Source organism: Protopterus annectens, chromosome 8.part0, assembly GCF_019279795.1.
Source record: "Protopterus annectens isolate FY-2018-M chromosome 8.part0, PAN1.0, whole genome shotgun sequence".
Taxonomy (NCBI): Eukaryota; Metazoa; Chordata; order Ceratodontiformes; family Protopteridae; genus Protopterus; species Protopterus annectens.
Window position 1 is genome coordinate 1320775514 of NC_056741.1, and position 144179 is coordinate 1320919692.

The 144179-nt window shown below is 38.3% G+C and overlaps 1 protein-coding gene across 1 annotated transcript; it reads left to right on the plus strand.

Annotated features, from left to right (window-relative positions):
- Positions 1 to 11577: 11577 nt before the first annotated feature.
- On the plus strand, positions 11578 to 108723 carry PANX3 (pannexin 3). The gene is made up of 4 exons (XM_044080857.1): positions 11578 to 11963; positions 46808 to 46950; positions 92497 to 92711; positions 107653 to 108723. The coding sequence occupies exons 1-4, from the start codon at positions 11783 to 11785 to the stop codon at positions 108290 to 108292; spliced, it is 1179 nt and encodes a 392-aa protein (XP_043936792.1). The 5' UTR covers positions 11578 to 11782; the 3' UTR covers positions 108293 to 108723.
- The last annotated feature ends 35456 nt before the right edge of the window (positions 108724 to 144179 follow it).

A 144179-nucleotide genomic window follows, 5' to 3' on the forward strand; every position in this document is an offset into this window, starting at 1 on the left:
TGAGTAGCATCCTGCCATCACCCAGAATTATACCACAGTACAAGGACAACATGATTGACTTCAACGATTGGCTAAGCTTCTGATGTCATTCTAAGGGGATCCAGTATTTGTCTGCCTGGGATGACATGATCGACAGAACACGATGCTTTGCCAGAGATGGCCTACACCTGTTGCCCTTGGGATTCCGGATACTGGCTAAGGTTCTTGCCACCCCTATAACGCCTTTTTTAGGCAAGGATCAAATGACAAATTCACCACTGTAACAGGTACTAGCAAGCAAAATCTGTGGATAATGCTACTCAATGCTAGAAGTATAAACCTCAAAATGCACTCACTCGAGGTGCTCCTTAAAATGGAGAACATCGACATCTGTGCACTGACAGAGACCTGGCTATAATTCATACCGGAATCACTACTAAATACCAAACTCCTAAAATCCTGATGCTTAAAACACTGAGACCACATGCCCGAAACCCCACAATATCGAATATTTAAAACTGCGAAATTCAAAATCGCGAAAGTTACACAACCAAACAGCACACACACACACACACACATGCACACACACACACACAGATACACACACCTTCCCTCCTACAACCAAACAATGCATCCTACACTAGACATAGGCAGGGGGGCAAGCCCCCCTGCAAACCCCCCCACTTTATTATTCTAACTCCGAGATCGCACAGACACACAAGGCAAACTCACACCCACACATTACAGTCCCTCACACACACACCACAGTCACAACACACACTTACACACACTACACCCCTCACAAACACACTTACACACACATACTTACCTGAACCGCAACACCAGAAGTGCTAACGCAAAATCTCTTAACATCGGGATTTTGCATTTCGCTCTTCTGGTCTTTCGGTAATGCGGGGTTTCAGTCATCTGGTCTCTGTGATTTCAGCTTCGGGATTTTGGGCATTCGGTATTTCGTAGTGATCCCTTCATACCACACCTTTTGGCCACCTAACCCGGACCGAAGCACTAAAGATGGAGGTGTGTCCATATTTACTAAGGATATCCACACCTCTAGGCTAGTTGCACAGCATAATGCATTCGAGATTATAAGTGCAGCTAACTCTGGGCAAGACTGCAATCCAAATTCTAGCTTGCTACAGACCCTCCACCATGCCCCAGGATTCCCACTCCTCATTTCTTGATACACTGGAAAATATTAGGGTACCACCCAACACCCTAATAATGGGTGATTTCAACTACCCCACCATTAACTGGGAAAACTACTCATGTACAACTCTTTTGCTCAACGTTTTCTGGAATTCATAAAGTCCAGTGCCTTGGATCAACTTATTCACACCCCCACCAGGGCAGCAGTATCCCAAACCTGGTCATTACCAACATGGGCGACCGGTGTTCCACACCAGAAGTCAACTCCTCGTTGGTCAGATCCAACCACAAGCTAATCACCCTAGACATCCACATTCCGCCCCCACCCCTCATTAGGGAAACCACCATAAAAAACTTCTCCAAAGCCAACTTCACACTTTTTAAGACAGAAGTGGCAAAATTCATGACACCCATGCAGATGGACAATAGAGGTACGACTGCTGAATCCTACAGAAATGCACTTTATAAGCACTTACATGAGTGCTTGGATCGTGCTATCCCTATCAGAACCAAGATGCTATCCTCCAAAAAAAGGAAACCAATCTGGTGGTCCTCTGCCATAAGCAAAATCTACAACAGAAGAAAGAAACTGCTGTTGCAAAAAAGAGTAAAATCCCATGACTGAAGGAGCTCCCTGGTCAGCCTCAATAAGAAGCTGAGATCCCTCATAAAATTCTCCAAAGCTAATTATGAAAACAAAATTGCCACTGACTAAAGACAACCACAAAGCATTCTATAGCTATGTCAAGAATCTCAATGGTAACACTCAGATCTGCTCTGAGTTACAGCACAATGGCACTAAATATACAGAACCAACTGATATTGCCAGCATCCTGGCAGATAGGTTCAGTGCTAACTTTACCCTCCTCTCACCCCCTAGTGGGCCCATCTCTATACCTGAAGAATGCAATGTTTCTGTAATCAGGGCTGCACAGGTAAAAAACACACTCTCCAAAGCCAAGAACACAGCATCCATGGGACCTGACAATATCCCTGGCTGCGTTCTACATGAACAACAGAATGAACTGGCACCCCACCTAAGTACCATGTTCAATCATAGCCTCACCTCAGGCTTTGTGCCCACTGAATGGTGCACCATGACGGTTATCCCACTCCACAAAGGGGGAGCCACCACGGACCCTGGGAACTACCGTCCCATTAGCCTGATGAGCCTGGTCTGCAAGGCCATGGAACGTATCATCATGAAACTCATAAACAAAGACATTGGTAATCTCCAAACTCTGGACCCCACTCAGTTCGGGTTTGTAAAAGGCAGATCATGTCTCCTAAACCTGATAGACTTCTTTGAAGCAGTCACCAAAGCCATAGATGAGAGTAAGGTGGTTCATACAGCCTATCTAGATCTCGCCAAGGCTTTCAACACCATCCCCCACTCTGGAATTATAGATAAACTCACTAAACTAGGTATACATCCCTATGTCACAAGATGGGTTGCCAAATGGCTCATGGACAGAACCCACACTGTGAAAGTAGCAGACTCCAAATCCGACTTCAGACCAGTGACAAGTGGAGTACCACAGGGTTCAATCCTGGGTCCTCTCCTGTTTGGTATCTACTTCTCTGAAGTACAGGCTAACACAGAAGGTCTTTGGCTAACGAAGTTTGCAGATGACTGCAAAGTGGGAGCCATAATCAAAACTCCTAACGATGTGGACATCCTACAAAAGGGCCTCATTGATACAGATGTCTGGTGTCAAAGCCATGGCCTGAAGCTCAATGCCAAAAAGTGCATTGTCATCCCCTTTGGTAAAAACTCTGTATCCATGAACTACCACATAGGTGGTAATCTACTTAAGACCAAAAGTATGACAAGAAACCTTGGGACACAGGTGGATAGTAGTCTCTCCTTTGATAATCACATCACCACAGTGGTCAGGAAATCCTTCTACGTGGCAGACCTCATCAGAAAAGGTTTCTCATCCAGAATAAAAGAGGTCATTGTTCCCCTATACTCATCATTCATTAGACCCATTAGAGAGTACAGCGCCCCTTTTGGTATGTACCTCACAAGACATCTACAACAACTGAAAAGACCACAGAAATACCTCACAAAGAGGATTACCGGCCTCAAACAGATGCCCTACGCAGACCGTCTCAAAAAACTCCAGCTTTACTCAGTCGCATATCACCTACTCAGAGGTGATCTCTACCTAACATACAAAGCTATGTCAAACCCAGAGCTGTTGGACATGCTCCACTTAAAGAAATCCCAATCCCTCCGAGCTAGATGCTCTAGGGACCTAAACCTTGTCACCACAATAAACAGATCATGCTGGAGGGATAGATTCCTATCCCAGAGACTTCCCATACTCTGGAATAAACTACCTATCTATATCAAACAAAGCTCCTCATTAGGACTCTTCAAGAAAAATCTTGATGATTGGATGGGAAATAAGTAATTCACCCCGGGATCACTTCTGTGGCTCTGCTCGACAGGGGCACAGGAAAATAATTTTCTTGGGTGGCGAAAGCCAGGGTACCTTTTTGGTTAGGCTTATATAGGCCCTAGAGCCAATAGCCTAGTACCTACTTATGAACCTATGAACCTGTAATACTGAAATACATCACTTTTTTGCATTTCACACTAATTCCCACAAGTAGGTGTATCTCAGTTGCTTCATTCAGAAAGACACAATACTCAAATGATCTATGTATGATCACTGCAAGTAACCAACATCATATATTCTAAGTTATAAACTTTCTTAAAATGCATTTGGTTTGTCTTTAATTCTTTGAGGATATTCTTTACAGAAAGGAAATATTTTTGGAAGTTGTAAGAATTTTTTTTTTTATTTTCCTGATTGCTAAAATTAAATAATATAATTGATCATTTGCTTCACAGGGTTGTTTATTTATTTATTTATTTATTTATTTACATTTGTTGACCAGGAGTGTCCGACTGGATGTAGGTCCATTTTCAGCGGAGGCCCAGGGAGAAAAGCTCCACAGTTAAAATAAACAGACAGTAGTTACATTGGATTACATAGCGATTAACAATTTAACATAGCAATTAATTACAAACATATTTACAGATGAAGAACATAGTACATCAGTAGACAACTATAATCTTTATCTGTGAAGTGCATAACAGACATTAACAAATGTTACAATAAGAAGTTCCTGCTGTATAATAAGTACTAGGCTTATGCGCATCTGAGCTTGCTATAATCAAGGTAATTAGTGGGGTGGAAAGAAAGGCAGTGGTTAGATGGGGTGATATTAGAGTTTACAAGGTCATTGCTAGTTTGTGCTTTTATTTTAAAATTGGAAAGTACCATTTGTGTCATGTGTGGCAGACAGAATATGCAAATAATGAAAAAAGAATGTACATATACAGAGCCTACAGTCAGTTGCTCAGATTGCCTGAGCTCAGACCGTACTTTGTCATGCATAGCTTTAGTGTTGAAGATCTCATGCTATTTTTTCTCGAGACACATGTGCATGAAATTCTGTTGGCCATAACTATCTGCTTTATAGGTTTTTAAATCTCACATACTCCTATTGAAAAACAAGGTATATTTTACACCTCCTGCTATTGATTACTCTTTTTGTGAGATGCAGTGAAGGTTATAGTGAAAATAATAAAGTATAGGAGAGTGTGGTGGTATCTTGCTGACTTGCAAGTAGAGATTTTACAATGTTATGTTTGTTCATAGTGTTCATGAGCCTGAGAACATGATATGAGTATTTGCGTACCATAGATCATAAAACATGAGGCCATGTTGCTGGGCTTTTGTGATTTGAGCTTTATTGTTTCACATGTACATAACAGAACCTAAATATAGGCCTCTGTATTTTATTCATTTGTTAAGCAAGTGAAGCCACTAAATCACTTTTTTCAAGGAAATCAAAAGTCCACGGTCTGATTAAACGCTTCATTTTTTTATTAGGTAAATGAAGCTGGAAGGAATCAAACTTCATATTCTGGGCAAAGGTAGCAGTTCATTAAAAACTTAGATCTTTTACCCTCTGCAATGTCTGCCATTGCAAATGGAGGAAATCAAAGAAAAAGACCATCGAATGAAGATCATTTACAGCTCACAGTCACACCACATGGAGTTAGCTATACAGAAAGGTAAATAAGCCAGGTATAATATTTTGTCCCAAAACATTTCACACATCAGTACCTCAGACAGCCAGCTAGTCCTAGAAAATTTCTGAAACATTCAGCAAGGAATGCATATGCAATACAAGTTCCTTCCTAGAAAATTTCTGAAACATTCACCAAAGAATGCATATGCAATACAAGTTTCTCATTTCAACTCTTTGTGGTAGAACTGCAGAATTACTTTGAACCATATCTTTATATACTCATGCTCATACATGTCCAATTGCAGCAGTTTCACTTTTGCCATTTAGCATAAAAGTTGGATGTTAAGAAGAGACATAATGGATTTTTGCTAGGAAGCAAATGGCCTGTTCCTAACTATGATGTTTATTCCAGTAGGCACTAACTTGCAAATTTTCTTTTCAAATTAAGTAATTTAAAAATGAAATGGCAGTCATGATGCTCACTTGGATAACTGGTGTAACATCATTTGTATATATTTTTCACCAGTCAGCATTAGTTACTTTCATAGGTAAAAAGACATTATTTGATACGTAAAATGGCTATCAGTTTTGAATTGCTCAGTAAATTTTCATATGGCTTTTCGAAGGCATGTCTTGCAATCAAGTTGAATGCATTATAAGCATTCTCACATGAATGTATTGCTAACATTCTCATGTGAATGCATTGTAAACATTCTCATGTGAATGCATTGCAAACATTCTCATGTGAATGCATTGTAAACATTCTCACGTGAATGTATTGCTAACATTCTCATGTGAATGCATTGTAAACATTCTCATGTGAATGCATTGTAAACGTTCTTATGTGAATGCATTGTAAACATTCGTATGTTAATCATTATTACTGTTTTGGATGCACATGACTGCAGCAATCTTTTGCTATGTAAACCAATGAAGGAACCGTTTGGCAGACTTTTTTGCTAATATATCTCAGAAACTGCTGTACATTTGATTTATTAATTAAACTAATATAGAGGGTTTAAGCTGTAAGCTGTTAGGAACGCATGGTGCATTTAAAAAAGTCACAACAAATTATCTACAAGTATGGAGTATTTGTAACATGACCAGACTTAGCTGGCTTCCTTTACATGAACAAAACCTCCACTATACATCAGTATTTTAAGCAAAGTAGGCAGATGTATGAAAGTTATTACAGTGCGATGGACATTTTTATAATGTTGAATTTATAAATACATTTTAATTATACCTGTACTGTTGCATGCCAATAACATTCACATAACACACGTGCTCTCACATGTGCTCATGTCTGTCACATCCACGTATAAATATGGTAAGTGAATATTCCAAAATAAAGCTCTAATATATTAATCTCTGACTCCTTGGTTACATTGGAAAAAAAACATAAAATGAGTGCTTTCATACAATAGAAGTGTAAAAATAAAAAGCTTTAAAAATCTAAACTTGTGATGTTACAAATACTTGAGTTTGATTTATTAATTTGACTGTGATATATGGTTTAAGCTCTGAGTTGTTAGGAATGAATGCATGATACAATTAAAGAAGCCACAGCACATATTTTCAAGATCTGAGAATTTGTAACATGATTTACAAAAACCAGAATTTATTTATTTTATTTATTTGACATTTGTTTACTAGGGTAGTCTGATTGGGTCTACAGAACCTGTTTTCAGTGGAGGCCCGGGGAGAAAAGCTCCAGGTACAGTAGGATACAAAATATTAGAGGCTACACATGAGATAACATACAAAATAAATAAATAAAAACAGCTGAAGATATATATTGTGTTACAATATATACTACATATCTATGCAAACATCTATAAAAAACAGATTTGTTTAGTTTGTAACAGTAAAGTTGCAGAACTCTACCATATCTGAAAATTGTGATAAAATTGCCCATCTTTTCAACACAATCTGCAGTTTAAAAGTTTTGTAAACATTTCCTACTGTGGATGACCAATACAAGTGGTGTTAGCTCTACAATATATTCACCTGGTCAATTCTTTAAGCAATAACTGATGACGTGGTATGGTATATTGAAAAGATTTACCCACGGTTGGTGTGGGTTAATCACTAGGGCGAAGCCCAAGTGATTAAATAAAGCCAACAGTTGGTAAATTTCAATTCAGCACAACCACGGAGTCAGTTATTGCTATTATACAATGACATTGTTTAAGAAAAAAATACTTACTTTTCTTAAATAATGTCTTTGTATAATGCTTCTGTGCTGCCCTTTTGCTGTTTTGTGGTATCCTGGGCCTTTTTCTGATGTACTGCGCATGCGTATGGGACTTGTGTTACCTCGCTTAAGCAACAGAGAAAGGAAGATCTACATTGCTTTTTTTTTTAAAGCCGGGCAGACAAAATAAAAGGATAATCAGGTAAGTTTCTATAGTTTTGCAGAATGTACCTAATTATCTTTTTATTTTTGTCTGCGCCGTCTTTCTTGTATGTTTCAGGTCTTCCATTTTCTTTTTTTGTTTGCTTTTAAAAAAGCAAAGTGAAAAATTTGAGGACGACTGGACCTTTTCCCGTTGGTATATTCTCGATTTACAGTGGGCATGCTGGTTGGGCTGGCCAATCAGCATGCTCGTTTTTGAATAGTAATAGTCATTGTATAATTTTCAATACTAAATGTGCTTGCATTTTGCAGTGAGATTGTCTTCTGTATAAGTACCGGTGGATACTACATGCATATGTACATACAAATACATCTGTACATTTGTTCTTGTAATATGACTTCTGATGGCCTGGATCCTGACTGAAAAACAAGATCTTTGGACATGGTCACCTATATGTTTAAAAAATGACAAATAAAAATAAAAAAGCAGCCCTTTTCCAGACTAGAATGAATGGAGCAGAAATCAGATATGGAAGAAACAGGTAAATGTGGCATTAAAGATAAAGAACAGATGAAAATAAACAGGGAAAAGAGGAACTCTGTCATATGATACAACAAAACTGATTCATACAACAACAAAGATCAGTAGGAAAAATATGCACAGTCGTTAGGTACGAAAGTATAATGAGCATGTCACTTTCATGTGTAGTCCTTGATAAGTCTAACGTTCCTCTTCTACAGTCTTCTTTCCATCTTGCCTTCCCTAAATTACACATTTCTTAAGAGCACATCACTGTCTGCTTGTATCAATTTCTGCTCTCCAGGTCTGGTAAATAATAGCATCTGTTCAAAAATCTGTGCTGTTAGTAAAGGAGATGAATATCATTGCAACAATCTCTTCCCATCTGCAGGACACTAGCCACATGCATATAGTCATATTTTGAAAAAAAAGTATATCTATACATGGGTCTACTTCACATAATCGAACATCCAAATGTTCGACTTTCATATGGCCGAGACCATATGACTGAACATATGAATGTTCGAAAATGTAAAAATAAAATAAATAAACAAAAAAAAAACAGTGCTAGCAGGGGAGCAAGCCCCCCTGCACCCCTCACACCACCTGCTCCTGCTATTTAAATATACCAACTTCGAGATCGCACTACATTGTGGTAAAGGGAAATCTTCCCTTTCCATGCACTATGGAGATCCCCATTCAGACCATTCGAACTTTTAAAAGTTCGATCATATGGTCTCGGCCGTATGAAAGTCAAGCTTTTAAAGGTTCGACCATCTGAAGGGGATATCTATATCTATATTTATATCTATATCTATATCTATATCTATATCTATATCTATATCTATAGCTATGGGTCTACTTCAAAACACTGAAATCTCATAACGTTGAAATTCATAACATTGCGACCATAACATTGAAAATTCAAAACACAGAAAACCCAAAACAATGAAACTTCAGAACACTGAAACTTAGCTTCATGACATTGAAAACTACATCACACATGTAAATAAGATCTCCTTCACCTAACTAATAAACATACTTTCTACTACGTTTCTGCTGCCCTGCCTCTTCATTCCCTGTAAATTAAATATACCAACTCCAAGATTGGACTACATTGGAAAAAAGTTAATTTCCTAACCTCAGTATATGGTGATCGCGATACAGTGAGGTTAGAAAATTAACTTGACAGGAGGGTGTGGAGGGCAGATCCCCCCACATGAGAAGTGCATGGGGACTTGTCCCTCTGCAGAAACATAATAGAAAATGTGTTTGTTAGTCAGGTGTTGTTATAGGCGTAGGGGGCATTATTTACATGTGCGTTGTAGTTTTCAATGTTCTGAGTTTTCATTGTTTGGGTTTTCAGTCTTTTGGGATTTCGATGTTTTGGTCTCAATGTTTTGAATTTCAACATTATGAAATTTCAGTGTTTTGAAGAGACCCATATATATATATATATATATATATATATATATATATATATATATACATATATGTATATATATATATATATATATATATATATATATATATATATATATATATATATATATATATATATATATATATATATAAAATCACAAAACATCGAACACATATACACGAAAGCGCTTAACATCGACAAGCGCCTGTATGTGCCTGTTTTCAGATCGGACTACAGTGCAGGTAAGGGAAAATTACTGTTTCCCCACTGTAGTGCGATCTCGGAGTCAGAATAATAAAGTGGGGGGGTGTTAGGGGTGCAGGGGGGGCAAAGCCCCCCTGCAGAAACGTAGATTTTGTTTTTGAACTACACATACACGGAAGGTATTTTCGATGTTAAGCTCTTTCGTGTATGTGTGTTCGATGTTTTGTGATTCGGACATATGGTGGACGAGCATGTGTCCTAGACCCATATATATATATATATATATATATATATATATATATATATATATATATATAAAGACCATTTGACCTAAACCCATTTGATCGCAATTTCATTTGACCAAAAACCAGTAGTCAAGGCATAAAACTCCCCAATGTCGTGTGACCCTGGAGTTGGTATATATAGTTAGGGGGTGGGGGGAGCAAAACCTAGTTTCCTTTAAAAGAAGAAAATAAAACAAAAAGTACAGATTTTAAACGAAAATAGGTGGGGGGGCTTTACCCCCCCCAACTATATATACCAACTCCAGGGTTGCACGACTTTGGGGAGGGGGACAAATCCCTGTTATTTGCTTTGAATACTGGTTTTCGATAAAACAAAATTTTGATCAAATGGGTTTAGGTCAAACGGTCTTTCGATCAAATGAAGTAGACCCATATATATAGATATATATATATAAGTAGAATAGGTCTACATGGCTTTTGAAAAGACATCAGAGAGGAATAAGTCCAAATCTGATCTACTTCATTACTGCGCACAATTAAAAATGTCAGTGGTAACTCAAAGGGGAAAAAAACTGCATGTTATAACTGCATATTCATTCCAGTTTAGCGCCCACTTGAGGCAAATTCATGTCACAACATGTCTTTTTTCTTCCCACCTCTGGATTATTCATATGCAAAATACAATTGCCAAAACCTACCATGAGAATGTAAGGCTAGATTTCTTAAGATCTTCACAGATCACTAGCCTAGTAAGTACCTATGAACCTAAATTAATATGTGCAGCATGAAACGAAGAATTAAAATGAGAGGCATGCATAGTCAGATAAGGAAAAACAGTCAAAATAAGGACTATGGTGACTCAGATAACAAAAACAGAAATTTGCAATACTTCTTGGCTAGTGTTTGTAAACCAGTGGCAGAAGGCATTTTTCAAATCAAAATTATGCTGTAAAAATAAAAATATATATATATTTCAAACAAGTTTTTTATTGAACTTGGTAAATGCAATACTTAATGGGAGAAAAATATATTTCCTTGCAGGTATACTGCCCCTCATTTTATGATTTATGAGTGCTTTGTCTGGGGAGGGTTGAATGATTAGAATTTGTAGTTTATTTAATTCTTTGCGTTACACAGTTATGGCATGTAGTTTTTTTTCCAGAATATATGTCCTTATACTATGCAACTAAAAATAAAAAAAAAAAAATGTTTTAGTATTTTGGTCTGAAGAGTAAAAAAAAAAATCAGTAGCATTGGAGAAAAACAGTAGTGCTGTATTTACAAATGTGGTTTAACATGTCGCAGAATGTTAAGCTGTTGGTTCATCCCTAGATTAGTGCTGTTTTATAAATAAATTCACTGATGAGAGAATACTGTAAAACCGTCAGACCCAGTTGTTTGATGTTACTTGGTGTTGGGCGTTGCATCTGCCCTTCGCTGGTTAGTTGTGGTCAGAGCAGTACATTTGATTATAGACATCTGTAGAAAGCATGGATTTTCCTTCAACTGAAGTGATTTGGTTGCAGTTTTCCAAATACATGGTTTGCTATTTATAATTATTTCCAAAAAGGTGTGGTTATATATAATGCCTGCTCATTACTAGGTTACATATCTATGTATTCTCTTTCTTGGCATGCACTGTTCTTAGTTTTTGCTTATACTTTTATATATTTTGCTTTTTATTTAACTGCTTCATTTTCCTGCTAAGAAAAACATTTAAGAAATCACAGTGGCATACATCTAGACAGTATTAGCTGATCAGTTTGAGTTTCCTTTTTATGCTTTGCTTATTATTCTTTATCGCTGTCTGTCTGTCCATCTGAGCCTTAGATATGTCCATCGCCAGTGCTGCTGCAGAGTTTATGTTATCAGATTCCCTGCTGCCCAGCAGCAAGGGTTCACGCACCAAGAGACTCCGATTTGAGCTGCCAGCTGACCGCATTATTAAGTACGTGTCTGTAGGATTACCTCTTCTCTTAGTCTCACTGGCTTTTGCTCGGGAGATCACCAAAGGTAAGTTCTCTTTCTTAACACAAGGTCAAAAAGAAAGCAGCTTTCATTTACAAAGAAAACGGAGAGCAATTTCTTTAAATTAATTGTCAGCTTTTCATGTAGGTCAAGAAAAAAATCCCTGATTTGTATAGCAATAAAAAGAAATTTACATGCTATGGAATCAGTTAGTATAACTTCTTACCACACACTATCACTCAGTCAGAAGATTTTTCTTTTTCTCTGCCTGTCTGACTCTGATCTCTTTCCCACATTGTATGTTTACCAAACACAGAGAATGTGCAACAAGTCAGAGGTTAGCAACCTATTAATCTGTATTCATGACTTTTAACATTTTTTATTAATATGGCATGAACCATGTACAAATTGTTATTATAAAGCTGTTGTATGAACTGATTCAAAGTTGGAAGATTTCCTAACAGATTTACATGGTCTGGGTCAGGGTTCCAGCAACTGCTGGTCACCTCTGTCAAGGCCCTTTTCTGCAGTTACTCTATGCATTCTGGGAAGTTTAAATTTAGTTTTTCATTTCCAAATAATTTAATATGGTAAACCTAGATCTTTCTATGTATTAGATTACTCTGATTGAACTGTCCATGATCTCTCTATGCTTTTTGTGTGTATTTACATTTCTTTATTTCTGTCTGTCTATATATCTGCATAAACAATATAAAAAATTAACATATGATGAATAATTAGAAAAGATGCTCATTTGTTTACAAGGGCCAGTAGTTCTGATCAAGGAGGTAAGTCTTAGTGTTCTAGTGTTGGTGCTTGCATCACACCATGAAAACAGGTACACATAAATACTTTCTGTGGGTTGTAGTAAGAATTTGATTATTGAAAGCTGCACTATTCAGCTTGCATATTTTATATACAAGTTAATGGAGTTAAAAGGAAATACCTGAACTCCTCTTGTTAGTATGTGGTCAGTAGCTGGAATGCAGCTTGCTAGAGGAAAACAACAGACTGCACCATACCTCTCAACCTCTTAATTCAATAAATCTGAACATGGGGCTACAAAAACCCAAAAATAGGGACAGATTTTAAATATTACTGTTATAAACTTAGAAAGTTGCTAGAATAAAATGTTTTACATTATCATGTATTTTCTGAAGGACATGAAGCCTGAAATTCAACTGTCTGTCATTATGTAGTGGCTTCAATCTTCAGTGATTTCAGAAAACCACAAATTTTATGAGGAATGAAACAAAAATACGAGACAAAAATATGGACATTTTGCCAAAATTTGTATAGCTGAGAGGTAAGGACTGCATAGGTTGTTTGCGATGATGAGTTATGATATAATTTGATATATTTTAATTCTATAAGGCAGTAAGAAACAGAAACAGGAAGGTAGGTTGCACTACTTGGAATTTAAATTGCAGCTATGTTTGTATCTGGAAAGCTATACACAAGTTCTATGTTATAGTCCAGGTTCTGGTTCTGATTATTGTCAGCCCATTGTCTGTAAGACTCACAAATACACACATCGCATGCTTGTGATGATATGAAGTGCAGATGCACTAGTTTTCTGGCATGGATGAGTTCCTAAGTACCATGGTGTAATCATTAATACTGCAGTTAGAAGGGTAACCTGCAGTACCAGAGTGCAACTACCTTCTTACGACCTTACTCTTAACTGTTTCCTCTGCATATATTCCATATGTATGTCGAAAATAGATATTTGGGTAACATAAGAGATATAGTTCTCCAATGTCCCTGATTTTGCAGGAATCCTTGATTTTATCTCACAGATTTTTGTTTGCTTCTCATAACAGTTGTAGTTTTCTGGCAAATTGTTGAGGACAGCAATCACTAAATAATGACAGACACTGAGTTTCAGATTTCATATTCTTTAGAAAGTGCATGTTAATACAAAGACAGTTATTCTAAAACCTTGCTCAGCATATGAGAGAATTATTAACATATCCCTTATTTTGGGTATTTGTCCTTCACTATTTTTTTGCTTTGTCCCTGATTCTTGCACAAAGAGGAGAGGTACGCATGGAGATGAGAGCCCTTAAGTAGACACTGATGTGCTAGAAACAGTGAAACAACAAGTTTACTGGGTTACTCTTGGCGAAAACAGTGACTGAAGTGCTTCTGAGAATTGGAAAAATGGCTGCCAGTTCTAACCAATGACAAACACAATTGCAATGACTATAAAACTGCAGAGAAAGAAGTTTCATACAGCTACTTTACACATAATGTGTAGGGGTATAATATACTACTAAACTTTCAAATCAGAATAAAGAGATGCAGGATACATAGAAAATGTTAGTAAATGGTTCAAACTGGACAGAGAAGGGGTAAACTATATTTGCTCTTCTAAAGGTCATGTACACTCTAATATTAAAGGATTTGTAAACTTTTCATTTTAATAACAAGATTCATCTTTCTGTGCACAATCCAGGTTACAGCATACTAAGTTAATCAAATATGAACAGCTCCTGCTTACTTTAAGACTTCGCTCTTTGTAGAACATCTTCCATGAATGATGTCTTTAGGAACAATTAACGCTTACATTTAGTGCAACTCCTTTTATTATTTTCACGTATCTTCGGGCACAAATTTCTATATACTGACAACCAGTAAGTTTAGATACAATCATTTATTAGGAAGCTGAATTCCCAAGCATATTAATACAGAAAGAATTCCAAGAAAACAGGTACATGAAAGCAAAACATCTGTCTTGTTAGTCTGCATTGAAAACAAGCTTATAAAATGCCAGCCTCTACATTTTAGTTTTCTGGTTGCAGACAGGATGAGGAAAATTATACAGTGTAACTGAAAAAATAATTGTTTAAAAATGATGTGAAATCATGCTCAGTATCTGAGCTAGTCTGTCATTCTTCCTAATTTAGTTCTATTTTCTTTTAATGTAAGCATTCACAGATGTACCACAGCTTTTCTTAATTATTACCTGCTTAGGACCACCCATGATAATAGTGGGTGGTCTGCCATATCATTTTTGTCTTCAGGAGAAATGCAGAAAGAGGCTGTGTTGTTTGTCCTATCTGTATTTTATTTCTGATGCTGTTACACATTATCTTCACACTTGGTGTTTTTTATGTTTGCCAGATTATGCTAATTTCTACCTTTTGTATGCATTCTCATATTATACTGCTTTACCTGTCCCACAACATTCTAAGAGAAATGGACAATTAGTCTGATATCTGCTTCTTGTCATTTGAAAAGCATTCCCTAATCAATCATACCTGTTCTGTGGTTCTAACCCAGCTATTGATTCACACATAGATTGCCCTCATATTTACCTGATTTTTGTTGTACTTGATGTGCATGGAAGAAGGCAATAATTCTCAGTATAGTTTTGTGTACCTGAGGTGCAGGATAAGGAAATAATAATGTTGTATATAATATATAAAATGCAGGAGAACTGAAGGTGCTGTTGTCACAAACTGACTCTGCACTTGCTACCTCACTGTTTGATCATGACACATTCCTGTAAGGAACAGGAGATCCTCCAGGCTTCAATTCTTGTTATACCTCCTAATGCCAGCAGAGATGGGAATAAGGCCTTTGATAATGATATTCCCAGCCTCTGTAATAGACTATCAAACTGTATCAGATGTTCCTCTGGAAAATACCCATCATGCACATCTACTATTCTCACATACATGCAGAACCTGTAACCCTTTTGAGAATTTATTTACAGTGAATTTATACATAGCGAATTCCATTTACTATTGTGCACTCTGTGTTTTATGTTTACTACTGTGGATAATTTATAATCACTGTATTTGTTTAGAGCAATGGTTTTGTTAACCAAATTAGTGAATTTGATGTGTATGTAAAGGTTATGTGTCATTTTGTTAGTATATGTATAATAATAATTTTGCTTTTCTTTATTAATCTTTTATGCAGATATTATTATAATTATTATTACTATTACTGCTTGGTATTTTTCCTGAAAAATGGCCCAAGGCTTAGAGAACTACCCAATCAACAAATGCAGATATATAAATAAATGTATACATACATGCATACATAGACAAATAAAAGAAAGAGAGGAGATCTATTACGAAAAAGAAAAAAATGAATAAATAAAAGATGTAAAAACTGGAAGAACGAGGGGAAGACGACTGGAAGCACATGTTGTGGCTAAAAGTAAGGCATTAAAAGTACATCATAATGGCAAACTGAGAAAGGCGAAAGGTTAGCAGCAGATATTAAGGTAGGGCAGAAAAAGGCTTTATTCAGAAACACAGAGGAAAGGAAAAGGATGAGAGTGGGGATGGAGACGGGGGTACCAGTTTGGGAAGGGGTACACATAGGAAGCTAAAGAAGATGTGTAAATTGAAATCCACCATTTTGCATCATTGTTTACTAAAGAAGCACAATGGAGAGTACCAGTCTAGGAATGTAGAACAGAAGCAGAGAAAAAATTGAATCTGGAAGTGTCACTATAGTCAACAGCATTGTACTGAGGGACATTATAATCCCAGGCAATGAGAGTTTATATCTCTTACCCCTTTATGACGTAAAGTTTGTGACTCTTGGTGTAGTGGACTCTGGCAATAAAGTAAACATTGTTAAAGCCCTCATGTCACTTCATGGGTTAATAAATTAGTATCAGGCTAACTGCCTTTGTGAGTCATTTTAAGCCTAGCCAATTACCCCCTGTGAGAATCAAGCCCTGCACATTGTGTCTGTAAAGTAAACATCTTAACCATTATGCCAACCCATGTACACATATCACCTCATCAGTGAGCACATGGGAGTAAATGACCTTAGATGCACCTCCTTGGACCATAATAAGAGGGTCATGATGGAGGTCTCAGAATATACATCTGGAAAGGGAGCAAAATTAGTACTGACTAGTATCCTACCCTCACCAAGAAATGATGCCACAACAGAAATAAAAAATAACTGACTTTAACTATTGGCTTAACCTCTGATGTCATTCCATGGGAATCCAATATCTGTCAGTCTGAGATTAAATGACTGACAATCCTGGCTGCTTTGCTACTAATGTGGTGCATCTCTGTCTTCATGGCTTTTGTATATTGGCTAAGACTTTTTCTTCTCCCAGAGTGCCTCTTTACGTAAGGCTAGTCTCCTCAAATTACATACATATCTAACCATAATCAAAATTGTATAAAAGTAACAGTGTTCAATGTTACAAGTATAAGCTAAAAGTTACACTCCTTACAGGCATTCTTAACCCGTGAAAATATTGATATCTGAGTAATTAGTAAAACATGGTTTCAGAAAAGTGAAAGCATTCCTGCAGTGCATAGATTTAATAGCTACCACTCCTTCAGACCCATCACTGAATTGGATGCTGTAGCTGGTGTAGACATATCTGTGTTTCAAAGACTCAAAAATGGAAGCACAAGACCACAAAAATGTATGTTTAATGTTTTCAACTTTACTAGAACTGCTCTGATGAAGTCTATTAAAGACAAAAGCACTAAACTTATATGTGATTTCATGCTTCTGTTTTTGGTATTTGGTCAGATATCTATTTTTTTTTCTTCAACAATAAGTGTTTCCTCTACCATTTCTGGCTTTGTGTTCCTAAGAAATAATTTCACCTCCAGACTTAAAGTTCAAGACATTAACTTAGATCTCCTCATTCTTTCACAAGAAACAAAACTCAGTATCAATCAGAAGTCATCTACTGTATTCCCTCTATGACACTGTCAGACTATGGGCACATCTGAACAAATTGACATCCCTCACCATAAAACCTAACACTATCATCTTGTGTTACTTCAACTATCCCTCCATAAAATGAGGAACCTGCACCACCAGAAACAAGTATGTGCATAGATTTCATTGATGCCAACCACTTGGAACAACTAGTCCAATTTCCAATGAGAGGCCCAAAAATATTAACCCTGGTTCTCAGAAATATACCTCCCTATTCTCAGAGGTAATAGTTACCAAATCTCTGCTCAACTCTCACCTTGGTGCAGTAACATTTACTGTAGGTGTGAGACCTGATTAACTTAGAATCTCCTTCATCCTCAGAGACTACTCTAAGGAAAATCTACTACAGCTAACTGGTAGCCTAATGAAACTGAAAACCCCTTCTCACCTAGATGACCCTGCTTCACAAGCTGCAAATTTTACATACAAATTATATGCCCATCTCCTGGCTACCACTGAGGCCTTGGTCCACATAAGACATAAGTATAGTGACACATTTAAGAACAGACCTATTTAGTGGAAACCCAGTATCAAACTATACAAGTGGAGGAAGAAACTCCCAGCCAGTAAAAGCAAACTTAACACATCATCAGCTAGACAATATCATAAAATCATCATCAAAGGACTTAGAAACAAAATCAAACCATCCAAGAGCGAGAAAAAATTCTACCAATGCTAAGGATAACCACAAAGCTTCAATATGTCAAGAACTTAAGAAATAATAAGTAACATAACTTACTCATATCCCAGGGATAGTGTCAACATAGTAGCAGACAAGTTCAGCTAAAATTTTAATCCCTATTTCCTCCAAACTACTCACAGCATATTAGAATTTCTACACTACTCCTGGCAAATCAACTCCAAACAATTCCTATGAACTCTGCATGGGTGCTGACAATACTGGCCATGCTACAAATGGTCCGCTGGGTCATCCTACAAATCTATAAATTGGTCATTTAGTGGCTGGAGCTTTTTTCATTTGCCATATTTGCCTTAATGTTTTGGTTCTAGAAGAACATTCATTTTGGCATTAGCAAGGAATTACATTCTTATGTAGTTAAACTGACAAATGTTTCTAAGCTAAAACTGGACTTGTTTGCAGTGGTCCTTCCAATAAAGATTATTATTATTATTCAAGTTATTCCGTTGTGTGCTGGAATTAGTGTTTTTTGATTGCTTCTGTCATGGCTGTACTCCATGGAGAACTTCTACAATGCATGCACCCTTTTATGCAAATCTAAAGGAACACAGGATTATATCTTAAAACTGTGATTTGTGTAGACAAATTCCGATGCCCATTTTATATTGCATTGACAGCAATTTGTAAGCCATACAGGACAGTTTAAATCCACAATGTACATCTGCTTATCTGTGTTACTATTTTAAGATATTGCTGTCTATATGTATTTTTGTTAAGTTACATGAGTTCTTCATAATTCTATTGTTTTGTCTGCTGAACTTATGGATCTTTAAACATGTTTTTGTCATATGGATTTGCAATAAAGTTCTGAAGAACAATTAATAGCTATTAAGAAAACAGTAAAGGAGCTAGAAAGGACATTAAGGGGTCTAAAGGACAGTAAGATGCAGGGATGTGAACGGATCCCACTGAAGATCCTGAAAATAACTGTTTGGTTTATATAGCTTTCCTAGAACTATTCAATAAATCTCCTATGGAAGCTGTGATCCCTGGGGAACAAAGTCAATCAGAAATGATACAAAACTGCAAATGGGGCAGCAAGGTGCAACCCACAAAACTACAGGTAACTGAGTCTAACTTTACTGGTGGGCAAAATAATGGGTGTAGTGCTAAAGTTTTAAATTCAATGCAGATACAGCCTGTCAGTCTAAGATGATCCAGTTATATGTCTGAATTGGTAAGTTGCACTACCTATCTATAGACTGAGCTTGGGCTCAGCCCTATTCAATTAGTTCTTCTTTGTCCTCACATAGGGTAGACAAAAATAGATTAATCACTCTGCAGATGACTTACTCGGGGTGGTAATGGGAGATGTAGGAGCAAACATGGTATAAAGGTGGCAGCTTTACTCCTGCTCGTCCAGGTATATGTGCTGCACCTGCATAATGATAATGCAAGGACATGAATATGCAACTGGAGGAGTCTTACTGAAGATTACAGAACAGGCAGATGACCTGGGGATTATTAATATGAAATACCTGAACTATTAGTCACAAAGTGAAGGGCTAGTGGCAATGATCTAGCTAAGGGGTAGAATCTAAAGTCAGAAGGATGACCATGCCCCTCTTGGTCACTGGTTAGGTCACATTTGGAATTCTGTGTCCAGTTCTGAAGGCCTTATAAACACCAAATTATGATAAAAACTATTGACTATATTGGATTGTAACAGAAGGAGGAATGAGCATGTAACACACTTAAATTTTGCCAATTACCATAATTAATGAAATAGTTAAATTAATAATAAACCACTGATGCATAGTACTAAAATCCTTCTCCTCTGACCACTTTGTTTACTGTTGTTTTTGATAAAGTTTTTACTTTTATATCAAAGCAGTAGTTCTGCCAATATTCCTTTTATACCATATGCAAAATGCGGCATCATCTGTGTCAGCAGCAACCTTAATTTCTAAGCACAGTATTCAGAAAGACCCATAGCATAAGTAATCAAATAGAACAAAGAAATTGTGCATGGCATGACTGGGGCATTATTTAAAGATGACTTACCCTTCCCAAAGCATACATAATTTCCTGTAAAAAACATAATTGAAGGATATTTCTTCTGATGCTCTTCAAAATGGTTTTGGTCTTAATTGGGAAGTCTGAGTCTTTTAAATTTTAAGGTAATGCCATGCAAAGAGGTTATACTTAACTAGAATCATCCATTTACTTTTCTACTAGTGAACACAGTATTAAGAACAAAATAAGCCCACAAAGTATCTGGGCTTTAAAGTTTCTTAAATGTATTTTTGGGAGAATCATACCACAGTGCAGTAGTATGATAGCTTCTCTGGCCAGAGCTGAATGCTAAGGCACTATATCTAATGCTTATTTTTACAAGACTGCTCCAAGACCTTGCTGAGGCAAGGAACCTAGATGCATTACTCTTAGACATATCCTCAATCCCTGTGCTCTCTCCTTATTTTAAAGTCTTGTCATATCCTCTGAAAATTAAGGCAATCTGACAAAGTGCCATTTCACACTTAGATTTTCATACTACATGCTTATTTATTGCAGAAATCAGTAATCAGAAATCAGTATATAGTAGACACACACACACACACACACACACACACACACACACACACACACACACACACACACACACACACACACACACACACACACACATGTTCTCTGCTTAGGCACTGTAAAAGTCATAGAAATGAAAGGATAATATTACCTCTCATTTGGGACTCAAACCCAAGACCTCCAGCGTAGCATGCTGATGTCACTGCTGCATTACCAACAAAAACATCTGGGTCAGATAGGTGATGATTTTCCCCTTGACAGACTTATGCTTTCACCTAGGAAATCACCTAGCGTCATCTCACGTCTATGAATTTAACACCTAAGGAGAAGGCTTTCTGTGAGTGTGTGCATGTGTGTGTGTGTGTGTGTGTGTGTGTGTGTGTGTGTGTGTGTGTGTGTGTGTGTGTGTTTGCATGTGAAAGTCACCACTGGTACTGACACCCCATAAAATCTGGTAAGTAAATGACAAACAGCATTTAACTACCTCTCAAACTGGATTTATAGAGATAACCTGATCCTCAATGAAAGAAAACAAAAATTCTGCAGTTTGGTAAACAACCTTATGAATGTATAGCCACAACCAACTTGTCTACTTCTACTATGATGGGAACTCCATGTCCATTTCAGCAAATTGGTAGTTGGAAAGACTTTTTACTGCAAAAACCTTTCTTTCATAGTGCACCTCAACAAAGTTCTAAAAGAAACATATAATGATATGGGTGCATTGCAGAGAATACATTTCTTAACACCAGACACCAGACGGGTTTCTCTGTGTTACCTAAAGTCTTGTACTGCACCCTTGCTATGTAGAATCTAACCTAACTTGAGGATGAAAACTCAGAAGTGGTTAAATCAAAGTTGCTGGGTTTTCAGCCTGCATTCCTAGATCAGCCTGTTGGCCTAATTAATATAAACTCTAAAAGTGTCAAAACTAATATTCCGGTTAATATTCTGTATGAACAGCAGGTGTTTTTTTATTGTTCAGATTAATACATCTCAACCACTGCCATTACTCATTTACAGTATTAACTCAGCACAGATGAAGCATACATCTCAGATCTTCCATTCAAAAGAAAACAAACTGCAAGCTTGGACATGGAGCACCCAGTTGCTCCCAATGTGCTAATCAAAATAAACAGATACTGGGTCTAACTACTGCCTTGATCTTCAAAAGTACTTCTTCACAGAGAGAGTCATGGAATTATAAAATGGACTACCACAATGGGTGGTTGGGAAGCAATCCATGGATGCATTTAAGAGGGTATGGAGCAGGTAGTAAAAAGGTGAGGGGAAGGTAGGGATTTAGGTAAGTTTGGAAAGACTGTGCTACTGAGCTGATAACCAAAAGTGATAAAAATGGGTAACCATTTATTTTAAAATGAGTCTATGATATAAATAATGTTTTCTCTAAATCAAACAAAGGTTATAGGTTCTCAGTAATTTGTTTAAATTGACTGGCTAAGAAGGCTACTGGGCAGGCAAAACTAAACCTAAGGATAAGTACCAAGGAGAGGGATGCAAAGCTTCTCTCCCAAACATTTTCTTTCTTCAAAATGGCGGTGCCTGTGCGGCAGTGGCTGCTTTGGATCCCATCAGAAAAGTGCATTATCTGTCTTGTTTTTCACCAGAAACTTTAGGAAAATCAGTTACAGAGGCAGGAAATGAAGGTATATTAAGCTACAATGCAGTGAATCTGCTAGAAATTGGATCTACAATCTTGTTGTGCTGTCTGTATGATGAGCTACTAGTAGAGAGCCCTGTAAGGCCGAACATACTACAGGAACTCCTAAAGCTGGGCATTTTGCTGGAACACAGCCAGACATGTAAACATCTGGCTAATTGTACATTGATTGCACCTGGCAAATGTGCAAGACTGAGAAAAAGAGGAACCAGAGCTGCAATTACAACCAGATTTAAAGCCAAACCTCATAGGCCTGCACTGCCTTCCATATGTCTGGCTAATGTACACTCACTAGAAAGTAAGATGGATTACTTAAGGATGAGACTCTCTTCACAAAACAAAGGTGAGAAATAGTTGTTTATTTGTATTTACCGAAATCTGGCTAGGTCCCTATATCAATGACAGTACAGTAAATGTAGAAGGAATTACTTTATTCAGAGCTGATAGAATTCAATCACCCTGTGGCAAATCTTGCAGAGGGGGAGTATGTATATATGTGAACAACAGTTGGTATAGCAACTGTGAAGTGATTACCTCTTTCTGTTCAGAGAATATTGAATTCCTATCTGTAAAATGCAGGCCATACTACCTGCCTAGAGAGTTTAATGGAGTATGCATTATGGCAGTCTACATCCCACCCAGTGTGAACACCAATGAAGCATTGTCTACTCTGTATCAGTCCATACGTGATCTCTAAAACAGGAACCCAGAGTTTGCTCAGGTAATTGCAGGGGACTTTAACCAAACCAACCTAAAGATGGTACTGCCCCACTACCATCAACATGTGAATTCTGCCACGAGGAGTGTAAATACACTGGATAAGGTATACACCAACATAAAGCAGGTGTATAAGGCGGCATCTTATCCACATCTTGGAAAATCTGATCATCTAGCAATCATACTGGTTCTTGCATATAAGCCACTACTAAAATCTGGCAAACCAACAAGGAAACAAATAAGGCTATGGCCTCAGGTAGCTGTCTCAGCCCTGCAGGACTGCTTTGATTGTATGGATTTGCCAGTGTTTAAAGATGTAGCCCTGTCAAACAAACACATTTTTCTGGAAGCATATACAGAGTTGGTTATAGCTTACATCTCAAAATGTGTAGATGACATAACTACTACCAAGTGCATCATCATACAGGTGAACCAAAAGCCGTGGTTAACCATTGAGCTGTATGAGCTCATAAAAGCATGAAATGCAGCAGTCACATCCAAGGACAAGGAAGTCCTAAAAGTAGCCAGAGGCAAACAGCAAAGATACAACAGAAGCGAAGACAACTTATGGAAGAAAGATCCAGGGTCACTTTAATGATCAAAATGATACCAGATGTCTATGGAAAGGCATACAAACCATAACTAACTACAAACCTGCATCAACCTCTTGTGATGACAGCATTGCATTCTTGGATGAGCTGAATAACTTCTTCAGCAGGTTTGACGTGGATAACAAAATGGTGGCAAACAAACTCCCTGTCAGTAAGGATGAAGTAGTGCTGTGCCTAAATGCAATAGATGTCCTAAAAACCTTGAGATGTGTCAACCTAAGAAAAGCAGGTGGCCCTGATAACATCATGGGAAAGATACTGAAAGACTGTACGTCAGAACTGGCATTGGATCTCACGGACACTTTCAACACTTCACTGCAACTAGCCAGTGTACAGAGGTGCTTTAAGAAGATGACTATCATGCCAATACCCAAGAAATCACAGCCAACAAGTCTAAATGACTACAGACCAGTTGCTCTGACTTCCACAGTGATGAAGTGTTTCAAAAGACTGACTAAAAACCACATAACCTCAAGCATACCAGCAACTTTGGACACACTGCAGTTTGCATATAGGCAGAACCACTGCACAGCAGATGCCATATCTCTAGCACTCCATGAAACCTTGAACCACTTGGAAGGCAAGAACTGCTATGCCAGAATTATATGCATTGACTTTGGTTCTGCCTTCAACACTGTCGTCCCTCAGAATCTAGTAAAGAAACTAGTATAGCATCAACACCTCGTTATGCAACTGGATCCTAAGTTTGCTCATGGGCTGGCCTCAAAAGGTTTGTGTGGGCAACAACAGTTCCGGAAGCATAACTCTGAATATGAGCATACTGCAGAGATGTGTCTTGAGTCCTTTATTATTCACATTGCTGAAACATGACTGCATGGCCAGACAAGAGTCCAGTAAAATCATCCAATTCGCAGATGACACCGCGATCATAGGTCTAATTAGAAATGGAGAGGAAAGAGCCTACAGACGTAGGCTGGTGTGATAGCAACAACTTGGTGTTGAATGTCAGCAAAACCAAAGAACTGATTGTGGTCTTCAGAAAGGTGTCAGGAAGAACATAAACCTCTAGAGATAAAAGGGATGCCAGTAGAGAGGGTCAAGAGTACAACATTTCTGGGAATGCACATCCCAGAGGACTTGTCCTGGTCAAAGCATACTAATTACACTGTCAAAAAAAAACAGCAAAGGTTGCACTTCTTAAGGAAACTGAGAAAACAAACTTATTGCAGTCCGTCCTCCAAGCATTCTATAGGGGCACCATTTAGAGCATCCTAACCAAGAACTTCATAGTCTAGTATGGGATGCAACTATTTAGCCAAACTGGAGGCTGAGCTCTCTCATCTCAAAACTGGTGTAACCAGTCAGGAGGAGAAGGTAACCTCACACAACACAATTCCAGTATCACATAGTCCCACCACATCAGCGAACCAAACACATAAATACACAAAAACATACTCGGAGGCTCTAAATAAAAATCTACCTAAGCAACAGAGACCTCCAAAGCAGAAATCCAAGCAAACACTACCTCAAAACAAAACACACACAACACATAACCCGCAAAGTCAGTGTGCCAAGCAGCCACAGCCCTTAAGGCTGAATAACACACCTGATACTCTTGTAATAGGTGACTCTATTGTCAGACACACTGACGTCCCGCTCACCAGGCTGAATAAAGAGAAGGTCATGGTGAGCTGCCTGTCGGGAGCTAGGATCCGCCACATAACGCAAGCACTCAGGTCACTCCAAAGCAAATACAAATATGACTCAGTCATTGTACATGCTGGTGTGAATGACCTGAGACGTACCTCCCTGGAATACATGAAAAGAGACATAGAGGAGCTCTCTGATCATGTAGCCCAGGCTGGTATGACCCTGACCTTGAACAGCATCTTACCCTCACCTAGAATGATGCCACAGTACAAAGACAAGATGATCGATTTTAACAATTGGCTAAAATTTTGGTGTCATTCAAAGGGGATCCAGTGTCTGTCAGCCTGGGATGACATGCTCGACAAGCCACGTTGCTTCGCTAGGGATGGCTTGCACCTGTCACCACTGGGCTTTCGGATATTGGCAAAGGCTCTTGCCACCCCCATAGTACCTTTTTTTAGGCAAGGCTAAAAAGTCAAACCCACCCCCATAGACAGCACAAGGAACAAGAAACTAAGGGTAATGCTGCTAAACGCCAGAAGTCTTAACCTCAAGATGCACTCAAGCTCTCCTCAGTATGGAGAACATCGATATCTGTGCAGTGACAGAAACCTGGTTCAAGGCTCCAGAGAGCACCCCAGCACTACCAGGCTATACCTCATATCATGCTTTTCGGCCCCAAAACCCGGACCGAACCACAAAAGGAGGGGAAGTTTCCATATTTATCAAGGATATCCACACCTCCAGGTTAGTGGCATTGCACGAAGTATTGGAGACCATCCATATGCAACTAACAGTGGGCAAGACTGCTTTTCAGTTTATAGCATCCTACAGACCACCCTCTCAAAGTCAGGAACCTCACTCAGCTTTCCTGAAAACATTAGAGAACATGAAGATCTCTCCGATCACCATTATATTGGGTGACTTCAACTACCCAAACATTGACTGGGAGCACTACTCATGCCCCAGCACCTTAGCCCAAAGGTTTCTGGAAATTATAAACTCAAATGCTATGGAACAACTAGTCACCACTCCCACAAGAGGGGACAACATACTAGACCTGATCATTACCAACATGGGGACTCTATGCTCCACACCAGAAGTATATCCCTCATTGGTAAGATCAGACCATAAATTAATTTCACTGGATGTCCACATCCCGACCCCACCCCCAGCCCAGAAAACAACAGTGAAAAACTTCTCAAAAGCGAACTTCTCACTTCTCAAAACTGAAGTGGAATCCTTCAAGGCCCCAGGGCCAGTGGAAACTACGGCCCAAACTGCAGAATCCTATATAAACGCATTCAACGGACATCTCCAGGAATGCATGGATCATGCTATCTCAAACAAAACCAAGACCCAATCATCCAAAGGCAGGCGTCCAGTCTGGTGGACCCCTGCCATAAATAAACTGTACAACAGAAGCAGGAAGCTACTACATGATAGAGCAAAATCCCTAATAGGGAAGGTATCTCTGATCAGTACTAGCAAAAAATTACGATCCCTCATAAAATCCTCCAAGGCCAGCTTCGAGAGAAAAATTGCACAGGACACCAAAGACAATCATAAGGCTTTTTTCAGTTATGTTAGAAACCTGGGATGCAACTCCCAGACTTGTTTGATTCTAAATGACAAAAAATACACTGAACCCACAGACATCGCCAATATCCTGGCAGACAGGTTCAGTGCAAACTTCTCCACCCTCCCCAAAAGAGCAAGTATCTATCCTGGCAGAGGGCTGCCTCCCAAACATCTCTGATGCTCAGGTGAAGGCTGCCCTCTCCAAAGCAAAAAACACTGCTTCCATGGGACCAGATGGCATCCCAGGTTGCGTCCTATATGAACTCCAAGAGGAACTAATCCCTCAAATAAAACAGCTATACAATCTCAGCCTCACTACAGGATATGTGCCCACAGAATGGCGTACAGCAACAGTGGTCCCACTCCACAAAGGTGGAGCCTCTACGGACCCTGGAAACTATCGCCCCATAAGCCTGACTAGCTTAGTCTGCAAGGCTATGGGGAGGATCATCATGGAGCTCATAAACAAAGACATTGGGGACTTACAGACACTAGATCCTACCCAGTTCAGCTTTGTCAAGGGCAGATCCTGCCTTTTGAACCTGGTTGACTTCTTCGAAACAGTCACCAAAGCCATAGATGAAGGGAAGGTAGTCCACACAGCCTATCTGGACCTTGCAAAGGCATTTGACACAATACCACACTCGGGCATCATAGATAAGCTATCCAGCTTAAATATAAACCCCTATGTCACAAGATGGGTCGCAAACTGGCTCAAAGACAGAACCCACAGAGTGAGAGTTGCTGGAGCCATGTCAGACTTGAAACTGGTCACAAGTGGCATCCCACAGGGTTCTGTCCTGGGACGACTCTTGTTCGGTATATACTTTTCTGAAGTACAGGCAAACGTGGGAGGACTTGGGCTCACCAAGTTCGCAGACGACTGCAAACTGGGCGCCATAATCAACTCTCCAGCTGACACAAACATCCTTCAAAAAGGTCTCACAGAGACAGATAACTGGTGCCAGCGCCATGGTTTAAAGCTAAATGCCAAAAAATGTATAGTCATACCCTTTGACAAAAACAATGTGCCCACAAATTACCACATAGGCGGTAACCCATTAAGTACAGAGAAAGTTATTAGGGACCTGGGGACCCAAGTTGATAGCAATCTCTCCTTTGAAAACCACATTGCCAAAGTGGTTAGAAAGACCTTCTACATAGCCCACCTCATCACGAAGGGTTTCACATCTAGATCAAGAGAGGTAATCGTGCCCCTTTATTCATCCCTCATCAGGCCCATCATAGAATACAATGCCCCTTTGGGATGTACCTTACCCGACACCTGCAGCAATTAGAAAGACCCCAAAAGTATCTCACCAAGGGGATCAAGGGTCTCAAACAGATGCCATATGCTGCTCGGTTAAAAAAACTCCAGCTCTACTCAGTTGCATACCGCCTACTTCGAGGCGATTTATGCCTGACATACAAAGCTATGTCAAATCCAGAATTAATGGACATGCTCCACCTCAGTAAATCTAAATCCCTTAGAGCCACACGCTTGAGGGACTTGAACCTCAGCACAGAAATAAATAGAACTTGCTGGAGGGACAGGTTCATAACCCAGAGGCTCCCTTCTCCCTGGAATAGAATTCCAGTTCATGTGAGACAGAGCACCTCACTGAATCTCTTCAAGAAGAATCTCGATAGGTGGATGAGGGATCCTAGTTTGTCCCAGGGATTACTCCCGTGTCACTATTAGACAGAGGCACAGTAAACTAAACTTTAAAAAGGGCACAGTATACTCAAATCAAGGGGTGGAGTAAGCCATACAGAATCGGGCTAGGCTTATAATTGCCCCAGGGCAGATAGCCTAGTATGAACCTATGAACCTATGAACCTATAGAGCTCTCAGCAAGTTGCAAGGGCAGCAGAGAAAATCATTGGTTCTTCACTTACACCCTTGGAAGACTTGCACGAGACTGGCTGCATAGGAACAGCCAGAAAAATAATCAATGATCTTACCGATCCTGCAAATGGCATGTTCTCATGCCTATCCACGGGTAGAAGATACAGAAGCATGCACTGCAAGACTTCCAGGCTGAACAACATTTTTTCCCCTTATCCATTAGACTGTTAAACCTTGCTGACCGGTGAACTAGAAGAAAGACAACTCCTTCACCCCCCCTCCACATCACCTAGGAATGTATATATCTGCCTAATCAGGAACAGTAATTTCACTAATTTTACACAGTTCATATGAGTGCAATATAGCTAGATAATGTCCATACTAAATGTGTAATTCTGTTTGTTCATACCTGTACCCTGATAAGAGAAATCCGAGAGTGCAATATACACTGTGCAATATCTTTATCTTGTTCTATTTATATTTTTAAGTCTTGCTTTTTGTGATGTCAAATTACTTTTTACTAAAATATTTTTCTGTATGTATGTCTTTGCACTAGAAATGAAGCAACACAGTTTTGTTCACTGCGGTGTAGATTGAATGACAATAAAGTTTAATTTGACTTTGACTTTTCATTTTGCAAAGACAGGAAGATAATTTTCTACGCTTGGTATTCAAATGACTGTTAAGTGTGGAACTATGTAGCATATTTCTCTTCTATGATTTATTCATCTTTTCACTGTCTCGAGCTGGAACACAGTGTAGGAGATTGTTCAGATAGAATAATATAGCAATAACCAATGCCTGGGTGTGGGTAATGCTGGATTTACCCATGGTTGGTGTGGTTTGGGAAAGCAAGATCTCCGTTGCTCTTTGCAAAGTGTCTCGCTATGTTAAAGGAGTTTAACATAGCGAGACAGCTTTAAAAAAAGCAATGGAAAATCTCCTTTGCTTTTTTTAAAGCTGTCTCACTATGTTAAACCCATTTAACATAGCGAGACACCTTTAAAAAAAGCAACGGAGATAGGAAGATCTCCGTTACTTTTTTTAAAGCTGTCAGTGTGTAAAAAGCAATGGAGATCTTGCGTTCTCCGTTGCTTTAAAAAAAGAGTTATACTAATGGAAAAAGTCCAGGCGACCGGACCTTTTTCCATTAGTATAACTCTGATTTACAATGTGCACACTGACCAATCAGCGTTTAGATTTTAGAATATTAATGGGGGGGGGGGTCGTTGTATAATCTGTAATTTACTTGGTGTTGCTGAGACACTCTTACCTCCCTTGTATGATAACCAAATGGCTGAAGGAATCTGATTTGCTTCTGATTTATGGGTGTAAGAAGAGGTAATCTTTGAAAAGGGTGAGAAGCAAGGGGCTGTAGAGCAAAAACAGCTAAAGAGCAACATGATGGAGGCAGCCACTGAAGAGACCAGACAATCTGAAGGCAAGGAGTTTCACTGGCTGAGTTGTTGAAGGCAGAGTTAGATAAGGACATTTTAGGAAAACGGGGTAGAGAATGGAAAGTAAGAACCAGATTTACTGCAGAGTATTGTGTGTGTGTGTGTGTGTGTGTGTGTGTGTGTGTGTGTGTGTGTGTGTGTGTGTGTGTGTGTGTGTGTGTGTGTGTGTGTGTGTGTGTGTGTGTGTGTGTGTGTGTGTCTGTGTGTGATTTACTGCAGAGTATGTATACACACACACACACACACACACATGCTTCCTGTACTTCCTAGAAGAACACAGCAGCAAGCACAATTACAAACCTTATATACTTCTATTATACACATTGCAGAAAAATAAGTATGCCTTTGCCTTACACATCTTTTTAAAAACATATGTACACCACATCCAACAGCCCTGCTACTTCATTCCTGAAGAAAAACATTACAGATTTGTTATAAAGATTGCAGTTCATGGATTTGTTGCAGTTTGACCAAAAACAGTGGCACATTTATTTATATAAAACATCACACCTCTCCCCCATCTAGAACGTTTTCTTGAAATGTCTTCAAAAATGAAGCTTGAAATGAGGGTGACCCTTCTGGTATACTGCTCACTTCTTTCTCTTAAAAAGCCATCTGAGTTTGTATCCTGTTTAAAGTGTTTGTCCTTGCCTGAATAATGTACACCATGGCAGGCTCTGGCTGAATCTTACCACCACCCTCTCGGTGACCTATGTAAGATACTCGTTTCACTCCTAATTTGATGGACTATTGGTCCCTCAGTACATATGGTATTCTGCCAGCTGTGTACTCCATGGTTTATCAGTAAACATGCACCCAAAGTCCAGTAGTACTGTTCAGATTTCTTGAACCTGGGTACACGACAACTGCTATGAAAATACTACTATATTCACTGAGGTATCTGATGAAGTCTCACTGAGGAGGTCTGCCACAAAATCCCCCACCAATTCCTATAGTAGTCCACTGCAGATACTCAGTACCAGTATCTCTCTGTCACTATAGGATTTATCACATTAACATGATAGAGTTTGTATTTCTGCCTCCTGGCAGGCAACTCTACCATGCAGTTAACATTACTTACCTTTCTCACAATAGTAAGCCTGTACCAATGGTATAGAGAAGCAAAGCCCTAGCTATGGCCCAGGTAACACAAATTTGAACAGCTGTTCAGGTGCTTGCCAGCATGGGTAGAGAGGATGGGAGTGCACACCCACATGTGGTCTAATTACTCTGGTGGAGACCAGGGAAACAGCCATGCATTGCTGTCTGAGGGTGAACGATGTATCCTGCTGATGCCAGATCCTTGTGGAAAGGTGGGTCGATTCACTGTTGATGCCCATTGCCTATGCCACCCTTCAGGTGTTACTAGGCATGTGAAAATTGGTTGAGGAATTAGTAGAAAGCACTCCCCTGTAGCAGTGTGGTACTGTTCCCCAATCCTCTCAACAGCTCCAGACATGAGTTGGAATTTTCCTAACTGGTGGATGTGGGAAAAACCTGTGAATATCTGATGGTCATCTGCAGAGAGCCAAAGAGAAGTGCAAAACAAAAATACTTTCCCACAATAGTAAAGGGATCCTCCCATGCTACTTACAGTTTATTATGTTGAACAGGAATAACTACAATTACTTCCTGACTCACCGAATACTATCTGACTGTAGCTGTCCATTCATACTAGACTTTTGCTACTGTTGAGTTTGTGCTAGATATAGCTGTGCCAACCTCATCAGGTACCTAAATCTGGTACTGATGTGTAGGACATTTTCCAAACAGATTAATTGTGAAAACACAGTCACCCTCCCAAACATCACAAACTAAATCCAGTGCCCCCTCTTTCTGTGATCATATCAGCAACTCAGAGGTTGAAAACTGAACATTCCTTGGTTCTCTGTTGATATGTAAAGAGATGATAGAGCAGGTACTGATTCAACTCCTGCCTGAACTAGCTGGCAAATACTGTCATCATGATCATCAGGGCAAGAGGTAAAAATATATGAGAACACTGATCTGTGGGTGGTCAGGAATTGTCTTTCAGTGTTTTACCCAACAATGCTACTGCAGATGTTAGCAGGTCTGACATGAAATTGGCACCTTTATCTGTTAGTATTTTGTAGAGAAACATAGCTTGCATAACATTTCTAACAGAGAATTTGCCACCTTCTCTGCCACAGTGCAGGATAAATTCACCCTTTCCATGTATCTGGTAGTGCAGTCTGCCACCACCAAGATGTACCTCTTATCTGTGGGGCTCAGGGTACTAAAAATACATCACTAACCTCTAAAATGTTTCTTCAGTAATAGGAAATGGCATCAAAGCAACTTTGGCAGTAGCTTCTCTCGTAAGCTTTTTGTCACTGCTCACACATCTTGCAGTACCCTTTTACATCTTTTGCAGTATTTGGCCAACAGGAATTCTGCATAGTCATAGAAGTGCATGTCATTACGCCCCTGGTACTACAAGTTGTGGTATCATTTTTCAGCACTCTATGGCAATGTTTAGTCATCTGCATACAGCAGTAATTGAATTTCCTCTGTATTTAGCTGAATTTTAAGAGTGCATGCCAAGAAAATGACAGGTCTATGCATGAGTCCTTAGAAAATTCCTTTGTGACGTGAAACTGAAATTGAGCTGTAAATGACAAACTGTCATTTTATTAAATACAAAAAGCAAATACAAAGAGAGCATAAGTGTGTTTTTTGTAGTTATGCAGTTCAAAGTTTTTAAGCATGAAGTGTTTGTAATACTTAAAAAACAAAGTAGTTATTCTAATCAGAGTGCATCATTCTTTTAAGTATGTCTTGAACAGAGCATGCTCTGCTAAACAAGTCCCTGCTCTGCTAAAATCCTACAAGCATCTTTTTTTCTTTTCTTCTCTGTCTCTACTTAGTTTTATTCTTATTCTAAAACCCAATGGCAACTGTGTCAGAACTCAAGGACAACACCATCTCATATTTCTTCACCTTTTCATGTTCAGTTTTTTTCCTTTGATAACATAGTTAAATCCCACTTACCTAACTTACTTCCACTCTCTCATAATTGCACATCAAAAGCCCTGGACTGACTGATGTTTTTTCTTCTGTGCAATCCACCTCTCAGTGGCTCTGCTCAATTCCCATCCTTACCCTACCCCCATTTCCAACCACCCCCTATCAATTAAATTTATAGTCAACATAATTCCTCCCAGTCACCACTATCATCCAATTAGCTAATGCTAACATAACAAAAAACCCTCATACACCTAAAAAACAACTTCCATATAACTCTGAATTACTTTACACTCTAACCAGTCATACATTTCTGTTCCTCTTGTAATGCTTTCTTTATCTCCTTTTTATTTCTGCTTTTCCCCTTCTATAATTAATACATACATTCATACATATGCATTTCTTCTCTGACTTTCATATAGCCAAAACAGCTAAAACATAATCTATACTTACATACATAGCTTACTTTCTTCTCTGACCTGCATACAGCTAAAACATGATTCCCTCTACACAGCACCTTATTTTCTCTACAATAGTACTCACAATACTTGGCTTACTCCTAGAAGCCAACACTATTAACTATATTCTACTGTCATCTCCGATAAAAACATCTACCCAGTCCCTACCTATTAACATCCTATTTAATCAAATACGACACAATTCGTCTTACTAAACTTTATTACCTTCCAACACCTAACAAAATAAAACTAACACAGTACAAGTACACCAACAAAGACACACTTCTTCACCATATCAGAACCCAACTCCTTAAACTCTTACAGTATGGTGATATTCACTCCAAAACCTGGACCTGCACAACCATCCTCCACCAAAAACCTATTTCTACTATTTTTAATAACACTTGCATAGTATATGTAAAAAAATCATAGAACTGTATGCACAGCTAACATTCCATTCTCCAGATAAAGTAGCAGTCACTGAGACTTGGCACAAACCACATATACAGGACTTTGAAATTGTCCCCCCAGGATACAACATTCTGAGAAAATATAGGACTAATAAAAAAGAGGGGGGTAGCATTAATTTATCACTCCAGCTTATCAATTACTTCCCTTTCCACACCTGTTCCAACTTTTGGTAATGCTGAAATATTCCTAGCATTCATACACATAAATAACACTAAACAAATTTGCATTGGAGTAGTTTATATACCTCCTACCCAAAATATCCCAACTCTTGAAGACTTTCTTTCCTGGGCTTCCAATAACATCACTAATGAAACTATTATAATGGGTGACACAAACATTAACTGGCAAAACATGACCACTATTCCTACAACAGAAAATATTTACTTCCATGGCTTCACACAACTTATAACCTGCCCTACTAAAGTAGATAGCAAAAAATCAACTAGGTGCAACTCTTGATTGGATCCCTTTTAATGACCCACTTCAGTATTTCAGCTCTGATATTCTACCAAATATCCTAAGTGACCATTCACCAGCTTATACCTACAGAGCTCCCTCATGTATGCCTAAAAGCCACAATTATAAAACCTCTAGAACTTTAACCAAATTCAACCAACAACTCTTCAACAATATCCTAAAAAAACATAAACTGGTGCCCACTAAAAATACTCTCCCTAGATAATGCCATAAGCCCCTTCAAGAAAACTTTCCTGGATACTCTCAATAGCTTAACTCCTGTACAAACTAAAAGGACTAAAACAAACCATGTACCCTGGCTTACAAAATACACTAAACAAATATTACTAGCTAGAAACTGAGCCTGGAAAGAATGGAAAAGAACCAAAAATGAAACCACCCACCTAAAATTTAAGCAATTCTGAAACCAAGCAAAAAAAAAAAATAGATATTGCTGATAAAAAAAAACTATTTTGCACAACTAAACTGCAAAAAAAAAAAAAACTATTTGCACAACTACTAAACTGCCAAACAAACAATCCTAGAAAATTCTGGAAATCTATATCAGAACCTCTTTCTCTAGGGACATATCAAAACCCTTCACTAGCTCTAGATAAAGAAGCATCTGAAATAGCTGATATGTTTAACTTTCACTTCATAGGTAGTATTCTAAAACTTACAACCCTCTCCTCACCCAACAATAATTCTAACCATACAGAGAATTCACTGAACAGACTCCATAGATAGCCACCTCAGCTCAAACTCCTCCCCCCACAAAAAAACACTTTTTTATGTACAAACTGTGTCTACCTCTCTAGTATATAAACTACTTTCTAAACTAAAGACATGTTCCTTGTCTGTAGACAATCTTCCATCAGAATATTTAAAACTTGCCACCAATGCAATAGCCTATCCTGTTAGTATTCTGATAAATAGGTCTATCACGGAATCCTATGTGCCCAAACTCTGGAAAAAATCTATCATCTTTCCCTTATATCAGGGAGGAAAAAAACAGGAATTATCAAACTATTGACCTATCTCTATCCTGTCACCCCATCTAAGCTTTTAGAAAAATGTATATACACACAACTAATAAAATTCCTCTTAGACAACAGCCTCCTTACACCTACCCAACATAGTTTTCTGCCTGTACACAGTTTCTTCACAGATACTGCTTACAAAGCCATGGACCAAGGCCAATTAACATCTGTAATATTACTAGACTTATCAAAAGCCTTTGATACAGTGTCTCATTCTAAACTATTATAGGTTCATAGGTTGGTACTAGGCTATCAGTCCTAGGGCCTATACAAGCCTAGCCATAACAATTCCCTGGATATTTCTTCCCACAATATTTACTTCCCCTGGACCCCTGTCTAGCAGGGTGATGGACATGATTCCCGGGGTGAATTTCCTATCTCTCAACCAATCATCAAGGTTCCTTTTGAAGAGGGCCAAGGAGGCGCTCTGCTTGACATGTATGGGCAGTCTATTCCAGAGTATGGGGAGTCTCTGGGTCAAAAACCTATCCCTCCAGCATGTTTTGTTCATTGTGATGACAAGGTTTAGATCCCTGGAGCGTGTGGCTCTGAGGGATTGGGATTTTTTTAAGTGGAGCATGTCCAGCAGCTCAGGGTTTGACATGGCCTTGTATGTTAAGCAGAGATCTCCTCTGAGTAGACAATATGCCACAGAGTACAGCTGGAGTTTTTGTAGACGATCAGCATATGGCATCTGCTTTAGGCCTGTGATTCTTTCCACCCTAGGCTGCTCCCACAGTACTCAAAATGTTTTTCAACTATTTAACTGAAAGGCAGCAATGTGTCAAATGGCAAACTAGCATATCCAAATATCAAGTAAATAGTACAGGGGCCCTCCAAAGATCCATTCTTGGAGCTCTGCTTTTTAATATATTTATCCACAAATTTCATACTGCCTCCCCCCAAAGCACAGTCATTCAATACAGTGATGATGCCACTATTGTCTCCACTTCAAACAACCCCAGTGATCTTTTAACTGTTATACAAACTGCTGTTACCTCTATCAAAGCCTGGTTAAATGATGCACAACTACTACTTAATCCAAATAAAACTAAGCTTCTATTGTTTTCTCTAAAGCCATTCACACATGATTTCAAAATATTCACAAAACAAAACTCAGATGGAAATAGTAACCCAGAGAAAACTTCTAGGTATGACTATAGATAACAAGCTCACCTTTGAACAACATACATCTGACATGATAAAAAACACATACAAACTAGGCAAACTTTACAGAGATAAACAGTGGGAGGATCCATGCACTGTTTACAGTAGGCAAACTTTACAGAGATAAACAGTGCATGGATGCTCCCACTAAAATAACCCTTGCCAACACCCACCTACCTCCTACCTTCCTATATGGGGCTCCTATTCTTAATAATCTTCATACAACTCCAAAGAACAAACTACAATCATGCTATCACATAACTGCCAAATTCGCAACTGTTGTACCTTATAGTACCCACCATTGTGATGCCCTAAAAAACTAAACTGGCAAGAATTCCCTCACTGCCTGAATCTTGTGCAACTATCTCTAGCTCATAAATTTATCTACAATCCAGATAGCTGCCCTGTCCTGAAATCTATCTTGGTGCCTTACATCCCACACAGAACCCTTCGGTCCACTAATTATCTGCTCTTACAAGTGTACAAACCAACAAAAAGAGCCGGGCAAAGCATCTACTCCCATGCCATTGCTAAATTATGGAATGCCCTACCACCCATTATTTGTGTCATAGAATCCCTTTAGACCTTCAAATTAACTTTGAAAGACTACTATCTAAACACTCACATCTGTCCATACTCCTAAGCATAAACATACCAAATTTCATTAATTGCCAAGATCCCTTTTTCCTCTTACTCCCATGCCTTCTTACATCAATCTTATATCATAGTTAATAACATCTCCATTTAAGTTCTCTGTCTTAAATCTTTTAAGCTTAAAATCAGTACTTCCACCCTCCAATATATCCTCATTTCCTCTTACACTAAACTTTTTCTCACTCTGTCCTGATTATTAACTTCCACACTTATACATAGCTACAAACTTCTCACCCATTTCTAGCCATGGCATACTAAGAGTAGACCAGCTAAACAAGAAAGGAGGCGGTGTAGCTATAATATTTAAACAGCATCTAAACATCCAGATCTTAAAATCATCAGCTCCACAAATAGGCAATGAAGAAATAATATATACCGACCTCAAAATAAACCAAAACAAAACCATCAACATAATTGGATGCTACTTCCCACCTGGCCAAAATATCCCTCCACTAGAAAACCTCCTCAGCTTGTCTATCCACCATCTCCCCCAAGAAACTATTATTTTAGGTGATTTCAATATTGACTGGCAATCCTGTTCTGCCAACCATCCAACCTATCATGTAAACCTTCATGGCTTCACCAGGCTTAGGCATAGGCCAACTAGGCGGCCGCCTAGGGCGCTGCTTTAGTAGGGGCACTTTTTCAGTATTTATGTGGTGTAGGTAGACCAGGATGGGGGCACTGGGTGGTGTGGTGGGGGGTGCCATGGTGCCCTTTTGCCTAGGGCACCAGTTGACCTAAGGCCGCGCCTTCACGCAACTAGTCCAGTTGCCAACCAGGATAAATAAAAACTCCAGCAAACACACTACCCTGGATTGGATACTAGTCAGTAAGAGCCCCCAGTCATATATAACAGGCTGCTTATCAGATAGCCTCAGTGATCACTCCCCAACATTCCTACTGAAAAAATACCTATACCAAGCTAAACCTGTCATCTACCATCAGATACGTAAAAAAATAAACTTTAATCCACTCACATTCATCTCATCCCTCAAAGAATGTAACTGGCATCCTCTAAAGTACTCAAACCAACGATAGCTGAATAATTATCCAACGAAAAACCACAGTTGAGCAAAAACCTTTATACAAAACAAAGCTTTCAGGTTAAACACCCTTTTTCAATGTTACATATAGGTCCATTTTAAAACAGTTTATATAGGAGCCCAATACAATCACATGACCAGCAGCCCAAAATCACATGATCAAACATTTTAAACATTTTAACCCACACACGTATACAAATATAATAACATTATTACAAGTTACAAATTACAAAAAACCTTTAAATACATATAACAGATAATTAAAAATTATTTTAATTTTATACGCTGTATTTTAGTTAATATAGGTTTTAAGGAAACAACACTATTAAGACCTGGTGGAACATCTACTATTAATCTAATGATCCATTCAAATTCCCTTATTTCCGAAGTGTTACCAATATCTCCACCCCTATCCGATACCTGAATAATGTCAATAACCCTAAATTTAAAATTATGATTCGACCCACAAGCACTTATATGTTTATACAGGGCATTATTCTCATTAGCCCTTCGTATTTCTGACTTGTGTTCTATTATACATTCCTTCAACCTTCTAGTTGTTTTTCCAACATAGAAGGAGGAACAAACAGTGCAGGTAGCAAGATAAACAACATTGTTATTCAAACAAGTGGCTGATACATGAAAGTTAAAAATCTTATCTATCAATGGATGCTTGAAAACATTATTTCCTTGTATATTGTTAGTGTAGGTATTATTAGATATGATATCTCCACAACAACTACAGTTGTAACAGGGAAACATGCCTTTTCTTATTATATTATATAAGTTTTGTATATTTACATTGAAATCCTTATAACATAATGTGCTTTTCAGTGTCTTCATATTTCTATATGCAAAGCGTGGCTTACTCCCTAGAATTGCTCTAACATCTTCTGATGCCATTAATACCATCCAATATTTATTAATAATACCCTTCACTAAAGATGTCATGATATTGTAAGAGGTAATATACCTCAATCCACCTTCCCCCATTGATGTGTCATCGGTACACATTTCACCCGATGAAAAAATAGGTTTATATATGGTATGTCTATTACTCTTTATTTCTGCCATAATTTTATTTAAAACATCAGTTTCATATCCACTATTTATAAACTCTTCACATATATCCTCCATCTGCTTTAAACATATTAAGTCATCAGTGTTTACCCTACTTGTTCTGGCAAATTGTGCCTTAGCTATACCACTAAACACATGCGGAGCGTGCATACTAGAGCCATGCAGGTATCTACCTGCACTAACTTCTTTCCTATATACACTTGTACTAATATGATCAGCTTGAATTCCTATATTAACATCCAAAAAACTAATTTTGCTATTAGAAAATTCCATACTACATTTTAAAAAAGAAGTAGTACTATTAAGAAATATAATGAATTCAGAAAGTTCAGATAAAGTTCCCTTCCAGATAAAAAAACAGTCATCTACGAATCTTTGATAAAAACATAGATTATGGTTTAAAAATGTAATGCCATTATGTATGTATGTCCTTTCCCATTGGTATAAGACCAAATTTGCGTAATTATTCGCAACTGGTGTGCCCATTGCAACACCAGCTAATTGCAAATAGTATTGTTTATTAAACACAAATACATTATTGGATAATACCACATCTAATAAAGAGCAAATAATTTCAATATGTCAGTATGAGAAGGTAGAACGTTGAATCAAAAATTCTCGTATAGAACTGATACCATAATCATTAGGAATAACTGTAAAAAGTGAAGAAATATCCATGGTCACTAATAATAAACTGTTTCCTGTCAAATCAACTCTATCAAAATTATCATACCATTGTTTTAACTTCAATATAAAATCTGTAGTATCCTTTAAAACAGTTTCACACTGGATTAGTAATGGTTGTAGCTGTTTCTGTAGATATACTGAGATAGGCTCAGTTATCCAGCCCTTACCCGAAACTATGGGTCTCATTGGTGGTTCAGTTTGTGATTTGTGTATTTTTGGTATCCCATAAAGCTGAGGTATAACGGGGCAAGGAACAGTGAAAAAAATGGAATAAGTCCAGATCTATGTCACCAGTTAGTTGCAAATCATAAATACACATATTTATGTATCCAATACATTTCTTTATTTCAAGTGATGTTATTAACTTAAATGCCATAGTATCCATTAGTAATTTTGACACAGATAGCGTGTATTTGGACTTGCTCATCACTACTGTAACACCCCCCTTATCAGCTTGTTTGATTACTATATTGGGATTTGATTTTAAATCCTTCAAGGCCATATATTCAGGATATGTAAGGTTATAGATTTTCCTAATCCTTTTATTACAATACACATTCCTCAAATCATTTTCACATAGATTATAAAATGCTGTCAAAACTGATGTGTTTACTGGTATAAAAGTGTTACATCTCTTGCAGTCAAAAGGTGCTCTATTATCACCCTTAAATATCAGTTTTAAACTTACATTCCTTACAAAGTGCTTAAGGTCTATCAAAGTACTTACAATATCATCACAAGCTGTGGGAATAAACCCAAGACCTTTTTGTAACAGCGTATAATGTGCTGCCTGCAAACGAAAGTCAGATAAGTTTAAAGTACTTGCCACTATCTTCGGACTACTTTCAGTTGTTTTAAAGGACTGTTGTTCTTCCTTTTATTTGAAACTGGCGTTTCTTTTACTGCTGTTCTCCCTCTCGACGTCGAGCGTTCTTTGACTCTTTCAGCTTGTTGCAGCTGGAATGGCTTTTGAAAAAATTCTATCGTTGACTGATGTAATCTTTTTGTTTCTTCTTCATTTTTATTTTTATCCTCAGAAGCATGTATATTTCCAGGCACCGAGGTACGCGTAGCCACATCCATCCCTTCAGTCCGAGAAGAAACTACAACAGAGGAAGGCATGGTTACAATGACGTCATCATTCGGTGTCGTAACCGGCAATGTGCGTGTAGTCACCAATGAATTTGTGGATAGTAGTTCAGGAAACTCATCTAGGCTGTCCAAGGGTGCTATGTTATTTGTAGATTTACTTCTACTATTAGTATTCTGCACTTTAGAAATTATTGCATCATTTTTCGGCCAGGAGAAGATGTTACCTCTCTGGAAATCTCCCATGTCCCTCAATAATTTCCGTTTTTTGATAACCTCCAGTCGGTCATCAAGAGTATGTAGCCTGTCCATCATTTGTTGGTACATCAATATCATATTCTTAAAACATGGCATTGAGAATAGTTCATCTTCCATGGAAATTATTTCAGTTTTTAAATAATTTTCTATTATAGAAAAAAAGTCATTAATTAAGTTCATGTAGTCTAAACTCAATTTCAAGTTCAAGCGTTGCCAGCGTTTTAAAAGTTCAGGATATACATTTCCATACGAGGGCATCTTTAGGACTCTTAAACCACGAGGAACTATACCCTTATCTAGATAGGCTGTAAAGCTAAAACGCTGCCATTGCAAGCGTTTATATGCACCCATCTTTCTTTCTAACAGTTGCATTCTTCTTTCAAATTCTATAGTATTTTCTTGAGGGACCAAAGGTGCTGTCTCAAATTCAACGTCTTGTGCTGTTACAAGATGTAACAAAGGATTTACTTCCTTCTCAAATAAAGATTTTAAACGAGTGATACTTTCCATCTGGGCTGCTGTAACAGACTCTTTCACTAGTCCCAACACTTCAGCACAATTCCAAATCTCAAACCAACGATAGCTGAATAATTATCCAACGAAAAACCACAGTTGAGCAAAAACCTTTATACAAAACAAAGCTTTCAGGTTAAACACCCTTTTTCAATGTTACATATAGGTCCATTTTAAAACAGTTTATATAGGAGCACAATACAATCACATGACCAGCAGCCCAAAATCACATGATCAAACATTTTAAACATTTTAACCCACACACGTATACAAATATAATAACATTATTACAAGTTACAAATTACAAAAAACCTTTAAATACATATAACAGATAATTAAAAATGATTTAAATTTGTACGCTGTATTTTAGATAATATAGGTTTTAAGGAAACAGCACTATTAAGACCTAAAGTACCTCAGTCTTGATGATGCAGTTGAATTTTTTAATACTACCTTCCTGAGCATCCTTAATTACCATGCCCCCATAAGACTTTCCAGAATCAAAGCACAACCCTCCCCATGGCTACAGAAAACCACTAAGTCAGAAATGAAAAACAGGGATAAAGCCTGGGAGCACTAGCGCAAAACCAAGACCCCTTCAACTAGACAGAAATTCCTAGAACTACGCAATAGAGTCAAAAAGCTAATAAAACAGGACAAATTCCAATACTACCAGTCTGCCCTAGACTCTTCCGAACACAGCCCCAAACAATTCTGGTCCTCCATAAACTCCATCCTCCACCCAGGTAAAGTCAGTACCCCTCCTCCTAACATCCCTCACTCCTCAGAAAATATTGCTACCTCATTCAACACACTTCACACAAACCATACTATCACTAGCTAAACAACACAAACCCCCTCCCCTCCAACTCACACCTTCAACTAGTAATCTCCCCACTGCCTTCTCTTTTTCTCCTGTACCTACCTCCAACATAAAAAAAACTCTTAACTAAACTTAAACCCACCAAATTAGCAGCAGACAACCTCCCAAGTGAATACCTACAAATCGCAGCTGATGCTCTGGCCTACCCAGTATCCATCTATTAACCGATCTCTGTCAGAAAGTTACGTTCCCATACTGTGGAAAATATCACATATAATTCCCCTCCACAAAGGCGGACCCTCCACAGAACTAACCAATTACCACCCCATAGCTATTCTCTCTCCACTCTCCAAAATACTAGAGAGATGCATACACTCTCAGGTCTCAGACTACCTCCTTACTAACAACCTCCTTTCCAATACTCAGCATGGTTTCCGACCAAACCATAGCACCACCACTGCCTTACTCTCCTTTACTAACACTATCCTTCAGCATAAAAACAATGGCTAGCTCTCCTCTGCTACTTTCCTAGACCTATCTAAAGCATTTGACATGGTCCCACACAAACAACTTATCTCTGTCTTCAATAACCTATCCTTCTCACAATCAGTCACCAACTGGTTTCAGAGTTACCTGTCTGACCGCCAACAATCTGTTGTATGGCAGAATGTCATACCTCCCCAACTACCTGTCTCCATAGGGGTTCCCCAAGGATCCATCCTTGGACCCCTACTCTTCTCTGTTTTCACCAATAATCTAGCCTCTGCCACCACACATGGCACACTCATACAATATGCAGATGACTCGACCATCATCTGCTCAGCCCAGTCCCTACCCAAACTGCAAAAAGTCACACAGGAAGCCTTTTCCTCTGTTGAAACTTGGTTATCCAATGCCCAATTAATAATCAACCCAAACAAAACTAAACTACTCATCTTCCAACCCACCAAACATACTCAAAACAACTTTCACTTTAACATCACAGCAAAAGACAACACCACTATATACCCAACTCCACACACCAAATTGCTAGGAGTGGAAATAGACAATAAACTAAAATTTGACATTCACATATCCATGACCATAAAAAAAGTCCACAAAAAACTAGGAGCGTTATACAGAAATAAGCATCTTCTCACCAAAGCAGCAAAGATTCCAATAGCAAATTCCCACCTTATCTCCACCCTACTTTATGCCTCTCCAATATATACCAACCTAAGGCAATGCGATCTAAACAAGCTAGAGACCTGCTACAACAAAATCGCCAAATTCGCCACAGGGGCATCCTACCGTAGTCACCACTGTCTCTCACTTGCTGAACTGGGCTGGCTTGAACTCCCTCACCTCCTTAATGGTATCAACTCTCACTCGCCCACAAACTAGTAAACCATCCACTAAATGCCCCATCTCTCCAGAATCTACTCCAACCCTATCGCACCACCAGACCACTAAGATCCAGCAACAAAAATCACTTGCAGATCACTAAAGCCAATAACTCTGCTGGAGAAGCACTATTCTCTTGCACCATAGCCAAATTATGGAACTCCCTCCCACCCACAATTACCTCCGTACCATCATGCACCCACTTCAAAACTTTACTAAAAGCGCACCTAAAAACATGCTGGCTATGCCCTTGCAACTCCCACTCTAATATCACCCACCCCATCCAACCACTACCTTTCTTTCCACTCCACTAACTACCTTGATTATAGCAAGCTCAGATGCTCATAAGCCTAGTACTTATTATACAGCAGGAACTTCTTATTTTAACATTTGTTAATGTCTGTTATGTACTTCACAGGTAAAGATTCTAGTTGTCTACTGATGTACTAATGTTCTTCATCTGTAAATATGTTGTAAGTAATTGCTATGTAAATTGTTAATCGCTATGTAATCCAATGTAACTACTGTCTATTTTAACCGTGGAGCTTTTCTCCCCGAGCCTCCGCTGAAAATGGGCCTACGTCCAGTCGGACACTCCCGGTCAACAAATATAAATAAATAAAATAAATAAAATAAAATAATACTGCTTAATTAACCTCACCATTCCCATACTATAATCTTCCTTCAACACAGCCTAAAACAATTTTTCTATGCTATCTCCCCCTCATCTCTATGCTCCTCTGCTATGCCTAAACTTGCTTTACTACTAATACTTGACTTTTCTCATATTACTCTTTTATCCCTATTACTTACGAGTCAAAACGTCCTATTTCCAAAACTTATTTGACAGCTGAATAATCCAGCTATCTCTCTAACTGGTTTGTCAACTATTACCATTTCTACTTTATTAAAAATGCTGAAGGTTACTTTTTTCTTGATTGTACAAATGTTTTGATGGTATATTTTGCTGCCAATATTGCACTTTAATCTATGGTTAAAAATGTTTGCTAAGTCTTGATATTAACATTGTTTAAACTTCTACTGTCAGAAATTTGTACTGTGGAGCTTTTCTCCCTGGGCCTCCACTGAAAATGAGTTTCTGACCCAGTCGGACTTTCCCGGTCACCAAGTGTCAATAAATAAATAAACAAATAAATAAACATTCAAGTGATACAGCTATGACTGGGTGTACAGCTCTTCTTGAGTTTTTATTCTGAATTGTGTTTTCATTCTGCTTTAACTCAAAATATATTTACTAAAGTTGTTTGTTATAGGAACATTTTCATTATGTCTACATCAGCTTTCCTTTTTCCAGTCAAGATTAATCAAAATTGTATTATTCAAAAATGCTAATGAAGAATTTGAGATCCTTAACTATGCTGCTCTGTGTGTCTCTGATTTAGTCATACCTGTCATAAAAGAAAAACAGGTGCTAAGAATGTATGTCCATCACTGATGCCTGAATTAGTCTTTAATTAAAGAAAACCAAATATATGTTACTTAAAAGAAAATGAGACCTAGTAATTCTTAGTTGTTGTATACATCAAAATATTTGTAAATTCACCGTACGTTAATATAAAGCCATCTACTGATAGGCTCATTTGACTTAAATTCTGATAATTCTGTTAGATTATGGTTTAATGTTAAAAATTTTCTATAAAATCATTATACATGGCTATTTTCATACTTTATAAAATTGCAGCTGTGATGATTTTATTAATCAGTGTCAGTTGCAAATAAACTCATTAAGCACTATTTTTAAGTTTTCTATGGGGCTTCAGATGATTCACTTTCTTTTGTATGTATGAACAGTAAAAAATGTATTTTATTTTTCACTTTTCCCTTTAAGATGCTGAATGTATAAGACCTAGAGTCTTACAGCATATGTTAGTTTTCATGTGATTCATATGAGAAGTGTTACAAATATGAGCTAACTTTTAAAAAGGATACTACAGATTGATTTAATGCATTTTTTCTAAACACTGAGTTCATCATGAAATATTATTTGTAATAGTCTCTTTCAAAAACAGGATGTGGACAGTTATCATCTAATATAATCACTTTTTCCTTGCTCTGACATGTTGTATGGACAACTAAACCTCAGATTATTTATAGATATCTTCATATAGTTTGAGGCAAATTATACATTGAAAAAAAAAACAGAGCTCTTAAATGTGAGTTTTCATATTATTATGTACAGTAGGTAATCAGAAGGCCTGAAAAGCTTTACTGTGCTCCTTCCGTTTCTCACAGAAAATGTTGTTACCTTTCCACCTGCACCAGTCACGGGAGTGCTGAATATATTACTTTCTTTTTTCACAGGGTCACAGATAACCTGTCTGACTCCTAGTAACTTTACACTCAAACAGACTGAGTATATACACACATACTGCTGGGATTCCCTGACACACCATGAGCTGGATGACCATGGTACCATAAACGAAAAGTCATTATGGATTCATAAGGTAATCAGTGCAGTAACAAGGTATACAATGAACACTAAATCTGTCAGCCTATATGCGCACAATGTTCAGCCATGCAGAAATCTATTTGCCTGTGTTTGACTTCAAATGTTGTTGCGCCCTATATTGTTCACACTTACCCATTTTCTTTCCTAGAAACTAGAATCTTATTCTTTGAGCTGCTTTACCATTTTTCTTTGTCTGTTTATTGTAAGAAGAATGAAGCTGATCTTGCATTATTAGTCGTTCATTATTATAATGGCTGTTTATAGCTTCTGCTATACAATTAGAAAACAATAATATGGAATAACAGGAAAATATGTTATCTGTAGGTTTATATAAATTGTGTTCTGTATTTATAAATGTATATCTTAACAGGCAATGTTTATTTTTCAGAATCCTACTGTCAACAAATAACTGTTGTGGAAAATGTAAAGATATCGTTGGCTAAAAGGAATCAGTACAACTTCTGGAAACAATTTAAATTGCATAAAAAAAAAAAAAAAACAAAACTGACTGGAGAGTACATATTGCTTTAATCATTGTTTAGTAAAGTCCCATTAGCAATGGAAAACTACAAGATTCATATGCATTTATAGCATCATAGGATCATAGGAGATTACTAGGCTATTGACCTGGAGGTCATTTTAAGTCTAGCCTTTTCATCCCAATGTAATACCATGAAAATGCTAGTTAATACCCAAGATTGCATTTAGTAATGACTGCCCATGTCCAGGAGGGTTGTGGGCACTATCCACGGTAAGAATTTATGGTGCCTCATCCACTCATCCAGGTTCCTCTTGAACACTGTCATAGAGGTGCCCTGTTTCACATGAATTGGTAGGCTGTTCCAAAGATTTGGCAGTCACTGGGAGATAAATCTGTACCTCCAGCATGCACTATTTAAGTCACAGGCCATATTTAGGTCCCTGGAATGGGTAGCCCTAGTCCCATTTGATTTACTGATATGCAGCAAGTTCATTAGGTTTGGGCCTTGGATTGCTCTGTGGGCCAAGCATAAGTGTCCTCTAAGAAGTCTAAATGACACGAAGTATAGTGATAGGGACTTTAGTTGGTCTCTGTAAGGCACATGTTGGAGCCCCTTGATCTTCTTTGTTAGAAGCCTTTGAGGTCTTTTCAGTTTCTGCAGGTGCATTGTACGGCACATGCCGAACAAGGCTTTATTCTCAATTATGGGCTGGATTAGTGCTGAGTATAGAGGGGTTATAACCTCTATTGTTCTTGAGGTGATGCCTTTACTACTCAAGTATGCTATGTAGAAAGCTTTCCTTACTACAGTAGACACATGGTGGTCGCAGTTAAGGTTGCAGTCAACTTATGATTCCAGATCTCTTACCACTTCGTAGGTACGTAGGATATTGCTGTTAAGTTGATAGTGTGAAGGGACATTGTTTGTGCTGAAGGGAATGATGATGCATTTCTTTGCATTCAGTTCGAAACTATGATTAATACACCAGTCACTGGTATGTGTGAGACCCTCCTGGAGTATACTGACATCATTTGGGGATTCAGTGATTGCACCTAGTTTGCAGTCATCTGCAAACTTAGTCAGCCACAACCCCCTAGCTTTGACCTGAACTTCTGAGAAGGATATACCAAACATTAGGGGGCCCAGCACTGACCCTTGTGGCACCCCACTGGTAACAGGTATGCTGGTTGATGTGGAGTCACCCACTTTGAAAGTATGTGTCAGGCTTGTGAGCCAGTCGGCAACCCATCTTACAATGAAAGGGTTTACATTCAGTTTTCCAAGTAATGCCTGAATGTGGGATTGTGTTGAAAGCCTTTGCCAAGTTGAGGTATGCTGTGCACACAGATCTGCCCTCATCAATGGCCCTGGTCACATTTTCAAAGAAGCCCACTAGATTTAATAAGCAGGATCTGCCCTTCACAAAGCCGAATTGGGTAGGATCCAGGGTTTGGAGGTTGCCTATGTCTTTATTTATGAGGTCCATAATGTTACATTCCATGGCCTTACAGATGAGGCTGGTCAGGCTTATGGGTCTGTAATTCCCTGGGTCTGTTGCTAGGCCACCTTTGTGGAGGGGAATAACTGTTGCTGTTTTCCATTCTGTAGGAACAAAGCCTGTGGACAGGCTATGACTGAAAAGGGTACTTAATGATGATGGAAGTTCATGTTTTAGCCTGTTTAGAAGACAGCCTGGGATGTCATCTGGTCCCACAGATGCTGTGTTTTTTGCCTTGGTCAAGGCTTTGAGGATCTGCTCTTCAGATATGTAGGGTGGGGGGGAGTTTGGGAGAAGGTTTGTGATAAGTTGGAAGGGGATAAGGGAGTGAAATTTTTGCCAAACCTATCCACTAGCAGACTTGCTATCTCTGTGGGGTCAGTGTGTGTGTTACCATTGGTCACTAGTTCTGCACATGCTTGGGTCCTACCTTTTAGGCTATGTATGTAGCTTTAAAAGGCCTTATGGTTGTCCTTGGCTGTATTTGCTAAGTTTCTCTCAAAGGAGCCCTTAGAGGATTTGACAAGTTGTCTTATTTGCCTGGTGAGGCTAAGGAGGGAGCTTTTCCATTGTTGGGGTCTTACCTTTGTTTTCTCGGACAGCAACCTTTTGCATTTATTGTAAGGTTTCATAGCATTTCATACTTCTTAATGTTCTATTAACTTTTTAAGTGAACTAAAAAAAGCTTCACAAATGTATTGGTGTTGGCAGTGATGGTGTAATTTTCATTCTTGAATGCAACTTACACATCGTCCAGTGTTCTCCATTATCCATTATATCAATATTATTATTATTATTATTATTATTATTATTATTAATACCAGGGCTGGGGAGAGGTTGTAGTCTGGTAAATTATTTTTGCAGACGTTATCTCCCCATATTTCACCCCACTGTGGAAATGACACTACAGTGTATCAGAACCAAATCCTTATTCAGTACGTCCTTAGTGTCATCAGAAACAAATACACTCCTTTCATATAATGTGCCAGTAAGGTCATCCAGCTCTGTCTCTAGAGTCCATTGGCAGGACAGATGTTAAACTAGAATGGTGCCTCCAAACAGCATGACAACCCTGAGGGAAACATTTTCTGTGTTACATTTTAGTTTATTAACAGTTCATGACAGGCTTTGTGGGCATAACCCAGTGCCATTGCCAATGCCCCTTTAGGCACAGTTAGCTGCTATATGGGCAGAGTCTGCTACTTTGAATCTCGTGGACTATAACCCAAAAAAATACATATGATTTTATCAAGAAGTCTGAATATGGGCAGTTTCCTAACAGGAGATGTCAAACTTGAAATTTGTGGATCCCATGTGATACAATGAGATGGTAGACTTGCATCAATAAAGAGCAGAGATGGTGCCTGTTTCACAAATCTGGGTGAAATAGGGTTTAGAGATGAGCAGGTTCCACACAACAGGAGCTTATTTTGGTGCTATTAATTATAATACCATTTCAGAAGCTCTTTTTTAAGGTCTGCTAGCTTCAATATGATCTTAATGGACATTTATTTATTTCATAAGAAAATAAAACATCTAGTATTGGCCACATGCTTTGTTAAAATTATATCATTAACTTTAGGAATGGCTAAGGTATTTTTTAATAGAAATGGGTTTATTAGTTGTACTTATACAGAATGAAAATGTGTAATGCACCAGATACCATTATAGGAGACAGTGTTTAATGCAGAAAAGAGTGAATTAGCTGAGTATACTGTTTGAGAGAAATTTCTTGTGCTTACAGTTGTGGGCACTAAAACTGTTATTACTGACTAATGCAGGAATTTTCTTACACATAACTCATACTTGTTGAGCTAGTATAATAAGTAAACTTTTTTAATAAATGGCAGAGTGCAGTTTCTAAGAGATTCTCCCAGGTTCAATCTTCATTTTAACGAACATTTGGAGGAGGAGACTTGTGGCAACAATCATGGAGAACAGTGGACTGTGTGAGGTTATCTGTATGGCTCTGGCTATGTTATGCAATCAGCATAGTTATATTCAGGACAGAGTCTATATGAGCTCATACAATGCCAGCTCACCTTAGGGAAATCAAACTTCCACCTCATAACTTATCAGTCCCCTTGCATGACCCCAGTAGATCATGGAAAATTCATGGCATTCCTAGAAGATATGCTATAAGCAATGTCTCATTATTCTTGGTGACTTCAACTATCCCTCCAAAGACTGGAGTATTTAAACTACTATGCCCAGTGCTTCTGGTACTGAATTAAAAACAGAGCATCTGGATCAGATTGTCCTTAATCCCACTAGGAACAGGAACATTCTTGAAATGGTTCTCAGAAACTTGCTTCCAGCCTTTTCTCACCCCATAGTCGGTCCCTTATTAGTTACGTTAGCCCACTAACTGGTTATCCTTACCATAAGATTCTCCAAAGCACTGTAATCTAGCACCACTCTATTTAGCAACCCTAAAAAGTCAAACATCATACAGTTTTATGGCAATATCACTAAATTTCCAAATAATGATTCCACAGTTGGCACAGTATATGAAGCCAGCTACACTAAGAACCTTTATACTCATTTCGATAAATACATTGAACATGCAGCTCTGCCTCTGTCATTCTATCTATTAACTCCCCAATAAGTGTCCTGCCCTCAAAAACCTAGTACAACATCACTCAGCCAAAAGGCCTCTTAGATCATCAAGCAAACTACTACTAGAAGTCACCAACAGCTAGAGTAGCTTTGGAGATGCACTATATAGTAGTTCAGTGGCTAAAAAATGGAACTCTGGCCCTACTAGCATTCAAAACACATCATCCAAAGCCTCCTTTAAAGACCTCATCAGGCAACATCTCAAGCAACGTTGGCAGTGCCATGATTGTTCCCGAGGCTAGTGAAAGTGGATAACATATACATACTAAATCTAGAGCACTTGATAATAGTTTTCAATCTTACTCACAAACACTGCTAATCTACAATGTATGTACTGTACCTGTGTACTATGTATGTATTCTACCTATGTTCCAAATTTCAGCTGTACACCACAAATTTATTAATTACCTTTATTTTTAAAATTAATATTTTTTTGTTTGTTCTCTCCACTGTAACTGTTTATGTGCCGCATACCACTGTAAAAACATGTCTCTTGTAATTTGTGTGTATACTGATCATGTCTAACTAACTAAATCTGTCTGTAATTTTTCTTTGTGGAGCTTTTCTCCCTGGGCCTCTGCTGAAAAAGGGCCTTTTCGGCTCAGTCAGACACCCCCGGTTAACAAATGTAAAATAAATAAAATGTAGTCCCTTCCAGAACTAAATGTGACAGTAAATTCAAAAACAAACCAGCCTAGTGATCAGCTGGTATAAACAAACTATACAGCATAAGGAAGAAACTGCCACTTAGTCCAGAATCCCCCAGTATTAGAACTGTATAAAAAACTCACTAAGAAACTGAAGACAACTATAAACTCCAGCAAAGCATCTCAAGAACTAAGGCTACAAACTGAAGCAAATTATAACTATTAAGTCCTTCTTCAGTTATGTTAGAAAACAAATAATTCACAACTTCGTAACACTGCTCTGAACTTTTCCACAAGCCAGCCTTCTACTCAAATACAAAAGACATTGTAAACATAGTGGCAAACAAATTTACTGCCAGTTTCTCCCCTGAAATTACCATACCACCTCCAAACATCTCTGAGTCATCCAACCCCCACCTCTAAGGGTCTTGTCCTTAAGGTGCTCTCAAAGATCAAAAAGACCTCCTTCATGGGTTCTGATAATATATGATGTTTTTTAACAGTGTCAAACATACACTCACTGATCCCCTCCTCAAACTGTTTAAACTAAGCCTAGCAACAGGCTATTTCCCTGAATCCAGGAACATTGCCGTAGTGATACATGTGCATAAGAATGAACTTACCACTGACCCTGGAAACTACAGACCCCTCAGCCTAATGAGTGTTATCTATAAAGCTATGGAATGCACCATGACCAGTCTCACGTATCACAGCATCAAAAATCTAATTAGGCTTGACCCACAACAGTATGGCTTTGTGAAGGGTAAGTCATACCTGCTAAATCTCATCAGCCCCTTTGAGAAGGTCCCTGAGGCAGTAGACAGTAATCATACTGTCCATGCTGCCTGTCTTGATCTAGCCAAGGCATTTTTTACCACACCACATGATGTATTTGTAAATAAGCTAAAAGCTTTAAACATTGCCCCCCATGTGATAAAACAAATATCTAACTTGTTTCCAGGAAAGAATGCACATTGTTCAAATAGGTGAAGCCTTCTCAGTCATAGAGAAGGTAACAAGTGGTATCCTGCATTGATCTCTGAGTTATGTTGCCTACTATTTGACCTTTATTTTTCTGACCTCACTACTGATAACAGTGATAGCTGGCTAATCAGATGTGCTGATGACTACAAGCTGTGTGTAATGTTAAGTCTTCTGAACATACATTTATCCCCAAAATGAATTAACAAAAGTCAATACCTGGTGCACAGAAAAAGGGCTTAAACTAAAAGCCAAGAAATGCAGTATCATCCCCTTCGGGAAATACTATTGCACTGTAATCTACTGCACTGACAATGCTTCTTTATCATGCAAGTCAGTCATCTGGGCACGTGGATTGATAACACCCTTTCCTTTGATCATTATGTGGCAACTGTAGTAAGGAAATCCTTTTATATTTTGCAACTAATTGCCAAAGGCATTTCTTCTAAAATCAAGGTAGTCATTGTTCCCTTATATTCTGACAATCAAACCTATAATAGAATATAATGCACCCTTTGACATGGGTCAAGCTAGATGCATTAAAAAACTCAGAAAATTGCAGAGGTTCCTAAAACAAAGATCCATGGTCAAAAATCCCTCTCCCCCCTTCTCTCTCTTGAAGGATGAGATGGCTAGGGTGAATAGCAATGAACTGTAAAGGAATGAAAAATACCAGCATTACATAAGACTACTATTTTTAATCGGCCTACTTCAAATAGTAATGTATATCTGCCGGTATCGATTCAAGTCATTACCATTTATGTTAAACTGAGATAGTCTAGTAATGGGTTTGATTTCTATTGGTGTAGAGATCATCCCTTAAAGAACTATTCTTGATGCCTGCCTGGGACATGTATTAAAGATGCTCAATTTGCTGTGCTTGACTAATTAGATTACATCAACACAAGCAGTTTTACATTCAGGATGAAAACTATTGGTGAGCTAGATAATAAGAAGGTTATAATACTTGCATGCTAAACTTCAAATCTTACATTCACAAGATGTTAAAATATACTTCCAAGGGTATAGTATAATCAATAATTTAATGCAGCAGTTAATGAACACAGAATTTGCTGAAATCAGCGTTGCTACATTGCTGTCAGAACTTCACTGACAACTGAGACCTTATGTTCCAAAAGAACCATGTTTATAAGAGATGAGCTACATTTAAAAAAGTGGCCTTACATATTCTGTCAGTATTTAACAATCCACGTTTTTTAAAATGGGTTAGAACATCACTAAAACTCATGTGCTCATATGCTTAAAAAGTCTGTGCAACAATACCTATAGTTTAGTGAACAATTTTTCTAAATAAAAAGTTTTATTTAGGGACTTAAAATCATGACATAGTGGTTGTAACCGAATCAAGGTTTATAGATAACATCTGGGTACAAACACTGAGGGATGCTCTTTATGTAATTCTCCTAGACAATATAAAATTGGTGAGGGAGGGTCTGTCTACAACAGGACAGCACTGGCTAAGTGCATGGCTAAAGTAATTATTAAACCATTACATACAGATGTAATAACCATCTCTAATATTTGTTGAGTTATCACTGTTAAGTTTTAACGGCTACCTTAGTTGACACCAAGGAATTCATTGAAATTATAATTCATAACTAACAAGGCTGTAGTTTTATAGTTTTGAGAGACTTATTAATTTAACCTTCTGAATGGTATATATATATATATATATATATATATATATATATATATATGGATTCACTTTATATCCTTGAAATACTGAAATATCGAAATTCAGTATTTCAAGGCTATAAAGTCTAAACCTGAAAACAACGAAAACTCAGAAGCGCGAAATTCAAAATCTCGCACACCAGAGATTTTGAATTAGCGCTTCTACTCCACTCACACGCATCTTCCTCCCCACACACAAACACAAACTCTCTACCACATAAAAGAAGGGGGTCTGTGCCCCCCCTGTACCCCCCTACTTAAATATTCTAACTCCGAGGTCGCACTACATACAAACACACACAAAAAACCATCACACAAGTTATATTCTCCTCACACACACACATCACAGCAACAAAACACACTAACACACACCACAGCCCCTACTCAAAACCCTTAACAAATAAACACTTACCTGAATCCATAACTACAGAGAAACACAGGAAGCACTAATTCAAAATCTCCAGTTTGCGAGGTTTTGAATTTTGCACTTCTGAGGTTTCTTTGTTTTAAGGATTCCACTTTATGGGCTCGAAATAGTGAATTTCGATATTTCAGTATTTCAAGCTTCTAAAGTGAATCCATATATATATATATATATATATATATATATATATATATATATATATATATATATATATCTACACATACATGTATGGGTCCACTTCATATGACTGAATCTCAAAATACTGAATTTCATTTGACTGAGACCACAATACCTAATTTTCAAAATACTGAAAACTATTTGACTGAATCTCATTATACTGGAAGCTTACAATGCTGAACTTCAAAATATTGAATTTTAAGACATAGATGTGAGGGTCTACTTTGTTTTATTGAAAGCTCATTTCACTGAATTTGAATTAACCCTGACCAAATCTCTGAAAGCTCAAATTACTGAAAACTCATTTCACCGAATTTCATTTCACTGAAGTGAAGTACTGCCTCTGTGTAGAGTACTGTAAGGCAAGTAAAAGGTATATGCCCTTTTCCCCACTGTAGTGTGATCCTGGATTCAGTATATATATATATATATATATATATATATATATATATATATATATATATATATATATATATATATAGTTAGGGGGGAGGTAGGGGGCAAAATTTGGTTTTATATTATATTTCACCGAAAGCTTTAAAACAATACATTTTAAACCATAGACATGCACACTTACAACACCAATAACTAACTTTTTCCCAAAGACAATATATACCCAAACTAAGTAGGGGGCTAATCCCTCAATAATCCTCAATGTGGGGGGCTGTGCCCCCCAACTATACTAACTCCAGGATTGCACTACAGTGAGGAAAAGGGCATATACCTTTTACTTGCCTTACAGTGCTCTACACAGTGCCAGTACTTCACTTCGGTGAAATGAGATACGGTGAAATGAGTTTTCAGTAATTTGAGCTTTCAGCGATTTGGTCAGGGTGAACTCAAATTCAGTGAAATTAACTTTCAATGAAACAAAGTAGACGCAGATGTGATGTGTGTTTCCCTTCACCTGTGACTAACTTGTGATAAAAATAATTGCTGTAACTTACAGTGCTGACTGTCAGAATACTGATGGTAGTGTAGAAAGTAGTGTTGTAGTGTTTCTAAATGTGGGCATGTCTCTTTACATTTTTATGGAACATATCTTAAGTAATATGGCGGATGTTTCATGTGCTCCCGGCAGTAGTGGCAATGTGTATAGTACTGTAATGTAAGTAAAAGGTATATGCCCTTTTCCCCACTGTAGTGCGATCCTGGAGTTAGTATATATATATATATATATATATATATATATATATATATATATATATATAGTTGGGGGATGCAGGGGTGTGAGGTTTTTGAGGATAAGTAAGTAATTTTTAAGTCTTGAAAAGAGTTAGTCATTGGTGTTCTAAGTGTAAATGTCTACGGCTTAAAATTCAATATTTTGAAATTCAGGATTGTAAGCTTTCAGTATAATGAGATTCAGTCAAATGAGTTTTCAGTATTTTGAAAATTAGGTATTGTGGTCTCAGTCAAATGAAATTCAGTATTTTGAGATTCAGTCATATAAAGTGGATCCATATATATATATATTTATATATATATATATATATATATATATATATATATATATATATATATATGTTTACTATTAAAATATTGAAGCTCAAAATAAAAACGGTACTTAACAGCGAACTAATTAGCTGAAAGGCTGAAAGTACACATTACCTAATAGTTCTAATGTCGAAAATCAGCTATTAATGCCGAAAATGTCGAATACGACATTTTACGGCACTTACCAGCAATGCCACCCTTGCCATAACTCACTAACAACTACACCTAACATCATGTTTATGCAGGGGGCAAGCCCCACTGCACCCCCCACCCCAACTATATATTACAACTCTGAGATCGCACTACAGTGAGGAAAGGTATGCATTTCCCTAACTACACTGTACCACGATCCCTGTACATCCCTTTAAACGTTCATATTTGCGAATGCACAGTACATTCATAAATATAATGTTCGATCATTTAGTTTTCACACATATGAACTATTCGAATATCTGTAGTTCGAACAATTCATAGGCATACAATGCTACATCGAAATTTTAATAGTAAACCTATATATATACACATTTAGATTATAGCAACCAGTCAGGTCTCTGCATTTAATAATATATACACCAGACAGAGAAAAAAACACTTTGAATGTTTGTTGAACTAGCTGCCAAATAAAACATTGGTCAGTTAAGCAATAACCGATGACGTGGTGTGGTATATTGAAGATTTACCCATGGTTGGCATGGCTTAATCATGAGGGTGAAGCCCGAGTGATTAAATAAAGCCAACCATGGGTAAATTTCAATATACCACAACCACAGAGTCAGTTATTGCTATTATACAATGACATTATTTAAGAAAAAAATACTTACTTTTCTTAAATAATGTCTTTGTATAATGGAGCTGTACTGTCCTTCCATGGTTGATGGTATCCTGCTGCCTTGTTTTGATGTACTTTGCATGCGTATGAGACTTGCATTTTCATGCATACCAAGTACATCAATGCTTTGAAAAGGAAGCAATGTTTTATTATTTAAAAAAAAAGTTTCGACTGCTCTAGGGGTAGGAGAGAGAGACAGAATGGAGGAAATGCAAAGAAAATCAGGTACATGTGTTTAGTTTTAAATAACATTGTATTTCCTCCATGCTGCCTCTCTGGTATGTCCAGTGTCCGGACTATAGATTTTTTTTACTTTTTGTTAAAAATAAATAAATAAAAGTTATGGAATATATGAATGGAAAGAAGTCTGGGTGACAGGATCTTTTTCCGTTGGTATATTCTGGGATTTACAACGGACACATTGGTTGGGCTGGCCAATCAACATGCTTGTTTTTGAATATTAATGGACAGTCGTATAATTACTGATTTTCCACTGTTAGACAGACGTTATCAAAAATTGAATAGTTGCATTCCATTTAAGGTTACCATAGATTTCTCAGCCTCACAAATAATTAAGTCAAACGTTCATCTAAATTAACTATTATTATAACAAATGTGAAATATAAAGTGTGAACTGAAGCTAACGAAAAGGGTTTAATTCCCCTTGAAGTCTCTGTAGATTTTGCATATGATAATATCCACCTCTTCATTATTCACTGTATATCAGACACAACAGAAGCAAATTTAGCCCGGCAATCAGGGAATGTCAACAGGCAGCAGTGATATTCAAGCTGATGTATCCAGCTGTCTTCAGAGTATTTTTTTTTCCTGGAGGATCAAAGACATTTTTGATGCATAACAGGCTAAGGAGGAAATAAAAAGTTTATCCAACTAAAAGTTATCAGCAAGCAGAAGGGGACTTTGCGTCTCATTCTTCTGACAATAAAGTTCACAGAGAGACTTTACCAGTGAAATCTTTTTCCAGTGTTTCAAAGGAAAATGCTTGAGAAACAGAAAAAAGCATAGGAGTTGACTTGAAGAATCAGGAGTACCTTGGATGTGAACCAGAGTCTGGTGTTGGGAGATGGAGATGAACAGGAAGAAGACAAGCAGCAATAAAATTAGCAAATAAATGGGAAACTATAACACATCAATCACATTTCTGAAATATTGCTTTGCAAGACAAAGTGGCTGAAAAGGACTGGATTCTTGTTGACTTTGTTAAACTTGTGAGAGGACTGTAAAGCATATATAGTCCACTTTATGTTATTAATGTTTAGAAGGACACTAAATAGGTGGGGAGTAACTGTAACTAAAATCAATTTTTGTTCTTATTAGTATTTGTATAAAATGTTTCATGTTATAATCTGCATGTTATATATAGTAAAGCAGTTTTGTGTAATTAGGAGATATTTTAAATGTATGAGATTCTTTTTAGTTGTAAGAAATATAGTCTTCATAGTATAATAAGAGGAAATACTTGACAAAAGCAAGTTTAATGTTAACGTGGTATAATCTCAGGCTGCTGGGGTAGGGATGGGGTGTATAATGCATTGATTATATTATATTATTATATTATATTATATTATATTATATTATATTATTATATTATATTATATTATATGTAGAAGCAGGATATTTTCTCTTATTTTATAAGGGGAATATCTAGATTAATGCCTCTGACTTAAGCTATAAACAAGTGTTTTTTATTGTAAGCAAGAAGGCTTTAAAAATAAGACAAAAGGATAAAAGAAACTGAAATGCTACATTTCTTACATCTACAAAAATATTAGCTTGTTTTTTTTCATTAGCAGATGTTCTGTGGGAGGCAAGAACTCTGCAGCAGAAGGCAGATGTATATTCTTTTCTAAGTGAAATGTTCAAAGATTCATTGCTTCAACATGGAGATAAGCTGCCTGCAGGTGAAAACAATTAATCTTGAGAGTTCTGATTATTCTTTCTTGAGTAAAATCCAAAATTTAAAGATACAATGACAAGAGGTTCAGTGAAAAATATAGTTTGAAATTATTAGAAGTAAATAAAATATATCAGTCTCCCTAGTAGCCTTAATACTTGAATGCATTTAACAAAACAGTGTATAATTTAGTTTTATTTATTTATTTAAAGATAGCCAGTGTACTTTTTCTTAGGGTTAAAAGTTAATGTTTTTTGAAAGCATACACATTGTTTTCATATCTAGGAGGGGAATGGAGATAAGAAAAGTACATAATGAAATCAGTATAAATGGAAACACAGGATGTAGTATGCATTTTAACAGGGTTAACTTTAATTTTAGGTTAAGTAGTGCCTGTGGGTTCAGCTGTCAATTTGGGGCAATTGTTCCTAACTGGAGGGTTAAATTTCATTTTTTAAAGATGTGCATAGTTGTGTGTATTTGTTCTCAGTTAATAGGGGATGGGGGTATTCTGAAAATTTATTTAGTTTTTGTTTGAGGATTTTCTTTCAAATAAAAAGTCTTGAAAAACATGACAATTGTTTAAATGGAGATGAGAAGAAATAACTGTATAAAATATCAGTTTGCTGAACATTAATGTGTGCATGTAACACAAAAGTTGGACATACACATTAAAAAAACTAGAATGTACGATGGGGGAACAATAATTATTTAATATAATGGCTATGCCATCCATATTATCCTGGAAAGTAAATGGCCTTACAGCTATAGACAAAAGGAAAGATTATTGAATTATATTAAAAATGCAGCGTGAAAATAGCAATGCTACTTGTGACACATTTAGAAAGAAATGAGCATGTTTGTTTGACAAAAGAAAGGATTTCAGGATGGCTATTCAGCAGAATAGTAGGGACAAAGGGGAAAAGGGGAGTAATTACACTAATTACTAGAGGGACTCCAATAGTGATAGAAGAGGAAAAAGACAAAAAATAGTAGATTTGTGATAGTAAGGGGCTATTGGAAAGGGAGAAGGATTTTCCTGGCATGTAATTATATTCCATCAAAACTGCAATTATGGAGTTTAAGAAAATTTTGGGACAAATGATTACCAATCTGCAGGGAATATTACTTACAGGTGGGGACTGGATTTTGACTTGCAATACTGAGGATGTATCAGGGGGACATAGGAAGGAAACAAAAGAGTATAGATATCTGAAGAAAGTTACAAAAATATTTGGTATGGAAGATGTAAATTCAGTAGTAGGCACTCAGAATTGACATATTATTCCCCAAAGTACAATAACTAGGCTATACAAGACAGAAATTATATTTCAAAGGAACATTTGCATTTAATTGAAAACTTTGACACATATCCAATAACTATATCAGATCATGCACTAATAAAAGTAAGATAAAAATGAAGGTAATGAAGTAAAAATGAGACACTGCTGCTTTTCCACCTACCTGTTATGAAGAGAGGAATTTTAGGACTGGATAGTGGAAATTATTTGAGAGTTATTAGGGGAAAAAAGCTATCGCTAGTGAGTGGGATAAAATGAAAATGGAATTTAAAACATGGTAGAAATAAAACACAAAGATATATGTTTAAGAAGTAATAGGAATTACTTAGAGGGGCTGACAAAGGTTAAACTATTGCAGAATTAGGGGAATCTCACAGAAAAAGAAGAGGTGCAAGTGCAGAGTGCTAAAGAGAAAATAATGGAGACTATAGATAATATTTTAAACAAAAACATCTTTATTAAATTGTCACTTATGACATAGGTAATCGTATACTTATATAAATGAAAACAAACCATATTGAGATATTTTCAGTTGCAAAGGTTATACATTGCTTATAATATATCCAGTCACTGTCAGTCAAACATTACAAAACTCATTCAGTTCCTGCCTTCCCTTAAAACTCATGCCTACTCCAAAACATTATTTTGCATGTATTGTTAAAATAATTTGTATTTTTCTATGTAATTTGCTCCTACCTTCTTCTAAAGATCCCACCTCCAGTTGTTTTTATGTCTGTTACTATTTTCACTACTTCTAGTAGTTGGTTTAGACTTTGATAGAGTAGTCTGCAGGGAACTTTTTAAGTCTGTCATTTCATTACTCTCCCCAAAAAATATTCCCAGTAACATCTTTCTTCCCCATCATACCTCCATTATTTGCAATTTAGCTGAGGAAAAATTCTCTGGAGTCTACTTGGGGTATAACAAGCAAAGATCCTAAACCTTCTAGACTTTGTTACATATTTGCATGCCATACATATATCTCCCATTGTTTCTTTGTGAATTGCTTATCCAAACTCTCCCCCAATCCTTTCTAACTTCCTCTGAACGATTCCTATAGTTATCATGCAATGTTTTATATGACCTACTAATTATCCCTTTTTAACAGCAACTTATGTTCTAGATTCTACTAAACACTCTACCAGCACTGGTCTTTCACTTAGGATCAGTCCTTAATAGGGAAGACAATCTCTAGCCTGCAGTCCAAATGAATTCTTGGACTCTTCCCATTCTATTGCCTTTCTCTCTCTAATTATTTGCTTCCAATACCTTGATTCCTTTGCCAGTTCTCTCCAGTAAATTCCAGCCCCTCTTGCCTGTTCTCTATAGCCCTAATTGCAGTTATGCCTATTGGCAGAATCTCCATTCTCTTTTTGCCATTCCTGTTCTTAGAACACTTTCTGCCAGTTTATGAATATAATATTCTGCATGGTTATTGTTATTCTCCTTAAAGTTCTGCATCAAAACTCCCAGTCTCTCATTGTTTTTTGAGCTTCCCCCTGTTTTATCATCATCCCTTTCTACTTTGAAGTATAGTTTTCTGCTAGTGATATGTATAGAAGCCTAAACTTTGTAACTGCGAAGGGACTGAAAACATTTTCACTGCTTGTATCTTGCTATCCATATCCATAAAACAGCACTTCCAATTTCTCAGTTTTTGTATTACATTTTGTTTATTCTCTTGCCCCATATCCTTAGCTGCCCTAATAGAATCTTTTTTAATTCATACTCTTAAGTACTTCATTTTATCATGTCCACAAAAATATGAATATTGCTGAATATGAATATGTGTGTGGGTACATAGTTTACAGATACTGCCTTTGTTTTATCTTCGTTAATTTTGTATCCTGAAGACTTGAAACTGTCTCACAATGTTCCACAACACAAAAATGTCCTTTTCTGGTTTTATCAGGTATAAAATAATATCATCTGTAAATAAAGACAACTCTTCTTGACTACCATACCAAGTATATCCTTGAATTTCTGAGTTCCTTATTTTCTTTGCTAATGGTTCTGAATATAATGCAAATAATAAATGGGAAAGAGGATACCCCTACCTGTTTCCTATGCTCAGACAGAACTTATCAGAGAGGAATCTCCCCACTTTAATTTTCATCTCCAATTCCTCATATATCCTCCTAATCAACCTTATAATTTTATCAGGTAATGCAAATGCTTTCATTGTCCTACCCCTAAATGTTCAGCTTACTCTGTCAAATGCTTTCTCTGCACCAAGACCCACAAACAACAGTGGTATTTTCTTACATTCTGCTTCCCTCTGGATCATCATTGTTCTATCAGTGTTGTCGAATGTTTGCCTTTCCTCCAAAAAGCTGGCTGGTAAAGCAGCATGATGCACTAGTGCTTCTTCATGTCCAAACAACCATCAGAAATGCCCCACACTTACTAGAGGCCAGCTGGGTTCACATGCTCATTGAATGCAGAAATGTTGTTCAATAATGGAAATACTTCAGATATTTTGTAAATGCTTTATGGTCTAATAACTGTCATATTTGTAACTCACTAATCCTATTCAATGTTCCTATACCTAATGTTAATACCTAAATCTCAGATTCAGTTACTCTGGTCAACTCTTGCAATTGCCAGAAAAGTTATTACTTTGAACTGGAAAAGTAAACAAGATTTGATTTTTAAAGATGTTATTAATTTAGCAAAAGTTGTTTGCAAGAAGAACTGCAAACCATTTGTTATAGAAGAACTCATAAAATTACTCATAAAAAAATAGCATGGCAAAAACTGGAAACCCTTTTGAACAAATACTGATAACTTCTCATGGATAAAATGATTGTTTATCATGGATGAATGTAAGTATTGTAAAATAGTTTTGTTATTGTTTTATTGTATTTGTTATATGTACATTTGCGTATGTTTATAATGAAAACAAAATAAAAATGTTTTTGAAAAAAAAAAGAAATGTCCCACACCATATATTAGCTAACCATAGAACTTCATTTATGAAAAAGAAAGCCTCTACACCTATCTACAGGAACTAGATTCACTCAGTATTAACCCGGTACCATTTTCCTAGGTTATCTAAATTATCCAACTATATATTTATATACTGGGAAACCTACATTACTGCTAGTGCACTAGCAAAGAAATTCCTGGACTTTGTCAATACAAATGCCCTGGAACAACTTGTCAGAGAACCCACTAGAAGGAATAACATCTTGGATCTTGTCCTTACTCATATGGGAGCATTTTGTACCATCCCTTATGTATCTTATCACTTGTTAGGTCTGACAATAAAGCAATCTCCTGCAAAATAAAACTGAAACTAGAGATCCCCTCCACCCAAGGTACCTTTAGAAATTTCTTCAAGGCAAACTGCCTACTACTAACTGATACATTGGCAAGCTTCATATACCCACTAAACCCACTTAACTCCAATAAATAGGCAGAAATGTACACCACCACACTATACCAACATGTAACCAGCTGCACAGATACAGCCGTACCCCGTAAGAACAAATGCAGGGTAAACTCCAGAAACAAACCCACATGGTGGAACCACAATATCAACAAGCTTTATAATAAAGGGAAATAATTTTGACCAAAAGTAAGAAGAGTAATTCCCAGAATGTTAGAGCCATTGTCACTGAAATAAACAAATAGCTCAAGAGCTTTATAAAATCTACCAAAGCAAAGTTTGCGGCTAAAATAGCTCCCCAAGCCGAAGACAATCACAAGGCATTTTTAGTTACATTCGTAAACTCAAAAGCACAATGCAGCAGTGCACTGAGCTGATTGTGAATGATGTTAGCTACACTAAGGTTGAAGATATAGCAAACCAACTGGCCAATAAATTTTGCTCTAACTTTACCCCTGTCTCCCCCCTCTGTCTGTCCCTCAATGTATACCTGAAACTGGTTCACCTCCAGTTATGACACAAGGCCAAGTCCTAAACTTGCTATCACAAGCTAAAAATACTGCCTCAGTGGGTCCTGACAATATCACTAGATACATCTTAAATAGCATAAAGCACAATTTAGCCAAACCCTTAAGAACACTATTCAGTCTCTGCCTTCATACAGGTTTTGTACCAAACAAATGGAGAACAGCTAATTTCATTCCCCTGCATAAGGGAGGACCTTCCACAGACACAGGCAATTACAGACCCATAAATCTGACTAGTCTCATATGCAAAGCCATGCAAAGACATATCATGGAATTAATCAGTCAGAACACAGGGAACCTCTAGACACAAGACCTATCTCAGTCTGGATTCATCAAGGGCAGGTCATACTTACTCAACCTGGTGGATTTTTTCAGAAGGTCACCAAAGCAATGGATGAAAGCAAAATGGTACAAACAGCATACTTTGACCTGGGCAAAGCTTTTGACATAATTGCCCACTCAGGCATAGTAGAAAAGCTAAATAAACTGTGAATAACCCTCTATTGTCACCTGCTGGATTGCCAACTGGCTCACAGGTAGGATGCAGAGACCAGTCACCAGTGGAGTCTCACTGGGTTCTGTGATGGATCGTCTCCTGCTCAGCATCTACTTTTCTGAAGTAAAAGACAATACCAAAGGGCTCTGGCTGACTAAGTGTGCAGATGACTGCAAACTAGGAGCAGTCATGGAATTCTCAAATGACTTAGCCATTCTGCAGGAAGTTTTGTCTTAAATAGTTAACTGGTGTCAAAATCATGGTCTGAGGCTAAATGACAAAAAATACATTACTGTATCCTTTGAGAAGTCATCTACGCCAGGGAACTACCACATTGACAACATGCCCCTAAGAGCTGACACAGTTGTTCGAGAGTTGGGAACATATGAGGACAGTGACCTAAGTTTTTACCAACACATGTCTATTGTTGCAAAAAAGTCCTTGTTGCACACCTTATGAACAAAGGGATTGTGTCCAGATCTGGGATAGCATTACCTGTCTTTACTCAGCCCTTATTAGGCCAGATATTGAATATAATGTCCCCTTTGGCATGGATCTGTCATACAACAACTGGAATGCCCACAGAGATGCCTTACTAAAAGGTTACAAGGCCTAAACAACATGCCCTACATGTACCAACTCAAAGCCCTGTGACTAAATGTGGTATCCTGCAGACTGCTATGAGGTGACCAGTGTCTGGCGTACAAGGCATCTTCCAACACATTAATGATTGATTTACTACACATCAGCAAGTCAAATAGCATCAGAATTACTTGATCTAGGGATCTAAATGTCTTCTGCAGCATCAACAGAATGGTTTGGAGGGACAGGTATATTTCCTCAGAGGATACTGCGGCTATGGAAAAGACTTCCCATCCACATAAAACAAAGTTCATCCCTGTCCATTATCAAGCAAAATTTAGATCTATCGATGGAAAATAGGAACTTTACCCCAGAAGTGCCCTCTGTACTATTAATGAACAGATGTCGCAACCAAGTGCTTTATCCCATGCATGGGTCCCCTCAAATCATCAATAGTATGATCCTAGTTATTCTTATTAGGGGTAATATATAATTATTGACCATGGGATGGGTGGGCCAATCTATAACCAAATGGGATAGGTTATTTTGAGCACAAAAAGGGAAACTGGCTAGGCTTAAAATGGCCCACAAGGGCAGTTAGCCTAGTACTTACCTATGAAGCTGTGAACAGAAAAGTAGATGTGCAAGCGAATACAATTACACTCTGAATAAGAGATAGACAGTATTCAAAGAGTACTATGCAAATTATTGAATACACAAAGCAGAGTATGCAAGTACAATTATATTACAATATATACAGAATGGCTTAATGCAACAAATGCATATTTACTAGTTTGAAATCAAACCAAAAAGTCAGAAAAGTAAGGCTAGAGCATGTAATAAGTTTAGAAATGATCCCATACAAATGAAGCAGCTACACCTATATGTTACCTCTACAATACCTCAAGGTGGTTCCCATATGGAATGGCACATTTGCAATTCCTCTTTATGTTTTAGAGCGAAATCAAATTGTTGCAGCTCTGATGTAATTGAAAACTTTGACAAACTAAATAAAGGGAAAATGGAACTCACAAATGCTAGAAGTCTAAATAGCAGTTCAAGCAATATTGAAGCATTTTTAGTCTTGGAAGATGTTGAATTCTAATCACAGAAACCTGATTTGTTCCATACACTATAGGGTTGAGGACCCCATGGGAGGGTAGCAGATTATTTGTCTTTGTAAAAGCAATCTCAGATCCAGGGCAGAACTGTACAAATGAGCTAGAGCTCACTACAAATATATTAACAAAGGATATAATATTATAAGCTACTACCACAGCCAGCCCATATTTCCTAAAGAATATCAGACAGTCTTAATTAAATTGTAAGATATAAACAGAGCTAATAAAGCAATATTATTAGATGATTTCTGATATCTGCAAATTGATAGGTCAGACCATTAGTGAGTTGAATAATATGTACAGAATTGTTTCCTTCCACTCATAGAGTCACTATGTGACATTGTTATATTTAGTCTTAGACTAGAAAAGTTGAGAGCACTAACAGCTTTGAAATTGTTTGAATTCTCAAAAGATAACTCAGTTAAAATTAATGATGTCTGATGCAATTAAAACTGGGATTTAATTATTTAGCAACAGATGAGCTAATAGATGATTTGTATCACAGTATGAATGAACGCATAGCCAGATCATTTCTTGTAACACATATATACAGGAATATTAAAAAAATGTAGGTGGAACTATAAAAATCCTGCGGTGATGGTGCTGCGGTAGCATTGTCGCCTCACAGTAAGATGCTGTCCAGTTCGATTCTCAGCTAGAGCGTCTTCTGCGTGGAGACATGCGTGGATGGGCGTGCCTTCGTTGAAGGTTGTGCATCAGAGCTGGTAACTCAGTATGTAAAAATCAGCTACCAATCATTAGCGGACCGGAGTTCTGCTGTGGCGACCCCTAACCGGGAAAAGCCGAAAGACACAGACAGACAGGTGGAACTATAAAATCAGGAAACTTTGCAACAGAAAACAGATGGAATGCTTAGCTTATATACAAAAACTCATTAACAGACACTAAAAATATGTTAAGCAAAACTTAAACTACAGTGGAATTATCAATATGTCAAAACCAACTATGAAACAAACCCATTTACTAAATTCAAAGACAATAATAAGCTTTTCTTTAACTATATAAAGAGGCATAAATTAGGAATGTGATACAGGGATAAAATACAACAGAAATTTTTTTTATGTGTAAGACATATCCAGGGTAGTGTTGAAAAGATTTAGGAACTACTTTAAAATGACAATATACAAAGTCTTAATTAATATACCACTTTTAGAAAGATATTGTGGAAACCATCCTGAATAAAGTCAAGAATACCAGCTTTATGGGATCCGATACTATTCCAGGGGATTCCCTACACAAAAATTAAAATAATACTGCCTGATTTATTGAAATATTTTGTACCAGATAATTGCTATATGGGTACATAATGTAAATGTGAAGATAAGCATCAATTTTATTCACAAAGGAAGGTGTTTTCACTCAGATCCATATAACTGCTGACCCATCAGCTTAACATATATATGTCTGGAAATATTTAAAAGGATGATCATGATCTATTGCAGGAAGAAGGGGGAGACTTTTTCCTACTAGATCAAGATCAGTATGGGTTCATGCTACTCTCTGAAGTTGGAAGCATTCTTTTATCGAGTAACTGCTGCAGTTGATGAAGATTCGAAAGTTCTTACAACATATTAGCATTTAGCAAAACTATCTGACTTTATCCTCAAGTTTGGTATACTGGGATAAGCTAAAACAGATAAAATAACAGCCATAAATGTAACTGGATGAAAACCTTGAAGGTATCAGATGTGACTGGTATACTACAAGGATTGGTAGCAGGTCTTTGTTATCTGTTATCTTCTTTCCAGAGGAAAAAAGTAAATGATCACCAGTAAGTGATAAAATGTGCAGATTGCTACAGGGTGAGAATCACTATTAGCTCTACCCCAACAAAGATGCATAGGTGTTACAAGGGGATTTAAGCACCATGCAGTTATAGTGCTCTGAAACAGTTCTTTGTTTCCCCACAAAAAAACTGTAGTATTCTATGCATTGGGAATAATTCTTTAAATTTTTATTATACAATTCAGAGATGTATACTAAAATGAATACTTTCATAAGTGACCTAGGTGTACTTATAAATGAATTTCTTGACATTGATCAAAATGTTTCCATAATGATTAGGAAGACATTTGGTAGTTCATCTGATATTAAAGGGAATATTGTAACAACCCAGAGAAATAATAGTACCGTTATGTAAGACACTGATTCAGTAGCTTTTTGTACTTACCAATAAAACTCAGTGCACAACTAGAAAAGGCTAAAAGCGTTCTCTAAAAGTAAATAATGGGATTACAAAAGTTAACGATAACCATTTTAAAAGTTGGGAAATGCAATGCTGAATCCTGAAATGTGGAAACTGAATCCCCATAAATCCAGACTTACATATACCAAGTCTGTTTTTCAACCACTTTGGCCAATGCGGTTGTCTTTGAGCCTTGCCTAAAAAGGCACTATGGGGTAACAAGAGCCTTTGCCAATATCCAAAAGCCCAGGGGTGACAGGTGCAGGCTGTCCCTAGCAAGCATCGTGGCTTGTCGAGCATGTCATCCCAGGCTGACAGGCATTGGATCCCTTTGAATGACACCAATTAAGCCAGTTGTTGAAATTGATCATCTTGTCTTCATATTGTGGCATCATTCTTGGTGAGGGTAAGATGCTACTCAAGTTCAGGGTCATACCGGCCTGGGCCACATGCTCAGAGATCTCCTCTATGTCTCTTTTCATGTAGTCAGGGAGGTACGTCTCAGGTCATTCACATCAGCATGGACAATGACTGAGTCATATTTGTACTTGTCTTGGAGTGACTTGAGTGCTTGTGTTATGTGGCGGATCCTAGCGCCCGACAGGCAGCTCACCGTGACCTTCTCCTTGTTCAGCCTGGTGAGCGGGACGTCAGTGTGCCTGATGATAGAGTCACCTATTACAAGTGTATCAGGTGTGTTGTTTAGCCTTAAGGGCTGTGACTGTTCAGCACACTGGCTTTGTGAGCTATGTGTTGCACGTGTTTTGTTTTGGGGTAGCGGTTGCTTGGGTGTCTGAAGTAAAAGACAATACCAAATTGCTCTGGCTGACTAAGTGTGCAGATGACTGCAAACTAGGAGCAGTCATTGAATTCTCAAATGACTTAGCCATTCTGCAGGAAGTTTTGTCTTAAATAGTTAACTGGTGTCAAAATCATGGTCTGAAGCTAAATGACAAAAAATACATTACTGTATCCTTTGAGAAGTCATCTACGCCAGGGAACTACCACATTGACAACATGCCCCTAAGAGCTGACACAGTTGTTCGAGAGTTGGGAACATATGTGGACAGTGACCTAAGTTTTTACCAACACATGTCTATTGTTGCAAAAAAGTCCTTTTATGTTGCACACCTTATGAACAAAGGGATTGTGTCCAGATCTGGGATATCATTACCTGCCTTTACTCAGCCCTTATTAGGCCAGATATTGAATATAATGTCCCCTTTGGCATGGATCTGTCCAGGATCATACAACAACTGGAATGCCCACAGAGATGCCTTACTAAAAGGTTAAAAGGCCTAAACAACATGCCCTACATGTACCAACTCAAAGCCTTGTGACTAAATGCGGTATCCTACAGACTGCCATGAGGTGACCAGTGTCTGGCGTACAAGGCATACTTCCAACACATTACTGATTGATTTACTACACATCAGCAAGTCAAATAGCATCAGAATTACTTGGTCTAGGGATCTAAATGTCTTCTGCAGCATCAACAGAATGGTTTGGAGGGACAGGTATATTTCTCAGAGGATACTGCGGCTATGGAACAGACTTCCCATCCACATAAAACAAAGTTCATCCCTGTCCATTTTCAAGCAAAACTTAGATCTATGGATGGAAAATAGGAACTTTATCCCAGAAGTGCCCTCTGTACTACTAATGAACAGATGTCGCAACTAAGTGCTTTATCCCATGCAACAGAAATTTTTTTTATGTGTAAGACATATCCAGGGTAGTGTTGAAAAGATTTAGGAACTACTTTAAAATGACAGTATACAAACTCTTAATTAATATACCACTTTTAGAAAGATATTGTGGAAACCATCCTGAATAAAATCAAGAATACCAGCTTTATGGGATCCGATACTATTCCAGGGGATTCCCTACACAAAAATTAAAATAATACTGCCCGATTTATTGAAATATTTTGTACCAGATAATTGCTATATGGGTACATAATGTAAATGTGAAGATAAGCATCAATTTTATTCACAAAGGAAGGTGTTTTCACTCAGATCCATATAACTGCTGACCCATCAGCGTAACATATATATGTCTGGAAATATTTAAAAGGATGATCATGATCTATTGCAGGAAGAAGGGGGAGACTTTTTCCTACTAGATCAAGATCAGTATGGGTTCATGCTACTCTCTGAAGTTGGAAGCATTCTTTTAATGAGTAACTGCTGCAGTTGATGAAGATTCGAAAGTTCTTACAACATATTAGCATTCAGCAAAACTATCTGACTTTATCCTCAAGTTTGGTATACTGGGATAAGCTAAAACAGATAAAATAACAGCCATAAATGTAACTGGATGAAAACCTTGAAGGTATCAGATGTGACTGGTATACTACAAGGATTGGTAGCAGGTCTTTGTTATCTGGTATCTTCTTTCCAGAGGAAAAAAGTAAATGATCACCAGTAAGTGATAAAATGTGCAGATTTCTACAGGGTGAGAATCACTATTAGCTCTACCCCAACAAAGATGCATAGGTGTTACAAGGGGATTTAAGCACCATGCAATTATAGTGCTCTGAAACAGTTCTTTGTTTCCCCACAAAAAACTGTAGTATTCTATGCATTGGGAATAATTCTGTAAATTTTTATTATACAATTCAGAGATGTATACTAAAATGAATACTTTCATAAGTGACCTAGGTGTACTTATAAATGAATTTCTTGACATTGATCAAAATGTTTCCATAATGATTAGGAAGACATTTGGTAGTTCATCTGATATTAAAGGGAATATTGTAACAACCCAGAGAAATAATAGTACCATTATGTAAGACACTGATTCAGTAGCTTTTTGTACTTACCAATAAAACTCAGTGCACAACTAGAAAAGGCTAAAAACGTTCTCTAAAAGTAAATAATGGGATTACAAAAGTTAACGATAACCATTTTAAAAGTTGGGAAATGCAATGCTGAATCCTGAAATGTGGAAACTGAATCCCCATAAATCCAGACTTACATATACCAAGTCTGAGATGCCATTTCTCAGAAAATTATCTTTCTTCAGAGGTATGATATAATAGGGTGTTAGGGATGTAAGGGGCCTTACTCCCTGCAAAAAAAAAATACGTTTAGAAGAGCAATGTCCAATATTAACTCTATTCCTGTTTTTTTTGGATGTTTCTGGACATGGCATTGTGAGCCCCAACATTTTGACAGGGAGCAAAAGTTAGTTTACATATACAGTTTAAGGGAGCTTTCCCTGTATTACTACTCTTCTGATGATTGACTTGCATTTGGTCTTGAAGACACTACTAGCACCAATTCTTTTTGAAAACCAATGCCGGGAATGCACAGTTGTGAGGTGAACATCAGTTTTGTAACTTTCTCTTAAAACTAAATAATTTTTATAAGATTAAATGTTGCTATTAGGAACAATATATACAAAAGAATGCTCAAATAAATAACCAAAATGCACAAGAATAAAAAGAAATGAGCTATGATGGAAACTGTATGTGTAATGTATGTATACAATAATGGAACGTGTTATTGTAATCTTTCATCATTGTAATTAATGTAGATAAGCTTTTGTAATGCATATAAGTTTGTTACAAATGAAGAAGATGATAAATAAATAAAGTTGTTTAAAAATTAAATAAGTATAAACAGAAAAAGAAAAAGATTTGTGACACAGAATTTGACTAGATAAAAAAACCTCCACTTGCATCTAAATTAAATCTCAACCTGAAATTCCAAATATATATTTTCATCAAATCTTGATATTCTGAGCTGTACTGATGCATCATAATTATTGTATTTCTTATTATATTTTAACTACATTTCCCTCAAAGTGGACATCTTAGGGCCTGCCATGTGATATGATTTTGTATTTTGTTTTTCACAGGTTTTGCATTTTCTTGCAGTGCAGTTTATCTCTGTTTGTTCTATGACTCTACTCTAGACATAAGAAAGTGTTTTTCTGGTTTAGCAACAGTCTGTAAAATCAATTGTAAAGAATCTAAAGAATCGCCTGACCGAAAGGAATGCATGCAATTAAAAGATACTTCTTTTGCACAGGAAGAGTATTTTCATATAGCAGTGTTTGACTCCACCTTGCAGACTGGCTAAGAGTTTTGTTGTTCTACATAGTATATACGTGAGTCATTGTCATATGCTTGTATCATGGTCTCATATTTCCTCATACTGGGGAAACCCTGATCCTCTGTGGCTGATCATTATTCAAACATAATCTTGGAACCTCATGGTGTACAAATATAATATACTGGAAGATGATTTTCAGCCTAATGTTTACTATGCAATCTCCATATTTTCATGTTAAATGTTTAACTTTTGCTCTGTGATATTCGGACGTGACTTGTAACCACTCACTTTTGTAACCTGCTTGTTCCTTGTGCTCTAGTTATGGCTGAAGAGTCTGCTGACCATTCCACTTAGCTGGTTTACAAATATAAATAACTAAATACAGAGACAACTGCGTAAATCCATGACTTCATAGGCCATGTCAGTTTTGTTTCTTTTGATCATGAGTTGTGCTAAATGAAGCCTTCTTTTTACATTCAAACTCCCTTAAAAGAAAGCTAGTTAAAACAGCATTTGCTTCATGAAGCAGTCAAATCTGTATGCCACAATGCCCCCCATATGAACTCTTCCAAATGTATCAAATGTGTTACTTTAGCACAACAGTTTTCACCCCAAAGGTGTATTAAGGGTTGCAGTATTCACTTTTCTTTATTTTAATGCTTTCCTTAAATCATACATAAAACCAACACTTTGCTAGCTAAAAATGAAATTGTTTTGCAGTTTGCTTATGTATATATCCAAATACTTTGCAAGGAAAAGTTTAATTTTAGCTACTAATGTGTGCTCTTAACTGATTTTAGCAAGATACAACTTCAATGCATAAAACTGTGAGCAGTACTTACATGCAAAGAACTAGAGAGAATATTATATCCAGCATGGGTTACGCAGGCTGAAACTGATTCCTTTCTGAAACAATGTCAGAACTGAGCAGGCATAAAAAGAAATAAAGATGTGGGGCTATGTCAATAAAACTCTATGGCAGTTTAGAACACAGGGTTTAAGCTATGAACTGCTAATGCCTTTTTGCCTGTAGTCATGGAATGCATTCTCTCAGTTTTTGTAAAACTTTACAACTTTACGTAACTCACTTACTCAGCAATATCTTTGGGTTACCCATGGAAAGAAGCAGTTGCTCTTAGTGGGCTTTACATGGTTATCAAATAAATAAATAAGTAAATTAATGAAAAATTCTAGAAGATCAACAGGCTGTAAACCTGGTATTCACACTGATGATTAGATCTACTGATGCAATCTGGCTCACCTAAACTACCACAAACTCAACAAAAGTAACCTTCATTTAACAAAGCATTCAAAGGAGAACCTAATGACTGCAACTTCCCTTCCTGCTACTTTACACTGTCCGTACCAGAATACGAACCTAAGCGTTTAGTACAAGACTAAAGCACCTGCATTCTGGCCTTCAGGTATCAAATGTAAGTTTGTAAACTGCAAAGCCACAGGTAATGTAGTTTAATTCTGTTCTACCTAAACACAAATATGCATTGCTTTAGACTCCCTAATGCTTCTCCAAAATCAGAGCAAGTTGCTGTTTATTTTATTTATTTTAATTTAATTTAATAACCTGAGTAAAATAGTGATCTAGCTGGACCATTCTCAGTTTCTGCCCGGGATGTACAAAAGCAAGAAAGTAACAATCGTACAATATGTAGACCTTAGGTTACAGACTCAAAGAAAAGTTAGAGTAAGATACAGTAGTTTGTGATTGAATGGACTTGGGTCTAAAACAGGTGTTCTGAAGTTCATTCCTTCATGAATTCCAAGCTAATGTTCTCATGGAAGGCAAGACTTTCTATGCCCATTATTTAGGATCTCTGCTGTCTACACACTTACAATTAATATAATCAATTATATTTCACTGTGCCTTGAGGACAACAGGATAGCCTTTTTATTTTTTCTGTATCTTTTCAAACAAATTCAAACAAATGAACAAATAAATAAATAACTTTTATTGCAATGTGATAACCACAGTAGAGCCCTGCTCAAGATTAATCTTTTTCAGACTCAGCCTAGAGATTACAAGGAGGAAATATTATTTGGTTGCATACGTTTATTAATTTAGTTGCAGGAATTTTCTAGTGCAGAAAATAATGAGTACAATTACAACGCACACTGCGTTTATAAAGAGGTACTCACACTATTTACAAACATTTGTAGGATCTAGAAGGAGGAAAGGTAAGGAGACGGTGAACTGATGAAGGACATAAAATAAAAGAGCAAAGGAAAAAACAGAGAGAGAGAGAGAGAGAGAGAGAGAGAGAGAGAGAGAGAGAGAGAGAGAGAAACACAAAAAAACACCTTTAGGTGATTTAGTACATGCAGAGTATTTGATGTAAAGATTAGGTTATTCCCAGATTTCAGTAGAAGTTACATTTTCTTTCTTTAACATGAAACATTTTGTGCTCGGTTTAGAAGTTTGTGAAAGGGTTAATTTCCATAAGGCTGAACAGGAGAGATTCTAAAAGAATGGCAAGTACTGAGAAGTGTTGATCAATGCAATGCAATTTGTTACTTGGGCTGAACAATAAATTGTCATTAGGGTTAGGGATCTTAGGTTGTATTGGGAGATATGAAGACTGAGATTGCTGGGGAACAAAGGGAAATCATTTTATTGTATTAGTTTGTGGATTAATAAACTCAGGTGAAGCACTGACCTTTGTGAAATGGATCGCAATTTGGCTTGACGTATCACAGAGCAGTAATGATCTCTTTTGGGAATGAGTGTGATGAATCTGCATACGTTTGCTGTGGTTCCTCAAATGGATAGGTTCTGTTTGGTAGGGGCTGCAATGGTGGTTAGCTCATACTCAAGCTGAGCAAGTAGGACTTCTTTTCCTACTGCAATTCTGCTTTCAGGAGAATGGAAGTGAGAGGCTTTTTTGGCTCAGAATAAAAGCTTCATATTAAACCTCCTGTGAAGGAGACCCATGAGAAATATACAAGTGATCCCTTAAGGATATACAAGTGTTACAGCTATAGAGATGGAACACCTGTTTGTCGTTAAGGAGTCATTTGCTCATTTCTCATGAACCTCCTTCATAAGAGTTTAAGGTATTACATGATGGAGACTCTGGCTTACTTGGGTCTTTTCATTAATTTTTGCCCTGTGTAGCTTTTCTGTGTGTTTTTTTGCTTTGTGCTTTGGACAGAATAAAAGTTTGTTGAATTTTGACGGTGACCTCCTTTGACAAATTGAACATTTCTTTTGTTTTGTAAAATCATGAGTCATTCATAGTGATCTTCTGAATGTGACCATGTCCTATGGCTTGTTTTGTCTTGTACTCTTTCATTAAGGAATAATGTGAGTTAAGTTATAAAATCAAGCAAAAAAAAAATGGCATCATGGCATTACCAAGATCTATTGCATGCAGTTTCATTGTTTAGTATTGGATGTAGTAATAAATGTGTAGCAGATTGGTTGTGAAGAAGACTTTGTGTTTCGTTCATTTTAGACATTTTCTCTTTCATTTTCAGTTATTACAGATTTTTGATTTCATTCAGCAGTATGATTGAACTATGAGACAGAAACAAATGGAAAGAAAAAATAGAGAGAGAGAGAGAGAGAGAGAGAGAGAGAGAGAGACATGCATGTGCACACACACATACACACACACACACACACACACACACACACACACACACACACACACACACACACACACACACACACGGTCCACACAAATGTTTCGAGTAGAATCAAGAAAAAAGTTAAGCTATGACTACTTTATCATCCCACCCGTTCACTGTTTATTTTATTTTTTTAACGACATATTTGTTCTTTCAATCCATGATACCCTTTTTGGCTGTCAAATCCTAATCACAGAACAATTAGCAAATCAAAGTAACACTTAATAAACAAACAGAAATGAAAAGCAAGCCACTGATAGCAGTAGATAAAATGTAACAGTTAAAACCAAAGCACTGCATTTTATGCAAGAGGCAGAGTTTTAACATTAACTGTGTTAAGACAGGGCTCTGCTTCTAACCTTACTTTATTATTGTAACTGCAAGGTTGTCATTGCCTCTTAGGATCATAAGATCATAGCAGGTTACTAGGCTAATGGCCCTGTGGCCCTTAAAATCCTACCCAATAGTTTATCCCCCAAAGGAAACCTCAGTCAGCACCTGTCACCATGTCAATGAGGGACACAGGTAGAACCCCTGGGACAAATTTGTGGTTTCCCATCCACTCATTAAGGTTGCGCTTGAAAAGGGTCAACAAGGTACTCTGAAATTTATGGGAAGTCTATTCCAGAGACGGGACAGCCACTGGGGACAAACTTGTCTGTCTAGCAGGTTTTCTTGATGTTGCATATTAGATTCAGGGCTTTTTATGCGGGTAATGTGTGAGTTATTAGACTTACGAATATGGAGCATCTCTAGTAGGGCAGGGTCAGAGATTGTCTTGTAGGTGAGACATGGATTACCTCTGAGCAGTGAGCGATCTGTACGATACTGAGTAGAGTGATAGTGATTTGAGCCTGTCTGCATGGAACAGGTGTTGGAGGCCATGGATTCCCTTTGTAAGGTATTTCTGTGGCCTTTCCAGTTGGTGCAGATATTTGGAGAGGGAAAAACTAATGGGTCTAATGAGAGAGGAGTATGGAGAGGTGATAACCTTTTTTCTGGATACAATCCCTTTACTTACGAGATGAACCAAGTAAATGGCTTTTCTGACAACTGCCACTACATGATGATTGAATGTGAGGTTATCAACCTGAGTACAGCCTCTCACCACAGGTTATGTGCTTAGGGGGTTGCCGTTGATGTGGTAATCAGTAGGGGTCATGTTTTTGCCGAATGGTATGATGATACATTTTTTTTTTGCATTAATCTTGAGGCCATGATTTTGGCACCAGTCATTAGTTGCTATGAGACCCTTTTGCAGTATGTTAACATAATTTGGGGAGTCAATGACAGCACCCAACTTACAGTTGTCTGAAAACCTGGACAGCCACAGGCCTTTTGTCTTTTCCTGGACCTCTGAGAAGTAGATTGCAAACAGTAGGTTCCCAGGACAGATCCCTGGAGAGCTCCACTAGTGACAGGTCTGCTATCTGAGGTGGAGGCACCTTTTTTGACCTTGAGGGTCCTGTCAGTGAGCCAGTTGGACACCCACCTGATGAGATAAGGATTTACCACAAGTTGTGTTAGCTTTTCGATGATGGTCTAGTGAGGCATTGTGTCAAAGGCCTTGGCCAAGCCAAGGTAAGCTGTATGTACTGACTTTCCCTCATCCAGGGCCTTGGTGACAGTCTCAAAGAAGTCAACCAGGTTCAGCAGGCAAGATCTGCCCTTGAGGAATCCGAACAGGGTGGGGTGAAGTGGTTGGAGATTGCCTACACCCTTGTTTATGAGATTCATAATAATACACTCCATGGCTTTACAGATCAGACTTGTTAAGCTAATGAGGTGATAGTTTCCGGGGTCAGTAGTGCCACCACCTTTGTGCAAGGGGATGACAATGTCAGTTCTCCACTCTGCTGGGATGAAGCCTGTACTTAGGCTGTGGTTGAATAGGGTGCTCAATGGCAAAGCCAGTTCTTGCTGGAGATGGTGCAGAATACAGTCTGGGATACTATCAGGTCCCATGGAAGCTGTGTTCTTTGCCTTGGCTAGGGCCTTTAACTCTTGAGCTACAGAGATGTGAGGTGTGGGATGAGTATCGGGGTGTTGAAAGGGCGTCTGGGAGGGATAGAGGGGTGACGTTTGCACTAAACCTAGCTGCTAGCAGGTTGACTAAGGCATCAGCATCAGTGAGAGTGATACTGGTAAGTACTAATTTGGACAAACCTGGGCTTTACCATGGACGTTCCTGACACAACTGAAGGCTTTGTTGTTTCACTTTGTTTTGGAGACTAGTTTTGATTCATATTTGGCTTTGGAGGTTTTTACTAGTGATCTGATTTGCTTGTTGAGGCTAAGGAGGGAGTTTTTCCAATTTGGAATTTGTTCTTTTTTACCCTTGGACAACAGTTTCTTCCTTTTGTTGTAAAACCTGTTGATAGAGGATGTCCATCAAACAGGAATGTGTTTCCTTGAGGAGCAGGTTTTAGTTCTGTTGGGTATGGCCGAGTCCATGCAGTTGTGCAGGTGCTTGCATACTACATTGGCATACTGTTCAGCATAGTTGTCTGCATCCTCTGAGGGTGGTGGTGTGAAGCTGCAGATACCCTCTCTTGGGAGGCTGTAGTCAGCTTTTGAGAAGTTTTTTAGCTTGATTATGACTGGGGGTGGGATCGGTGGGATAGAAACTTTGAATGAGACAGTCTGATGATCTGATCTCACCAGGGAAGAACATACTATGGAAGTGGTGCAGCAGTCACCCATGTTGGTAAGAACCAAGTCCAGAATGTTATCTCCCCTTGTGGGGGTGAGACAAGCTGGTCTAGTGCATTAGAACTGATGAAGTCAAGGAATCATTGAGTGAGTGCATTAGTGCAGGAATAGTTCACCCAGTCTATGGTGGGGTAGTTGAAGTCACCAAGGATCAGGGTGTTAGAGGGTACCTTGATGGAGTCGAGTAGATCCAGGTAAGAGGAGTGGGTGTTTTGAGTCATGGATGGGGGTCTACAGCTGGCTATAACTTGGATGGGTGTCTTGCCAACTGTCAGTTGCACCTGGAGTAGATTCAGTACATCATGCTGGCAAACCAGTCTGGAAGTGTGTCTGTTCTTAATAAAGATTGAGACTCCACTACCCTTAGTCTTCCCGACCTCATTTTGGGGTCAGAATGTGTGGAATGAGGTATAGCCTGGTAAAGCTGGGGTGCTCTCCACAGCCCTGAACCAAGTTTCCATGACCGCACAGACATTGGCATCTTCCAGTGCAAGGAGGGCCTCCAGTGAGTGGATTTTCAGGTTAAGGCTCCTAGCATTAAGCAGCATGACCTTCAATTTGCTTTTTGACAGATCTTTTATGTTGGAAGATTTGTTTTGGGGACATTGCCTAAAAAAAGGAACAATGGGGGGGACGAGTGCCTTGGTCAGGATATGGAATCCCAGTGGTGATAGGTGGAGGCCTTCTCTAGTAAAGCACTGAGGCCTTTCAGCCATGTCATCCCAGGCAGGCAGATACTGGATCCCCTTAGAAAGACACTAGAAGCTAAGCCAATTGTTGAAGTCAATTATTTTTTGTTGGTATTGTGGTAACATTCTTGGTGAAGGTAGGATGCTGCTTAGGGCTAAGGTGATACCTGCTTGGGACACATACTCTGAGAGCTCAATCATGTCTCTCTTCATATAGTCCAGGGAGGTACATTACAAGTCATTCACACCAACATGGACAATGACAGAGTTATACTTGTACTTATTGTGGCGAGACTTAAGTGCATGCGTGATGTGGTAGACTCTGGCACCAGACAGACAAGTGACTGTGACCTTCTCCTTGTCGAGCTTGGTGAGTCGCCAATGACTAGTATGTTTGGTTTATTGCTATTCCTTGTGGGCTGCAATGGTTTATTGTTTTGCCTTATGGGCTGTGTTTGTGAGACACTGGTGTGTTGCCTGTTATGTGTGATGTGTTTAGTATTGTGTGTAGAATGTTTGTGAATGTGTTTTTGAGGTCTCTGCTGTTTAGGTAAGTTTTTATTGAGGACCTGTACATAGGTGTTTGTGTGTTGTGCTTGGCTATGTGATTGAGTGGTGTGGTGTTTGTGCTGACAATCTCCTCTTTGTCAGGAGTACTGACTGTGGAGCAAGAGAGCATGGATTCCAAATTACTGATATAGATGCATTTCTCGCAAATAGAAGAATTATGTGCTAGAAGAGGGATGCCAGTAAACATGAGGCAGTTGTTACATTGTCTCAGTATGCCCATGTCAACCAGACTGGCAGGAGAAACTGACAGGAATTTCCAGACATAGTGTTCCAAATACTTGGGCAAACTTATGGAGAGAGGATTTTGATAAGGGTTTGTCCACAAGAGTGTAGACCACAAAAACCTTCTTAAATGTAAAGTAACTGGCCTGAAGCACAAGTGCTAAAACCAAAACGAAGATGCTTGGAATAACAAATAAATTTAATCAGGCTACTAGCATGCAGTAATAAATGCAGCAGAATAAAAGCACTTGAACACTTAAGAGCACACAGCAAAAATAAGGTAATAAAGTAGGAAGAACACAATTACAGTAAAAGCAGCTGCATAAAGTGTAATTTTATTTTAAAGTGGAGAGGGAGGAAACAGAAGATAGTTCAAGATTAAGAAACTAAGGGGGTTGGCCTTCCCAAATGCTCTCTCTGTACTCAGGAGACTGAGCTGATGAGATAGAACAGGGAGGAGTGTCCAAAGTCAAAGAAGCAAGGGGTTAGTCTTTCCCAAATGATCTCACTGTACTCAGTTGAGTGAGCAAATGAGATGGGAATGGGAGGAGTGACCAAAATCAAATTTACAGCAGGGGGGGCAATTCCAAAGTCACCAAGTTTAAGAGTGCAACAATAGCTGGGGGGGGGGGCAGGAAAATCAAAATCAAACAATGCAGATAACAGAGGACAGAGACCAGCAATAAACAATGAAGCAAATATATAAATGCAGTACAGTGCAAGTCAATTGCAAAAAAGTATACTTATCAGTTTGGTATATTAGATGGCTATAGAATCCAACACAGCCAGGTAATAGCTCTGCTATATCAGCTCTGCACAATAAGTCTTTCTACTAGAAGTACAACAGAGAAAATAAACCTCAGACAATCAGATAAACACAGAGGTGTTGGCCAATAGCTAAGTTTTGCTGCTAACACACCCATTCCACAGTGATTACCTACGCACATCCTATATTTCAATATTCAGTATTGAACAAATCACTATTACTGCAATTCACACTTGGAGATTTTTGTGTTAATGAACAATAGCGATGGTTTATCAATGTTTCAATGTTGGTTCCATATGATGTGGGTCAGACCACTGTGAGGCAAGCATCATAGAAAATATATAAGCGAAAAAAAACATAATGTCTCACTAGCAGAAGGAATTATATTAATTGTAGATATTTCCTCTTAAAAAAAAAATAAGTACAAGTGACAGTTGCCCTATTCAAATATCATGATAAACATACATTATGAATTTGGAAGTCTTACCAAGTTTCCCCTTGCAAAGCAAGCGTGCAATGAATCTTCAACAGTTTGTCTAGCACAGAGAGGCAGCTGCAGTCTTACCCCCCCACACACGCAAGCACATGTGCTAAACACACACACACACACACACTCACACACACACACACACACACACACACACACACACACACACACACACACACACACACACACACACACACACACACAAATGTGGTTGTGATTTTATTATGTAAGACAGCTTCATCTTTAGACTTGATTCTTTTGAAGTAGAATGGAAAGGTTTACTGACTGAGGGATTCAGAAATGCTGAAGGCTGAGGGAGATGAACGGCATCAGGGGTACTTAACAAAGTAAAAAAGGGCAAATATTTATTTATATATCAGTATATATTACCATAAGAGAAGCAGACAACATAACCTGAAATGTATACGTTCCTGTCAAAACATGTATAATGTTTACTTTAATATAATATAAAAATAACAAAAAATATTATTTTACCAAAGAAAATGGTATATTTTTGATTCTTATTTCAAGTACATGTATGTGAACTCAAGCCAAAAGCTGCATCTCTGTCTACCTTTGAGATTATTGCAAACCATTCAAGTAATAACATGGTATTTGGCTACAAAATACATCTAGGACTGCAATTATAACCCAAGAGCTGCCAGTGCAACATGCCTGTGTATTTGTCTCCATAGTTTTTTGCTGCAAGAAAGCATGGCATTGTAACCACAGCATGTTACAACTCAAATATGCATTCATTTTTTATCTGAAAAATATTTAGTATTTTCACTTCTTTGAAATTGCAAACTTAGTACACATATACTCTGGGCATTAGACTTACTTGGCCATTTCTGCAGAGGTGAAATAGCTTCAGGTGGAAACAAAATGTTGTACCAGGCTGTGACATCAACAACCCTCTGAAACTCTGCCTTTACTTGCTATATGTAAGAAGCCATGTGTCAGATCCTTGTAGATAATAAAATAAAAAAGGGAATTATAATGAGGTACTTTGGTACAAAATGTACAAATGCTATCACAGAGGACTGTGACACTTTTCAGATGATACACTCCCTCTGACTTTATAGGAATCACATAAACAAAAATGCTTATATGTTGCTTTGACAGATCCTGCCCTGCAACAAACCATAACAAAAAACTATAATGGCCATATGGCACATATCCTGTCACCCCCCCCCCCCCCCAAGATATCCTGAAACGATTTGCTTTCATACATCATCTATCCGGAGCATTTTGTGGAGAGGTGAAATAGTCCCCGGGTGGAAATCAAGCATATTGCTGGACTGTGACAACACAAGTCCACTGAAACACTGGTTTTACTAGCTGTATGTAAGTGGCCATATGTCTCCTTTGTCTGGAGATCAAATAGCATCCAGGTAGCACCAACCATAGTGGTACACTGAGATAATAAAATAACTCTGAAAACCTGGGTTCCCAACTGTGCATAAGAGGTGGTATGTCAGTCCCACAAAGACAGTTCAGAAAAAAAAGCATCCTGTCCCATAGGAACATTCAATGTCTGAGAGGCTATGCTACCTCTGACTATGAAGGAATCACAAAAATATAATGGCCATATGGCACTTTGATAGATCCTGCCACCCCCAACAAGCCATATTAATAATCAGTCAGAAGTGATCCTGTAACAGCTGTTTCCTTTCATAAATCACCTATCCATAGCATTTTGTGCAAAACACCAAGATGGAAGCCAGACACAATTCCAGACTGTGACAACAAAATCTCTCTGAAATGCTGGATTTACTTGCCATGTTTAAGAGTGGATATTTCAGTTCTCGGAAAATCATGGACTTCTAATATGGTACTGTAACGTAAAATGCACACGTTATCCTAGCAGAATGTGCCCCGATGAGAAGTTATAGTACCCATCACTTCGAAGGAATCACAGAAATGTAATGGCCATATTGCTCCTTAACAGATACTACCCTTCCCAAAAAATTTTATCACTAGTCAATCAGAAGTGATCCTGTATCTACCGTTTGCTTTCATATACCACGACTGCCAAAAGTGATACCCATATTCTGTTCTAATGTCTTACTGAGAAGAAAACATGAAAATATACTAGATATATCACCATATTTCAACTATCTGCTCTTGACTTATTCAGTGTCCCCGACAAGCCATGTTTTCAAGTAATGACCATGTGTTTTCACATACAGCATATCTTTTAACCCCTTCCAAATAAAGACATCCATTTCTCTATACAACTCTTAAACATGTATACTTGTTCCCAGTAATGGATCCTTCTAGTGATTCGGCATGACTCCTTTGCATACTCTTTATAACTGGTTCCCCTATTTCCCATAGGATTATATAAAGTCTGCCCTGGTATTGAGACAGGCTGCACCACCTATACCCCCCCTAACTAATGTAACCATTCTCTGGGGTCATGCCATTTGTGGGAAAGGGGACCCAAATTAGGTGAATCTACAGATCATCCCCCTGTTTGCTACAAGTAACCATTGCTCAAACACCCTCTCCTCCATCTCAATGACTGTTTTGCATAACTCATATAACTGCTATTTGCTTTCATTCACATCATGGACAAAGCCTCTTATGGCAATCACCTCTCATATGTGATTGCCAAAACAGGAAAAATAATAGCCACAGGACTGTGGCTGTTGTTTCTGTCCTTTAGTTACCAATGAGCTACTATAGGACAGAAACAACAGCCACAGTAATCTATTTCACTTCAGCTATACAGCACATCACCTCCCCACCAACTTCAGTAAAAAATAAAAAAATGATACAAGTGCATGATGCTGTAGGCAGTGTATACTGCTACCACTGTCTAAGATCTATTTGGATACAATTGGATAATATAAAGAACTTGTTTCTAATTTACTGTCAAATTAAGATATACTTTTTGTAAAGATTTACTTCTGTTGTCATTTAAAGTTTTTAATATGTTTTTTTTTCTACCATTTCAAGGAAAGGATAAAAATGTTCTCTAATAAAATAACAGGACAGTTGCCATATTTGATGTTTTTATTGAGCAGCATTGCCCAAATCATGACTGTTATGCAAAACCAGGGACAGGTGGCAGCTTTAAAACAACCTGCTTAAATATCCTACAAATCTATCTATATAAGCCTTATTTTTTTACATTAGATATGTTGAGTTTACAATTAATATATTTTGCTGGGATTCTTGAATGAGGTATGCCTTGTTCAATGGAACTTGAATAATGCCATAGTTCTCCCTACAAAAGCTAACTGCAGGACAAAGCCATTTAGCAGACTGGTATGCAAAGTATTTCACTGCTAAGACTATGTTTATTCCTGATTAGCCAGCTTATATAAAGCAATGGCTGGATACATGCAAAAACATGTATGCATTATGTATACATGTCCCCTTTAACCTGTTCTAGTGCAAAGACATTTTTGGAGATGTTTCTAAAATCAGAACACTATGAGACATGAGATGGCCCACACTGTTATGTTGGAGAAAGTATGGTATGACAGCTGTCACTAGCCTTGCCTTGTCTGTTGTTCAGACTTACTAAATATTTCTTCAGGATGAGAATTTACACCAATGTTACATGTTGTACAGACACTCTGTTACTCAAGAAACATTAAATATTAAAATGTGATGCAAATGCATCTTTGTATATTATATGTTTATGTTGTATTATGTATAGTATAAATGAATGACTCTGCATAGTACAGGAGTGCTATTTGGAAGCTTCAGGAAACTACCAAAACTGAGAAGAGTTACAAAGTCACTGGGCACATGACAACAGGAGGGAAGTGCCAGCTTCAATACGGCAGTGAGTGATGGGGACATAACAGTGTGGAACTGGACACAGAACAGCATGGGGGGAAGACAGAGGGTTGTCTATTAAACCGCTGCTGTCTGGTACATGAAAACATAAGTGTTTGAGGGGGATCACTATCAAACTGCTGTTGTAAAGGACATAAGAGCTGGGGAGAGGGAGGGAGTAAAACCACTCTTGAGACCAAGGGGAGACAGCACAAAATGTCAATTGTCTCCGACAGACTTTCAACCTAATCCATGTGTATTCCATGGCAGTTCATTTGACCCCCTTCATAACTTGCTATATTTGGTTGTGTTTAAAATTCACCAAGGGGTGGGTGGCTATGGTGGTGCAGCGGTTGGTGTTGCCGCCTCACAGCAAGAGGTTCTCCGGTTCGATTCTCAGCTGGAGTGCCTTCTGTGCGGAGTCTGCATGTCCTCCCTGTGGTCGTGTGGGTTTCCTCCAGTTTTCTTCCACATCCCAAAGACATGCTGTAGGTGGATTGGACACTCTAAATTGGCCCTAGGTGTGTGCCTTCTGTGGAAGGTTGGGTGCTGGGCTGGCAACTCAACACTGTAAAACTCCACTGCCAATCATGAGTGGACAGGTGATCTGCTGTGGCGATCCCTAACCAGGAAAAAGCTGAAAGAAGAAGAAGAAAATTCACCAAGGGGTATTGTCTAGTTCCCTAGATCTTGTATTGAGAGTATATTAATAATATCTTGTTGTGTAATCACAGGTCCATAATTATTGTTGTTATTTGTAGACTATTTTGGTATGCTTGCAGCATGACCTCAGTTGGCCTGAGAATATTTCAAATAGTTTGGCTGTCACAGTAAATGATAAACAGTCTTAAGTTAAAATACTACATTCCTCACTTTCATTGTTTTACCCTTAACGTAATTATAAATTTACTTGCACCTAAGCCACCAACTCTATTGATCTGTTTCAGATTCGAATGTTATTTATGTGTGATTTCTTGCTGGATATGTTCGGAGCTCAGATGGCTCACTCTTTTTCTTTATTATATAATGTGGTTATTTGATAGTTTCACCACAATCATTTGCTTTGAATGTTTCCTCTGTATTACAATATGATTAGAAATACATTCATATTTCAGTAGACTGACTCTGTAAGTGCAGTCCTTATTTTTAAATGATTTCTAATTTGCCCTTAGTAGTATTCTGTTAATAATCAGGTTATCACAATTTCTGAAATTCCAGAACAATGAGGTCCTACTTTTACTGCTGCTCATCCTTAACGTGATCTTCAGTATAACATACACAACGTTGGCTAACATAAGAGGTTTTGAAAGGAAATTATATTTCAAGAGGTGTGTACAAATAATTATGTCACGGACAGTGAAACATAGCATGTTATTATTATTTGAACACAACTCTAGAAGTGTAAATTCCTAGTAAAACCTGTTGTGACATACTTGAATCCATACAGTGCATATTTTGAATATCTTTGTGCTTTACTACTTTGAATTTATTTTTGCCTTGTTTCCTTCCCTTTTTCTGGCAGTAGTGGTCCTCTGAGAGAACATGTAGTCTCACTGGCTATTTTTTTAGTCATTTCTAGAGAAATTGCTCTTTAGCTGTTTCACTGACTTGGGCTTTTTTACTTTATACACCGGAGTTCTTTTGCTTAAAGTAAGCATTTTTTTTTTGCTTTATTCTGTTCATTTATTTCTTTGTTTGTTTGTTTGTTAAACTGCAGATGCTTTTGTTTTTACCCATGGCATGCCAACTATGCATCAAATGTTGTTTTTTTTGTTTGTTTCCCCTTGGATTTAATTTCCACTGGTCTGGCCCCCAGTACTGCACATTCTCACCATGTCTACCATCTTGTCCCCCCTCAAACTTATTTCGATATCACTGTGGCCAGTCATGGATCCTAAGGATGTTCTGGGGGCTCAGCCATCTCTGCCTTCCACCCTGGGGGTCCTTTTAGATGCCCTATCTACTCCCTGCCCCATCTACCACACTTGTTAATTCATCCAAGGTTAACTCCCTGTTTGGACCACTCCTCCCCTATGGGAGCTTCAACAACAAATGCCCTACCACTCAGGATGGGCATGCTCATCCCTCACTGCTACTCCATCAGTCACCCAATCCACTAATCAAACCTGGGTTAACTGGGACGTAGTTAGGGCTTTATCCCTCTATGCTACTGGAGCAGCCATGCTTCCAACGTTGTTATGCTGCTTTGCCTTTCATCAACAACTTCTGTGACACAGGCAAAGCAGCATCACAAGCTTGTAGTGCAATCATTTTTCTTGCATAGAAAGTCCTTCTCATGCATTACAGTATGTTTTAAAGTACGGAGGAGATAAATGTTGTCATATCAGACTTTTATTATATTTGTTAGATGCACTTTCCTTACAACTTATTAAAACACATTTGTTTGATTCACAGCTTCCTGAAGCTCATTTACTTGATACAAAATTGTGTGAGAATGTTTGCTAGAGTGTATTTCAATCCAAGACTGTGTTATTTGTGGTGCAAAGGGGTATATTATTATATCTTTATGAATATATCTCTTTTTCCAAGGTGACATGACCTTGGAATGAGAAAAATTAAGTAAGGGGATTTAGTGTGCAAGGTGGCCTGCCCCTGTAAAAAATGCTTACTTTATCTGTTTTTTTTTAATTTTATTTTATGTGTCTGTTCTGTTTATGAGTCATGTTTAGTTTGCCCCTGTCTAAATGCTTATTTTTTGTTTTCTATGTTTTTTTGTTCTTTTTATTTCTCTTTTCAACGTGCTATGTGTTCAGTTTCAGTGTTTCATTGGCAAGATGCTTGTGCAATTCTGAGCACAGACTTATGATTTTTCATGTTGTAGTTCAAGGTCTCACAGTAGAACCACTAAAATTATGTAATTAGGTCTAGAATGCTGTATTCTTGTTTTATAGTTTTAAATAACCACTCCATACTATTATGATTTTAAATAATCACGAAATAATTGTGAACATGTAATGTAGATATAAAACACCTACTCCATATTTGAAGACCTAAAGTTATATTATGCAGTTAGGGGTATGTTTGACAAGGATTGTTCCCTGCAGATATGAATATATACAATACTACATTCATACATAACATTCATGCCGGAAGTATATCTTCAACGTACCACACATAATTTTTACTGGGTATTTGTCAGGTTTTTGTTAAAGGTGGTCAGCCACTATACATATCTGACCTGCTTAGGAAAACTACTCTATACCCAACTGCCTTTTCAGTAAACCATGCTCTTCTTCAGTTTGTATGTCCATATAATTAATTTTAATGATAACATGCAATATTTCAGAAATACTAAAAAGTTGCTGAGAACAGGGTGCACATTCTATTTTTCAAATATATAAATATGTCTCACCTTTGGTGATGATTTCTAGCCATATTTTAAACCTTCTACCCATTTGCCATATGCTATTTTCATTATCAAACCAGTGGTACAATATGGTCCTTGAATAAATATGCCACCTTAACCATGTGTTCCTATTTAGTGTTAGAAACTGTGGAATGCATATTTGTGTTGTTTGGATATCAAAACTTGTGGAATAGCTTATTAAGTTGGTTATTAACATAGTATACAGTTTTAGGGGAGTGACACAGATTAACATTACACAAAAAATGGTGGCATGTCACATGCTTCCTAAGAGCACATGATATTCTGTATATATTGATGCTGACCCCAGCTCTGAAGCTATCTGTTAAATGCAGCCTACTTATGCAATGAAACACAATAAAACACAGCTATGAATGCCACAAAAAGAACTTTAATAAACATTTAACGTTTAAGCGCTTTTGTTTAATAATGAACTTCCTCAGAAACTGGCAAACAATTACTTCATGTTAATTAAATACCCTTTAGAAAATATGCCAAACACTAACCCACTAAATCTTAAAGCAATACACACTAAAACCATCTGTATACATACAATAATCACACCATATAACGCAATGTTTTTTTAAACATATATGTGTATCCATAAAACTTATGATAATCATATTATTCATAAAAAAGTATAAAAAACTGCAAATAAAATTGTTAAATAGATGCTGCTTTGTTCATTAAAATTGGTTTCGCACAAATAACCTCATTCAATCCTAGCGGAACACTTGCATTGAGCAAAACCTGCCAATATCATATCTTAGAAAAAACGACCACCAGTGAACAAGAAACTACAAACCAAACACTGAAACCCCAGAGGAAAACACCAGCCAAGATATTTGAGTGTAAAAACCTTTTACTTAACACTTTCGTTAAAAAACTTCTTCAGAATACATCCATACAAATTTTTCACAAGCTTAAATACAAATATATCATGCCCCTCCCATACTTATGTATTAATAAAACAGACTAATTGCAGTACAATAATCTACTCCACTGTACTTACTAATTTAAAGTAATATAACACTGCAACTGAAACAATACTTAATAATATTGAACATACTGTGAGTGCTCTCAAACATAAATTAAATACATTTAATACAATAATAAAATGTACATATTATTTAATGCAATAAAATAAATTAAAAATAAAATATGTAAACTTCAATACTTTACTACATATAAAACTAGATGTTAATTACCTTCTGTTAAAAAACATTTGATATTGATAAATTCATTTAGACCAGGGAACCTATCTGCATCTAATCTGAGCTGCCACAATGATTCTTTTCTTTCAACTTTATTTTTGATATTGCCACCTCTAAGGTCTTTGTCAACTTGTTCTAAGACACTAAACATAATTTTTTTATATGTACTACAGAGGGTTGAGTGCTTAAATAAAGCATTCTTATCACCTTTAGTCCTAATAGTGTAATAGTGTGCCCTTATTCTTTTACAACAATGCCTAGTGGTCATACCTACATAAAATGCAGTGCAACCTGAGCATGATGCAATGTAAACTATGTTAGATGAATTACAATTAAATCTTCCCTTTACACTAATAGTTCTCTCCAAGTGAAGCAAATTAATAAAAGGGCCTTCCTGAATGTACCTACACATATTACAACCAAACCATATGAACATACCATTAGTTTTATTTGATATAGGTGCAATTATCAAATTGTCATTTTTTTCTAACATGTTCTTAATACTGTTAGATTTTTTTGAAACAAAACTAGGTGCATTGCCTAAGGTACTAAATGTTTGGTTTGCAATATCATATCTTGTCATATCTCCTGGCTTCACCTTATGCAAGCCTAATAAGTGAAGTGGTCAAATTGGTCAAATGGACCCCTTTTCAGCCATGAACTGGGCAACTGGCAAATAATACAATATTGTAGAAATATATTTAACATTAAGTTTGCAATATCCAATCCATTTAAGACAAGTGTTTCCCTGAATAATGGTTATCTGTGCAATGAAGAATTGTGCTTAAATTACAAAGTGACAAGCAAGCTGGTTCCACAGAGTATCATAATGCATGATAATGTGAAGCAGAGTTGAGAAAATCAGCCTTAGCAGAGTTAATTTTAATCCTTACATCATGTTTTAACTGCAGATATATTTTGTAATTATATTCACATGAAGATTACTTTTCTTTCTACTCAATCTATGTTTAGAAGCACATGTGTATATAGTTAATAATTACACACACACACACACACACACACACACACACACACACACACACACACACACACACGCACACACACACATACAAAAAATAAACATACATGCGTGTACATACACACACATACACACACACACACACACACACACACACACACACACACACACACACACACACACACACACACACACACACACACACACACACACACACACACACACACACACACACACACACACACACACACACACACACACACACACACACAGACACATACACACACAGACACACTCACACACACACACACACACACACACACACACACACACACACACACACACACACACACACACACTTACTCAGAAATAACTTATTGTGATCATTTGCCCCCCTACATACACACTAAATTTCCTTTCCTAACTGCTTGTTTATAGTGTTAATAAGATACTTGGTCAACCACCATGCTTTGGATATCACTGAGTCATTCATTTAATATTACTTCAGAGCTTCTGAGACAAGAGCCTTCTTTCAGAAAATAACAAAGTTCAGACTATAGAATCCTGCATAAAAACACTTACTTGAACCTTTGCTTACACTATTATACTTTTCTGTCATATTTTACAGATCTTTCCTTATTCCCTGCTTGTAATTGGCGTGTTAATGTATCTTCCGGCATTACTGTGGGGATATCTTGCAGAAACCTCCCTTGGATGTGACCTTATTTTTCTCATTGATGAGCTGGACAAGTCATATAACAGAGCTGTCCGACTAACACAACACATAATGAAGATCCGGCAAGAATGCCCTGATCCAGGCTCATTTTGGAATGAACTAGAAAAGTAAGTAATAATATTTTCTTATTAATGTGTATTCAATGCCCACATGTTTACTAGACCTGAAAATGAGTATAAATGTTGCTTTTAATGCCTGGGGAATGTAAATGTAGAGGATGCTTTCAGCAGCAAACATTTCCTTAGCGTTTCGTTTTGGTACATACAACTTACATTATTACCCAGCATGCAGCTTACTCTGAAGCCCCTCTGTGCTTCCCCTGTGTTTGCAGATGTTAGTTGGCCAGTGAAACTCTTTGATATGCTCATATGTTGCTTTTATAAGCAGAAATGTGTCTGTTGCCAGGAATGAATAAATCATTATACACTTTTCATAATCCAGCCTTTCCCCTCTTTTCTGATTTCCTTTGCAAAATAGCAGAAGCATCATTAAATGCTGCAGGTCTGCCACTCTTAAAATAAAAGCAAGCAAGAATTAATTAATTACTTCATTCATTCATTCTTTTTCTTATTTCTGCTTTGTCTTGTTCAGGGACATGCATGTTAATAGTAAGAGTGATTTGCAAACACAAAGCCTAGAAGTAAAGCACGAAGCAAATTCGTGACACATTATATTATAACTATGCCAGCAGTCAACATACAGAAACCAATAAAAGTTTCTAAAATATCCAGATTGACTTCAGCGACCTCCCTCAGTGACCATACCACATGTGTACTACAGTGATCCAGAACACAACCAAAATTATACATCTGGTATTGTTAAACGCCAGTTCTACAACACTAAAAAATGACATGCATTCAAATGAATTGGTTGCTACCACAGCCAGTAATTGTTTACATTAAACAGAATACTGGACACTTTAACAGATAAACATTTTCCAAATAAAACACAAATACATAGAGATAAACAAGTTTAACTAATCTATGAACTTCACATAACATAAACAAACAGTCATTCTGGCCCACATGAGAAAAAATTATTCTGCACAGGATAAGGTCTTTCAAATTCCATAAAATTAAGCCTCAAATAATAAAGGCCAGACCCATCCCTGACTCATCCACATATGTACCTTCTGCAGAGTTGAAACAACTGGACTGGGATTTCTTTAATGACACCATTTCTGCTCTGTCAATGTTGTATAACGTGCTCAGACCTATAGAGGACAAACTATCCCACTAAAAGAATAAGACTTTAAGGACATCATACCCTTAGATTACCCCAATCGTATACAATTAATAAAAAAGTACAGAGATAGACTCAGGAAAGAAAAGGAACCCTCAAGTGAACATTATTACAAATATATCTGCTTTTAAAACATGATGTAGGGATTAAAATTAACTCTGCTAAAACTGAGCATGCCTGCAGTCTGCAGAATACTTACATTTCTCAACCAAAACAATTTTGGGATGCTGTAAAAGAAAATTGATACATCAAAGATGTTTCCAAAAACTGGAGCAAGCAACAATATCACTGAGGAAATGAAGAAAACAAAATATCTGCAAACCTCCCCACCTAGTCAACTAGCATTCGCTAGTCCTACTTCTTATCAGCCAATGTCTTCAGTGCATAACATTTTATCTATCCCCCATTCTGCTTCAAAAGCACAAGCAAATTACAGGTTCAAAAGCTTTCTGAGAATTTGGATACTATCTATAACCATAACTTCCACATAATACACCCCATAATTCTCAAATTAGACAGCTGTACCTCTAGCAAGCCTTCAGTTCATATCTTCAATATTTTGCCCTTTGTTGAAAATTGATTATGACCATACACTTGAACTTCTTAATAAAATGTGACATTCTTCCTGACAGGCAGCATGTTTTCTGTCCAAAGGCTGACAGCTACCTGTTCATTGACAGATCAAATATTGGTCAACAACCAAAGTAAACTTACTAGTGCAATCTTCCTAGATGCTAAGAGAACCTTTGAAACAGTGGACTATACCACCCTACTGGACAGACTCACCGACTCTGGCTTATTTTTAGTAGTAGTAGAATGGTTCTGGTTCCAACAGTATTTGGGTAACAGAACATTTAGAGTGATGAAAGCAAACAAAAAACACTCAAAATGGTAGGACAACATGTGGAGTCCCCTAACAATCTATCTTGGGCCATATTCTTTTCTCACTCTTTATGGAAGGGAAGTAAATAGTGTGGGAAGAAATAGCCAGGGAATTGTAATGGCTAGGCTTGTATTGGATTGTAACATCTAAAAGAAACCTCCTGCACGAAGGCAAATGCACGGCTCAAACCAAAATACCAGCAAAACAAAAAATAGAGCCAGCATACTGTGACCTGAAAGAACTTTTATTAATAAATAAACATAAAAAACAACAAATAAACAGACCGGTTTCGGCTGGACAATATCACAGCCTTCCTCAGTGTGAAACAAATAAATCAATTGTTGTTATTTAAATATACCCAACCCAGAGCTCATTGGTTCATCCTAGAATTGTTCATTAAGACCAGGTGGGAATAATCCCCCTAGTTTAACAATCCACTTCTTTTCTTTAGTATTTAAAATAAAGTGCCATCCTGTCTTGTTGGATTGGTTCCCTTTTATAATATCAATAATCATAAAAGAGAATTTAGCAGTTTTATGTACCAAATGGTGTTTATAAAGTGCATTATTGGCCTTTTTGTTCTTGATATTGCTAATATGTTCCGATATTCTTAGTCTAAATGGACGGGAAGTTTGTCCAATGTAGAATGAGCCACAAGTGCATGTGGCCAAATATACAAGCCAATCACTACTACAATTGGCAAAAAAGTTTAGGTCATAAACCAGAGCACAATTTCTGCTAGAAAATTGTTTTGATTTACATAGATAATCACAATTAGTGCAATGGCCGCAGGGAAAACAACCTAACAAGGGTTCACCAGTCAGTGTGGTCTGTAAATATTGTAGGTGATTGTTCACATTACTATGTTTGTAGTGACTGAAACAGGAACTTAGATTTTTACCTTTGCGAAAAAAAATAAACATCTGTCTGGTACAATGCTAGCCACCTCATGATCACATTGTAAGATGTTCCAGTGTCTGTGCACACTTTGGATCAAAGTATCCGAGTTCCTGGCATAGGTGGTTACAAACCTGATGGGTTGTGATGTGGTAGTTCTGTTATCTTTATAACTCAGTAATTCCTGTCTATCAAGTGCATTGACATAGCTACTGGCCTTCACCACAAGTCCCATACTGTAGCCCCTGGATCTAAACCTGCTGGTCAAGTCCTTCCTCTGTTGCTGAAAAGAAGAATCGTGAGAGCAAATCCGCTTTATTCTGATGAATTGTGATTTGGGAATGTTACATGCAATATGTGGCAGGTGAAAACTGGAGGCATGGAGGATGGTGTTGTACTGGGGATACTTCCTGAATACTTCTGTACCTAATGTATGATCAGGTAATCTATTTATTAATACATCCAAAAAAGTGATGGTATTCAAATCATAGTGTACGGTGAACTGTAAACCCCATATGTTGTTATTCAAATATGATATGAAGTTGGTTAGTTGTTGTTTCTCTCCTGTCCACACCATCCAACAATCGTCCAGATAACGTCTCCAGATATCAATATATTCAAGAAAAACATTGTTTTGGCAATCATAAATAATGTATTTTTCAACATAGGCCATGAATAAATCTGCATAAATCGGGGCAAATGAAGCCCCCATTGCTGTGCCTTTCGTTTGCCAATAACAAGAATCTTGATAAAAGAAGACGTTGTTGGTTAGAACATGTTTTGCTAAACCAACCAGAAAGGAATTAAAATCTGGTTGATATAAACCCGCCACCTCAAGCCAATAAGCCAATGCATCCAAACCTGCTTGATGTGGAATGTTAGTGTATAAGGCACTTACATCAAGCGTACACATTAGCCAACCAGGTTCAAGTTGAATATCTGAAATAATTTGTAAAAATGTCAATGCACTTGATAGACAGGAATTACTGAGTTATAAAGATCACACAACTACCACACCACAACCCATCAGGTTTGTAACCACCTATGCCAGGAACACGGATACTTTGATCCAAAGTGTGCACAGACACTGTAACATCTTACAATGTGATCATGAGGTGGCTAGCATTGTACCAGACAGATGTTTATTTTCTTTTCGCAAAGGTAAAAATCTAAGTTCCTATTTCAGTCACTACAAACATAGTAATGTGAACAATCACCTACAATATTTACAGACCACACTGTCTGGTGAACCCTTGACTGAGGTGGCTAGCATTGTACCAGACAGATGTTTATTTTCTTTTCGCAAAGGTAAAAATCTAAGTTCCTGTTTCAGTCACTACAAACATAGTAATGTGAATAATCACCTACAATATTTACAGACCACACTGACTGGTGAACCCTTGACGGGTTGTTTTCCCTGCGGCCATTGCACTAATTGTGATTATGTATGTAAATCAAAACAATTTCCCAGCAGAAATTGTGCTCTGGTTTATGACCTAAACTTTTTTGCCAATTGTAGTAGTGATTGGCTTGTATATTTGGCCACATGCACTTGTGGCTCATTCTACATTGGACAAACTTCCCGTCCATTTAGACTAAGAATATCGGAACATATTAGCAATATCAAGAACAAAAAGGCCAATAATGCACTTTATAAACACCATTTGGTACATAAAACTGCTAAATTCTCTTTTATGATTATTGATATTATAAAAGGGAAGCGATCCAACAAGACAGGTTGGCACTCTATTTTAAATACTAAAGAAAAGAAGTGGATTGTTAAACTAGGGGGATTATTCCCACCTGGTCTTAATGAACAATTCTAGGATGAACCAATGAGCTCTGGGTTGGGTATATTTAAATAACAACAATTGATTTATTTGTTTCACACTGAGGAAGGCTGTGATATTGTCCAGCCAAAACCGGTCTGTTTATTTGTTGTTTTTAATGTTTATTTATTAATAAAAGTTATTTCAGGTCACAGTATGCTGGCTCTATTTTTTGTTTTGCTAGGCTTGTATAGGCCCTAGGGCTGATAGCCTAGTAGAAAACCTATGAACCTATGAACCTATTAATAACCTTCCTTGGACTCTACCACAAAAGAACTGTATACTGTATGTCAATGGTTTTGTATTGACTGGGTTCAGTAAGAGCCCATCTCTACAGAACAAAAAGCTGCAGGATGACTTTAAGACTATTTGGATCTGGCCACACATAAATAAGCTATCCATAAATGCATAAAAAACTACTGTGATGTTATTTGGCACAGCTCATAGGTAGTTACTAGGCCTGCAGTCTAGTAGACCATTGAGGGTCCAAACCCAAATTCTTAGCTGCCCCAAAGCACTATCTGGTTAAGTGACTTGTTCAAGGCAACACAGTAGACAAATGAGGGGTGTAGGAATCAAACCCTGTACCACAGGATGTACAGCTCACAGCCTTAACCCTCTGTGCTAACTGCCAGGAGCTAAAAAATGTTCACAGACTCTGCATCACTGACCCTTCTAGTTCTCTCCTTCCTAGCACCTCACTGTAGAGAATCGCAAGTTAATAAAGTACTTACACAACTTAAAAGTATCTAGCAAAGTATCTCACTGGCTGTCTACTGAGGCCAGGCAGGCAATAATTATTAATGTGATTCTCCTCAGAATTAAAGGGTGTCTCCCAATAACTGCCCTCCTCTTAGCCATACATACCACTCCCATACAAGCTACTGAGAAAATAACCCTAAGATTCATCAATCTAGCTGAAAACTAAGAACACCACTGTAGTTTATTGAAAGCAAACAACTGGCTTCCTGTAAAACTAAGAGCTACAGTACTACTGGACACATCTACCTTTAAATGACGGCATTCAGCTGTATAGAGCACCATTCACCATGAGTGCATATGAAGGGCTGTTCTCAAACAAATTACCTACTGCATGGAATGTTAGTCTAGAGAATATCATCAAGGACTTTGAAGATTTACTGTCTTTCAAAAAGTCACTCCCAGACCATTTACTCAAACAGAACCCATGTAAATGTGTTAGGGACACTGCCCGATGGCATTGTGTTTTACCATGTGTATGCTGTATATTTTGTGTTTTACCAAATTATTTCTCTTTTGTTGCCAGTTTTATAACAGAAAGGGACAGTGACTTTTATTGTGTTCCTGACGAATACTGCCTACTTTTCGAATTTTGCTTACATTTTATAGTCTACATCTTGCATTGCTTTAGCAACTAGCTTACTTAACGTACCCGTACTTTAACATCTAAGCAAGTTGTGTATATTTACATAGTAATAGCAGTATTGTACTAAAGGCTTTGCTAATGTTCTTTGCTGGAGCATAGAGGTACTTTGGCAGCTCATAATTCACTGGAATAATGAAACACTGATATAACTATCAGTTGCTGTTTGCACTGCACTTCTCGTAATGCTGTTGTGTGCATTCTATTTTTTGTTTGTAATTGTCCTTCCCATAGTGGCCAGGATCATAGCTGAAATGGGTCTTCAGGCCAGTTCACCTACAGTTAACTAAACATATCAATCTGTCAATCAGGCAATCATTCACTCCAGTAACACACAACTTTTACTCAGGAAAGATTCCCCAATACGTGGAAGCTCAAAGTAATCAGTCTCATGAAGAAAATCTAACATCCACCTAAACAAAACCAGTATCATCAAATGTCTGCTAGAAAAAAATAAACATAACAGCTACAATAATACTTAAATAGCTAAATATAATGATTTTATGACAGGCAGCACAACAAAGAGCCTTTGCTACTACTGTACTCTCAAACTGCTATAAAATGTGAATAAGTCCCACTACAATATACTGTACTGTCTTAAAGAACATACCAACTAAAACTAGAAAATTAACCATCTAAATCACATTTAATTCATCAATGGAGTTTCACAAAGGTCCATCCTTCAATTCTCATTTTTGCCATATTCTTCTATAGAAGGGGGGGAGGGGGCACTGATGGGGTAAGAAAGGAGAGTGCTGATCACACCTGGACTAGACCACCAGGTGCAGAGTGAGAGTGTGGTGGCAGACATAATCCTGGACAGGTATCCTTAGGAAGACAGAGTCCAAAACTGAAGGATAATGCTTTCACTATACTATGTCCTATTCAGGCTATACCTTGAATGATGTGTGCTGTTCTGAAGGCCATAGAAGAAGAGAGTTATGGGGATCCTGAAAGGAGCACTGTTTAAAGCGGTCAAAAAGATACATGTGATGGAGGGGAATGGATAAAACCAGAGCTAAGATAAGCTATAGCTTTTTTTCATGTACCAGAATACACAGTGAGAGATAAGGACTTAAGTGCAAAAGATCATGGGTTGTCTTCACAGGAATGAAACAGCTGGGGGGGGTATGCGATAGTTTGTAAGGATCAACTATTCATTGGAACTACACACTTCACAGAGAGAGTTGTGATCCATATTGTCCCATAGAATGGATTACCGGAATGGCTGGCTCTCAATAGGACATGGGACAACTGAAGAACAGGTGAAGGGGAAGCCAGGAGAGGCAAAATGTTGAATGCAGCAAAACAGCCGAATGGAAGGACTTATTTTCTCCTTCTGCTGACAAGCAAATGTGATTTAGTGTAATGTGATCTATAGTTTATTTCTCTTACTAAATGCTTTGGTTACATTTCTAAATCAGTGTAATACTGTTATGCTGGCTCCATGGTGTAGAAGGATACAGCCCATACTATGACAATGATGACCCAGGTTTGAGTACCAGTGGAACAAGCCAGGGAGAGGGTGGGATTATGTGGTAAACACCAGCTTGACCATTGGGGGTGAGTTAGACCACTCTACTGAGATGCTGACACCTTACACAGTTTGGTTCACAGATGTCCTTATAAAACTCAGTCATAAAATGGGAGTAGGTTTATTTGGCAGCTTCTTCTGGTGATGAATTCTTGTCTGCCTCAGAAATCTCCCTATGACCTTCCCTGCTGGTTCTGTTAGACTGACAGGCCTGTTGTCTCCTGGATTTTTCTACTAACCTCCCATTCTACAGCATTCCTACAGCTACTGTCTCCCAGTCCTAAGGCCTTTTCACAGGGATCAGTGTCAGGTGATCTGCTACCAGACCTGGCAGACTTGAGGATGTTGGTTCCTGCCCTTGATCCTCCCTCTGACTCCCCTATCTCTATCCTGGTGTCTGTCCACAGCCATACACAGTCTGTCTAACCTTCTTCACTGTACAACAGTCTTCCCTTGTTTGTCTTCTTAAAAACTGAATCAAATTATTCATTCAGTACTTCTGTTTTCCCCAGATTTCTGTAACCTCCTTCCTATCTATGCTTAGTCTGGTGAAGTCTATCCCTTCCTTTCATTCTTCTTTATACTGTACACTGAATCAAGCCTTTGTTTCTCCATCCCTTCTGCCAATGTCCTTTCAGCTTTTTCCTTTCCTGCCCTTACCTCCTCCTTTGTTGCCCTTCTACTTACCATCTTGTATTGTGCCTCCTCTGCCTCCCCCTCTTGTTTGCCCTTTCTTTTGCCCTAGCTGCTAGTATCCTGTATAGCTGCTTTAGTCTTTCTTTATACTTTGCTATTTACCTCTTCCTCAAAGTTTTATCCATAGCCCATAGTACTCCATCCCTGACTCATGTGCAGAGCTTATTTCATCAATCTGTCTCCAGTACCCTAACTCATCTTGGACTCCCTGCATAATCTAGTTCCTAAAATATATAGTTCAACATAAGACTAATATGTTAACTATGGATCATAAAATGAAATGATAACTGTACATGTTTATATCTGTGGCAGAATCTGCATGTATGTAGTAATATAATAACAAACTACATCTGTGTTACAAACAGATGTTTGGATTTCATGCATAGAAATGGACTTCATCAGACAACCATTGATGTTTAATTTACCCTTTATATACTAATATTCATCACACACACACAATTAACACACAAACTTTACAAAACTAAAAACTATTAATATATCAAAATAATAATATATATATAAAATACAATATATATAAATATTCATAAAAATAAATAAAAAAAAATTATGCTTGTAGTACCAATATGTATTAAAACTAGGCAACAATAATCTAGTTCCTAAAATATATAGTTCACCATAAGACTAATATGTTAACTATGGATCATAAAATGAAATGATAACTACATCTGTGTTACAGACAGATGTTTGGATCTGCAACATACAAAACAGACACACACACACACACACACACACACACACACACACACACACACACACACACACACACACACACACACACACACACACACACACACACACACACACACACACACACACCCTGTGTTATCAAAATGGCATTTTACTATTACTTGTTTTTACACATATATTACTCTGTGTGATAATGTTACTAAGTAGCATTTCATATAGTAAAGAGTTATTTTACCTGTGCCAAATGGATGACTTTTATTTTATGTCAAATTTAATAAACATTTGCATAAAATTACTTTTCTGTATACCTTGGCATGGAATGTAGAGTCCTTTTGGACTGTCTCACTCTTGTGGTTAACAAGAGAAAACATGCATATTCTCAGTAGCATTTTAAGAGATAATATATGAAATACAAGTAGATTTCTCTCATGTGGTGAGAATGAATAAGTGTATGGGAAGTATACAAGCAATAATGTCCAACAAAGTGGGCATTACAGGAAATTATTGGACTGCCCAAGGGTGTTCTGAGGCTTGACTCCACAAGCTGTGGGGGTCCACACTCCTAGAAGGTCTGTTAGCTCCTTGTAACTCCCCCCAGAGGGCAATATTGCATTTAGAAATTGGGCTATGTGTTAAATTGTTTTGTATAGATTTTATTATGACTATATACATTTTTGATATTTTTGATGCAAAATAATTATTTTATCTAATGTTTCAGAGCTGGTGTAAGATATGTAAGTGTTGTTGGAGGACATATTTTATATCCAAAATAGGTTATGCAACTATTTAGTAATGTCTACATACACATACATGCACATGCACATGCACACACACACATACATACACATACACACATAAAAACCTGCAAAGGGGCAGACAGACAGACATAGTCATACATACACATACACGCAAAAAGTCACACACATAGATGCAGAGGCATAGACGGATGCACGCACACACACACACACACACACACACACACACACACACACACACACACACACACACACACACACACACACACACACACACACACACACACACACACACACACACTTTCAATTTGTTGACTGTCAGCAGCCCCAGTATCCAAGTGTTAGCTAATGAATGAATTTTAGATACTTTAATTCTGTACTTTTTTTCTCCTGCTCTATAAATGAGTCACAGTTACAAGGCGAAAGAAAATGGCTCTCCAGGAAAAGATTTCATTGTCATCATGTGAATCTTGTGCTGGATTAGGCACATTTTTTTTTACTGGGCTCACCAGTGGGTGATTGCTGTTTCTCCAAGCACATTTTCTACACTATATAATTTAAGTAACAAGATGATCTTATATTTCACAACAAAGTAAATATATAAAACAAACATTAAAATAATGACTGCAAAACAAATGGTTACCTTATACTGCAGCATTTACCTTACAGATAATAACCAAGCTGTCTGTCACCAACACTTTGCCACACTCAGGTTGTCAGCTTGTAACTATGACTTCTAAAATGTGGTGTAATTGCCAAGATACCACAAAAGAACACAGTGTAATGAGTTAGTGCACAATGTACGGTAGAGTAAGCTTCAGGTACAATATGAGTGGGAGGACAAAAGCAACATTAAGAGTGTAGCCTATTGAATAATGTAGATTGTCAGTGATAAGAAAGAGGGCAAAGTGTTTTGTGAATGAAAACTAGGAAGGCAACCAGTCTTCAGAAAATAAGCGTCATGTAAGGGGAGTGGAATGAGAACAAAGTAGGGTCAGTTGACAATGAGAGAGTGCAATGCCAAGACTGAAGTCATACCACAACTGACAATGTGGAATCAACAAAAGCAAGGAGAGGCTGTTCAGGCCATAGCTTGTATAATACCACAAACAGGTGTCTGAACTTGCAGTGGTGGTTCTTATATTCCTTCACAGTCATGTGCCCTCTCATTTGGCATGTTTCTTCATCCATGTCAATGAACAACAACAGCTTATTTGCTCATCTTATATGTCGACATGTTGCAAACAACTACTTGCCTCTTATGTTGCTGGTAAATCTCAAGCCTTATTTTCCATTAAATTCCAGCTGGTGGGTATTCCAAATACCATGAAATTCCAGTGACTAGGTAAATTAAAATGCACTTTGAATTCTGGTAGAGTTCCATCAGACTTTTCATCTGGGACATCTCAAAACAGTTCCTGAATGCCGTAAGCAAATGACTGCATTCTACTTTCTCTGCCATTCCTAGTGTATGGAAGTTTAGGGAACAGTCCAGACCACTAATTACCTACTTGGTTTATATGGATTGTGGACTCATCATTTCTATGATTTAGGTCACTGATGCTGCATCGGCCTACAAACTAACCGTCATCCTGCTAACTCTATTCTCCTATGCATTAAATAGATGGCTGAGAGGGTAAGCCTCTGGAGCTTCTACTTGTTAGTAGTTTTTTATTACTGTTGTTCACTCCACTGGCCACTTTAAAGCCAGCCACACAGTCTGGATAGATTCTACTACTAGACACTAGTCCATTACCATGCCCGACTGCATTCTTTTCAAGATGGCCAATTCAGCTTAAAGTACCTGATAAATACCACCTAAAAGGACTAAATTGTAACACAGGAAAGGTTACTAAATGCTACTTTTTTCCTGTAGTTCTTTTTTCCTTCTCAACTGCTGACCATCATTCGCCCTCCAGTTAGTCTCAGCTGATTCTTTCTATGTTAGTGACAGCACGGCCACTGACTTGGGTGAGACACATGAAGGTTGCTTGGTGTTGTGACCATCCAAGGAACATCAGCTATTGTGATATTATCCTTTCAGCAGACCATCTGGACTACCAGCACAATGATGGGGAGAGGGTAAACTCTCTCACCAGCAATACTTTCCCTGCTTCAGTCCTGCTGATGTCAAGTCTCCCAACCTCCCTTAAACCACCTCCTCATTGGTGATATGCACTTCCATGTCACCACAATGGCCTCTCATGCTTATGTGTATTTGTAGACCTGTTCTCATGCATACTCAGTGAGAGTTAGTACTATCTGCTTCGGAGCATTGAGCTCATGTCCTTGGTTTCTGGTGGATCTTTGTTACTAACAAGCCTCTGCTTGCAAGTGTTAGCCAGACATCTAGACTCTCTCCCAGGATGGGTGAGCCAGCATTAGCCACTCATTTCCCACTGTCTGCCCGCCTAACTCCTGTGACACCCAAGCTGATACTGAGGCTTTGATTGCCTGGGGGTTGAAGTTAGAGATTTATCCCTCTGTGTCATAGATCCAGGCTTAAGAAATGTTACTTGTTAGTGAATGTGAATAAATATGTAGCATATTAGTTTATATAGCCATCCAGACTAGACTCTATGAACTCCTTTCGCAACTCTTACAGCCCCAACAAATGTTAGGCCTCTGAAAATGAATAGCCAGGAAATTCAGTGTTGTTTGGATCTTATGTAAATGGCATAATTTGCATTCTGATGCTATTATTTTTCAGTAATCAAAAAAATACATAGTTTGCAAAAGTTTAGTAAGGTATCTGTAAATTTTGTTTGTAAACCTTTTAGTTTTTCTATAACCTAATAATGTGGTACTGTATCATTTTGAGACAGGCTCATAGAGTTAGTATTGTCATCCAGAAAAAATGTTTCTGTCTTAGTAAAGGTATTCAGAGTTTATAAAACACATCACTAGAGTTTAATGCCTGCTTCTAGATTTAGACTGTGTTATGCAATTGTAGCAAATGTGGTAGGTAGAATATTTTAATAAAATGGATTAGTTTACTTAAGTTCAGATTTCCAGTATTAAAGATGCTTATGAAGTAAGAAGTGTAGACTTTTAAATACAGACACAAAATATTTGTTTTGTTTTAATTGTTTATGCATTATTGTAATCAGGTATGATCTTCTAAGCTCAAGTGCATGTTTTCAGTGGTAACCGAGACATTTTGGACCAGTTAACTGACTTGCAAGGTGTGGACACTACAAAAGAAGACTGTGGGAATTGGTCTACAAGAGAGAGCTTGTTTGCAGCTCCAGGAATTAATCTTCTATGTTGTACTCTCAGTTATAAACACTCGCTTACATCAAAGCTGTTTGTAAGCAAAATCAAGCAAGCCATCGTGGTGGTGCTGCGGTAGCGTTGTCGCCTCACAGTAAGATGTTGTCCTGTTCGATTCTCAGCTAAAGTGTCTTCTGTGTGGAGACATGCATGAATGGGCGTACCTTCGTTGAAGGTTGTGCATCAGGCCTGGCAAGTCGGTACATAAAAATCTACTGCCAATCATTAGTGGACCGGAGTTCTGCTGTGGCAACCCCTAACCAGGAAAAGCCGAAAGATACAACAACAACTTTAAGTGACCCCTATAGAACACAAAAAACAGGGCATATACTTTTATTAGGCTATTTTCATAGTTCTGGCTAAATAACATAGACCTACAAAGGACAAAATATATAATGTAAAATCTTTTTATTGGATTTTAAACGCCAGCAGGTGTCCCTTCTACCCAAACTTTGCATATTTGTCTAATATGCCTTGTAAATAAACCTATCATAACTACATGCTTTTGCTTATTTCCTAGTGTTCCTTACCATCTGCATTAGTGAGTTCCTTTAAAATTTAGCATCACAGTTACCATCTGTTACAGCATATGAGGATATGAGTACAGTTTTCAGTACAAGGCTTGCAAGGAATTTGGTACTGTCTACTGAAAGGGATATTGACTGGTTCACAATTCACTGAAACTAAACCACATTACCTTAAAGAAGACAGTTATGACAATATAGTAATCTGCTGAGCCCCAGGCAATCATAAAAAGGCAATTACAGACTCCAATGAAGTACACAGTCAGGTAATGTTATTCCTCAAGTTGCTTTAGGCCTATTATGCCTCACTCAAGTTATTTTGTTTCCAGTTTATGGTACTGCCACATATCTACCACCAGGTGGTATTCAAGCAGTACACCTTCTTGCATTTCTTACAGCCTGCATACATCCTTAATATTCCAAAGCATTTTCTGAAAAATCATCTTATAAAGCATAATATAATTAAGGCTTGTCTACTGTGAAAAATCCTAGATTAACAATCTTAGTGTCATTTTTATTAATAAATCCTTACCATTTCTATTTTTGCCTATTATAAGCTGGTAAGCAACTTAGTTAAAACGTCAGTTCCAAAATAAGGTCTGGACACCATAACGCGCTATGAGTGTTGACTGGAAGCGTACAAAAAGGCACTATAGGCATGAATGAATTAATAGTAATACAGTGACAACCCTTGGTGTACCTTCAAGACGTGTAGCCTGTCATGCAGCAAGGGGCGCCTTTCAAAATTTACAGCTGGTCTCCTAAAATATGACTAACAACCAGTGTATTTTTCATCTGATGTGTTGACCTGGAATTGTTTCTCATTACATTGTGAACACAGTTTTCCATTATTTGCAGAGTGTGTCACAATTACATTTTAGGACTATGACATTTCATGGCTTATTAGGAAGTTATATAAATGATTAAGATGAATACAGTTATTTGTAGTTCTAAACACATTGTCTTCTTTACCAACTGACACCTGAGAGATCTACTACTGAGTAAAGACAGTATTTGAAGTTTGATAAAATGTATCTGGGTTTGATAAAATGTATTTGGGTTTGCTAAAATGTATCTGGATTTTCAGAGCATAGTATGGATTAAAACTGCCTTTGTTGGAATTACAGTCACTTAGAAGTTATCATACCTGTTGCCTGACCTGCCAAGATTAAATCAAGTATATGTTTTACATTGTGATCTTCATTAACAGTTAACGAATATGCATTTATGGAAACATCTAGCAAACTGAGTTAGGAGCCATTATATTTTATCATGTACTTTCTTTCTTTCTGTTTTTTTTTTAAGGGCACGAAGGGAAAGATATTTCGAGTTTCCCCTACTAGAACGCTACATGGAATGCAAACAGCGCACTCACTTCCTCGTCTTATTATATTTCTTAAGAAATTTCCTTCTTTTAGCTTTGATCACATCAACATGTCTTTACTTAGGATATTTCCATGTTCAAGTTTTTTTCCTGGAGGAGTTCAACTGCCTTGTTAAAACTGGTCTTTTAATGGATGACCCTATTGTTCCTAATTTTATTCAGTGCAAACTGGTTTCCTTGTCTATGTTTCAAATAATCAGTGTGATAAATGGTGTCATCTACTTTCTTTTAGTGCCTGTTGTAAGTTATAACCTGATCAAATTATATTACTGGGACAAACGATTGCTGAATGTTTATGAGATGTTGCCAGCCTTTGATCTGCTGAGTAGAAAGATGCTTGGCTGTCCAATTAATGATTTAAATGTTATTTTGCTTTTTCTTCGTGCAAATGTCAGTGAGATCAAATCTTTTAGCCGTTTAAATGTGCTGTATACCTTGAAGGACACAAACTCTGTCAGACACCATATTGACACTATAGTGGACTTTATGACGATTCTGGCTGGTGTGGAGGTCACTAAACCTAAAACTCTGCCTGATGCTGAACTGGGAACAGACGAATAATGCCTATTGCTGACCAAGAAGAGAACATTTAGAAAAACAAATCAGATGTGTATGGTGCTGAAAGCTGAAATGGTTGGTCCCAGTGAGTTGAAATGGATCATCACTGGCATGCATTTGCCTTGTCTAAAAGATAATCACATCTGTTTGGTAATGAATACAAATAATTTTAGCTTAATTCATCCTCTCTTTTCGGAGAAAGAAATCCACTGCAAAAGTCATCACCTCTGCCACTATATTAGTTCATGCTTGAGTATTTAAACTTGAGTCACAGTAACAATGAAATGCAAATTACTCAGTCTCCAAGGCAGAAAAAAAACTAGCTTTATACCCTCTACAGTCAGTACTGCAAGTGTGGTCTTTTACATTTCTATCAACAGTATTTCAAAAATGTTTAATGTGGCTTTATGAGGAATATAGGTTATGTTCATTTATGTTTGTTGGTGTTTTTACAATTTTAAGTGTAAAATGCTTTGAGATTTTTTCTTCTAGTATGATTTGTTAGACTGAATTGCATGGTTAACAATGTTCACAATAATGACGAAGATGCAGTCCCTTCAGACCAAGAATTAGTGATGGGTATTTGTCATACTGTGATGTCATCCAAATATTTCAGGTATCGCTTGTGCAGAAGGGATATGTTGCTGCTGCTAGGAACATCAGACAGAGTTTAAGTAAATGATGATTTTTCAGATGTCACTGTCTCCGCTGCTTGGAACTTCGGCTTTGATACTATTTTTTTAACTGTAAAAGTTAAATGCATATTATGACATGACATATCCTTCTATTTTTCTAGGTGCAAACTATGCTTGTCTTGTTGATCAGTACTTGTCTACGTTAACATTCATTTTTTCATTCTCACTCTGGCATCAGAAGACACATGCCTTCAGCTGCCTATCTGAAGTTGTTACTGTGTTTTTTACACTTGTATTCTTTGCAGTACACTGTCACTCTGCTAACGTGAGAAAGCTGTGATAGGCAGTTGTTCTGCCTTATGATATATGCGAGCTGAATGTCGAGTCAGTAATAAGATTAGTTAGGGAAATTGGAATAACACAATTCATTCCCATGTATATACTGGCAGCATGTTACTTTCTTGAGGTCTGCAAAATTGAGACCTGTAATACTGCAGCATTGACCAAGGAACATTATTTGTTATGCATTTGGTCATCTAGTTTTTTGCTACTTTTGATAAGACTTTAATGTTTTTTTTGTTTCTTAACATGCCTTTCCAGCTCCTAACTTTAGTGTTTCTAGTGCTACCTCATGGAAGAAAGACTGCTGTTGCCACTAGTTAGCTGGGAAATGGAAACATAGACCAGAGGAACCCATCCATAGTATCATACATGCTGTCCTTGTACTCCAGGGATCTTGTCTTGCCCTCTGCTGCTTGACATCAAGTGCATCACCTTTTCATAGGGGTGTAAGAGGCTGTTGGACTTTGTAATGCTGTCTGGTTATGTGTAATATTGCTAGTGTTGCTGTATATGCTATGTTTGCCACTTCAGGATGTTTGTTCTTTTGTCAGGGATGAGCAGCTAAAGAATTAATACATTTAAGAAAGGACGTATGAGGTAAGCCGCAGTGGTACAACAGTAGTGTTGTTACCTCACATCAAGAGGTTCTCCTGTTCAATTCTCAGCTGGAGTGCCTTCTGTGTGGAGTCTGCATGTCCTCCCCATGGTCAAGTGGCCTCTGAAAGACATGTGTGAATGGGTGTGCCTTCACTGAAGGTTGGGCGTCGGGCTGGCAACTTGGCACCATAAAAATCTACTGCCAATCATTAGCGGACCAGAGTTCCGCTGTGGCAACCCCTAACTGGGAAAAGCCAAAAAGACAAACAACAAGAAAGGAGGTATAAGGTGAGATGTCCCTACAGGAGTGAGAGGGGCTCAAAGTGTTATTTCACTATTATATTTCATCTGGCATTGAAGTCACTGTGTCTATGAAAGCACACAGTAGTATCATCATTAACAATGGATGTGAGGTTTATGTTGGGGGATATTGTGGAAATTCACTGTTATTTCTTCATTTTTTGGGGGGCTTTTGTAGTCCCTGTTCTGGCATGACTCCTGGCACACTTCGGTACTGGTGGAATTTGATAACATGACCTTTTGAAAAGAAAATGCACATCAGATATTGCATCACAGAATTTTCTAGGAAACTCAATTTGTCCAAATGTCCAAATTGTCTCTGTTACATATAATAAATATTAATTCCATCTGCAAAAATAGGAAAATGGCATTGTGAATTGATGGATGGATAGATAGCTACCAAACACAGAACTACAATGGGGGGATGAGATAGAATTAAAGTGAGAATGTTCAGCATCTGTTATGCCCCCAAAATCAATAAAAGTGGAACTCTAGGTTTCTATATTGTCAAACAGTATTTATAAGACTGAGCTAATAGCCTAATATGGTGTTAAAATAAATACCTACAAAAGGATAAATTGGTGCCCATAGAATGATGCTAGATATCAGTGTGGAATGGCACTGGGTGCCCACAGGATGATGCTATATAGCACTGTGTAATGGCACTAGGTGCCCACAGAATGATCTTAGATAGCAGTGTGGAATGGCACTGGGTGCCCACAGGATGATGCTAGATAGCAGTGTGAAATGGCACTGGGTGCCCACAGGATAATCCTAGATAGCAGTGTGGAATGGCATTGGGTGCCCACAGAATGATGCTGGATAGCAATGTGGAGTGGCACTGGGTGCCCACAGAATGATGCTAAATAGCAGTGTGGAATGACACTGGGTGCCCACAGAATGATGCTAGATAGCACTGTGGAATAGCACTAGGTGCCCACAGAATGATGCTAGATAGTGTTGAATGGCACAGGGTGCCCACAGAATGATGCTAGATAGCACTGTAGAATGGCACTGGGTGCCCACAGAATGATGCTGGATAGCAATATGGAATGGCACTGGGTGCCCACAGAATGATGCTAGATAACACTGTAGAATGGCACTGGGTGCTCACAGAATGATGCTAGATAGCACTGTGGAATGGCACTGGGTGCCCACAGAATGATGCTAGATAGTGTGGAATGGCATGAGGTGCTCACAGAATGATGCTAGATAGCACTGTAGAATGGCACTGGGTGCCCACAGAATGATGTTAGATAGCAGTATGGAATGGCACTGGGTGCTTGCAGAATGATACTAGATAACACTGTAGAATGGCACTGGGTGCCCACAGAATGATGTTAGATAGCAGTATGGAATGGCACTGGGTGCCCACAGAATGATGCTAGATAGCACTGTAGAATGGCACTGGGTGCCCACAGAATGATGCTAGATAACACTGTAGAATGGCACTGGGTGCCCACAGAATGATGCTGGATAGCAATATGGAATGGCACTGGGTGCCCACAGAATGATGCTAGATAACACTGTAGAATGGCACTGGGTGCTCACAGAATGATGCTAGATAGCACTGTGGAATGGCACTAGGTGCCCACAGAATGATGCTAGATAGTGTGGAATGGCATGGGGTGCCCACAGAATGATGCTAGATAGCACTGTAGAATGGCACTGGGTGCCCACAGAATGATGTTAGATAGCAGTATGGAATGGCACTGGGTGCCTGCAGAATGATACTAGATAACACTGTAGAATGGCACTGGGTGCCCACAGAATGATGCTAGATAACACTGTAGAATGGCACTGGGTGCCCACAGAATGATGCTAGATAACACTGTAGAATGGCACTGGGTGCCCACAGAATGATGCTAGATAGCAGTGTAGAATGGCACTGGGTGCCCACAGAATGATGCTAGATAGCAGTGTGGAATGGCACTGGGTGTCCACAGAATGATGCTAGATAGCAGTGTGTAGGGTAACTGTATTGGCTACCCTTGTAAGTACTATTTTGGTTCTCCATTTCATTTTCAGTCTTTGTAAACATGTCATATAAATATCTATATCTAAAAAAGTCAGCAGTTTGATCTTTAGTGTATGTTATTTAAAACTACAAGTATTTAATAGTCATACAGAATTCTTATAGCAGTAGTACAATGCATACGTATTGTGATATAGACCTCTGTATTGAAAAGCTTAACTAAATCATTTGTGCCTTTTTTATGGCTCTGGTGATATTTTTGAAGAAGTCTACCAGGTTTAATAGCCATGACCTGTCTTTGACAAAACCAAAACTGTTGGATCAAGGGTTTGGAGATCACCTATGTCCTTATTTATAGGGTCCATGATGATTTGTTCCATGGCCTTACAGATAAGGCTAGTTAAGCTTATGGGTCTGTAGTTTCTGTAGTTTGAGTCACACTTTTAATATTCTTGTCAAGTGGCATATGACAAATGGAAAAAAAAATCTTACTTGTAAAACTAGCAATAAAGGATCAGTGACACGAATGCTGTTAGTAGCATACAAATACCTCCTGCATGCCAGTGTAGGAATGTGTACATGTATAGATCCACTAACACACCACACATATAGATGTGGGTACATCTATATACATAAGAAAAGACACAAGTTCATAGTCAGATTTGTGTGTGTGTGTGTGTGTGTGTGTGTGTGTGTGCGTGTGTGTGTGTGTGTGTGTGTGTGTATGTGTGTGTGTGTGTGTGTACATAGTGGATCTATAATGACATAAAGATATACAGCAAATATATTTTAAACAACCAAAGCAATGCATATGATAAACACACAATGACACATGACAAATGCATTTAGTTATTTAAACTATCTATTTCCATCTTGATAAGGGGTAATTGGTCTCATCAACACAGCCATCTGAGTCACAAAAGAAGCAAGTTTGAGAAAAGTTATGAGAATTCCAGTATTAACAGTGAAGTATACCACTAAAACAATTAGGTGCACTGCATACAAACATTTTTAATAAAATACATGCATTGCTATATATCCAGCATATACAAATTTGATAGACATTCAGGAATGCCTTGAATTGCAAGCCGGTCAGTAAGACATAGCAAGGCTATGGTTTTACAACCACATCAATATAAACTTAGGTTACATATTGCACGCATACTTATGCACACACACATGAAAATATAGGGAAATATAGAGACTACATTTGCCTCAACTTTCAAATGATGACTGCTATAACTCTCTTGCAGTCAAATATTCAGGGAAAGAGTGAAAGATCCAAACATTTTATTGCAGCGCAGGGAAAAAATTAAATAAATAAATTGAGTTGGATGGAATCACTATTATACAGACAGTTGCTGTGTGATTCCTGAAAGGTGTCAGCTAATGGGAAAATACTTTTAGTAAAAGTAACAAGATTCAGTTTCAGTGCTGTCTGACATTATTCTTATTGAAATGTTATGAGATTTTATTCTTCTATTAGGACATTTGCAACTCAGTGGGTTTGTTTCCAAGAATCCAAATGTTCAAAGCAATGCTGTCTGGAACTGAGGAGAAACTATTGTATAAATATATGTCGGCATGAGTACATGCACTAATAAGCAACACTATTGCTGAACATATGAAAAATAATGATCTGTAAAGGGGAAAAAAAGCATGTTGCAACAAGCATGAAAATAAATACAACTGTCCAGGCAGGGATAATCATTCCACTAAGTTTTATCAAAACAAGCGCATCCTAAAGATGTAACTTCAGTGCTGCAAAGGATGCACATTTGAGTGTGACTAGATTAACTAATCTAATGGCCTGTGGGTGGGGGAAGGGAAATACAAAAGAACAAACAGTAAAGTCTTAGCATTTCCTAATAACAACCAAACCACACTGAAGTTTGTGACACCTGTCCTACAGTATGCCAACAACCTTCTCTGAAAATCCTGCCTCTGTGTAAATATATGACTTACACTGCACTAAAAGATAAACAAAGTATTCTAGCAAGTAACTGATTTTAGAAACAAAATAATGCCCCTTTAAAGGTATTGCATTACTGCTGTGTTTTCTATAGTAGCAGCAGCAGTAGTTAGGTCATTAAATGCCTGAAACGCTACTTTTCCCAATGGGTAAATGCACAGATTAAACTAATAAATGGGTGACACTGAGACTGTTGTCAGTAGAACTGCAATTTGAGATGGAATTTGGCTAACACCTGTGAAGCTTCCTGCAGGCAATCTTCCCCCAACCCCCTCAGCCAAAAGTGAGCATGCTCAGCAAGGCAAATCTGAAATGTAAACAAAGGCTGAATCAAAACAAAAAATCCCTGGGATTGTCCCTTTAAGTATTGCAAGTTGTGGTGGTGGTGGTGGGGGGTCAGTTCTGTTCATTTTCTTATTTGGCTGTTAAAATAAAAACCAGGCAGGCTAATGAAAAACAACAGCACAGGTGATTACCACTACAAGGTATTTTCTACCTGCCTACTGTGGCTCAAGGTTATATTGTCTCACCCTCCATTTTCCTGCTGTTTGATTTTGAGCAAGTCACTTACTTAACCAGACAGTGGTCCCAGGATGAGCCTGAAAAATGCCCATGTGGATCAGTCCTCTGCCCTGTTTAACAAATGCAGACAAATAAATCAATAAATCAATCAATAAATAAGCAGCAACAGTCAATAAAAGAACTATTGATAACAGAGCCTTTGATGACTATTACTAGGGACACTGAGTTCTTATTCTTCTTTCATCTGTTCCCACCAGGTGTTCCCACAGCAGATCATCAGTTTCCATTTCTTCCTGTCCTCTACATCTTGCTCTGTCACACCAACCACCTGCACGTCCTCTCTCACCACATCCATAAACCTTATCTTAGGCCTTCCTCTTTACCTCTTACCTGGCAGATCCATCCTTAGCATCCTTTTCCCAATATACCCAGCATCTCTCCTCAGCACATGTCATGTCTAAACCAATGCAATCTGGCCTCTCTGGCCTTGTCTCCAAACTGTCCAACCTGAGCTGATCCTCTAATATACTAATTCCTAATCCTGTCCACCCTCGTCACACCCAGTGCAAATCTTAACATCTTTAACTCTGCCACATCCAGCTCTGACTCCTGCCATTTTGTCAGTGCCACTGTCTCCAACCCATATAATATAGCTGGTCCCACTACCCTTTTGTAGACCTTCCCTTTCACTCTTACTGGAACTCGTCTGTCACAAATCACTCCTGACACTCTTCTCCACCCACTCCATCCTGCCTGTACTCTCTTCTTCACCTCTCTTCTACACTCACCATTACTCTGAACTTTTGATCCCAAGCATTTAAACCCATCCACCTTCACCAACTCTACTACCTGCATTCTCACCATTCCTCTATCCTCTCTCTCATTCACACACATATATTCTGTCTTAGTTCTGCTGAACTTCATTCCTCTCCTCTCTAGAGCATATCTCCACCACTCCAGGGTCTCTTCAACCTGTTCCCTACTATCACTACAGATCACAATGTCATCTGCAAACATCATAGTCCACAGGGACTCCTGTATGATCTTGTCTGTCAACCTGTCCATCACCCTTGCAAATATGAAAGGGCTCAGAGCTGATCCTTGATGTAATCCCACTTCCACCTTAAATGCATCCATCACTCTTACTGCAGACCTCACCACAGTCACACTGCCCTCATATATCCTGTACCACTTTTACAAAATTCACTAGGGACACTGAGTTATGGTTCTTAAAAAAATGAAATTCATGATTTATACCCATTTTTAAGTATAATTTACAGTCATTACTGTAATTTCATTTTAATTGTTTAGCACCAATCTCTCTCTTTATATATATATATATATATATATATATATATATATATATATATATATATATATATATAGATATATACACACATATATATTTGGATCTGTGTTGATCCATTGAAAGTACTTTTCATTGAAACATACAAGATCTAACTCACTTTCGCGAAAGTGCATTTTATCAAAAATGCACTTTCACAAAAAAAGCACGTCAAAAAACTAAAAAAAAACACTACTCACGTTTATGCAGGGGGGCAAGCCCCCCTGTGCCCCCAACACCCCCCTACTTTAATATTCTCACTTCAAGATCGCACTACAGTGGGGAAAAGGGGATATTCCCTTATCCTCGCTGTACCACGATCTAAGCAACAATTTGCTTAGTTGTTCAATCAACAGTACAGCGGATGCACAACTAAATCTACACGCAAACAACTGTTTGCTTAATCAACTTTCAGCAAAAGTGCATTTTCGACAATCATGTACGTTTCGATGAAAAGTACTTTCGATCATAAGACCAGGACCCACACATACACGCGCACACACACACACACACACACACACACACACACACACACACACACACACACACATATCTATCTATATCTATATATATATATATATATATATATATATATATATATATGAACAGATGTATTGGTAGATAGATAGATATAACTATATAGATATAGATATATAGTTATGCAAAATTAAAACAGACTCTCAGTACAGAACTGTAAGTACAGCAGACTGACAGAATATATAAGTAGTTTGCTTCACTGGCCTCCACTGAAAATGGGCACTGTCCCAGTCGGACCATCCCAGTAAACAAATGTAAAATAAATAATTATGAAAAAATATGGGTTCTTCTGAAGGAGTACTCTGGCCCAAAGTAACAAATTCCATGAAAACAATGTTTTTCTCCAATACTCAGTCCAAGTTTGTGATTTTCTACTATTTTCCTAAGAAAAATAGAAAATCCATGCCCCTGATTTTTACATGACTATAGCAGAAACTAACATGGCATCACAAATTAAATGAAGAAGCATTTGCTATATCTAACACGACAACTAACAAATGTTATACAATTAGCACAGTACCGAACCATGAAAAATCTGCTTTACAAACTGTTTGGCTTAAGATGCTTGGGGCACAGCCTGGCACTGTTATACAAAAGATTACTACTAACGCACAGCACAGCTTTTCAGCCATTGTCATACCTTGTTACTATCAGTTGCTCTTTGTGGAACACTATGTTCTTGTGCAGTCGACAAACATTACTTCTACTCTGCTGTGTTATATGTTACTTGATATGTATTGATTTCCCTGTCTTTGACCTAATATACCTCAAAGATTTAACGTTCTTGCTTGGCAGTTTATCTACTTCTGATTATTTATGGCAGTTTTAACTTTTCTGGACACTGCATTTTTTAAGACTGAATTCCTACTTTATTCACCAACCCAAGTTTTTTTTCTTTTTAGCCTATAAGGATGTTGCTAAGTTTTATTGTCTCTTATTACTCTTAATTTTTATTGTAAATGCTTAGTTGTAAGTAGTAAACTATAACTAACTAACTAATTGTATAATAACCTAAGACTGGTGACAGATTTTAACCAACCTTCATGAAACAGCTGCTAGAAGTATTACTGGAGGGCAGTGAGTTTGTGGGCTGTTAATTGTAAATTCTTGTGATTTATACTCTTACCTCTTGGTGTCAGTGTTTCATTACTGAGAAAACGAATTACTGAGAATTACTGAGCAAATTTAGTTGCATTGTATTTACATGTACTTCAAAGTGTAAAGCAATTCTTCAGTTAAAAAAGTGACTGTTATTTACAGTCATCGGATTACAATTCCACGCCTTCCTGTTTTTTAACTTATGTTAACAGTGAATGTATCAAAAAGGTCAGACCACTGATAATATGGAAACTGATCACAACCGCATTCTGCTTCTTTCTGTCTTTTAGATTTTGCTCATTTATCTTTTTTAAATATATTTGTATAGCATATTATTTTTGTGATTTAATTTAAGCTTTGTTTGATAATTAAACTTTTCAGTTACTATACTTAACATGATTAATTTATTTTCCTTGTCACATTTTCACTTATTTGACCACCCAGATCTCTTTTAGCCATAACTCTCGTGTCACACACTATGTGCAGCTGAAATTTTAGTCCTAGAAACATATGTACTACAGTGAAAAGACAGTTTTGTACTCTGTAAAGGATATTTAAAGTATAAATTCTTAATTATAGTAATGGTCTTTAACGGACCCCCAGAATAAACATATCTGTACTTAATTTATTTATTTACTATTTGTTAACCAGATAAGTGAACTGGTCTACAGACGCTTTTCAGCCATGACCCAGCCACAGAGCACAACATACAAAAGCTATGCAAAAATAGATCAGTCATTGAAGATGTTGTACTATAGTTTATTGCTGCATTTTAATCGACCATTGCCCCCGAATCAGTCACTTTCCCCGACTGCAGTATGTCTGGTGCCTCCAGTTTAAGTTACACTTTAACGACTTGTCTCCCATTCTGCAATACTTGTTACATGCGTTGTGACAGAATTTGCTGAACTACGGTAAGAGGTAGTTGTGCTTTTAGCTTTTAGCTGCCAGATGACTTTGGTGAATTTTTCTGTTATGTACTTTACTGAGTTTTCCTGCAGTGACTGATCTGACATGCTTCACCATGTATATTTATACTTGAGCACTGTAACTGCAAACATATGAAGGGACAGATTATGTTTTTTTTCCCGTCCTATAGTCGATGCAAAGCTGTTGAAATACTGGTGCATAGTGCATAACAGAATACTGTAATATAAATTCAACTAACTAGTAACTTAATTAAGTGCAGTTAAAATGTGCTGACATGATCAAGAATGCCTGTGGCTAAAAATGTAATTTCTTATATTTTACATATAACCAGGGATGTTAAGTTGTCAATCTCGCCTTCATTCTTGCTTGATGGGTTCGGAGCCGATCCTCGGCTCCGACTTTGCTAAGCTCGAGAGTCACTTTTACCAGCTCGAGGCAGCCCCATATCCCATGATGCAAGGCGGTAAGTACCCAGATCTCGTTTGCCGCTTCGCTGATGAGGTCCTCCTTTTACCAGCTCCTGGTAAGTGTTTATATTTAAACTGCTATTTGCCCCTATCAGATAAAAAAATCTTTTTTCTTAGAAATCTTTCACTTTTAGTTAATTGTAAGCCCCTTTTTGACTAACTTTATTCTTCCATCTTCATTTTTTTAGTCAGGCCTTTCTTTCCCTCCCATTCCTCCCCCCCCTGTCAGGGTGTGTGTGTGTGTGAGGTTTTTTACTTGTTATCTTTAATTTTAATTGTCTGATTTGGGACTGTGTGTGTACTGCTTGTGCAACCATAATGTCCAAAGAGCAGAGGGTCTCAGGCTTCAAGAAGTGTGACTCGTGCTGTCAGAAGATGTCTCTGACAGACGGTCACACTTCTTGTTTACACTGCCTGGGACCTCTCCACCTGCAGGACTCCTGTGCAATATGTCACTCTTTTAGCCAGAGAGTCCTGCAGGAAAGGAGAAACAAGCTTATTTTAAGGGGACTCCTTAAACCAGAGGGCTCCCCAGCCAAATCGGCTCCGGGAAAGCCTTCCAAGACTAAGGCCCAGGCTTCTGTATCTAAGTCTTCGGCCTTGGCTCCAACTTTGTCGGAGTCGAGATCGTCTCCGGCTGGAGCCGATCCGACCTTGGCTAAATCCTCGGCACCGATGGCTATCAGTGCCGATACTACTATGGTCACTTTGGTGTCGGTTCCGACTGGCTCTGACCACCATGTGGCCCAGACTTCGGTGTCGGCACCAACCGGCTCCGACACCACTATTTCGATGCCTGCATCGGCTCCGGCTGGAGCCGATGCATCTAGATCTACACTCGGAGCCGAAAAGTTATCGGCTCCGACTGGATCCATGGGTTTGTCAGCTCCGATGGTTCCTTCGAGGAAGAGGTCTAGGTCTCCCTCTTTGGAACCGATTCTGTCGGCTCCGGCCTCACCTCTTCTTTCGGAACGGAGCCATCAGAGCCGATCATCTAGGTCTTCCAGGTTATCAGACCATGATTTAGAGAGGGTGGTAAGCAGATTATTAAAATCACAGGCACTGGCCCAGATGCTTCATAGTCCATCTCAACAGATGACTATTAGTTCACACCCCCTTCAAGTTCCTCCTTCGACTCTACCCCAGAGTTTGGAGCTGGAGTCTACGGGAATAGTTATGGCTATGGCTGAGGGGCAGATACCCCCTCCTTCTGCACCTTCAGCATCTACTCTTATCTCCTCCTCGAGACCTTCCTTGGAGGGATTCGGTGGTCAGGCTTCCCTGGTCTCCTCCGAGGGGGTGAGTGGCATCGGACCCTTGTCCGACCCCGCTCTTCCCCTTGGAGCTTCGGCCTTGGTGAGCTCGGCTCCGACATCTGCCTCGGAGCCTTCCCTTTCGGTGGGCCCGGGAGTCCCAGTTTCTTCGGAATGGGTTCTCTCGGATCTCCCTGGGAGGGGAGCCTTCGAGGTGATGAAGAGTGTGCTGGCCACTGGGCTCAGTCAGCAGTCTATTCCCTTAGCTCCTCCCTCTACGGTGCCTGTCGATATCTCTTCCCTCTCTCTTGCTCCCGGACCTAGAGATCCACCGCCTCAGGTTTCCCCACTGGGAAGACCAGTCAGGAGATCCTCTGCGCAAGAGGACTTGTAAGAGGAAACACCTGGACTCCCCTGAGTCTACCACTTCAGATACCGACTTAGATGAGTCAGAGGGATCCCCAAGATCCCCCTCTGAGGATGTCTCTTTTTCAGACATCCTGGAACTCGTAAAACAGAGGAGAAACTGGCCCTCCATAAATCCCTCCGAGGATGAGTCGGTATACCTAGAGGTGTTTGGATCTCGACCCTCCACCTCCTGGGTGTCTCTCCTTTCGACCCCCTTATGGAGGTTATTGCTCAGAAGGCTTGGGCTGCTCCTGATTCTGTAGAGCCAGTTCCTAGGAGGCCGTCTAAATTTATTACAGCCCCTTCTGAAAAGCAATTCCTTACAAAAGGTGTCCCTGTTGATGCCATGGTGGTGGCGGCCACCACTAAGAAGGAACTTGCAGATCCTTCCGTACCAGTCCATCCTCCTAATAAGGATTCTAGGACCATGGACAGGTATGGTAAGCGTATGTTCTCCTCAGCGACCTTTGCCATGCGTTCGCTGAACTATTTATGTCACTTCACCAGACTTCAAAGGGACATCCTTAAAGAACTAGGTGAAGTAGTACAGGATCCTACAGCTCCAGGGGCTCAAGAAAAGATAGCTTCTCAGCTAGGAATCCTTAATTCTATAGTTAACTCCTCCATGCGGCTGATTTCGTATGCAGCAGATGGAGCGAGTAGATCTGCAGGTACAGGAGTGGCTCTCAGACGTCAATCCTGGATGCGGCTCTGTAATTTTGCAGATCCCTTTAAGGCGTCCTTCATGAATTCTCCCTTTGATGGGTCAGCTTTGTTTGGCCCTCAAGTGAAGGATACATTGACCAGGTGTGAGCAGGATGGCAAGGCTCTTTCTGCCGTAGGGTCCGTTTTCTACCCCTCTAGACCTTACCCCAAAGGTCAGAAGGGCGGAAAAATGTGGTTCCGTAAATCCCAGGGAGTCACGCCAGACACGTGGTCAGTTTACCCCTAGAGGCAGAGGGGTAATAATAACAGACGCCCTAGAGGCAGAGGGGGTCCACAAAACCAGGGTAGCAGAGAGCCTCTCTCTGACAAGCCCTTCCAGCATCCCTGAGATGTTGCCCGACTGTCCATCCTTGGAGGCAGTCGGGGGAAGACTATCACTGTACCCAGAAGCCTGGCGTTCCCTCTCACAAGACAGATGGGTACAGTCGATCATATCCGAGGGATACAAGATTCCTTTTGAGGAAAGTCCTTTCAATCACAAAAATTCCCTTCCAGACGTGCCACCTGGTCTAAGGGAAATAGCAAAGTTAGAAGTATCAAAGCTTCTACAAAAAAGGGCCATTCAGCCAGTTACAACAGACCAATCAGAGCCCGGAATCTACTCAAGGTTCTTTTTGGTCCCCAAAAAGATGGGAGACTGGAGACCAATATTGGATCTCAGCAGACTCAACAAGTCTGTGAGAAAGACAAGATTTCGAATAGTCACACTTCAATCAATTTTGCCCTTCCTGGGCAAGGACATCTGGATGTGCTCAATAGACCTTCAGGATGCGTACTATCACATAAAAATTCACAGACGCTCCAGAAGGTTTCTCCGCTTTCGGCTGGGGTCCAGTCATTTTCAATTCAGAGCCCTGCCCTTTGGTCTTACTACAGCCCCCAGAGTGTTCACCAAATGTATGGCAGTGGTCACGGCTCACCTGAGACGTCAAGGATTCCAGGTGTTTCCGTATCTCGACGACTGGCTCCTTTCAGCCACCACCAGGCATCAACTTCTCCAAGCCAGGGATTGCACCCTAAATCTCTGCACTCAATTAGGAATTTCGATCAACTACGAAAAATCCTCCTTGTTGCTCTGCCAGTCTATTACTTTCATAGGCGCAAACTTAAACACTGTTTGGATGTCAGCAACCCTCACAGACCAAAGAATCTCAGATATCCATAGTCACGTGCGGATTATCCTTGCCAGCAAAAAGGTGCAAGCCAGAATGGTTCTGAAGGTGTTGGGCCTCATGGCAGCGGCCATTACCCTTCTTCCCTTGGCCCGCTTCTACATGCATCTTCTTCAATGGATGTTGTTCACCCAGTGGTCTTACCAACAACTTCCCATGCGTCACCAAATCCTGGTGACACAAGTTTGCAAAAATCTTCTATCCTAGTGGATTTCTTCTCCCCAGATTCATCAGGGCAGACCCTTTGTATCCCCGGCCCTGGTAGCCACAGTCACTACGGACGCCTCCCTGATCGGGTGGGGGGGTCATTATCAGGGCAGGATGGTTCATGGGACGTGGCAACCGTTCGAATACCACCTGCACATAAATGTCCTAGAGATGAGAGCAGTGCTTTTAACGTTGCAAGCCCTCAACGACTTTCTTCCCTTGGGAACAATTGCAGTTCACACAGACAACATGTCTGTAGTATGGTATATCAACAAACAGGGCGGAACCAAGTCCTACCCCTTGTGTCGAGAAGCTCTCAGACTTTGGCAATGGGCGATCTCCTCTAATCGGTTTCTGGTAGCAACATATATCCCTGGGAAAACCAACATTTTAGTGGACAGATTGAGCAGAGCTATTCTCATGCCTCATGAGTGGTCTCTCAAACAATCTATAGTGGAGGAGATTTTTCTAGAATGGGGCCGCACATGTTGCGATCTTTTTGCCACTCCCCAAAACAGCAAATGCCCAGACTTCTTTTCTCTCTTCCCACTGCCAGGCCATCCCCCCAGAGACGCTCTTACCCAGGATTGGCCCCAGGGACTTCTTTATGCTTTTCCTCCCTTTCCGTTGATTCCACAAGTACTCCAGAAAGCCACCGTTTTGAGAGCCAAAATGATTCTCGTTGCCCCCTATTGGCCTCAACAAATTTGGTTTCTGTTCCTCCATCGTCACCTATTGGTGCAGCCGTGGCATCTGGACCCAGTGCCAGACCTTCTGATTCACCAATCGGGTCAGCTGCATCGGTCTATTCCTTCTCTCAACCTCACAGCTTGGTTGCTCCACTTCCTTCCTTAGCCAGGCTTCCTATGATCTCTAATCCTGTTAGGGATATCATAGTGGCTTCCCTTAAATCCTCTACTAGAAGGATTTATACCAGCAAGTGGAAACGCTTCTCTTGTTGGGCAAAATCAAAAAATATAGATCCCTTTACTGCTCCTGTTCATGCAGTTTTGGATTTCTTAGCGGAAATCTTTCACTCGGGCTCTTCATCTTCCACGGTCAAAGTTCAGTTGGCTGCTATCTCGAACTTTCATGTCGGGTTTGCAGATCACAACATTATGTCCCACAGGCTTTGTAGAGCCTTTCTAAAAGGAAATTTTCTCCTTAAACCTCCTGTCAGGAGTCCTCCTCCTCAATGGGACCTAAATCTAGTGCTGACATCCTTAATTCTTCCTCCCTTCGAGCCAGCTGTTTCTTGTTCCCAGAAGTTTCTTTCATGGAAAACACTCTTCCTTGTTGCTATTACCTCGGCCAGGAGAGTGTCAGAACTTCATGCTCTATCTGTTCGTCCCCCTTACTTGGTCTTCCACAAGGACAGAGTATCCTTGAGAACTAATCCAACCTTTTTGCCTAAAGTGGCTTCAAAAACTAATTTGAACCAATCTATTGATCTCCCTGTATTTTTCCCTAATTATTCAAACAGATCGGAACAAAAATTACATTATCTTGATGTTCACCGCCAACTCAGATATTATTTGGACAGAACAAAACAATTCAGGAAATCCGACCAGCTCTTTCTTTCTTATGCTGAAAATAAGAAAGGCCTTCCTGTCTCCAAAGTGACCTTATCTAGATGGCTTTCTTCCACCATCTCCGAAATCTATCAGCTTAGGGGAAAACAGCTGTGCTCAAAACCAAAAGCGCATTCAACCAGAAGCTTAGCCACTTCCACAGCTTTTCAGGCTAGACTTCCATTAGACACTATTTGTGCTGCAGCCACTTGGGCCACTCCTCATACCTTTGTTTCTCATTACAAATTGGATTTGGCCTCCAGGGATAGAGCCAGTTTTGGCTCTATAGTTCTCAAGAGTCTGTTCCATTGAGCCACCCAGGATAGAGGTGCTAGGGACGCGGTCCCATCAAGCAAGAATGAAGGCGAGATTGACAACTTAACATTGAGAAGTTATGTACCTACCATAACGTTCCATGTTAGTTGTCTTCTCTCGCCTTCTTTCTTGCAACCCTCCCTCCTGCCCCCTGGCCTGGACAGACCTTTTTCTCACTATCTGGAAGATTGCTTCTTAAGACCAGCTAGTTCTGGCCTTTTTTATAGCCCATCCTTTAGGCTTTTTGCCTTTCTTTCCTTCTAGGAAAGTTTTCTGTGCTAGGTGTTGTTGCCTATAGGGACCAAACGAGATCTGGGTACTTACCGCCTTGCATCATGGGATATGGGGCTGCCTCGAGCTGGTAAAAGTGACTCTCGAGCTTAGAAAAGTGCCGAGTCGGAGCCAAGGATCGGCTCTGAACCCATCAAGCAAGAAAGAAGGCGAGAGAAGACAACTAACATGGAACGTTATGGTAGGTACATAACTTCTCATTCTTTTCTATTTTACTTCTGATTATATACCTACATTAATGCAAATGGCTACCTTATTATATCTGTATTATTGTGTGTATTCTGTGACCTCCATTTCAGTTGTCAGTAACCTGAATCAGTTACAAATGAATTGCACTGTAGGATTAATTCGCCAATCCAGCACTACCACCTATGTCATACAAGTGGCTACATGCCGTAGAAAAGTACTGCCCTTTGTCAGTCTAGCCATAAATCACCACAAGTGTAAAATGCCAGACTGGCAAAGCTACTCATATAGAGGAAATGTAGCACATATAAAAAACACAAAGCACTGAGAAATATGCAGTTGTATAAAGAGGCAGTTAGCAGACCTCATCAAGCAATTTGTTGTGCTAAAGCCAAATTTATGGAACATCTAGTTAAAGAAAGGTTCAGCAAAGAAAGGTTCTTTAAATATATAAATCAACAAAGGGTCATTTTAAAGTTAGCCCACTGACCTTTAATGATAGTGTTTGTAAATGATCCTGACCAAATGGCACAACTATTAAAAATGACTTTATAGTCTTTGGTAAACAAATTTCTTAGGCAGAGCCTCTTAAGTTTCTTGACTGACATTTCTAATTATTACACAGGACACAATCACGTCATCAGTTTAGAAAATAAAAGCTAACAGCAGTAAGGGTCCTGATGTCATACATAAACATTGTGATTTCATCTTCATAACAATCACACTGGTCCTTCCCCTTTCTATTCTCTGTAATCATTAGAGCAAGGAATAGTTCTACCATCCTGAAAACTATCACACATTATGCCTATCCATAAAGAGGAATGCTGTAATATAGGGTCTTAGATTAGTACTAGGCTATATGCTCTTGAAGGTCATTTTAAGCCCTGCCAATTATCCCATATGAGAATCAAACCCTGGACCTTGTGTTGACAAGGTAAGAACCTTAACCATTATGCCAACCTTTAATGTTGAACTTTCTCGAATATTTTAAGAAATGCTTATTAACAATCTTGAAAAAGGGAAACATTGTTGTATTAACCTTGATATGAAACAACAGGGCTTTCTGAGTGGACATGCTACACTTCTTGATTATTAGGTTTTTATGACCATGGAAAAGGGCTGTTGATGAGGGATTGGGCAGTGTAGCTGTCTAACTAGACCTGGACAAGGTATTCAATAGCCTTTCACACGCTGTTATTGTTGACAAAATCAGCTTGTTGAATGTGAATTCATTTTTAGTATGCTACATTATACTCTGGCTTTCAGACAAGAAACTAAGAGCAAGAGTTCAAATGCAGGTTTCAGAGTGGTCCTTAATATCTTCTGGTGTCCATCAGGGCTTGATTTTTGGGTCCATATTTTCCTTTTTCCAAGATCTATAACCCACTGGAACAGCAGTTCATAGCCACGGTTGTCCGAGTTATACTGCTGTTCTGTGCTGCATATGTAAACATCTGTATGGCCTAGAGCTCCATATTAATGTTTTCACTTGTTTGGAGTAACTTTTACTTTTTTACATCTTCTTGTGGCTTAGGCTTTAGTTATCGACTAGAGAGGACTTTTTGTGATTACTAAGTAGTACTTTCCAGAATTTATTTTGGAAAGTACTACTTAGTAATCACAAAAAGTCCTCTTTAGTTGATAACTAAAGCCTAAGCCACAAGAAGATGTGGTGCTGCGGTAGCGTTGTCGCCTCACAGTAAGACGCTGTCCAGTTCAATTCTCAGCTAGAGTGTCTTCTGCGTGGAGACGTGTGAATGGGAGTACCTTCGTTGAAGGTTGTCCATCAGGGCTGGTAACTCGGCACATAAAAATCAACTACCAATCATTAGCGGACCGGAGTTCCGCTGTGGCGACCCCTAACCGGGAAAAGCCGAAAGACAACACACACACACACACACTTTCCAGAATTTATTTTGATTAGAATTGACATAAGTTCTGAAATTAAAATAAAAAGGTTACATTCTTTTAATCTGAAATGCAGGTCCTAACTTGATTTTTGCTTCTACAGATAAACAAATTGCTAAGTACATAGCTCTGTCACTGTTGTTAATGGAAACAGCAAGGTTGGAAGGCCTGCATTAATAATTGTTAAGTTGTAATCATGTGGTCATTCAAAGAATTTACAAGACAATCTTCAATATTTTCTCTATTTTTTTGAGGATAGGGAATAGAGGTTAGGGAAACCTCAAGACGCTGTAGATAGGTTCATTCAGTTCTTACTTGCTTCATGTGGGTCACTATATTTTCATTCTTGGGTTTATTAAACATTATAGAAGTGTTGAAAATGCTTTTGCATTTTTATTTGTTGTCATTGTAGTTTGTCAGATATTCTAAATGCCATCATGATTTTTACTGAGACCACAGCCCAGAAACTACCTTTAATAGCCTATTAGAAGACTTTATATAAATAGCAGATAAAAAGCCACGAGTGCAAAGAACCACAAGTGAGAAATGCACTTAAAAAGGAATTTATCTAATGTGAGAAATTTCTCTTTTCGTCAGGTGCTGTGACCTCTGAGTTATATTAAGTAAACTGTAAAGAAGGACAAAGCATGTCAGGTGTGGGAAATGTCAAGCTCATAAAGTTAAACATAACTTTGAATTCTATTTGAATGACTTTTTTCAAATATGAGGGAATTCAGAATAATATATTTTGAAGTGGCATCATAGAACAGAATACTTCAACTTTATTTATGTGCTTAAGACTAAGTATGTTGCAATAAAATCATTAAATTAATAAATTAAAAATAAATAAGCAAAGGGGGGCTAACCATTAGTAGATAAAATGGGCAGAATAATAAAAATAGAACATAAAAGGCTTCCTATCACAAAAGGAAGCCTTCATTAATATCCCACAATAACAAAAAATAAATAATGAAATCCATATATGTGAAAAAAGTAACAAGAAATACTCAGTGCATGGGCATTGCGCCTTCCTGCTGGGGCTTCACTTCTAAACCCTTGGTCTTTAAGTATGCTCTAATGTTGCTGCAACTCTAAGCAGGAGAAAATGTCAGAACATCAAAGTGTTAAGTATACCAAGAATTTGTTAATAATAGTGGACAGTTTGGGCTTTGCAAATACATATTCCAATAAAATGATGGATATTCAAATAAAAAACATAGAAAGCCAACTTTAAGAGATGGTCTTGGGGAACATTTTCAACTCATAAAGTATGTGTATGTGTGTGTGGGTGGGGGGGGGAGCTCCCAAAACCACTGAGGCAGCAGATTCCAAAGGAAAAAAGGCCAGCAGGCACATACACAAATGCCAGAGGAACTAAAGAGTGACTATCTGTACTCCCATAAGCCCCATCATGTCAGTGTAGAGATACCAGGCTGGTTGATAGCACACTATCAACTCTTCTTTATGGTGGGTGGGCTTACTTATGTAAGGCAAGGTAGATCAACCTGAGAACTTCGTAGTCAATATTTGAGCTCCCTGGGATGTTAGTACAACGCTGACAATATTTCTTACTCTGTATTTCCAGATTTCTGTAAAGCTGTTGAGCATATTGATTCTGGTGAAATCATGAAGGTACTTAAGGTAGCATTAGATAGTCACAAAGTCTTGGACCAGTGCAACTAACTGTTCTCTTACTAAAATACATTATATAACTGGAACTGGAACAGTTTTTGTTCTTCTTCCCACAAGAAATCTTCCTTCACTGTCCCACATGAATCCTGTTCTCTTACTAAAAGACATTATATAACTGGAACTGGAACAGTTTTTTTTCTTCTTCCCACAATAAATTTTCCTTCACTGTCCCACATGGATCATAACATGAGCTATATTCTCCATCTTATTAATTAGTTTGATTAGTTCTTCCTCAATAATTATTTATGCAGATGCTATTGCTTGCATTTGCAGTTGTCCAAGAATTAATTCTAAGTATATCAGACTCTAAAGCATTGGCTTTCATTGTATCCACCTCATTGTTTAGGCATTTTGGGAAAAAAGGTAGCAGGGGAAAATTCTTTCATATATAATGATGCAACTTTGGATTCTAATTTATGATTGTATCATCTTGTGGATTTTATTGTGAAGCAAGTTAATGGTTGTTTAGATTCTTTATGACAGTGATCAGAATTTTCTTGGTGAAGTTATGAAATTATGCCCATCTCTCTGTTCTGTCTTCTGTCCTAGGTTTATTAAAATTTCTTTCTTGTAGTAGGATCTTAGTTAAAGAACTGAATTCTCCATATGATGCACTTTTAAGGTTTGTCACAGATCTTTTCAGAGCTACTTACTTATTGTTGTATACTTCATAAGAATTCAAGCCTGATTTTCATAAATAGCCAGAGAGTTTGTTTGTTTACATTTATAAACCAGGTAAGTGGATTGGCCCAGAGACCATTTTCAGCCACACACCAGGCCACATTGCATTTTATGAAAGTATAATATTGCAGTATGACAACATTGTAACATAATATACCTGAAACATACACAACAATTCTGCAACAGAGTATACATGAAGCTGATAACTACATAAAATATGTAAGATTCTTATACTTTATAATACAAAATAATATTAATAAAATGTATACAGAGATTTTATTTCATCAAAGAAGAAAAACATAGTGGGTGTAGTAAAAGCAATTAGTTAAAACAGCAGGACATATGGTTAATAGTTTTGTACATTTTTTAAAAAAGTTAGTTTTAAATTTAATAGACAATGTGAAGACTGTAGAACATACATTAGTATACTAAAATGACAGAAAAGTTTAAATACAGTACTACACATTTTAGTAAAATGTAATGTTAAACTAACATTTGTATGTTTCTGGATGAATGTTCAGCAAACAGAAGATCAAATAAAGCAAATTAATGGACCATTTTAGAAGTATGCAGAATCAAAACACAAACTACAGTTATAGGAATGTGTAAATTCTGGCTCAGAGTTGAATGTAGTACATCACAATACTTATGGAAAAACGTTGCTTTTTTGATGACAGGATAGGTAAGTGAATAGGAATCAAGCATTTTGCTCATGGTGAAAAATGTTCCCTCAGTACCAATGACCCTAAAAGCAGCAGCATCAATAACGATGCAGATCTTAAGTAACTCACAGTAGGAATTATGGGAGAACTATACGCCACCATATTGGATATTCCCCTAGTATTGTAAAGGGCCATGTTCACAGCTTACAAATGTTAAACCAAGATACAAAATGAATTATACTGGGGGACCATAACTGTAATTGGCAAAGTAGCCACAAAAACAACTTCAAAGAAAGCTAGCCTTAGATATCCTCATCAAACTAGTTAAGAATCTGACAAGACCATGTCCAAATTCAAATATTAACACATTACTGGACAAAATCATTACAAATATCCCAAACCACTGTCAACATGTCTGTGTTCTATCAAATGCAATGAGCAACCACTGCTCAGTTATTACAGCATTCTTCTTCAAAAACACCTAAAAGTTCTACCAGTAATTATAGAGGTTAGGTTAATTAATAGCAGGTACTAACCTTCTTATGAAACTAGACACTATAGATTGGAAACTAGCATTTTCATTTAGTATTCCAGTCACTGCTCTTCTAATTTTACAACTTCTGGCACCAGTCTGAGAGACGTTATTTCTCCTCACAAGACTGTGTCATGAATACAGTCCATGTCTGATCACTGATTTCAAAGTATAGTTCAATGTCTGTGTTCTGGCAAAAGCACAACCTAATAATATTGATTGGCATCTTACTTTCCAGCAACTGAAAAGGAGGTATACAATTGCTCCTAATTCAGCCAAAGTCACATACACTGGAATGCAACACAGGCCACATCTACAAAAGCTTAAATTATTCTGAAAAATATTCAAAACACTGATTAACAACAACAATCCAGGGTACTTCTAAACAAATTGAAAGACATCATCTGATCTCCAACCAATGGTATCACCAACAGATTCCAAAGTACACCTTTACAACCATCAAAAACAACCACACGTGATCTATTAAGCCAGCCTCCATTTTATTTAGAGCTTTGATAAATAAGGAGGTACACATACTTTTCATGAAACTTGACACATCAACATGTTTGGATCTTTAAAATGCTATATCACAAATTCATTAGTATGGAAAGCTACCATGTTAGTATTCCCCTTATTTATATCTGTAATCTAACGCTAACAACAAATATGGAAGCATGCCATATTATCCCTAAAGTCAGCTTGCCAAAACTCCATCAAAACTCTGATCTATATCTGCAGTGCTACAAACCACAAATATGATGCAGTAGCAAAGGGTCATATCACAGGATCAGCTTTCACAAATCTATAGAAAGTACTTAAAGCAGTCGATCGCACAATCTTAATGAGTACTCTTGCAAATATAGACTTTGGTAAAAGACTATTCCAATTGTTTGTTTCAGATATGTCTGGCAGAACCTTTAGGGTCATTAATAATATCTGAGATATCCTGGGTTTTGCCTTTGGACTACAATTTATTGTCCCTATTCATTAACAACCTAGCAAACAACTTCCTATCTCTCAACTCCACTTTCATTCATCATGACCTCATAAGACTTTATTCTCTTTAGGTCATATATCTGAACTAAAAATCTGCAAGAAGGCCTGTAGAGGACTCTTAAATTCATTTGGATTTTTTTTTTAAGGAAAACATCCATTCTTTACCAGCAAGAAAGAAACAGTGAGGTCTTTCATACCACTCACAAACCATCCTCCAACTCACCAAATTAATATCAAAGCTCTACAAGGAAAGCAGTCTTCTTTTTACTCTCTCTCTCTCTCTCTCTCTCTCTCTCTCCTGCCTGTCTTAGCCCTTTCCCCTCATGTTTCCACACTTATATACTTGTACATTATAATTCACATTATTACATTTAGTGTTAAGAATTAACAGTATAAGTCAAACATGTATCTTTAATGCCTTTACAACATTACCTCATTACTGTTTGCAACTTACTGCATTCCCATTCTAATATATGCTCTATATTTTTCTAATTGCCATGCATAATCTATGTACCTTCTATAGCAAATTATTTTGTAATATCCAAAAACAAACACCTAATTAAAACTAGACCCAACATTATATATTGGCACGTTCTTCCTTTATTAAAAAGATTTGTTCAGAAAACTTGCTGTTATGCAGTACATTGTTTACTTACAATGTGATATTCACTGACTTATTCAAATATGGCTTTGTACTGGCTCTCAGCTTAAGTTGTCAGCAAAGTTCCTTAACGTCGAGCAGTGTTTCAAAATACTCACCTTGTGGACTGCTCTTAATATAATCAACACAGATACAAAATTTTCTGAACTGGCACTTGACAAAGAATGTCTAAATGGAATGTTTATTTTTTTGCTTTGTCCTAATTGTGTAACTGTGCTCAAATATTCTTTGTGACAGCTTATGAGATGTTCTGTCAATGTAGAATGCCTTGCAACTGTCACACAGTGCCACATATACCACCAAAGTTGAATTACAATTGTATCTTTTGTTAATATCTTAAGTCATATGACTGCCTTTAATGGATACATAGGGGCCCTTAGTATGAAATAGCACCATTTACAAATGCTACATTTGTATGTTCCACTAGGTCTTCGCTGGTTAGCTGATGGCTTGTTTGAATTGTATTGGTTCTCAAAGAGAGACCTAAGGTTGTTACCCTTCTTGTAAATAAACCTGGACACCCTTGCTCTTCTGTCATATATGTCCATATAACCATTAAGACAGCTCCATTTGGTTACTACAGTGTTTTTATCATAAGAAAGTCCTAACAGTATTCCAAAGCCATTGACTGTGAATACCCCTGAGAACATATTTTGTGCTGAACAGTACTAGTAACTGCAGTAAGAATAAGATGACATTGGAAACAGCATCCACGCCAGTGCAGGAGGTAGTGACAGCCGCTCACATATTGTCAGCTCACAGACCAAGAGACTGTGGCTTCAGAGTGGACAAGGAAGCTGTAAGGGGCATTGTCAAAGTGTGTTGTCTGTGACTGAATCTAAGGTGGTGTGTGCTATGCCTGTTACATGGGATACAAAGCCACATGTAACCTTAAACATCTTAGCTAAAGTGAATTCCAGAAACCGCTGGGAGCAAATTCCAGGCATTACAGGTACCAACCTCATTTCATTGACATTATGATGGAACAAGTGGAGAAGTGTATCTGGTTACTCATGGCAGTGGATGATAGAACCAATGCCACGCATGCCTTTTATGACCCAGCCTATTTCCTGAAGTCCATGGAACCATAGATTGTACATGTGTTGCTATCAACACCTCACCTTGTCCAGAGAGCCTGTGATACATTAACAGGAATGGCTTCCACACCCTGAACTGCAAGGTAGTCTACAATTCCCAATGCATTATTCATAATGTGTCTGTGTTATCCAGGCAGTTCACATGCTTCACACATTTGACATATATGAGTTATACCAACACTTCTTGCAAGGGAATGTCCCTCAAGTCACCTGGCTGGTAGGTGCACATACATTGTAGCTAGACAAGCTTATACACAAAGGTATCATGTAAGCGGGGAGCAGGCCACATGTTCAGGTAAGGCTAGATGTGCCCTAGAGTCACGGTTGATGATCCCAGTATGCAGTCTCCATACCATGCAGAAAATGGCCTGTAAAAGACCCCTTGTAGAAGCATGAAAAACAATGGAACACATATTTGGACTGCAAAAGGGATGATTCTGATGACTAGAGACCTGACACATGCAGCAAGATATGTGTTGTGTGTGCCATGCTCATATCATCTTTCTGCAAACAAATGGAGCAGCAGGTGAACATTATGGCAGGGCCTACTGTACCAGTCGTACCAAAGGTAGAAGGGTGGGGTGACAAGTCAGGGGATGAACATTCAACAAAGCAAAGGCAGATAAAATATATTATGGCACTGAAAAAGATACAGACATCATAGACAACACACACAACAATAGGCCACAACACAAACAACACAGAATAAAATGATGCATGCATTATCATGTAACAGGGCAGCATCTGGACTTGCCACAGTGTACATTGGGTTTCACCATACCCACAAAGATTAGAGTGTGGACAGGGCATAGTATCATTGGCATGCAGGGTGACAGTTACAGGTGACTGCAACACTATATTATGGAGTAAGGTCATGGAAAGTGAACATGGTAACCATGTACTTTGGGAGGTTGTGAGGAGTCAGGGATCACATCCTTCAGTGGTGGAGTCATGCTGATAATGTGACCATTGTGAGTGTCTACTATGTTAGCATGCATTGTTGAGGCTCAATGTGGTCTATGGCAATCATAGTGCAGACCCGTGAGACCATGTGTATGCACCCAGGTGGAGTGTCCCAAGTGTTAAAGTTGATTGGCAGTGTTGTTCATGACCTGGATGATGCTCATGACTGGGAGAAGCAGTCCACATGCTCACAGGTGATAGTGAAGATGTGAAACTATGAGATAGTGTGTATGAAGCCTGCTGAGGCAACCGAGGAGTTGAGCCTGAGAAAGCAGTTCTGTCCATGATCTGGATGATGCCCACATTTAGGTGTGGCAGGCCATATGCCTACAGGTCTGATATGGTCTTGCCAATTCTCTGTATAGTCTGACTTTGGATGGCTGAGCCTGTTTCGACTTCTTTTTTAATGACCTCATCAGTACAGCATAAGTGACCACCTCACATATGGACTCTTCCATGGGCTTGCACTGCATGGCCTGCGAAGGCAGACTTGATGGCAGTTGCAATTTGTCTCATGGAGGCATCCACAGGGACAACATTTGCCATTAGCAGCCTCAGCAGTACTGTATGATGCCTGTCCCTGTACTCCATCTTGCTATGCAAGTGATGTATGTTTTTATGCAACCTAAGTAACACTCTCATCATCTCCACAATACTTGGGGTAGAAACTATCTGTCCCTGGATGACTAACTTGCATGCCCACTGGGTATTTCCACCAAGTGTCATAGCCATTTCATGGACATCATTGAGTCATGATGGCATAGATCCCAATGTCTGTCCCCTGTGGTGGATATGTACATCTCAGAAGTGGTGCACATATCAGATGTTTTGTGGGTGGGGGACACAAGTGGAACCTGAGAGGAACTTTCAAGTACAGGATTTCTGTAATACACTGGTGAGTTTGTGTGTTCAACCTGTAGGTGTCTCTGCAATGGTGGATGTGGGTTATATCTCACGTCTCCTTATGCGGTGTTGCAGACAGTGGCACTTGTGTCCTCAGACTATGCCATTTGCATGTTGTCATCAATGTCAGCCACAGATGCTACACTGATGTCAGCCTTGTATTGTGGTGTTGTTTCTGAGTGTCCAACAGTGGAACTTGTGAAAAATGGACACACATGATGTCATTGTCTGCACACACGCGCGCGCACACACAGACACACAGACACACACACACACACACACACACACACACACACACGCGCGCGCGCGCACACACACACACACACACACACACAGAGTCACAAACACAGATGGATACACACATGCACGCGCACACACACACACACACACACACACACACACACACACACACACACACACAGTCACAAACACCGATGGACACACACACACACACACACACACACACACACACACACACACACACACACACACACACACACACACACACACACACACTCACAAAATCTAATAACTCCTTGGAGTATGCAAACTGCTCTACATTAAAATACAACTATAGAATCCATTGACAGATGTACCTTGTTGCCAAGTTGCTACAGTTGCAGACCAGAGATAGCTGGAAAGTTTGCTAGTCCAAGATGGCAAGATGACTACCTAAAATACACCATTTGAATATTTTTATTACTTTATCTAGGAACTTTCAGCTTACTGTGATTGGATTTTGTACTTGGCCTTGTTAATTTTTCCTGGTCTCTGCTGGATTTGCAGTTCAAGAAATGAGGGGCTTATTGTCTTTAAAGTTATTCAAGGTTGGAGGCTTCTGTTTTGTTATTTGTAACATTATTCCAGGTCACATTCTGAATGTTTTGGGGATTTTTACATAGTAGCTCAGATATCAGCCTGGGTGCAGTAGCATTCTTCTCAGTGAATCTGCAGTCTTGGGATTGGTAATTCTTAACTCTGAATCTGTGACTGGCCCTTTCAGTGGAAACTATGAGTAAAATGGACTTTTTAAGACTGAAATGACCATAATAAGGTACACTTGAGACGTGCGATCATTTTGTTTTGCAGGATTAGTACGTATTTGAGTGAAAAAGCTGGAATGCTTGTGGCTACTGTTTGTGTGAACAGTGGGTACCAGAATTCTGGCTTAAGTGTGTGTGTGTGTGTGTATGTGTGTGTGTGTGTGTGTGTGTGTGTGTGTGCGTGCGTGTGTGTGTGTGTGTGTGTGTGTGTGTGTGTGTGCGTGTGTGTGTGTGCGCACGCGTGTGTGTGTCTGTATGCCATATCTCTCAACTGTCCAGATTTTTGCCTCAAAGGTTTAGTCTGTTCCTTATAAATTTTTTGTTTTTCTGGGAAATCAGTGGGGATTGAAGTCACTAAACAATGAAATGCATTTCAGTTTCAAACTTCACATTCTTCAGAAAATGCACGGTAACACAAATCCTATTATTCTAGCAACTTTCTAAGTTTATAAGAGCAATATTTAATATTTGTCCCTGTTTTTAGGCTTTTGCCCCCTTCACAATTTTAGCTTTGCCCATATTTCTTGTGCTAAGATGTTGAGAGATATGGTGCATGCATATGAGTGTGAAGTGTGTGTGTGCGTGTGTGTGTGTGTGTGTGTGTGTGTGTGTGTGTGTGTGTGTGTGTGTGTGTGTGTGTGTGTCTGTATCTAATTGCTGAGGATTACAGATAAGTCAACAATGCTGGATATTAGTTTCAGATTTCTTATTGTTCAGAAAATGCCTGTTGGTCAAAAATCTGTTGTATATTAAGAGGTATTTAAATATTGTCCCTGATGTTGTCTCCCCATTATTTTTCACTAAGTCCAGAATTCTTGAGCAAATAAGTTAAGAGGCATGCAGGGAACAGTACCTCTCAACTGTTCCTGATTTTGCAGAAGGTCTCTGACTTTGCTTCACATTTCTTGCCCTTTCATTAATTTTCTGGTAAATCATTAAAGATTACAGACAAGTCAATAATGCTATACATTCAGGTTTCATTTTTCTTATTGTTCTGAAAAAGCATATTAATGCAAAACTGTTTGCTTTATTATTTTTAAGTGAATTTGAGTAATAAAAATTCTCACCTATTTTCCCCACATTATTTTTGCCTGTGTCCAGAATTCATGAGTAAAGACGTTGAGAGATATGCAAGAAATGTATGTGTGTGTGTGTGTGTGTGTGTGTGTGTGTGTATATATATATATATATATATATATATATATATATATATATATGGGTATGTGTGACAGAATGTATTCGTGTATGAAAATGAGTGCAAGAGTGTATATGTGTGAGTCCCTGATTTTCTAGAACATCTCTGATTTTGACTCATATTTTTTGCTCTGTTCCTGATTTTCTGACAAATCACTATGGATTACAAACATGTCAATAATGCTAAACATTAGAGTTTCATGCTTCATATTCTTCAGAAAATGCATGTTGATGTAAAACCTGTTGTTTATTATTTTTTTCAGTGAATTAGAGTAATTTTTAAAAATTGTCCCTGAAAAGAGACAAGACTTTGAGGTGGTCTGCATAGTTTTTTATGATTTAGGCTCTTGATATTTTAGTGATGAAGTGTTGTGATTTTGACATGTTTTCCCTTAGAGCAAGAAAGCATACCACTCTGTTTTTTTATATAACATGTCCCAGGGATGGTGGAAGCATTGATTAATACATTTGTTCCTCTATCTAATGGGTATAGTTCCCCATACTAAAAGGGAGCAAGTGCCACAAACGATGGGCTAGGCTAGGCTTGTAAATGCCCTCGGGCAGATAGCCTAGTATGAACCTATGAACCTATGAACCTATCATATCTTATTGGCTTGTTGATGAGGATTTAAGACTTTAGTTTGAGTCTTTGGGGAACCATTTGTTTTGTGGAGCTGTAGATCAAGGAGGGGTAAGTCATTAATAACACAGAATGCTAGACATAAATTATCACTCAGGGTATGCGAGACAAAAGTATACTGAGAGAGTTTCAAACCTGCCTTGGTAACATGGTCTTCAGTCTTTTGATCTTTTTAATTAGGAATTTCTGAGGTCTTTGAAGTTGCTGATATGTTTTGACAGATGCATACAGAAATGTGTGTGTGTGTGTGTGTGTGTGTGTGTGTGTGTGTGTGTGTGTGTGTGTGTGTGTGTGTGTGTGTGTGTGTAGGCATATGAGTATGTGTGCGAGTGTGTATTCAAGTGTGCAAAAATGAGTGCAACAGCGTGCATGTGTGAGTTTATGATTTTGTAGAACATCGTTGATTTTGACTCATATTTGTGCTCTGTTTTTGATTTTCTGATAAATCACTATGGATTACAAACACATCAATAATGCTAAACATTTTTGTTATGTTTTGCCCTGCTTTTAGCTGCTTGTAATACCTCTCTCTCCCCTGCAAAGCCCCTCTCTATTGTAGCTTATTTTAACCATGCAGCACAGGGTTTCCTTCAAGTAAATCTACTTGTGTAGCTTGAGGCCAGTGTGCCTTTTGTAAGCATACTTATGCTCATATTTTATTTCTTTTTATTTTATTTCTGGTGACTATACCTTTAGAAACTTTATATCCTTGTCTCTCAAGCTAGTTTTTCACTATCTTTTCTGATTGTTTCTATGACTTCATCTTGACCAGGGTGCTATCCCCGCTCCGTTCGCCCTCACTACACTCGGGTTCACTTGCTCCCCTACCCTACCCCCATTCTCACCCACCCCCATTACAATTACCTTTATACCTAACTATCCCTCCCCTTCCTGTCCCACTAGCCACTACAATTCCACTTCCTGCCTATTGCCACAATCACCTTACTAATCTGTCAATCTTGTCAACACCACTTCATCTATACCACTGTCTCTCTGCCTACTCTATCTGACCATATTTTATTCCAACATGTATTATTTTCTAATATCTTCTACACTACTCCTTATTCTCTCTATCTCTACCTCTTACCACTCCAATCTCTCTGACCCACTCCTATGTTCACCAACTTCTCACTCATACAACATATATCCAACTACTTCATTTTTTACTATCTCCCCTAATCTCTTTACTACCTCTATCTCAAGTCTATATAAACTATCCATAATACAGGTTTTTAAACCTTCCCACAAAGCTAAGTCAAAACTATACAAACTCCATCTAGCATCTACTACACACTCTCTCCTCACTAAAAACCTACTTTGTTCTGGAAATATCCATCCCAACCCTGGCCCCTCTTCTCTCCCCAAAACTACCTCTACACTGCCCCCATCTTACTCCTTTAACAGTCACCAACCTCAGTCACAACAATCATTTCCATCCAAATACTTAACTATTTACTCACTGAATATTCAGAGTCTAGCAAATAAAGTCACTGAGTTGCACTCATGGATAGCTCTCAATACCCCTCACATCCTCTCCCTATCTGAAACCTGGCTCAAACCACACATCTCAAATAGTGAAATACTCCCACCAGGTTATAATATCTTCTGATCTGATAGACCTGTAAAAAAAGGTGGTGGCATGGCCATCCTCTACTCAAACATTCTTAACCTCTCATCATACCCTTCCCCAATTCCTGACCTCCTCCCAGCTGAAATCATCATCCTTAATTGCCATCTGAATCCCCACAAAAAACTTGCAATTGCGTCTATCTACCATCCTCCTGGTAACAATCTGACCATTCTTGAAAACATCCTATCCTGGTTCTCCCACAACATACCATATGAGACACTTATCCTTGGTGATGTCAACATTGATTGGTCCAAACTCATAACTGACTCTCCCCAACTCAGTATCCACCTACACGGCTTCCACCAACTTATAACATCTCCCACTCACTTCCATAAAAATTCGTCTTCCAGCTCCATCATAGACTGGATCCTTACCAATTCCCCCCACCAATACCACAATCCCACCACCTTACCTGACTCCCTCAGTGATCATCTCCCTACCACCATCTTAAGACACTACTCCCATATTCCTAAACCTCACCTTTTCAAAGACTGTCAAAAACTATTGACTTTCAATTCGTCCCAATTTAACTCCATTCTCCACAACATAGATTGGTCCATTCTAAAACACCTCCCCCTAAACGATGCTGTAAGCACTTTCAATAGCATCTTCATGAATACTCTAAACTCCTTAGCTCCCTCTAGGAAGATCAGAGTAAAATCAAACCATGCTCCCTGGCTCTCCAAAGATACTAGGTCCATTATGAAACAAAGAGATCATGCTTGGAAAACCTGGACTAAAACTAAACAACCACCTTTTCTTCAAAAATACAGGCAACTGAGGAACCTTGCAAAAAATCATACAACTAACGACAAAAAGTTATACTATAGCTCTGCTCAGCTTAACAACAAATTCAATCCTCAAAAATTTTGGTCAACTCTCAATAACATCCTCTATCCTGGAAAGCCCACTAATCCCTCCCCATACCCTAACTCTTCCTCTCAGGAAACAGCTACCCTCCTGAATAAACACTTTATCTCTTCCATCCAAAATCTGGTAACCTCTAAGCCAAACTTTACTTCAACACCCACCTCTCCAAGTCCCACTAACCCAACTTTGTTTTCTTTTGAGCCAGTTCCCATTACTTACATCAAATCTCTACTACTTAAGCTAAACCTTGCTCTCCTTCCACTGACAATCTATCTCCTACATTCCTCAAACTTGCTGCTGACTCAGTTGCCTATCCTGTATCTATACAAATTAATCGATCTATTCTGGAATCAACTGTCCCCACCCTTTGGAAATCTTTCTTCACTATCCCTCTTCATAAAGGTGGAAACTCCACTGACCCCACAAACTACCGACCCATTGCCATTCTATCCCCCCTCTCCAAGATATTAGAAAAATGTATTCACTCACAGCTTCTCAATCACCTCCTCATACACCACTTACTTACCCCTACCCAACATGGATTTCGTCCTTACCATAGCACCACCACTGCCCTCCTCTCCTTCACTCATATCATTGCAGAGGCCTTAGACAACAATAAACTAATTTCCTGTCTCTTCCTAGATCTCTCCAAAGCCTTCAATACTGTCTCTCATCCTCTACTACTATCCAAACTCACAAATCTCCACCTATCCCCCTCCGCACTTGCCTGGTTTAATAGTTACCTATCTGGCAGGGAACAATCTGTCAAATGGCTCTCATCCTCCTCACCTTTCCTTCCCATCTCCACTGGTGTTCCCCAAGGCTCCATCTTGGGACCCCTTTTGTTTAACATCTTCAACAATGATCTTTACACCTCATGCAAAGAATCCTCCCTTATTCAGTATGCCGACTCCACACTTATATCCATCTCAAATAACATTCCTGAACTACACTCCCTGACCCAACAGGCCCTACTATCCACTGAACAATGGCTCTCTCACAGCCTATTGATCCTAAATCCCAAAAAGACCAAACTCCTACTTTTCCTTCCTCGTTCTCTTTCTCATCACAAAACCTCCTTTTTTATTACATCTTCTAACAATACAAATATCCAACCTGACACCCACACAAAACTCCTAGGGGTCATTATCGATGATGAACTCAAGTTCAACCTACACATACTCCAATGTATAAAAAAAACAAACCAGAAACTAGGTCTGCTATATTGGAACAAAAAATTCCTAACCCCTGAATCTAGACTTACCCTGGGCCAGGCACTCCTTCTCCCCTCCCTCTTATATGCCGCCCCAGTTCTTACCAATATCCAGGCCTCCACTCTAAACAAACTGCAACAGACTTACCATAAAATAGCCAGATTCATTAATAACTCCCCATACAACTCACACCACTGCATTTCTTTAAACTCTCTTCAATGGCTTGAACTTCCCCAGTTTCTGCTATCTTATCAATTTCATATGCTACACTCTATTCTTTATAAACCCTCCTTCTGTCCATCTCTATCTTCCTTAGTCTCCATCTACATCCCATCCCAGACCCTCCGTACTTCTACCCAACAATTACTTGATATCTACCACCCAAAAAGGTCAGTAGGCAAACTACTCTACAAACACTCCCTTGCCCATGCTTGGAACAAACTTCCCCTTGACTTACGTTCAATCTCCCACACCTCACACTTTAAAAATGAACTAAAAGCTTATTTTCTCAATAACAGAACCTGCCCTTGCCATGACCCTACCTAGTCTTCCTTCCCTTTATGTACCCACAAAAGGACCATACTTAGTACCTCATTACACCCCTCTCTCCAATGTGTCTACTATGCATTTGCACAATTTTATACAAACAAAAAATGTTCATTGTTGACCTATTGAACTATATCAATGTAAAATTGTTACTTAGCTTCTTTTTAATGCAACTTTAACTTTATGCATGTATCCCAACATGTGTGAATCGTTTTGCTATAACTGCTATTATATCAATATTGTTTAAAATTGTACTTGTTTTAAAATGTATTACTGGAGCTTTTCTCCTCGGGTCTCCACTGAAAATGGGCCACAAGCCCAGTTGGACAAACCCGGTTAGCAAATGTCAATAAATAAATAAATTAGAATTTCATGCTCCATATTGGTCATAAAATGCATATTAATGCAAAACCCATTGTTCTGTTATCTTTTTCAGTGAATTAGAGTAATATTTAAAAATTGTCCCTGATTTTGTCCACTGATAATTTTTGGTTGTGTCTAGAATTCTTGAGCAAAGAAGTTGAGAGGTATGTAAAGACTCCCATGTTGTGTGTAGTAAATGTGAATTAAAACAACACATGCATATTCTGCTATGGGGACTGTCATTGCCCATAGCTTCATCTGGCTTTATGCTATAATTAAAAAAAAATGTACCTGCAAAGGGAAAAGCATTAGTAAAGATCCACATTTATACAATTCACAGCACTCTCTGGTCAAATTAATTCTTGAATAAAGAGTCCAGAGAAAACTCTTCTTCTTCTTCTTCTTCTTCTTCTTCTTCTTCTTCTTCTTCTTCTTCAGCTGCTCCTGTTAGGGGTCACCACAGCAGATCAACTGTTTCAATCTTTTCCTGTCCTCTGCATCTTGCTCTGTCACACCAACCACCTGCATGTCCTCTCTCACCACATCCATAAACCTTATCTTAGGCCTCCCTCTTTTTCTGTTACCTGGCAGCTTCATCCTTAACATCTTTTTCCCAATATACTCTGCATCTCTCCTCAGCACATGTCCAAACCAACGTAATCTTGCCTCTCTGGCATTGTCTCCAAACCTTCCAACCTGGGCTGACCCTCTAATATACTTATTCCTAATCCTGTCCATCCTCATCATACCCAGTGCAAATCTTAACATCTTCAACTCTGCCACGTCAAGCTCTGACTCCTGCCTTTTTGTCAATGCCATTGTCTCCAACCCTATAACATAGCTGGTCTCACTACTCTCTTGTAGACCTTCCCTTTCACTCTTACTGGTACTCATCTGTCACAAATCACTCCTGACACTCTTCTCCACCCACTCCATCCTGCCTGTACTCTCTTCTTTACCTCTCTTCCACACTCACCATTACTCTGAATTGTTGATCCCAAGTACTTAAACTCATCCACCTTCCCCACCTCTACTCCCTGTATCCTCACCATTCCTCTATCCTCCCTCTCATTCACACACATATATTCTGTCTTAGCCCTGCTGACCTTCATTCCTCTTCTCTCTAGAGCATATCTCCACTTCTCCAGGGTCTCCTCCACCTGTTCCCTACTCTCAGATCACGTCATCTGCAAACATCATAGTCCATGGGGACTCCTGTCTGATCTCATCTGTCAACCTGTCCATCACCATTGCAAATAAGAAAGGGCTCAGAGCTGATCCTTGATGTAATCCCACCTCCACCTTAAACGTATCCGTCACTCCCACCGCAGACCTCACTGCTGTCACACTACCCTCGTACATATCCTGTACCACTCTTACATCTCTTACACTCCCAACATCCTCATACAATACCACAACTCCTCTCTAGGCACCCTGTCATATGCT

Excerpts from the sequence above, each read along its gene's own strand:
- PANX3 (XM_044080857.1), top strand. The coding sequence starts at position 11,783 with ATGTCCATCGCCAGTGCTGCTGCAGAGTTTATGTTATCAGATTCCCTG. Across the intron at positions 11,964-46,807 it reads TGCTCGGGAGATCACCAAAG|GGTCACAGATAACCTGTCTG; the intron begins GTAAGTTCTCTT and ends CTTTTTTCACAG. Across the intron at positions 46,951-92,496 it reads AGTCATTATGGATTCATAAG|ATCTTTCCTTATTCCCTGCT; the intron begins GTAATCAGTGCA and ends CATATTTTACAG.